Here is a 144,179-nt window from a genome sequence, read left to right on the forward strand (position 1 = left end):
TTGAAAAGTTCTGAAATGTGTCAGTGAGTGGAAATTTAAATGAGTTCAGAATGAGATTACCTCTGATGTTGAAATTGCAAGTCAGATTTGACTTCTGTTATTATTGTTGTTCCTATTGTTTCATGAGAGAATTTGCGTAAAAATGAATCTAAAGCCTATATAGGAAATCTTGTGGTACGAGACTCAGTGGTAGCTTGTTTTTCCATCCTAGAGTAATGAGTTGTGAAGTTATATTAAGTAAATGATCTGGTAGAAGTGTTGGTTACATGTTATTTTTGAGTTCGCATTTAGATATTGATTGGTCAGTAGATGAAAACCGAGAATCAAGGGTATTTAGGACTGATACAGTCAATGATGATACTAGTGTGCTATGAGATAGAATCATTATAGATTCCTTACCAAGATTATCTTATTCGAAAAAAGGAAGATGATAACTAGGTAGTGATTGAAGAATTGACAAAGGAAGATCTATATAATCATTTTCGTGTGTACAAAGTTTGATTGACAGACAAATTGAGTGTATGTATTACTGTGAAAGAAATTAAGATCGTAATGATACGTTTTGACACAGTGTGCTAAAGTTTAAAGGTGACTTGGAAGGGATATTCAAGCTTTCAATCGACTTGTGATTTTGAGGAATTGGTGAAAGTGCTTCATAAGTGTGAAAGCAATATTTTCTGGTAAGATTTTCGGAGACGAAAATCTCTAAAGGGGGAGAGTTGTAACATCTAAATTTTTGGGCCTGGTCGAAATAGTGGTTTCAAGACCACAAATCTAACATAAGAAAATTTATTTCTATTTTATTTTTATGGTCCACGATTTCACGGAATGAATTTGTGAAATTCTCTTTTAAAAATTTTGACGTTTGGGCACTTAATTTGGTCAAAAGGAATAAATCGTAAAAAGTGCAAAATGTGAGTTCTAGATGTTAAAGGTGTCAAATTGCTATGGACGTTAAATTAGAGGTCTTTATATAGTAATTGGACCATTGGACATTTTTTGGACAAAAATGGGCATAAGATAGGTGAAATGAACAATTTTTAAGTTAGGGGCATTTAGGTAATCTAGTATAAATGAATTAAGAGCCCAAAATAGCCAAAATTGGCCTCCATCTTCTTGCTCTAGCCGAAACCCCCATGGAAGCCATGGCTAGGGTTTTGTTCAAACTTTCAGGCTCAATAATCGAGGAAATTGAGGGTCATACCTAGAATGGCGGAAAAACAAGGAATCGATGGTTAGGTTCTTTTTTGATAACCTTGGTGTCGAGGTAAGTTCATGTGTAAATGATACTTCCTTATTTTATGTATTTTATATTTTGATATTGCATGAATTGTACATTTTTTTCCATGAAATTTATCAATGATGATTATGATGAAGTTCCGATTAATGAGAAATCTCGAATGAATCTTAGAGATGAATAGGGTACAAATGTCAAAACAATAAGGTTATTAAGATTCCGTATAAGACCATATCCGGGATATGGCCTCGGTATGTGATTTCGTATAAGACCATGTCGGGGACATGCCATTGATATGATATTTCATGTAAGGCCGTATAAAGGATATGACATTGAAACGATATTATATGTATGAGTTTTCCAAGTAACCCTTGGTATTTTGAATGATCTAACGGGTACGTTCAAAACGAAAAGGTATGTGACCGTATTACGAGTGGTACAGGTATTTACATATAACTCATGTGAAGTGAATTCAGTTTATGATTCATTATTGGTAAGGATACGAATGAGTAAGATATGTATTTATACCATGATGTTTGGAATAATTGGTCTTAGTTATCATTATTTTATACTAAAACAGTTTTGGACAGTAACAACAGTCCAACTTTGAAAATGCACCACAAATAATAGAAAGTGATTTATAGGTTTAATAAAATATGTAATTAAATCTTATTTAGCCTATTTTCACATAGAAGAAACGGTATAAGAAAAAGAATATCAGATTATGAGATATTTGAATTTTCGTGAGACAGAGTCAGAATGTTTTTGGCATCCCCTTTTCTGATTTGGGAAAATCATAAAAAATTTTAAGAAAATAAGTTTGGGCTATAATTTATATGATTAGATTCTTTAATAAGTCTATTTTCAAAATAAACAAACAGGAACATCATTCGAATCCCGTATGAGAAGATAATTAATTTTTAGCGAAGAGGGGTCAAAACTGTCAAACAGCGAAAAAGGGGTAACTTTGAAGAATAAACTGTACTAATTGGCTAAACCAAAAATTCTGAAAATTTTATGGTAGGAAGATATGTGAGACTAGTTTTAGTAAAATTAATGAATCTTAAATTAGAGCTCCATAGATCCAGATATAAATAATTTAGTGTCTATGACTCGAGTAGACAGCTTGACTGGAATTTGATCAAATAGTGGATTAATATGTAATTATAATTGTGATACCTTGAGAGCATGTTGTAAGAATTTGGTAAAAGCATATTAATAAAATTTCTTATTATATTCATATGAACTTACTAAGCTGTATAGCTTACTCCCCTTCCTCTCCCATCTCTTATAGGTTAACTTTTGCTAGCTTGGGTTGGAGATTGCCGAAGATGTCATCACACTATCAAGTTATCACGTTTGGTAAAAATGGATGCAACCCTCTTAATTTTATGGAATGTATAAGGACTAAGTCACTTTTTGAATATGTCTTTATAAGTTAGCCAAATGTATTGCCTTCTAATAGTTAATAGATTGATGTTGAGGGTAGCCATGCAAATTTGCTTATATGGCTTAAATGGTTGTAAATCAAATTTTGTATACATTTATGTGCCAATGCTTTGAAGACGTGGATTTTGTTATAAGGCATGAATACTTGAAGATTTAAATTAGATTTGTTGGCATGTTGATAATCATGATATAAATGGATAAATTAGAGGTAAACCAATTATATATATATTATATGTGCTTTGGTAACTTTGGACTTGAATAAGAGAAATGTCATGTGCATGCATGTGTTATAGTGAGGATGCCATGCTTGAGCCTTGATTTTGGATATATAATTGCTCAATTAAGTATGTAAATTGTTATAGAGATGTACAAGTGTATGTGTATAACTATGGGTGGCAAATGGCTTGGAAAATAGCCTTGTATTTGTCCACATAGGTAGACATAAGGGCGTGCGTCTAAGCCGTGTGTGACACTCGGCCTGCCCCTATGGGCGTGTTGTCCGACCGTGTGTCCCCTTCATCTTATACTTTAAGTTCGAACTGATTACACGGGCTGAGACACAATCATGTGTCTCGTGTCTCGGTCGTGTAAGGGACGTGGCCTTGGGACATGGGCGTGAGCTTTGGCCGTATGCCCCAAATTTGGTGATGACGTCATAAACAGAGAGTTACACGGGCTGAAGACACGGGCATGTCCCAAGCCACACAAGCGTGTGTGACCACACAGCCTACCCGCACGGACGTGTGACCCTGTTTCATGATGAAACTTTTTAAGTTTTCCCAGAAGTTTTTAAAGTTTTTAGTTTAGTCCCGAATCATCTTTGATGCGTGTATAGGGCCTCGTAAGCCCGTTTAAGGAACTTTATACATATGTATGAATATTTTTAATTTGGACAAAATTTTATGGTTGATTTTTTGTGATTATGTATGTTTAAGTTCGGTAATGCCTCATATCCTGTCCTGACCTCGGACACGAGTAAGGGGTGTTACAAACAATTTGCCCTACTGGGACATCAATTCATTAGAGCATTTTCAACTGGTATGTGGGATTTATTAATTCTCTTTAGGTTATTAAATGAATTTGAGAATTGATTTGTAAAATCAATTATGTACTGAACTTCTAGTTCATATTACTTTGTACGAGAGTCTTAGACAATGATAATTCATTTTAAGTACTTTATTCATTCAGCTTTTCATTCTCTCCCCTAATGCTGGGAAAACTATCTCATAATATTGAGAACTTATGTCATAACTAAATCTTGAATTAATATCTCAAAATATTTAATAATATAAGAAGACTCATATCAATATACATTCCCAACCTCCTATAGTGGCCCATCTTTTTGCATTGTAGTGGAGCAACTAGAACATATACTGCACATTCAAAAATTCTAAGATGGGAAATATTTGGCTCCTGATTAAACACCAATTGTAATAGGGAGTATTTATTATAACTTTTTGGTCTGATGTGCACAAGTGTTATTGCACGCAAAATAGTATATCCTCAAGCTATAACAGGGAGTTTTATTCTCATAAGTAATGGCCTAGCTAATAGTTTGAGGTGTTTGATAAATGATTCAGCTAAACAGTTTTACTTGTGAACATGAGCTACAAGATGTTCAACTTTTATCCTAATAAACATACAATAATTATTGAAAGCTTGGGATGTAAACTCACCAGGATTAGCAAGACCGATTGTTTTAATTGCATAATTTGGAATTAACCATTTAAACAAGCAATCTCGCAAATGACAGGTTACAAGTTGATAACACATGTGATTATTTTGTAGATGCATCTACCAAAATCATATAATATCAAAACCATCCACAATGTGGATGAATGGGTCCATATTCATTTAAAAAATACAAAACATTAAATCTTAACTTTAGCTTGTAAGTTTTTAATAATCAATTATCATTGAGAACAAGCAACACATGAGAACTCTTTAAATTAAAGAAAATGAATGTCCATATCAATTCTCAATTAATTTTCTCATCATATATGATCCAGAATGATCTAACTGTTCACGCCAAGTAGTAAATGTATTTGTATCAAGAAAATTTTGATTTACTTTAACATGTTTTTCAATTGTACTAATAATGTCAATATAACTTTTGATAATTAATAATTTTATTATCATTCCTTTTACTTTGTATCCACATATAAATAGTATTGTGACATTTACTCGGAAATGTCTAAATCAATGCTGAAATCCATAATGTCATTAACTTAATGAACAAAATATAATTTGCAAAAAATTATATGTAATATTCACTTCAACAAATATGCCACAATGTCAAATGTCCAAATTGACTTTAATGATCAAAAGTGATTATAAAATATTTATTGCAGACATTCACTACAAGGAATGTGCAAAAAATAATTCGGACAATAATGTAAGCATATATCATATTTCTTACCAATAAGATCATATAGATATCATTTTCTTTAAGGAATGATTACTTAATATAAATTTAATGCCCCAAAAAATTGAAAGTTTATTTATGAGAATCTACAGTAATTAATTTATGTATCTCTGGTTTTGTGCTCTACTTCTGGGTTTAAGGTCTGGAGTTTGAGTTGCCTTGCTAAAAGTTTTGTTATTTTTAAAAACAACCCTTATCTATGTGTTAGGTGGTTAAGTGCAATTCTGGGTAAATTAGTGTCAAGAATGAGCCTGCTGGTTCACTGGTTAAGCATCTATATGTATTCTGTCTAGTTCAAAGTTCAAGTCCCATCTTTTGCGTTAGGAAATATTTTTGCAAGTGCCGAAATGTGTGGGATGGTGGTTAGTTTAAAACATTCTAAGAAATCCTATCATTCTTTTTATTTTTATTCAAATTTTTAGTTATTTATTTTCCTGTTCATCTTTTCTTTATTTTTCTTCTTACTGCAGTTGATTTTTGCGTGAATTGGGAAGTCTTCATTGCCTATGAGGTCTATATTGTATAAGTTTCGTTGTTATTTCCTTTCGTTTTGTGATTTTTTTTGTGTTAAAACTTTCTGTCGAAACGAGATTTTGTTCGTTTGCTTGACGTTCTGTTAAACTGTGACAGCCTTAAAACAACCCTAGTCGGAATGTGGTTTTGGGACCACAAAACCGAGGCATAAAAATAATTTAATATTTATTTTGATGCCTATAATATGTGTTAACTCATGTGTGACATTTTTGATGTTTTGATTTAGAGTTATAAATGTGAATTTCACTAGAAAGGACCTAGTAGAAAACTTTGAAAGTATGATGGGGAAATGTGTGATGACTAGTTGATCATGCATGCAAAAATGAGGGGTTTGCATGTCAATTTCCCTTTAATTTGCTAATGGCCGCCATGACAAAGATTATGGGCAAAACATGTCATAGACATGTTTTGTTGGTGCATCATGGGTGGAAAAATAAATTAATGAGAATGGGTAATAAAGAAATGAAAAAAAAGTGTGAGTAGTTGTTTCCCCCCCATTGCCGTGAATGTAAGAAGAACAACAAAAAAAAAAGTGTCCATCTCTCTCATCTTCTTGGCTGAATGAAGAGGAAGAAATAAGGGAACTTACCAAAAGAAATTCGGCATTCTTCTTTAGCTAGTAAGAGGTAAGTTTTGAATTGTTGATTTAGTTTTATGATAGGTTAAGTTAGTAATTGGAGGCACTCTTAGTAATGTTAAGAAAGTTGGAGCTTTTATGGTGGTTTGGGCATCATGCCGTGAATCTAAGTGCTAACATTGGAGGTCACTTGCATGTTGTTTGGGTTAGAAGGGGATGATAGTATGGAATGAAGATTTTGAATAAGTAAGGTTAAATTTAATTTGGTATAATCGGCCATATCGGTGTATATGTTTGTGAAAATATATTTTCTTTGTTAACTCTTTACAATCGATTGAAGGAGTAATATTGGCTTATAAGGTTGAGTTGATTCATGATGTTGTATATTAGGATTAAAAATACTTGAGACTAGGTTAACTTAATAGTGATAATACATTCGACCTTGAAGCATTAATCGAATAATGGTTGAGGTTTTGATATTTTGAACAAGGATAGTTGTGAAATGGGGTGAAAACCATTAAATTATACACATAAGTATCCAGCAAGAAAATTAAACTACTAAATGTATTTATTTTAGATCAAGACATCAAAGAGGAGAATCAAACAAAGGCAAAGCAAAGATAATCGAGTAGTCGATTGGGAATCATTTCATCCAATATAAGGTAAGTCATTAAGCATATATTTTGTATTAATTTAAATGGTCATAACGTCTATGTAATGATGCTGAATGGAATGATAAATATATATATATATATATACATGTATGCATGGGGTGATGAAAGTATTGAATGAAAAGAAAAGAGGTGAGATGTATTGAGTTATTGGTTTCGGCACTAAGTGTGCGGTGTAAACATTTATGATCATGAATTGGCACTAAGTGTGCGGGTTCAAATTGTATAGCACTAAGTGTGCGAGTTTGATTATATAGCACTAAGTGTGCGAGTTCGACTATTAAGCACTAAGTGTGCGGGCTTATTATACATTCTCTAATAAATATACATGCTCTAAGTGTGCGGCCTCATCGAGTCAATCATGGACAGCGGTACGAGTAAACACCTTGAGCTCATGAGGAATAGACATTTTATTTATATTTGAGATTGAGCTTGGTAAGTCTTGAACCTATGTGGTGATTATACTTGAAGATAAATGCATCCAATGTCATATGGTGTAATGTGTGAAATATCAAAGTAGGGCTTGGTATGAGATTAAACCGAAATGGCTAAGGAATTATAGCACACTTTGGGTGTGGATGAAGGATTTTAATCCCGCATTATTTATTTTCTCTTATGATATATTATTACTGAACGACAATGTAATGCTTATGACTTACTGAGTTATATACTCACTCGGTGTTTACTTGTCACCTACTTTAGGTTTCTTGGACTCGTCTTTTTGCGTGCTCGGGATTGTCATCGAAGTCATCACACCGGCTAGCAACTTTTGGTATCTTCTTTTTAGTCGGTCTAGGAGAACATTTCGGCATGTATAGGCTAATATGTTTTGTTGAAATTTGGTATGTAAACTTTTAGCCATGCGAAAATGGCATAAATGTTCGGTTGGATTTGGTTCTATAATGTTAGGTCGCAAGTCTTGGTAATTCGATTTTTATGTCATATGTTATGGTTGATTATTTTTGGTGTTAAAATTCATGATATGGCAATAGTGTAGTAGGGAGATATTTGACAATGATTAGCCTTTGGTATGGCTAGTCATGATCATAATTTGTGATATGTATGATGAATTACTAGTTAGATCAAGGGGAAATCACGAAATAGGCATAGTTGCTTTAGTAACAGATGCTGGCAGCAGCAGTGATGTGAGATTGAAAAATCACTAAAAATAGTGGGAATGGAATTAAATAATGAATAAATTATGTAATCGAAGCTCGATGAGTCTATTTTCATATAGAAGAAACGAAGTGACCATGTGAGCCGTATGTTAAGAGATATTTAAGTTTTCGTGAGACAGGGCCAGAACGGTTACTGGAGTCCCTGTCCTGACTTTGGAAATTCATCGTGAATGGACCAGAGACAATTAGAAGCTATGTCATATATGTACAGATTCCTTTTCGAGTCTAGTTTCTTTAGAAACAAACGGCATCAGTATTGAAGCCCTGTACAGGGAGATATCCAAGTCGTAATGCACAAAGGTCAGTGTAGTCGATCCCTGTAACATGGAGGACTTTAACTAATAAACTGTACTAATTGGCTCGACCAAAAAATTCTAGAAAAAAATTTGTAAATGCATATATGAGTCTAGTTTTGGGAAAAATTTACGGAAATGGATTTTGAGTTTCAGAACTCAAGATATGATTTTTAATGCGACTCGTATGCAGATTGGCAGCTTGTCTGGAAAATTTCTAATAAGTGGTTTGAAGTCTGTTAACACCTCGTGTTCGACTCCGGCGACGGTCTCGGGTTCGGGGTGTTACATAAACACTCGATTGATTACTGTTTAGGCGAGGATATTGCAAAAGACGTTATTCCACCATGTTAGTCTGATTCCTTCTATTTTGTGCAAGGTTTCAGGTAGTCTCCGTTGTGTTATTACGCCAAAAAAAACCAGGTGTGTACCGAAAATCTTAATTTTTGCAAGTTTCGGTTCCCAAAAATGGTGGCTGTCAACGCCACAAGGCTATGTGGTAGGTCTTGTGAATTGGTCGTGTAACTCACTATTTACTTATTTGGGGTCACACGGGCTTGTGTCTAGGCAGTGGTTCACACGGGTAACAGACACGAGCGTGTGTCTAGGCCGTGTAACTCACTATTTGTGGTATAATACCACACGGCCAAGGACACGGACGTGTGCTTAGGCCGTGCAACTCACTGTTTGTGGTATAAAAGCCACATGGTCAGGGACACGGGCGTGTACCTAGGCCGTGTGAGTCACACAGGCAAGGATACAAGCTTGTGTTCAGGTCGTGTAGCTCACTGTTTATGCTTTGGAACCACATGGGCAAGGCACATGGGCTTGTGACCTGGATGTGTGGCACATTATTGGGGCCAAAATCTATTTTCGAAGTAAAAAATGTTACCTGATACTGGCCTCTTCAATGTATGAATGATTGAAATTGATTATATTAGAATTGTCTGATACTCTGAGATTGATATGTGAGCAACTTAGTTATAAGTACACTATAATGCTTATTCTGATATTTAACTATCTTATTTGATTGTGAAATGAATTTGAATGACTGAATACATGATACGGGTACTTGTGTTTTGCATCGACATGGGTTGGGATATTGTGAAGGAGGAAGAAATCTATTCTGAAATCGTGGCTATGCCACTATGAGAATAAATCTAATTCTGGCACTTGTTGCATACTGAATTAGCAGCTAAGCTGCGTTTCTGCGAAACTGTCAATGAACACTTTAAGGTGTGTAGGTTGGTTGGGCATTGAATATCCTTAACGGTGTGTTGGGATGGTTGAAGACGGTGTATAGCGAGTGGGAATAGGAATATTGCATCTGAATTTGATCGGCATCGTAAATAAACTGAAATTGCATATATACACATGTAACTGGTCTGCTCTGAACCTAAACTGAAATTAATTTTGTATCGAGCTAAATCTTTGAATTTGGAACTATTTTATAATGAGAATTAATTGAATAAATTTCTTTTACGCACTGAGTTCACAACCCATTCTGTTATTGCTTGAATTTTAGGTGGTTCACACACTTGAACGGGTCGGTGCTGTGTAGCTTTCTTAAAACTATTTCAGTAGGAGTCTTGTTAAATTATAATAGAATGACTTTGGCAGATTATATACTTAACTAATATTTATATTTTAATTTTATGTGAATCATGGTTTGGTATTATTGTCTCTTACGTGGTATTTAATTTTTCATGTAACTCTCTAAGCTTAGACTGGACGTCTAGGCCGAGTCTAAGGTACTACATTTAGTGGTATCAGAGTCAGGTTTATCAACATTTGAACTGTGTTTGGGCTCATAATGTATAAGAAAAGTAGTAGTGATAATTTAGGATGTGAATTAATATGGACACACTGAAACTTTAGTGAACGACTAAGCCTCTAACACTGACCTTGTAAGTATTTCTGTTCTATTATGAAGATTGTATTCCCTAAACTGTTGTTAGCAAAAGGTTTCGATGTAAACTGATGGAATCATCCTGCTGGATGTCTGAACTGATCTGTGTACTCTGACATTGTAGCTATATTGCCATAATGAGTTCGTGCGGTAGTCATGGACATGGTATGCTGGGGTGTTGAGGACGCCGAAGAGAAGCTTGAGTAGAGTCATCCTCTATGGGTAGTATGCCCAATCTGGAGACCAGCGAGATTGTTGGTACTCCTACTACTGAGACGGAATCCCAGACTTTAACGGCTGGGGATGAAGCACTGTCCTAAGCCATGATTCGAGCATTGGAGAAGGTTGCTAGGACTCATTCAGGATAGGGATACCGAGAGTCAGTTACTGAATGACTTCGGTCGAATAGAGCTAAATTATTTAAGGGCGTCATAGGAGTCGCTCCTACTGTTGCAAAATATTGGCTCGAGGCTACCGAGCGTATTATGACAAATCTTGACTGCACTTCCACTCAAAAATTGAGAGGTGTTGTGTCCTACCCCGGGACGAAGCTTATCAGTGGTGTCTGACCGTTGAACAAGGTGCTCAGCCTGAACAGGTGAACTGGGACTATTTTAAGAAAGCTTTCCAGGGTAAGTATATGGAGGCAAGTTATGTTGAGGCTCACCGACGTGAGTTTATGAGCTTAGTTCAGGGTGACCAATCTATGGCAGGATATGAAGCCAAGTTTTTGCGACTGAGTAGGTATGCACGGACTTTGGTAGCATCTAACTACGACAAGTGTGTGAGGTTCGAAGAATGATTGAGATATGATTTGCGGTGTGCAGCGTGATTGTAAGAAGGATCATAATAAGATTAAGAGGGATTTGAGTCCCTCTAGTTCTAGTTAGTGCCCTAAGAAACGGGCGAGATTTGATAGGCCCCTAAGGGTCGAAGCACCAGCGGTAATGATTAAGATTCAGCTGTGCAGTGATTGTGGGAAGCGCCATCCGAGTAAGTGTTAGAGGAAATTAGGAGCATGCCTCCATTGCAGTTTGATAGAGCATCAAGTTAGGGATTGCCCTCGTCGACCAGATCCAGTGCTAGCTGCAGCACAAACTCTGGCTCCAAATTCTCTTCGACCTCAGAGAAAGGTTTAGCAACCATTCAGGGGTCGTGGTACTAGTAAGGGTGGTAATGGATCAATGAGAGGACATTGAACACCAGGTAGAGGTACAGGTCAGGCTGAGGCTCGTCAGCCGACAATGGTTTGTGCGATGAAACACTGCGTTGATATTGCTTTTACTCACTCGTACATAGCTAGCGTTGTATCTGTAAATCTAGGTATAACCACTGAGAATACTACTAGAGAGTTTTTTGTGATTAGTCATTTGGGTCAGTCAATTTGAGTTGATAGAGTATACAAGCGGGTACCCCTAGAGCTCCAGGGTATGGTATTCCTAGCTGATTTAATGGAATTGTCATTTAATGAGTTTGATTTGATTTTGAGAATGGACTGGCTCATTGAGTATTTGGTCAGTCTAAACTGTGCAACCAAGAGGGTTACTCTAAGACCGACTGAGAATAACGAGGTAGTCATGGTTGGTGAGCATTAAGATTACCTCTCTAATGTAATCTCCACTCTTGTAGCAGACAATTTAGTCCAAAAGGGGTACGAGCCATACCTTGCTTACTAATCCGATTATTCTTCTGAAAAGCTTACAGTGGGAGATATCCACACCTTGAAGGAATTTCCAAACGTATTTCCCGAGGAATTGCCCGGATTACCTCTGGATAGAGAGGTGGAGCTTGGAATCGATCTGTTACCAGGTACTGCTCTAGTGTCTATTGCGACCTATCGCATGGCACTGAAAGAGCTAACCGAATTAAAAGCGCAACTTTAGGAATTCCTTGATAGAGGATTTATTCGACTGAGTGTGTAGAGGGGTTGATGAGAATGCACATTGATTATAGACAGTTGAACAAGTTGACAATCAAGAACAAGTACCCATTATTGAGGATTGACGATTTTCGACCAGTTTCGAGGAGCGTCCGTCTTTTCTAAAATTGATTTACACTCTAGTTACCATCAGCTCAAAGTCTGAAAGATCAATGTGTACAAAACTGCCTTCAGGACTCGTTACAGACATTACGAGTTACTAATAATGTCTTTCAGTTTAACGAATGCCCCAGCAGCATTTATGGATTTAATTAATCGGGTGTTCTAACCGTACTTGGATCAATTTTTAGTGGTTTTTATCGATGATATCTTGATCTACTTTAAAACTGAACCTGAGCATGATGATCATCTTCGCATTGTACTTCAGATACTTCAAGAAAAATAGTTATATGACAAGTTCAATAAGTGCGGATTTTGTTTGTAAGAAGTCACTTTTTTAGGTCATGTAGAGACAGCGGAGGGGACCCGAGTTGATCCCAAGAAATAGAAGCTATTTTTTAGTGGAAACAGCGGAAAAATGTATTTGAGCTTCGTAGATTCCTAGGTTTAGCTGGTTACTAGCGAAGGTTCGTAAAAGGGTTTTCTCTGGTTGCGTCACCTCTGATGAAGCTATTGCATAAGAATGCTCAATTCATGTAGTCTGAGGCATAATAGTCTAGTTTTGATAAGCTCAAGTCCGTTCTGGCATAGGCTCCTGTTTTAGTTCAACAAGAATCGGGTCGGGAGTTTGTGGTATATAGTGATGCTTCACATGCCAGTTAGGATGTGTGCTTATGCAAAACTGTAAGGTGATCACTTACGCGTCATGACATCTTAAGGCACATAAGGGTAACTACCCTACGCTCGATCTTGAACTAGTTGAGGTTGTGTTTGCTTTAAAGATCCAGAAGCATTATCTGTATGGTGAAAGGTGTATTATTTATGCTTATCAAAAGAGTCTGAAATATTTGTTAACCTAAAAAGAGTTAAATCTTCGACAACGTCAATGGGTTGAGTTACTTAAAGATTATAATTGCATGATAGAGTACCATCTGGGTAAGGCTAATGTGGTAGCTAACGCCGTTAGCCATAGAGTGATGAATGATCTAAGATCAATGTTAACTCGTCTGAGTTTGGGTTAGGATGGAGGACTGTTGGCAGATTGTAGGTTAAATCGATTTGGGTGGAGCAAATTCAAGCTAAAAAATTGAGTGATGAGTCCTTAATGCAGCAATTGCAACATGTTGGTTCAAACGAGCATTCTAATTTTAGCTTGAACATTGATAATGTGTTATGCTTTAAAGGTCGGATTGTTGTACCCAATGATAAGGAATTAAGGCATTCTTTCCTACAAGAGGTGCATAATAGTCCTTATGCTATGCATCCTGGTGGGAATAAAATGTACCGGGAACTCCTAGAATTTTACTGGTGGCCCGGACTGAAACGGGAGGTAGTCATTTTTGTATCTCATTGTCTGACGTGTCAAAAATTTAAGGCCGAACATTAGTTGCCCTTCGAACCACTTTAGCCAGTTAGTATCCTACAGTGGAAATGGGAACGGGTAACAATGGATTTTGTTTCGGGGTTTCCTTTAACCCTCACTAAGAAAGATTCAGTTCGGATCATCGTTGATCGATTGACCAAATCAGCCCATTTCATTCCTATCCGAACAAATTACTCCTTACAAAAGTTAGCTAAATTGTATAAGGCTTTAGGCACTTGACTTAATTTCAACACTGCGTACCATTCTTAGACCGATGAACAGTCGGAGCGGTTATTCAGATCCTAGAGGATATGCTTAGGGTTTGTGTGATAGACTTCAGAGGTAGTTGGGAAGAGTACTTACTATTAAAGAGTTTGTATACAATAACAGCTTTTAGTCTAGTATTCAAATGGCACCCTACGAGGCCTTATATGGCCGTAAGTGATGTACTCCGTTATGTTGGACGGAATTAAGTAAACGATGGAAATTGGGTCCTGGGTTAGTTTCTGAAATTGAGGGCACCGTGAAAGTGATTGGTGATCACCAGAAAGCAGTCTCCGATCGACAGAAGTCTTATGTAGATTTAAAAAGAAAGGATATTGAGTATTCAGTAGGTGATCAAGTGTTTCTAAAGGTATCACCTTGGAAAAAGGTCCTTCGATTTGGACGCAAGGGCAAGCTAAGCCCGAGGTTTATTAGGCCTTACCGTATCATAAGGCATGTCAGACCTATTGCATACCAGTTAAAATTAACGCCAGAGCTAGATCAGATACACAATGTGTTTCATGTCTCGATGCTGAGACGGTATCAGTCAGATCTGTCACATATTATTACTATCGATGAGATCGAGTTGCAACCGGACTTAACATTCGAAAAAAGCCTGTTCAAATCTTGGAACGTGACGTTAAGATGTTGAGGAAGAAAACAATTCCTCTAGTGAAAGTCTTATGACGGAACCACGGTACTGAGGAAGCCACGTGGGAACCGGAAGAATCAATCCGACGACTGTATTCGTATCTGTTTGACTCAAGTAAAATTTCGAGGTCGAAATTTCTTTTCGGGGGAGAGAGTTGTAACGCCTAAAAAATTTGAAATTTATTTATAAGAATCTACAGTAATCAATTTATGTATCTCTGGTTCTGTGTTCTACTTCTGGGTTTAAGGTGTGGAGTTCGAGTTGCCTTGCTAAAAGTTTTGTTATTTTTAAAATCAACCATTATCCATGTGTTAGGTGGTTAAGTACAATTTTGGGTAAATCGGTGTCAAGAATGAACCTACTGGTTCACTGGTTAAGCATCTGTCTGTATTCTGTCTAGTTTCGAGTTCAAGTCCCATCATTTGCGTTAGGAAATATTTTTACCAATGCCGGAAGGTGGGATGGCTATTAATTTAAAATATTTCTAAGAAATCCTATCGTTCTTTTTTTTTCTAAATTTTTAGATCTTTGCTTTCCCGTTTGTCCTTTCTTTATTTTTCTTCTTACTATAATTGGTTTTTGTGTGAACTGGGAAGTCTTCGTTGCCTATGAGGTCGATCTTGCGTAAGTTTCATTGTTATTTCCTTTCATTTTGTGATTTCTATTGTGTTAAAACTTTTCTATCGAAACGAGAGTTTGCTCATTTGCTTGACATTCTATTAAACACTCGATTGGTTACTATTTAGGCGAGGATATTGCAAGAGACGTTATTTCACCATGTTAGTCTAATTCCTTCTGTTTTGTACAAGGTTCCGAGTAGTCTCCACTGTGCTATTCCGTCAAATAAAACTAGGTGCATACCAAAAATCTTAATTTTTACAAGTTTCGGTCGCTGGAAATAATGGCTGTCAACGCCACACGGATTTTGCTCGTTTGCTTGACGTTCTGTTAAACACTCGATTGATTACTGTTTAGTCGAGGACATTGCAAGAGACGTTATTCCACTGAGTTAGTCTGATTCCTTCTATTTTGTTCAAGGTTTCGGGTAGTCTCCACTGTGTTATTCCGCCAAATAAAACCAGACACATACCGAAAATCTTAATTTTTGCAAGTTTCGGTTGTTGAAAATAGTGGCTGTCAACGCCACACAGCCAAGTACACGAAATAGTGGCTGGAAATAGTGTCCCTAACCGTGTGGCTTTTCTACCCCAAACAGTGAGTTACATGGCCTGGGCACATGCCCGTATCCCTGGCCGTGTGGTCTTTTACCATAAACAAGGAGTTACACAGCCCAGACATATGTCCGTGTTCGTTACCCGTGGGAACCCTGCACCACTATAGCCACACACGGCCTAGATACATGCCCGTGTCCCTGCTCGTGTGACCCAAAATAAGTAAACAGTGAGTTACACGGCCAATTCATAAGGCCTGCCACACAGCCTTGTGGCGTTGACAGCCACCATTTTCGGCAACTAAAACTTGCAAAAATTAAGATTTTCGATATGCACCTGGTTTTGTTTGGCGGAATAACACAGCGGAGACTACCCGAAACCTTGCACAAAACAGAAAGAATCAGACTAACACGGCAGAATAACATCTCTTGCAATATCCTCGCCTAAACAGTAATCAATCGAGTGTTTAACAGAACGTCAAACAAACGAGCAAAATCCCGTTTCGACAGAAAAGTTTTAACACAACGAAAATTACAAAACGAAAGGAAATAACAATGAAACTTACACAAGATCGACCTCATAGGCAATGAAGACTTCCCAATTCATGCAAAAATCAACTTGCAAAAATTAAGACCACATGAACACGGGCATATGTCTGGGTCGTGTAACTCCCTGTTTGTGGTATAAGACCACACGGCCAGGGACACGGGTATGTGCCCAGGTCGTGTAACTCACTGTTTGTGGTATAAAAGCCACACGGTCAGGGACACGGGCATGTACCTAGGCCATGTGAGTCACACGGGCATGAACACGGGAGTGTGTTTAGGCTGTGTAGCTCATTTTTTATGCTTCGAAACCACACGGGCAAGGCACATGGGCGAGTGACCTAGCAGTGTCGCATGTTATTGGGGCCAAAATCTATTTTTGAGGTCAAAAATGTTACTTAACACTGATACTGGCCTCTTCAATATATGAATGATTGAAATTGATGATATTAGAATTATCTAATACTCTGAGATTGATCTGTGGGTAACTTAGTTATAAGTACACTATAATGCTTATTTTGATATTTAACTATCTTATTTGATTGTAAAATGAATTAGATTGACTAAATACATGATACAGGTACTTGTGCTTCGCATTGGCATGGATTGAGATATTGTGAAGGAGGAAGAAATCTATTCTGAAATGGCTATGCCAGAATGAGTATAAATCTAATTCTGACGCTTGTCTCATACTGAATTAGCAGTTATGCTACATTTCAGCAAAATTGTCAACGAACACTTTAAGGTGTGTAGGATTGCTTGGGCATTGAATATCCTTAATGGTGTGTTGTGATGGTCGAAGACGGTATGTAGTGGGCGGGAATAGAAATATTGCATCTGAATCTGATCGGTATCGTATATGAACTAAAATTGCATATATACACATGTAACTGGTCTACTTTGAATCTGAACTGAAATTACTTTAGTATCGAATCGAATCTCTGAATTTGGGACTACGCTATAATGAGCATTAATTGAATAAATTTCTTTTACGCACTGAGTTCACAACTCATTCTGTTATTGCTTGGATTTCAGGTGATTCGCAGACTTGAACAAGTCGATGCTACAGGAGCTCGGTTGAACTATTTGCTTTCTTAAAACTATTTCAGTTGGAGTCTCGTTAAACTATAATAGAATGACTTCAGCAGATTATATACTTAACTAATATTTGTGTTGAATTTTATGTGAACCATGGTTTGGTATTATTGTATCTTGCGTGGTATTTGATTTTTCATGTAACTCTCTAAGCTCGAACTAGACATCTAGGCCGGGTCTAGGGTGTTACAGTAAATCATTGATCATTCTACTCTAAGAATGAACATTTAGCAACATTTTGAATCATCCATATGTATCTATTTTCCAATAATGGCGATAGGTTCCATTTTCATAATTATTATGTTTGCTACATTCACTTCAGGGAATGAAGCAAAATTAGTGGAATGAATAACTCTCTATTTTGTGTAGATAAAATGCATGAGATCAATTCATAATACTTTTAAAATCATTTTCACAAGAGTTTTGCATCATTAAGTAACTAGAAAGAAATATTCAAGTCATGAATGAAGTTTATTGTAAACCAAATGTATGGATAAAGCTGTCATCTAAAATATCAAATCGATATCATGCTAGTGCTAGAAAAAAATTCATAAACCATTGTAGACATGTATGAAATTTAATTTTAAAATAATACATTTCATATTCACTAAAACCTTTCCATTTATAATTGATCATATCATTTCTCTAAATAATTAACAAATGGAATTATATAAAGCGTATGAACTACCTTAAATAGTTCTATAATAGTAACAAGTTTCTTAGGGCTATATAGTAGAAAAAATATAAGTCATTTAAAATTAAACCACACGAGTTTTTTTATGCTTCTTATCAAACAGCAATTAGTTAGTACAAACGAGGTCCATAGAAATGCCAATGGCCAAATTAATATAATAATTTTCATTTTTAAGTTTATAAAAATTTTCCAACCAAAAAAAAAATCAAGAATTAAAAATGACAGTGTTTAAACTTGAAATTCTATATCGAATCAACCCAAAAATCAATTTAGACATTTCTCAAAATTGTCTTTAAAACTACGCATGCATTAGTATTGAAAATTTTCAAATTGTATAACCAAATTAAGAAGACACATTAGAGGAATATAATCTATATTTGAACTAAATCAAATATGAACAATCATAAATTTCATTAGTTTATCAATACAAATTTATCTACTAAATATATTTTAGTCAAATATATTATTTAATTACAAAACCTATTATAGCGATATAAATAAGTCAATCAATATTCATTTTCATGAACAAATAATATGCTTAAAATAATAATTAGCCCATGGAATCAATGTAAAACCCCAAACCTGGCCTAGACATATGGCCAAATCTGGAGTTGTTACGTTAAATGATTGAAAATTTGGTTTTCGTGTATCTTGAAACTCATCACAAACTCTTAAAAATCCCAAATTGTTCAAAACATATTTTATCGAATTATTAATTTGAAAACGATGTTTGATTATATTTTCTAAAACCTATGGTTTTGCTGCGGAAACCCTTAGAAAGATTTTTTTTTGAGAACATATTTTGTTAATTGAAACCCGATGTTTTTGCAGAAATTTATCATTGTCGATAAAATGTTTGAACTATATTCTATGGAAACAGAAAATAAAGACCAAAACCCAAAATTGTTTTGAATGTCTAGAGAGTCCAAAATTTACAAAACTCTCAAACCAAAATTGAATAAGTCAAATTTAAGAAAATACAATATTGCCCGAGCTCTCGATTGCATCAATCCGTCTAAATTTGAGGTTTACTTGAAAATAATAGTCAAATAGAATATGAGTTTTTGAAACTCAGTGTATAACAAAAACTAAAACAAATAATTATTTACAGACAAATTTAACAATACAAAATCTTGACAGAGCAGTTCAAATTTAGATATATATATATATATATATATATATGTTTCCTACCCCTCAACCACTACACACCATCTCCGACCATCCCAACACACCATATAGGGTTTGAAACACCCATCCAACCCTACACACCACTTATTGTCGTTAAGACACTTACAAAATATTTGCAGCTGTGCTGCCAGTATAGTGGGAGAGATGTCGCCACTCATAGAAACACTTCCTCCACATAATATATATCCCATCCCAGAATCAGACATAATCAAAGCAGAAATCATACATAACATATTTAATACAAATCACACAAATAACATTATTCTCGGTTTTATTTATCATATGACATCTCAAATATACTTGCAAATATCAGAAATTATACTAACAGATGACCAAATTTATGTTTTATAGTATATTTAATCACATACCGACCCTACGAAAGGCCCACGATCGTTCGAGATGACGTGTACGACTGTAACACCCTTAACCCGTATCCGTCACCAGAATAGGGTTACAGAGTATTATCGAACTTATTACTTAAACAAATATACAATTCTCATACATTTTTCATAACCAAATAAAATTCATTCACAATCAATCGTATTTTCCCTAATACGAGCCTACGAGGCCCAAATCATGCATTAGAAATGGTTCGGGACTAAACAATAACTTAGGAAATTTTTGGAAAACATAGAAAATTTTTCAAAATACAGGGGACACACACCTATGTGGCCCGATCGTATGTCTCTCAGGGCCAAAGACACGCCAGTGTCATAGGCCAAGTGGACATTCCAAATGGGATCACATGGCCGTCTCCCAGCCCGTGTCTGACCTCATGTAACTCTTTGACTTGGGTTACACGGCCAACCACACACCTGTGTGACTAGCCCGTGTACCCTTTGAAATAGCCTCACATGCCCGTGTGCCAGACTGTATGCTAGGCTGTGCCAAACCTGTAGAGTATACTGACTTATGCCACACGTCCAAGTCATACGCCCGTGTGCTGGACTGTGTGGTGTATACAAACTTGGTTTTTAAATAAACACCAGGGGACACACGGCCGTTTCACCTGACCATGTGTCATACACGGCTAAGACACACACCCGTGTGGACAAAAATAGGCTATTTTCCAAGCCATCTTTCTTACCCAAATGTGCATCAACCTAAACATGTCAAATGGAATAAATCATAGCATCAATAGGCATTCAAACCAATCCCAATCAAACCTAAAGTCATGCTATACCAATATCAACAACTATAATATTCATAAGATCATATTTTGCAAATTCAAAACATACCAAATTTCACATTCACACATCACCTAAATAGTTAACTTCATATATGCATTATCTTGCCTAAAACCACAAGCATACCATATCTCAACATTCAACCATTTAGTACTCAAAATACCAATCCCCAACAAGCATTCACATAGGAATTTCCTATGACATAATAAAAAGCCATTTGCATAAATATATACACAACCAAATATACCAAAACAAGTCAAATCACTTGGCTATATACATAACCAAAACATTCACCATTTACAAGCGAATTCAATTGGCTAAATCCATTATCAACATATGGACCAAATTAACCACAACTCCTATACATGCCATATAACCAAATACACAAATTAAAAAGTACCAAAATGACAGCTTGATAGTGTGATGAGATCTCCAATGACTCCCAATTCGAGCAAGCTTCGATAATCGCTATAAAGTATGGAAAAGTAAACAAAGTAAGCTATACGGTTTACGTAGATCATGTAACTCACAGATTTCCTAGATTTCAATGCTTATACGATTTACGTACATAACTACAGTAATACGTATCAATCTCTTACCCTTTTATATCTGTAATATACCTATTGAACCATTTGAAATAATATAAGATACTTGGGAATCTCACACCCTAAGTTCCAATACAAGGCCGAAGCCATCTCAATCTCATATCTCATATAATGCTCACTCTTGAGCTATCAACAAGTCTGCTCATACAAGCTGATGGTCAAAACGTGGCTACACGGTGTTGCTCACACAAGCTGACAAGAATCTGCAACACATGCCAAAAAACTCAGCCATCAGTAGAACGTACAGACCAGCACCCAAACACAATAACCCCTAATGACATGTCATTTGTATCCTAATTTATTCCTAAGGTTCAACTAGGATTTCACACGTAGCAAATTCTTCATCGAACATTTCCGTAAGATCGTATTCGCAATTAATTCAATAATAAAGCATTTAAAACACAATTATATTAATGCTTATTAACATACAAACTTACCTCGAATTTATACACAGAGAAACAAGCTATCAATTCACTATTTTGTTTTTCCCCCAATCTACTTCCGAACTTCGCTTTTTTTAATCTATATATAATCAAATTTAACTTAGGCTCTGTTTGTTTGCCAGTAAAATGTTTTCTGGAAAATGATTTCTAGAAAATGATTTACTTTTTTGGAAATGATTTAGTTTTCTAGTGTTTGGATGAACCTGTGTAAAATATTTTATGTTGTTTGGCAGATTTCCTGAAAATATTTTTCGAAAAAGCTATTTTTACATATATTAATAAATTTATATTTTAAATTGTTTTTACATATATAATAATACTCAATTATAAATAAATAAATCAAATTAAATATATCAATCAAATGGTTTAATTGATCAAAATTGGAAATTATCCTATAAGATTCATTCACATCACATGTAAATGGTAAAAACTAATCAACATATTTATAGTTAAATAACCAAGTAGCAGCAGCTCGTCTAGTAACATATTGAAGCCAAACAATATATAGATCATGCAGAAAAATATCTAATCTGAAATGAAAATGCACTTTCATCCACATAAAAGTGGATCATATCTGATTGTATCTAATGAAAAATCCCAATACAAAATGAATGATAAGGATGCTGTTTGCAGTTTTAACCGTATCCTCAGGCATTCCAGTGCCATTATAGTTTAGGTTATAGCTCCAACATAAACAACCACTATTAGTGTATAGCTCCAGCTCCCTCAATATTCCAATAGTAGTTCAGGTTATCATTAAAGAAATAAGAACCAAAAAGCTGAAGAGATTAATCAGACAAGAGTGCTTCTAAAGCTGGAAATTTTACATAAAAAATAATATTTTTTTATGTATAAAAAAACTCACCATTTTGTCAGAAGCGTTAGCATATGTTTTGTCCTTGGCATCAGTAACGTAGGTTTCCTTTTCTATGTCTCCTTGGGAATTAATTCCATTAGAATCTTTCTTCTGAGCTTCATCATCTAAAGGTTCAGTGTGATCTCCCTCATTGTATTGTTCCTGATCAATTGCTTGACACAGGTTTTCTTTTTCTTCAATGAAGACACCAAACTTGGTCTTACATTCAGATGGAGACTCCTGAGATTTGTTTCCAGTCCCACTCACATCTAACATAACATCCAAGCAAGAGAATGATTTGCTCAAATTGGATGTCATATCTGTTTCTAGGTTTTTGCCACATCTTCTTTCTAATAAAGGAGATAATAGGTCATGGTGGCGTTTCTTCAATATGGATGGTGTACCAGTGAAAGTTTCAGCAGCACTTTTCAACTTAGCATTAGGACTATCATCCCATAATGGAGAATCAGACAACCTAATTGGAGAAATGTAGTTCATAGATGACATCATTAGTTGGTGAATACCAAAGGGACTATATTCTTGTTGCTTATCGTTGCCACTTGATATAAGATCACAGCTGAAAAATGGAATATCTAAGCTTGGAAAGCGATGAGGTTCATAACATAGACCTCATTCATCTTGTTCAGCAGGCAAGATTGGTTTATCATCCACAATAGGACTACATTTGATTCAGAACCAAAAGCATTCATTGGAACCAACTTTGGAGAATCTTTGTCAAGGTAGGATCGCTCTTGCATGTCTGTATCATATGCATGGTCATCACTAGTACAAATAAAGCCATCATGTACATTCATAGTAAGCTCTTGCTCCTAAGTTTCAAAAGGTTGACCAGTTAACTGACCGTGCTCTCTTTTAAATCAATCCAACACAATGAAAAATAAGAAGGTATTCATGTAATTGCAATATATAGTGAATTTAAGAAAATTATAAATATGTGCTTGTAATTGGATGAGCAAGGAGTTCTCTAAAGTTGTAGATGTTATCTCCCAAAAGAGCAGAAAGGGACAGATCAAATGCCAAATCCTATATCAAAAGAGTTCTAATAAAATTAAATGAAATGAAGCCAATCGATTCAATGCTAGAACAACATATAGTTGAATAGATTAGTAAAGCTAAATAAAATTAGCAATGACACACCAAAAGCACCAAATCATAAAAAATAATGGATCTTTATCATAGAACTAAAGAAATTAAAACAACTCAATCTATTAAATATGTGAAGCAACCTTTGTGCAAACGCAACTCTCCTGGACTTTGCTTTTTGGTTGCAGCTCCCCTATTTGCATTTTCAGCAAATTCTCTATGCTTTTCCTTTACTTTAAACAACTGAATCATAACTCTTACATATATATTAAAATTTATTAAAGTGAACCCATTCATTTCCATAGCCTTGATAACAAATTCCAGTTACCGCAACAAAGCAATATCCATTCAAAATCTAAAGATTCAAAACCAAAGCATTAAAACAAAAACACTTGTTTTTAACAAACCCTAACTGAAAAATCTAGCCTTCATTATCAAATTTGATTTCCATACTTTTGATCTGTTGATGATCAAAATCCATTTTCTTTTAATAAGATCACTCATTTACCTGATCTGAAGCTATTTAACTAGACTAATTTAAAACTACTTAAAAAACAGAAGCAGTACCTTTTTTTTCCCCAATCTTTGCAATAGAATTTGAACAAAAAAAGAGATTCAATATGAAATTAATTCTAACAGATCATAATTTAAGATTCAACTAGTTGCAAAAATAGAAGAGATCGTTAAAGAAAAGAGAAAATGAATCTAACAGAAAACTTAAGTAATCAACACCGATTAAAAGAGCAACTGAGGAAAAAAAAAAGAGAAAAGGTAGTGTGTTGGATTGATGACATTGTAACAAACCTATTAGAGAAAAAGCTGAAGAAAGAAAAGCTTTGACGAACGTCGGTGTTGGCTGACGGCAAGCAGAAGATCAGGTGTCAAGGATAGGAGAAGGGGAAAAGGAAGGGGAAGGGAAGATCAGTGTTGGCTTCTAATTTTCCTGAAAATGTCTTACCGAATTATAAAGAGTAAGACATTTTCCAAAAGTAAGGGGCTTCTTTTCTCGTTTTTTGTAATTGATTTTCCTTTAGGAAATTATTTTCAGCCAAACAAACACTGGAAAAGGATGAAAATATTTTCTGGAAAATGTTTTACATCCAAACAAACTGAGCCTTATTTAATTTTTATTCTATTCAATTTAACCCAAAAATCATATTATGGAAAAATTACACTTTTTCCCCTTGAATTTTGAATTCTTTACAATTTAGTCCCTAGCTCATAAAAACGCAAATTCATACAATTCAACTTATACCCATGCTAGAAGAATATCAATTAAGTCCCTAGCAAGCCCTATATTCCATTTATTTCACAATTTAACCATGAATATTTTTCTATTTTTCAATTTAACCCCTAATTGACAAATTCATCAAAATTTCCTTTATTAAAGTTGTTCAACTATCATCAAGCATCCATTTTCATCCATCAAACATAAAACAAAACAAAAAAAACTAACATATATTCATGGTAAAACCCTAGACTTTTAACAGTTTCACAAATTAGTCCTTGGGCTAGCTAGATTAAGCTACAACAACTCCGAAAACATAGAAATCATTAAAAACAGAGCAAAAATGCACTTACATGCAAGGAGTCTATAACTCAACCTTCAAGAGCTCAACAATGGCTTTCTTGTTTCTAATTTTTTATTAGAGGAAGAAGAAAGAAAGATGATATATTTCTTTTTCATACTTTAATTTTGTTTTATTTTACTAATTACAAAATTAACCTTACTATTAACCTTTATAAAACATATAAATGATGTCCATCTTTGTCCACTAATAATATTAATGGTCTAATTACCAGTTAAGGAGCTTCACTTTAAAATTCTATAGCTATTAGACATCTTTAGCTATTAGAACACAACTTTTACACTTTACGGATTTAGTCCTTTTTACCAAATTAAGCACTCAAACGATAAAATTTCTTAACGGAATTTTCACACAATCAGACTATCATACTGTAGACCTCAAAATAATAATAAAATAAATATTTTGACCTCAGATTTATGGTTCTGAAACCACTATTCTAATTTGACAAAAAACGGGCTGTTACAATGACCCTAGGGAAAAATTTTGAAATTTTGAGCCCACACGCCCGTGTGGTCAACACGACCCAAATAACGCAGACTGCGTGTCACACACAGTCCCACACACGGCCGTGTGGAGTTGACAATGTCATTTTTCTGCTTTCGTTGTTCGCTTATTTTCAGGTTTCTCGTTACACACCTGGTTGGATTTTGATCCCAAATCACACACGAGTAAACCACAAACCTAAATTGACAGAAAATACATGCAATTAACACCTTCCTTAATCGAATCTAAATGTGAAATCGACAACAACATGGCCAAATTATGCTAATTGAAACTTCCAACGCTATGTTAAATGACTTACCCACAACACAACAGTCGAACACCACAAAATTAGATTATCGGAGGATCAATTGTCTCATGAATGTCACCTAAAAAACCTTAAACAATTAATACGAAATAACTCGCTACACACACCCCATCTAAAACCAAAAATAAAGAAATACCAAATAATACAAGAACATGTTACTTACACAAGACGGAGTAGTAAATAAATTAATCACCGCAATTGGAGAACTCAAAAAACCAAAACAAGAAAGTCTAGAACTTTGGAGTGGAAAAACAAAAGAAAGAAAGTGACAATTTTTTTTTTTTTTGCAACTACCCCACAAGAACAGACATCAAGCAAAAGAAATGGAAAAGTGGGTAAAACCAATTGAAACGTGAGTAAATGAGAAGGAAAATTGAAAATATTATTTTTATGATTATTTTAAAGATAAAGCAAAATAAGATACCCAACAAAATCCACAACTTATCTCAACTAACCCCCTAACCTCCACAAGCGGAACATCCCACAAAGTTGCAAAAATAAAATAACCCCACTAGTCCCCACAAAGACTTGAATCAAAGACCTCTAAAACATACACAAGTCCGTTAACCATTGAAGCAAGTATATATCACTTTCATAAATTTCAATAAAAACTTTGGGGCGTTACAATTAAAACATAAAAAGGAATATCATCTCAAATATTTAAATCATATATCAAGCCAAATTAATATTTAAAGATGTTATTGTTGAGAAAAAACAAATCCGTAAAGATAGAGATCTAATAAGTTGACCTTTCTTGTTTGACATTGAGTCTTGATGATTTTATTAAGACGTAAGTCAATCAAGATCCAATAGTATATTTTGAATCCAATCAAAATTCATCAATAGCAAAATTTCAAAATAACTTATATGATACTGATACACCTCAACATTAAGAACACTAAATCAAAATTATACCTATATCAAAATTCAAAAAGACATGTTTTCTAGAATTTAGAATATATATTGAAATTGAAAACATCAAATAAACTCATAAAACAATTAATTTAATAATGGCTAAGAACCGACGCAAAGTCACATATTATGATGAACCTTAGGCCTTGATTAATAAAAATGGTTGATAAAATTATTTATCGTTATTTACAAATCTATCAATTTATAAAATTAAAATTAATCTATCATCATTCAAACATAATCACCAAGCAATTATCAAATAGCATATATCAAGAAAAACAATTTTATGGACAAAAATCTAGGCACATATAAGTATGTGATGTGATAAGTAAATTTACCTAAATTTCTTATCTTTTACTAAAGTTTCAATAACATGACAAGCAATCCATAAAATTTGACATAAAATTACTTTCAATCAAGATCTATATTGAGATCAAATTTTTACCATCCTTAAAATATATAAATAAAATAAAATAAATAAAATCATCATAATTATTCAAGGCTTTAAAAAATCTAATATAAAACCTTAAATAAAAACTCCCTGTAAAACTTTTTGCATATTGTGTATAAAGCTTGAATGAAAAATTATGGAGGATAAGTCTGATCTTTAATAGATAAGAAATTTACTTCTAAGTTAGATCGTGCTGATAACGTATTATAAAACTAAGAGAATTATAGTAAGAATAAGAGAAAAGAATAGACACAAAAGTGAAAGGATAATTCTACTTTTTCTTTTAGATTCAATAAGCTTGTACATGCCTTCTATTTATAGGGTCTCAATCACCATAAATTATAAAGATAATTAAAGTACACTATAAATTATTTAGGAGCTACAAGAGCTATATGAGCAACTATTTATCAATAGATTTATAATATTATTAAATTAATAATTTAGTTCCTATGAATTTTTTAAAGCAAGTATCTGTTTTAAAAAGGGTTTTTATTATTTTGTTTGAAATTCAATTTAAATGTTATTTTGAGGTTTTTAAAGTTAGCACATTTGTTCCTATGCTTTTCTTAATTGTATAGTTTAACATTTATTCATAAATTTATAATTAAAATAACAAAAATTATTAACATTTATAATGATATTAATATTTGTATTAATAACATATGTAAAAATATTATATTTTGTCTTAATTTATATTGTTTATGTCGAAATCATTTTTAAATCGAGTTTTGAAAAATGGGAATCGACTTTACGAAAAACGAAAACGGGAGTCGTCACCAATCTTTTTAGGTGTGATTGGATCACCTTATAAAATGTTTTGTTTTAAAACATTAATTTTGGTCTACGAAAGTCGAGAAAACAGATTCGGGAGTCGGTTATGTACGAGGAAGGGTTAGCACCCTCGTAACGCCCAAAAATTGGTACCTAATTGATTATCAAGTGTCTTTAATGTCGGAAATTTGAAAGTTTTAAGATGCAAACCTCTTTTAATTAGAATGTCTCAATTTTGAAAATTAAGGCTCACTTATTTCAAACGAGTCAAAACATCACATCCAGTAAGTTAGGACGCAACATTTTAAAACCTTCGAAACTAAGCTCGTCTTTCAAAAATTTCTATCTCGAAACAACAAAACGCCATATCCAATAAGTTAGGACACTATGTTTTGAAATCTCAAAATAATTGTTTAAGTTTTGAAAACTCAAAATCACTTAGAAGGGTGCTTGACTATTCGAATTCAACGAGAAAAGTCGCAACCCAGTAAGTTAGGGCACTACCTTTCTCGAAGTTTCCAAACATCAAGCATTGTCTTTCATTTTTTTTTTAAAAAAAAAACCTTGGAATATTATTTTAAATGACGTTTTAGGATGACATATTAATGAATCATGAAGCATAGATGTACAAAATATTTTAACATTTCCATACAAACATAAATAATATCATTAAGACAAAACTAAATAACATGAACATACATTTAATAAAAAATCATACTAGGGTAAATATAAGATAATAAACAAATAAAAACAGGAGTAAACTAAAAGAAAAATATAATACATGCAAAAATTATACAACAATATATATCATAAAATAGCACATAAAAGAAATAATTAAACATAGCATATCAAAAAATGAAACTATGCACAAATAAGATAAATGACATACACTAAAAAATGAATAAATAGAACATTTACAAATTATAAAAATATAATGCAATAGTTTAAAATACATGAAATGATAATATAATATATATACATGCATAGAAAATATATATTTGAAAATAAACTATATAAAAAGGTTAAATATTAGAATATATAAAATACATAATCAAATGTATAAAAGATAGGAATAAATATACATATTTGAAAAATGAAGAAATTAAAATAAAAAAAGGTTGAAAAACTAAGATAGACGAAGAATAAAATAAGAACAAACCACGAGAGTAAGAACATAAGAGGAGAGAAATTTGAGTAAATGCTCTCAAGAATTCTTATTGCTTCCCAAAACTCAAGTGATTTACAATGAAGGAGAGGCCTCTATTTATAGTTGAGCCTCCCCAAATCCAACGGTACAGATCAATTACATCAACGGTTAAGATTAAAGAATATCTACAAATTAAATCTCCAAAATTACAAGATCATATCTTCAAGATTACATATCATATCTAAGATTACATATCATATCTAAGATTGTATCATATCTAATATTACATATCATATCTAAGATTGTATATCCTATCTAAAATTGTATCATATCTAATATTGCATATCATATCTAAGATTGCATATCCTTAAAGATTATATTTCCATATGAGTCAAGTTTATAGATGAACCTTAAATCTTTTCAAGTAATGGGCCCTTCCGATTGGGCCAACTTATATGTTTGTAATTTTGTACTGGACTTGGACTTTGTTTTATTTTTATTTTTTGGGGGTTTATTATTTTAAATACTGAAATGGGCCGAGCAAAAATGAGCTATTACAATGTAATTTAAAAAATTTTAAAAAATAAAATTTTGAAACACTGACAATTTTTCTTCCTTTTCTAGACTACAAACCCCTAATTATAGTTTTGCTTTGCTTTCAGAATGATTTAAATTATCAAACATTCAAAATTTTGCACAAAATTTTAACAAATAAATATAGCATATTTTATTAAATAAACACTATGTAGGAGTAGGAAAACTAATTATACATATAAGTCAACTCGAATCCGTACTTTTGAAAAATCTTTAACAATATTGATGCTTTAAATTATAACTCAATTTAGATTTTGAAGGGTAAAATTATTTTTTTGGTGACCAAAATTTTATATAAAATTATTAAGGGATCTTTTGTAAGTTTTTTTATTATAATCTTAATTTTAACATGTATATTAATGATAAAAGATAAATATTAAAATTATACATGAATTATGATTTAATGTGTAATTGAATATATAAATTTTTGATTTGATCCAGTTCTTGTAAATTATTAATACTATTATTGATATAACATTATTTTATGTTTATATATAGTATACATAAATAATTATATTTATCCAATATAAAAAATTGATGTATTTATTTTTAAATGTGTATGATTAAATTAAAATTAAAGTTTAAGTATACATTTAAACCATAATTAATGTTTTACGTGTATAATTGCACCAAATTAAAATTTATGTATACAATTACACATTAAACTAAAATTAATATTATTAATTATAATTATAAAGTTTTTCATACACCATCACATCCTTATGACAACATCTATTTATTTTTTATCTAGAAAATGTTGAATTAATTTGCTCGACAGCATTGCCCGTCTTTGTCAGATATTGTAGATCTGGTATATTGTTAGCTATCGCTATTCTAAATTATGGCTAACGTGACTTATGATCTGTTTTCATATTTCTTCGATAATGATAGTATTATCTTATGGGAGGTATCAATTTACTTTTGAATGAAGTTAAATATATTTCATATATATTTTGATAATTTTTATAATTAATATTTTAATAATTTAATCATAAAATTTAGTAATATAATTTTATTTATTTTATATATAAATTTTTGAATTGGATCTTATCTTCCTCCTTAAAATAGTTTATTTCATATAAAGAATACATCTTTTTGCAGAATGAGACTTTAAAGGAATACTAGGCACTGAAAGAGAAGTTGAAGAGTTAAAAGGTCATGACAACATTTTATCAAACATAATTGAAAATACTTCTCTCTAAATTATTCCTTCTGAATGAGATTAAATTCATGAGTTTTGAGCAATTGTTGGCTCTGATACCAATAAGGGTGAGAATATTAGATGGGATTTAAGAAATAAGAACTTGTAGCAGGTATGCTATGCCAAAAATATAGACCATCCCTCTAGGTCATTCAAACATGCACTGCCTTTTAGCTACAAATATTTAATTCAAGAAACTTCTGCAATTCTCAACAATATTGACATTTTTTTATTAGAGTTTTAATTTTTCTGATGTGCAGGATCTATATATGACAAGCACAGAGCATATTCTATTACAACTTTATAATTTAACTCATGAATTCATTCAAGTCTAAAAGAAAATTTAGTGAGAAAGAAGGGAAATTTAGAAAGCCATAAAAACACATTGATATCTTATTAGATAGAAAACTCGATGATCTTACAAGATAGAAAACATCCCTTTTTATAGATGAAAGAGATGAGAAACAACCAAAATAGTTACAGTGCAAATACATAATTAGTAAAGCAAAAGAAGAAATAAAGGACACAAACAACAGTAAAGATTCTTAATAGTACATCTTCTTGACATAAAAGAAAAGCAAAAGTAAAGATTCTTCAGAGTGCTTCAGCTGTTGGCATTGGAATGAGGAAATTGTGCACTATCAAGGGAACTTTCACTGTAATCATCGTTACATATCCTCATCTTCAGACTTATCTTCTTGTTCATCTTGGATCCTTATCTTGTTATGATTGATTTGACTGCAGTACGAAGGATAATCTTGAGACCATTTTGTTGGATTTGGAATATTCTTATAGTATTCTTGGATAGCCTTCAAAATTTCTTTATGATAAGGTTTATGTTGGACTGGCCAAGTATCCCATAGAGTAGTGACATTTGGAGGATGCCATACTTCAAACGGGATAACTTTGTTAAGCTGACAAAGGAATTTTTGGATTTCTCCATAATGAAAATAAGAATTTATGATATCATCAGGAAAAACCTTGTGTATCCAAGCAACATGAAAAGATCCTAACTGAGTTGATTTTCCACATTGCATGAAATATTTGGGCTTATAAAAGATAATTATCATGTAAAGTCCTGATTTTTCATGGTAATACTGATTTATCATGTTTAGCCATTGTGGTAAGGGATGAAACCAACTTAAAAAGGTGAAAAAATTATGATGTTCCAGTTTAATGTTTCCTCTAACAGCTTTTGTTAAATAGTAGAGGAGATTTGAATCTAATATTCAAACACCATTTCTTTGGTCTTTTGATGAAAAGATTTTTGATGAACAAGATTCATAACTTCTAGTGGAAATTCTAGGTTGAGGTTAGGAGCGATAGGATAGGAAGTATGGAAGGTTGAGGATGAAGAAGCTGGCCTATACATCATTATAGGTTTAGGCCAAAAAGTTCTTTTGTAAGCAAAGATTTCTTTATTGGGCCTAGAAAGGAAATCACAAGAATGTTTCCCTTTCCTTTGATATGTTTAGTATAAAAAGAGAATTTTGATAACCATTCAGCCCATCTAAGGAGCTGAGGATGTGGGACTGTCTTCTGTTTGAACTTGAGCATTTGAGGGAAAGAAGACATTTAACACCCCAAGTCCAGCCTAGGCGTTATGGCCAAATCTGGTGATGTTACATGGAGTAGAATTTGAAAACGAGTTTGTTAAAATCGTTCCAGTTAATTTTGCCTTTATTTTAATTCGAAGTAAAATGCGTGTTTTTCGTTATGCTTAAAATCATATCTTTTTAGCGGAAGCTTTAAAAAAACACTTATTTAGAAAAATTGTTTGATCTTAGTGAAAACTGAGTTTTATCATGACTAGCAGTAATAAATCGTAAGGCCATCAAAGAAACTGAAAACTTAAAGCCAGACAGTCTAAGGTCCATAAGTTACATCAAACCCCTAAATAAGTAATAAAATCTGAAAATTTAAGGAAATAATCTAAAATTTACGTGTGGCCACCGTCGAGTCCACCGTTGCACTGATCCATCAAGTCTGGGGATTACTTGTACAGATTAAACAGAAAGGGTGAGTTTTCGCAAACTCAGTGTGTAATCCCCACAGAAAAACATGCATACAGAGCACATCAAAATACCGCCAAATACAGGCTGGGCCTAAGCCTATTACAAATTCAGTTTGGGCCTTACCCCAATCAGATACAGTTCCAGATATATATTAGAGCATTGGCCCATCTCAGATACAGTATGCAATAGTAGAAAATCAGAATCCTACCCACCAGCCTCTACACACCATCTCCGTTCATCCCTACATACCATGTGGGGATTAAATCAACCCACCCATCCCTACACACCATGTTGTACTGAAATGCATTACATAATCAGAAATTTACAATAGAGCTGCCAGATAACAAACTTGATAGCCTTTCAGACACTTCCTCCAAATAACGATAACCCATCCGATGTAATGCAACATAGAAAAAATGTCATGCTATTATGCAGTTACAGTCTATACATTCATATTAGCATACATGCTCAGTTCAGATATCATACAAACAGTCCACATAATCAAAGAGTTTAAGTAGTGCTTACCGACCCTATAGTAGGTTCACAGTCGACTTGGGCGACCCGTGCAACCATAAGCAACTTTTCAGAAACATGGGCTCAGACGCCCGTGTGGGCCTACACACTCATGTGGCCCACATGGCCCAAATTGGCCTTGGCTGTGTGGATCACACGACCTGGCCCAGAATTTCACACACCCATGTGGTTTACCCGTATGGGCCCACATGCCCGAGTAGCCCACACGACCCAAATCGGTCTAGACCGTGTGTCGCAATGGCCTACCTGGCCATCGCACGGCCGTATCATGCGCGCACGACTTGACTCATAGATCACATGTCTTATTCCATCATATGGCCTACCACATGGGCGACCACACGCCTGTGTGTCGTCTACAGAAAGCTTTTTTGGCTTTTCACTGAATCTCGTTTTCTGTGTTTCGGGTACACATCTGGTGTTGATTCGCCGTGAAAAGTAACCCAAGCCTTCAAGAACTTATATTTGACTAATATAACACTTAATTAATTATTTGATTCCTTATTAATCAAAACCCCCAAATGAAAAACTCGAGAAACTAATCCAACAATGATCCGAAAAACTCACCATGACAGAAATGATAACCAGCCTTCACCACCCACTGAAATATTCATTTACAACCTTCGAACAGTACCTAAACGAGAGTAAGACGAACCCTCATGTTATTCGCTTAATCAAAATACCACAGAACTAAGGGAAAGCAACACTTACCGAATCAGCACGATAAAATGCTGCACCAAAAAGAAAGTTTTTCACTTAGCAAGGTAAACGAAAAAGAAAAGAGGGAGGGAGAGGTGAAAATCCGGCAGCAAAAAAGGTGAATAAACGTCAGAACAATGGAAGAAATTTTGAGGAAGAGAGAATAGAAATTTTTGGATGAACCGAAATTAGAAAAAAGATTTTGATAAAATCCTAAAATCCCATAATTATCTCACCACTAATCCCACTAACCTCCAACTACTCAGAAATCCAATTTTACACAACTCTAGATGAAATTTGGAGCAAAAACATCATCCATGCTCGTGCAGGGATTCAAACACAGGACCCTAACATATTAATACTCCACCAAACTAGCAGGCCCATTCTGTCAATTACTTACCATCTTTTATTTAAAAGCCTATCAACCAAAGATTGGGCTTTATTCATAAAAATACCAAAATTTACCCAAGTCATGGCTTGAACTTGGGACCTCCCACACACACCCAGAACACTTAACCACTGAAGCGGATATAGACTTGTGTGTCACACATTCGCAAAAACAAAAATTTAAGTTTTTGAGGCGTTACAAGACATATCTATTGCAACAAGAAAAATGTACCTACAAGATGAAATTCAAATTTTGAGATGCCTTTTTTAAATGCCAGAATTTCTTTGAAAGTGGAATGATAATGGATTTTTTCTTTTGAAATTCACTTTTGAGTCCACAAAGATGTCTTTTCCCTTCTTTTTCTTCAAGTAATATTGCACTCCAATATTTGTCATTAGCATCTGTTAGTAAAATTCTTTTTCCATCAGAAGGAATTTGGAGTGGAGGCAAATCTTATAACATTTCTTTCATATACCTAAACAATTAAAGTTCTTTTTCCTAATATATTTTGGCCATTTTGGAGTGGAGACTGTGTGACACAAGACCTAGGCCATTTTGGCCCGTGTGGGCTACACGGACGTGTGTGGGTCGTGTGCCAAGCCGTGTTGTCCACACGAGCTAAGCCATTTTGGGCGTGTAGGCCCACACGGGCTAGCCACATGGGCGTGTGGATTCAAATTTCAAAATTTGTCCCTAGGATCGTATATGTCGTCCCAATCGACTGTGGGCCTTTCGTAGGGTCGTTATGTATGGTATAAGTCGTAAAGCATGAAATTTACTACTCTGTTAGAATGAAATTAACATAAATAACATCTACATAGGTATTGTGTAATATTATATGTATGATCTGTTCTGTTATGTATGAGCATGTTTAGTATTTGTTATACAAGTATACATGTGATATACACTCTAGTATCTGTTATACTATTATATTTGATATTCTGTTTGTATCTACCTATGGGGCGGGTTATGCATTATGAGAAGAAAGTATTTTGTATGAGGCGATATTGCCAATATACTGGCAGCAATGCTGCTATTATTCTGAAAAGTATCGTATGGACACTATGTGGTGTGTAGGGCTGGGTAGGTGTTTTTATACCCCACGTGGTGTGTTGGAATGGTTAGAGTTGGTGTGTAAATAACAGGGGTAGGACTATGTATATCCGTATCTGTATGATTCTGTTACAAATTTGATTTTGTAAAATATTTATGTTTGAATCTGTTCTGCCATGTGATTGAATTTGAATTTATGTTTCTGTTGAGTTACACACTGAGTTTTAAAACTCACATTCTATTTGTTTGTTACTTTAAGGTAATCCTCAGGCTTAAACGAGTTGGTGTGACGGGAGCTCAGATATGCCATGATTATGTAAAACATTATTTACATAATTTACTCGATTAAAATTTTGGTTATGAGAGTTTTGTAATTTTGGGAATCTTTAGACATTTGGATTTTATTTTAGATTTGGATTTTAATTTGGGATATCTTGCAATGACGTTTGATAAAATGATTTTCGAAAACAACCGTTTTTCTACAATCAACCGTTTTCGAGGAAATAAACTCGGCTTTTCATAATACAACGATTTAAGAACTTTCGCTACAAACTATTTGATTTACTTGAAAATGTAAACAATTGACGGTTTTAATTGATAAGAATAACAACACGTTTTTAAATAAGTAGACTCTTTTAGTAGCAAAAATATACGATGTTTTCAAAATGATAAGGTTAGAATTATAACTTTTCTTCTTAACATTCCCAAATTTGGCCATAACGTCTAGGTTGGGTTTGGAGCGTTACAATGCCTGAACTTCCTCCCACCCTAATGCACATGTAAAAACATATCGTATGCACAGATTTATTCAGACTATACATGCTCATTTATAAGCTTATCATATCAAAGATGTGCTTTTAAAGCATACAATTTCACAGGCCAAAATTATGCACAGCGGTAAAATCAGAGATACAATATAGAGGCATGCTTAAATACTCATAAAACAAATATATGGTTTTAACATATTGCTTATACTCACAGGATGTTTGCATTTAATCATCATGCATTACCTAATGGTTTTAACCGATTTCAGATATGGCCGTTTGACCGTTATAGAATTTTACGAATCACACATTCGGACACATTAACCTACGAAATGGGCCCACACGCCTTAAGTATCCTGCTCGTGTGACCCACACAGCCTGGCACACGGCCAAACACACACTCGTGTGGCTCACATGGCTAGACACACAGCCATGTGACTTTGATTGGCAAATTCAGTTTCATGCAATTTCACAATTTAGTGGAGTTCGAGTCACACACCTGATGATTTTCTGAACAGCGACACTACAGCACACTTCTAGACCCTATGAATGACATCCAAAACAAACTGATTGTAACAATATACTAAAACTAAATCACTTGTTCGGCCTAAACAATAGGGTATTTGGCCCTAGCCGAAATTAGTCCATAACTCAGCATTCGAACACTTAACCTAAGAAGAAGCAGTTCAAAGGCCCTCAACTCGTAGGAAGAGGGTGCGCCTCACGATCTTCTCCTATCAGAAACACTGACATAATCAGACCACTCCAATCAATAACAATACAGACTACTAACCATCCATGAGAAATCGCCTCAAAACAGAAATCATTGTCGAGACCATTTTCAAATCGAGTTTTGGAAAATGGGAATCAACTTTAAAAACGAAAACGGGAGTCGCCACCAATCTTTTTAGGTGTGATTGGATCACCTTTAAAACATTTTGTTTTAGAATCATTAGTTTTGGTCTACGAAATCAAAAGAATGGGTTTGGGAGTCGGTTACGTACGAGGAAGGGCTAGCACCCTAATTACTCCCAAAAATTGGTACCTAATTGATTATCAAAATGTCTTTAATGTCGAAAATTAGAAATTTTAATATGTAATCCTCTTTGAAATATTTGAAAACTTGGGTTTACTTATATCAAAGTATTGGCTTTAAGTTAGCCTTTTAGGAATCCCTATCTCGAAACAACAAAATGCTATATCCAGTAAACATATCACTTTGCAGTTCCAAGACAGTCACTTATATTTTGAAATCCTTTAAAACTTAGAAGGATACTTGACTATTCGAACTTAACGAGAAAAGTTGCAACCCAATAAGTTAGGGTACTACCTTTTCGAAATTTCCAAACATCAAGCATTGCCTTTATATTTTTTTGAAAACTTTGGGGCCTTATTTTTAAAAAAAGATAGATGGGGACTTTTATTGTACTATAAATCATACATAGTAACATATTATTGTAGTAAATAAATAATACGTGCATTTTAACAAAATGATAGTAATAATATGAAGATCGCATTAGATGCATAAAATTATATATACATGGCAAATATTAACACTATGCATACAAAAATATATATATAGCATGTATTGAGAATGAATAAATAAAATATACAAATATACGAGGTAATAATTAAATAATGCATGATATATAAGAAAGCCATGATTTAATAATAGATGACATACAAATAAAAGAATAATATCAATGTACGTGTCTACAAAATATAACATATAATAATAATAACATTTAACACATACATGATACATACAATATAAGACATATGAAAAGAAACTAATATATATATAAAAAAAGTAATTGATTGCTAACAAAATATACATACAATTAAAAAACATGACATTTCATAACCATTTTAAAATAATATTTAATAGATAATATAATAAAAGAATAATAATTATATGATAATATATTGGTTTAGAAGTATGTAAGAGATTTCATAATATAACAATATTAGTTTAAAAAAAATAATATATAGTAAATAAATAAATAATTAATAAAAATATGTATATAGTGTGGGTTAAAATATGATTTAATAATAATTCTTTACATTTTAGAATAATATATATAAAATAATATAATTTATATACATGATATGCATAATATACATATATAAAAAACAATAAATAATGTGAAAATAAAACATAATAAGGATTATATAATGAAATGTAATATAAACATATAAGAAAAATAATAGATATAATGTAACATATAAAACAATATATATATATATATAAGTAACAAATATAATATATGTGAAAAGATGGAAAATAATAATTTAAGGAAAATAATATATATAATAAGTAATAATAATAATATATAATTAAAAATAATACTCATAATAAAACAATTTTATAATATATAATATAAAAGTAAAATTAAAATAAACAAATAATACAATATATATATATATATATATATAATAATATAATAAATATAGGACTAAATTTGATGTTTAACAAAATTATGGGGCAAATTCACAAAGCTAAAGCTGAATTGAGACCCAATTTGAAACATTCGCAAAATCAAAGGGAGTTATTGGGCAAATAGCCCTATTCCCAAAACGTCACCGTTTCCCCTAATACGATTGTAAATCATTGGGAGGGTCAAATTGAAACAGAAGTAAAAGATTAATACCAAATAAACAAATAAATAAAATGAAATTAAAAGTATAAAAATTGCAAGAGGACCAATTGGGCAATTAGCCCAATTCTCAAAAATGCTCGGACCCTCCCCGGGTAATCGGGTCGACGTGCGGATCCTATAGTTGTAAAACGACACCGTTTTAAATAGACTATATAAGTCAAATTTCACCCCTAAAAATCATTTTAACATCCCTTTTTTAAAAAAAAGAAAAAAAATCCTCTGGAAGAGGATTCGGGGGCCGATCCCAAAGCTGCTGAGCCTCTGTCCAGGGGTCTCCTCATGCACTCACGCGCCGCCCTGTACGGTGGTCTGAGGGTTAAAATCCTCGTCCTTCCACAGGTAATCTCTTCCCCCTTTTTAAAAGCTACTATTTTTGCTAAAAATAATATACATACATGCATATGTTCTAAAAAAACACACAGTTAAATCACCTTTTCTTTGAAACTGCTTGTATTCTCTTTTTATTTCTGTATGAGTATCTGTGTGTGTGTGTAATCGTTACAAGAGTTACAAAGGCTTTTTATAGCCTACTGATTTATTACATAAGGAAAGAAATCTCTGATTTCTTGTCTATGGTATCTTTGACTGATATACTGAGATTCTTTTAGTTTCCTTTTCTTGCTCTTTGTATCTGCTGTGTTTCCTTTTCTTGCAGGTATCCCAACGATCTCGGCGTTAACGGTGGTGCCAAGGCTAGAAGGGAGGCCTGAGATCGCGGTGCTTGGACGGTCACGAGAGGGACGGACGCATTGATGGCGCGTCAGTATGCATTGATGGCCTCAATCTGGGGAGTTGTACCGACACCCCCGAAGCTTCCAGAAACTGTTGCGGCGCGAGGGGAAAGAGCTAGGGTTGAAAACCCTAGCTGATAATTTTGGGTTTTATGGGCCTCTGTTATTTAGGTCTAGTTTAGGTCTGGGCCTTGGGTATATTTGAGCTAAGGTTGTAATTGTAATGGGTCAAGGGTGTAAACGGGTTAAGAGATAGTAGTTTAAATGGTATTTGGGCTACCGAGTGTAGGTTTTAACTTTTGGGCTGTAAAGGGACTGTTTAACAAATAAACATTTATTTATTTTAATTTTGGTTTTGGATTCCAAGGCCCGGCCAAATTTGGGTTATTACAATCACCAACTAAAAATCAATCTTACTTATTAGATATTTCCATACAGAAACTTAACACTCCAATCACACACGACCAACATGTAAGAAAAGGAGCTTAAAACAGAGAGGCAGAGAAAAAAGGGTACGTAAATAATGGTTTAATCAATGGAAAGACAGAGTGACGGTAAAAGACCAAACAAGATGATTAATGGAAAAAATAAATGAAAGTATAATCAGAAAGATAAATGACAGGGAAGGAAAGTTTCAGTAACACAAAAAGAATTGAGGAAAACCAAAAAGAAAAATAGAAAATAGAGAGCAAAAATATTTCTACGTCGCACACTTAAGGTTTGAACACAAGACTTATGGGTAAGTTAAAGCCTTACCATTAAACCAACAATCTTATTCTTGTAAAAAAATTACTCAAAAATTAAAGATAAGCCAAATATTCTAAGTCAGGGGTTGGGACAAAAATAATCAAAATTCAAAGGAAAGGAATCAAACACAAAACCTCTCACATACAAACACAACACTAAACCACTAAACCAAATCAATTCACTTAACATAAATTAACAATTTCAAAATAAAAAATTCTAAGGCATTACATTGTGCTTATGCTTATAATTATTATATTTAAGAAATAATCAATTTATTCTAATACAAAACTACACTTTTATAATTTTTTTATGAAATATTTCTATAACTTTAACTTTTGTATGATCATCTAGTTTTTAATAATAATAATAATAATAATAATAATAATAATAATAATAATAATAGTTAAATGAATTAGTCCATATAGACATTAAAATGATCAATTTGTACAATTAGGTATCACAAATTTATATAAATTTTGAATTTAACATATTTTGATAATGCAATGTATAAGGTTGTGTTTTCTTTAATTTTTGAATTTTTCCATGTTGTCCTTTGTTTTTATTATGTTTAGTATAATGTTGGTACCATGTTCAAACTTATTTATTTACATAAAATATTTTTCCATTTATTAAAACATTAATTTTTGTGTTCATCAAATCAAGTATTGGATACAGTGGTAAAGCACATTATACTCCCAAGAGAATGTAGATTTGAATCTAGAAAATGACATTGTTGGAAAGAGTAGTTATAAACCCTGAACATAAATCATAAAACGAATATGAAAAGCATAAAAAAAAGAATCAAATAAGTGAATCCAAGATTTAATATTTTTAATATTCATGAATAAAATTTGAGTAAAATCAAACTTTTATATTTTTGGTTCAAAGAAGATTCAATAAGTAAACCAAGTGTGCAAAATTAAATATATGTTAAATGATAATTGGTGAACGAATAGGAAATTGAGTAGTGTCATTTGGAGAGGATTTTTGCTTTAGACATTGACATCGGTCTATAAATAATGCCTAGCCTAAACATCAAACAAACCACTCCCACATCAAACATTGTGGGTGATACAATGGCATCTTCAACTCTTACAGGTAAGCTTGAGGCAGATGTAGATATTAAGGCTTCTCCCGAGCAGTTCCATGAAATGTTCGCCCACAAACCACATCACGTGCACCACAAGATTCAAGGATGCGATCTACATGAAGGTGAAAGAGGGAAAGTCGGTATCATTGTCCACTGGAGTTATGTGCATGGTATGATATAACATAACAAACCCAATTTCTTTTAATGCTTATCACTTGTTGCTCTTTTTGTTTTGTTAAAGAAAAAAGGTTATTTGCTTAGATGGAAAGGCTAAAAAGGCAAAGGAAGTAGTGGAAGCGGTAGACCCTGATAAGAATTTCATCACTTTCAGAGTGATTGAAGGAGATCTAATGGAAGAGTACAAGAGCTTTGTAGCTATGATTCTAGTTTCGCCCAAGAGCAAGGATAGTGGCAGCATAGTGCACTGGACTTTGGAATACGAGAAGCTACACGATGGGATTGCGCACCCCGAGACTCTACTGCAATTGGTTTAAGATATCTCCAAAGACATTGACGCCCACCTCATCCAAGCAAACTAAACAATATCGCATGTTGCTATTGTTACCGCTACTTGGAGCATCTATTTAATGAATGAAGTGACAGCTTCCTTTCTCATGTATTTTGATATGAATATGTATGTTTAGATCAATATGCAGTCAAGGGGAGGGAGCTTTGTATTTTCTTCATGTTTGTCTATTTAATTATGTTAAAATTCAATGTATCCTAAGCTTTTATTTGTAAGTATAGAAATATTTATGTACTTTTATATTTTGTCTCTTTTCATTTTGAACTAATTTTTTTTCGAACATATTTGAGTTTTAATAAAACTTTTGCGTTAAGGGATAAATGTTAACTTGCAATGTCTAATTTGAGTTTAAGACAATGAGATAGTGAACATTTAGAAATACATAATTCATAAATTAATGTTAATGATGTTCTAAGTTTGCAAATAGATTTCATGAAATATGTTTTCTAGTAACCAAAAACAAAAAATTAATTAACGGTAAAAAACGTAAATATGAAATTATATATATACATTTGAAACATCCATTTCCTACATTTTTATTAACTATAAATTTCACAATCAATGATTTTAATTTGTATCATTAAAAATATTAAATTTAATTAATCATATAAGATTTAGTATTCTAAAATTTTTCATCCAAAATATCAACATCTTGGTCATGTAAGTCTGGTTCTCCCGAAACTTGGCTTCAATACCAATGCGCAGCTCCTCCCACCATTTAGGCACAGTGTTCTCTGCAGCTCTCATTGCTTCCGTCTGCCTCTGCAAACTTTGAATCTGCTCCTGCAGTGTATTAAGTTTCGTGCCTTCCACCATTTGTCGCCGAGTTTTACGCTTTCCCAGAGTGAATGCAGATCAGATAGAGTAGAGAAATGAGGTAAAAAAGATTATTTCATTCCAAAAACATATGAAAATTCATAGTTCACTGGACATATGCCGTGGGCAATGCCGTTTCATTGGTCCACGTTCATAACTGAGTTCTTATCTAAATTCCTTTGCCCTCCATCTCTCCCAGCTCAGCAGTACTCTGTTCTTAGCTCACCAGTGTAGTCCTTCTTTGCTTCATTAAACAGCCTACAAGCTGGCCCATTCCCTTCAGCTCTCATCTTCATAGCGGTCTAATAATCATGGCACAGTTCCTAGGCAGTTAAAAAGTCTTTATCTAATCATTTAACCATGTTTGATATTATATGCAAGATTTGGGCACCTCTTTGGTCATGCTTTCAAGGTGGTTGATATAGTTTCTGCTAAGAATTAAAGAATGTTTTGCATTAGGGGTATTAAATGTTTTTAGGTGGTTTTGTGGCTAGATTCGTTTGATGGGTGTGTATTTTACGGATGGCAATGATTTGGTTCAACTTTGTATAAAAGTTGTGGTTAATTTGCAATATTCTAATTTGCTAAAAGCAAGATAAAAAGCGGGCCAAATTTGTGATTCGGTTGATTGGTTTTTAAAGTTCTAAAAGAATTATATTTTAGTATTTTATATTTTTGCTAATTTAGAAATAGAGGATTTATTTTATGTAATGAAATAAAAATAATTAAATAAATAGATTGTGGTTTGGTTTGAATAAATTATAATTGGTTTTGCTCACCACTATTACAAAAAGCTTCTATACTCATCTCTTCCATTAATAAAATTATTTTGCCTTTTAGTATAACATATATATCAACCATACATGCATGCATGCTTAAATATATATATATGTTTGCTTATGTTCGCTTTAAACATTTATTAAAGTAATGAGATAAAATTCTTTACTTCATTTATAACTATGAGATGATTAAATAGAGTAATTAAAAAACTTAATTCACATTTATTGATTGAATGTAATACATTTATTAATTGAATGTAAAGGAGCTTATAAATAGCACATTGTACGTAAAAATTAAATAATGAAAATTCTCCTGTATTTTCATTCTCCTTTTACTTATTATTATTGTTTGATTAATTTTTCTATAACATGTTATTAGCACGAGCTTCTACAAGTTCATAATGAATTTCATATCATTTCAACTTTATATAATTTGCCCAATAACTCCCGTTAAACTATATATGGTATACATATTTTTATCATTATTTTTTTATTTTCTAGATGAAATATTTGCTTTGGGTAACATTTGCACATTTATTTTACAAGTCAAATGCTATAATGACAATTATATATACATTTTTTTCTAAAAGAAATTTCAATTAATGCAATTTGTTTTAAGTTATTATTATGATTATTCCTCTTTATGCCAATATTTGACATATATATTATTATTTTACAAATTTGGTATATATAATTGGATTATTTTACGTTTGAGAATGCTTACTATTTTACTAATTTTTTATTTTAATTTAAGTGATTATAATGCCAAACTTGAATTTGCGGCTTTAGGCATCTTAGGCAAGAATTATTTGTCATCGGTGTTAGATGTTGAAATTCACCTAGATGCTAAAGCTTTAGGAAATACTATATTAGCAGATGAAGAAGTATCTAATCAAGACAAGGCAAAAGTAATGATTTTCATCTGTCATCATCTACATGAAAGATTAAAAGTGAAATATTTCATTGTGAAAGACCCTATTGTGTCGTGGAATAAGAACGATTTGACCATCAGAAAACGGTTATACTCCTTAAAGCTCGTTATGATTGGATGCACTTACGGTTGCAAGATTTTAAGACCGTAAGTGAATACAATTCAAAACTTTTAAAAATTAGTTCTCAACTAAAATTATATGGAGAAAACATAACTGATGAGGATTTGTTAGAGAAAACATTTTCAACCTTTCATGATACTAATGTGCTTCTGCAGTAGCAATACCATGAAAAAGGTTTTAAAAGGTATTCTAAATTGATTTCATATCTTTTGGTGCCTCAACAAAATGATGAGCTGTTAATTAAAAAGTCATGAAATTCATCTCATTGGTTCTGTACCATTCCCTGAAGTGAATGTAGCAGTATACAATAATTATGAAAATGAAAAATACAGAGGTCGCGGTCGCGGTCGCGGCCGTAGTCGTGGACGTAGTGGGAGACATGGTCGAGAACATGGTGGTCATAACAATGGCACTTCTAACCACCAGAAAAAGAACAACAATGAAGGACAAGAAAGAGGTAATCAAAATAATCCTTTAAACATTATTAAGAATTTATGCTACCGATGTGGTATGAAGGGCCATTGGTCACGTGCCTGTCATACGTTTGAGTATTTAATGAAATTTTATCAAGTATCCATTAAAAAGAAGGGAAAAAATATGGAGACAAATTTTATATCCCAAAATGATGAAATGGAGGCAAACAATAAACATATTCACTATGATACTAAAACTGATCATGCCTATGACGGTGATAAATTTCATGACATTAATAATATAACTCACCTAGTTGTGGTTGATTTATTTGAGAATCATTAGAAAAGTTGATGTTATTTTGACATTTTTATGTTGTTTTAAGTATGCTTTCTTTTCTTTCATAAAGAATAATTTATATATTTAATAAATATTTGCAACATTTCTCATATTATATTTTGTTTATTTTTATGAAAAAAATGAATATTCAATAGAATTTTGTTGGACCCAAAATCAATGGAGACGTGTGTTGCAGATAGTGCTACAACACATACGATACTCAAAGATAAAAAATATTTTTCTTATTTGACAATAAGTGATGGCCATGTTAATACAATATCGGGTAGTTCAAAACTTATTGAAGGCTTTGGGAGAGCTATTATATTATTACCTAAAGGTACTGTTAGAATTAAGTGACCCAAATTCTTATTTAAATAAAATACGATGGAAAATAAAATAAAAGTAAAATCCATATAGAACTAGACTTCTTTTATTTTATTTTAGAATAAGGTTTTTAAACCTTATTAAACTCCATCTATTTTATATTGATTAGGATAAGGTGTTTCAATCCTACTAGAATATGGCTTTGCAAGCCTATAAATAGACATAGTCTATTCCTCTTGTATTTGAGTAAAAATTTTTCGACATAGTGAATTTTCTTCTCCTCTGCCCGTGGTTTTTTTCCCGAAAGGGTTTCCACGTAAAATTTATGTGTTCTTTATTTTTATTTATTTTATTCTATTTATTTTTCACAAATTGGTATCAGAGCTTCCGGTTATTCATCTCGATCACCGTAATGGCGTCTTTGAAGTATGAAATTCCGCTGTTGGATCGCAACACCAGATTTGCGTTGTGGCAAATTAAGATGCAAGCAGTTCTTGCACAGATGGATCTAGAGGATGCCCTGCTAGGGATAGATAAGATGCCTTCGACATTAACAGATGAAGAGAAGAAGCGTAAGGATCGAAAGGCATTAACACAATTACATCTGCATTTGTCAAACGAAATTTTGCAGGATGTGATGAAAGAGAAAACTGCCGCTGCATTATGGAAGAGGCTAGAACAAATATGTATGTCGAAAACTCTAACAAGCAAGTTGCATATGAAGCAGCGTCTTTATGCTCATCGTTTGGAGGAAGGTGCGTCTGTACACGAACACTTAACAGTGTTTAAAGAAATTCTCTCAAACTTGGAGGCCATGGAGGTTCAGTATGATAAGGAAGATCTAGGGTTGATTCTACTTTGTTCGTTGCCCCCGTCTTATTCAACCTTTAGAGACACGATTTTATATAGCCGCGAGTCTCTCACAGTTGATGAGGTTTATGATTCTTTAACCTCGTATGATAAGATGAAGTATCTTGTGGTTAAACCTAACTCTCAGGGAGAGGGTCTCATTGTTCGTGGGAGACAAGACCGGAATGTTGATGATGATCGTGGTAGAACACGAGAACGGAATCCTCGTGGTAAATCTAAGGGTAGATCGAAATCTTGAGACGAGGTAAAACTTGTAACTTCTGCAAGAAGAAAGGGCACATTAAATCTGAGTGCTATAAGCTACAAAATAAGATTAAAAGGGAGGCTGCGAATCAAAAGGGAAAATAGCCAGAAAATTCCGGTGAAGCTGATGTTGTAGAAGACTACAGCGATGGTGAACTTCTAGTTGCTTCTGTCAATGATTCTAAAGTGGCGAGTGGATACTTGATTCAGTCTGCACCTTCCACATGAGTCCCAATCGGGATTGGTTTACAACTTATGAAACAGTATCTGAAGGTGTTGTTTTGATGGGAAATAATGCTTCATGTAAAATCGCAGGTGTTGGAACAATTAAAGTTAAGATGTTTGATGGAGTTGTCAGAACACTTAGTGACGTGCGGCATGTTCCAGAATTGAAAAGAAATTTAATTTCGTTGAGTACTCTTGATTCAAAAGGGTATAGATACACAGCTGAAAGTGGGGTTTTAAAGATTTCAAAGGGTCCCTTGTTGTGATGAAAGGGCAAAGAAAGATTGCCAAGTTATATGTTTCTGTGGTTCTATCATATCGGTGATGCAATTGTCGCTTCCTCTTCCTTGTCGATGATGATATTACTAAACTTTGGCATATCGCCTAGGGCATATGAGTGAGAATGGCATGGCGAATTAAGCAAAGAGGACTTCTTAATGGGCAAGGAATTTGCAAACCGAATTTCTGTGAGCACCGTGTGTTTTGGGAAGCAAAAGAGAGTTCGATTCACTAGAGGAATCCATAACACGAAGGAAACGTTGGAGTATATCCATTACGATCGTGGGGGCCGTCGAGTGCCTTCGAGAGGTGGAGCTAATTATATGCTAACCTTTATTGATGATTTTTCCGTAAAAGTTTGGGCGTTCTTCCGAAGCGAAAAGAGATGTGTTTTCCACATTTAAGTCTTGGAAAATTATGATTGAAAAAGACGGAAAAGCAGATAAAATACCTCCGTGCATGCACAATGGCTTAGAGTTACGCTCGATGAGTTTAATAGATTGTGCAAGTCGAAGGGATCATGAGACACTTGACGTTCGTCATACTCCACAACAAAAGCGGCGTTGCGAGCGAATGAACGAACGATCATGGAGAAGGTTCGATGTATGTTGTCAAATGCCAACTTACAAAGTCATTTTGGGCGAAGCGACCTCTCGCATGTTTTTGATCAACCGATCTCCATCCGTTGCCATTGAGAAAAAGACTCCACAAGAGGTATGGTCCGTAATCCCGCTAATTATTCTGATTTAAAGATTTTTGGGTGTCCTGCGTATGCTCATGTTGATAATGGAAAATTGGAACCGAGATCCATTAAATGCGTTTTTCTTGGTTATAAAGCTGGTGTAAAAGGCTATAAGTTATGGTGTCCTGAAAATAGAAAAGTTGTGATTAGCAGAGATGTTGTTTTGATGAAACCGCTATGCTACCTAACTTATCTCTTAAAGACTCTTCCAATAAAGAAAACCAAAAGCGGTGGAGCATCGATTAATCTGAGAATCAACTCCTCAAGCCAAGACAAAATTGAGAATAGAGTTGCTTCTTCACCGCAATACTCTATCGCCAAAAACAGGACAAGAAGAGAAATTAAACCTCCAAAGAAGTATGCCGAGGTTGATCTAGTTGCTTATGCTTTAAATGTGGCTGAAGATATAGATGCGAATCAAGAGCCATTTAATTATTACGAGGCGATTAGTGTGAAGACTCGAGAAAAGTGGATGTTTGCTATGCAAGAGGAGATGGAATCACTCCACAAAAAGCAGAACATGGGATCTTGTAAAACTTCCTAAAGGTAAAAAGGTCGTTGTAAATGGGTGTTTAAAAGAAAGAAGGGACTCGGGAGTTGAAGAACCCGGATATAAAGCAAGGCTTGTTGCAAAGGGTTACAATCAAATTCTAGGAGTGGACTTCACAGATGTGTTCTCTCCGGTTGTTAAGCATAGTTCGATTCGAGCTTTGCTTGGTATTGTTGCCATGCATGATTTGGAGCTTGAGCGGTTAGATGTAAAACGCATTTTGCATGGAGAACTTGAGGAAGATATTTACATGCAACAACCGGAGGGTTTTATAGTCTCGAAAAAGAGGACTATGTTTGCTTGTGAAAAAGTCCCTTTACGGTTTGAAACAGTCACCAAGACAAAGGGTACAAGAGGTTTGATTCCTTTATGACTTCTCATGATTTCAAAAGAAGTAGTTTTGACAGTTGTGTCTACTTTAAGAAAAAGCAGTGATGGTTCTTTTGTGTATCTACTTCTTTATGTTGATGACATGTTGATAGCAACAAAAGATAAAGAGAGATAAGAAAGGTTAAAGCCCAACTAAGTGAAGAATTTGAGATGAAAGATTTAGGACCAGCAAAGAAGATACTTGGTATGGAGATTCTCGAGATAGAAAAGTAAGTAAATTATACCTAAGTCGAAAGGGTACATTGAGAAAGTTCTTTGCGGGTTCAATATGCAGAGTGCTAAGCTTTAGTACTCCTTTAGCAGCCCATTTCGGACTTTCATCGGCCTTATCTCCTCAATCGATAATGAGATTGAGTACATGTCACATGTTCCATACTCTAGTGCAGATAGGATCTCTCATGTATGCTATGGTTTGTTCACGTCCGATTTATCATATGCGATTAGTGCGGTTAGCGATACATGGCGAATCTCGGTAAAGAACACCGAAAGCGATTCGATGGATTTTAAGATACTTACGAGGCACTACTAATGTTTGCTTACAGTTTGGAAGAACTAAAGATGGAGTTATAGGGTATGTTGATGCTGATTTTGCTGGAGACCTTGATAGAAGAAGATCTCTCACAGAGTTACGTCTTTACAATCGGAGGTTGTGCAATTAGTTGGAAAGCCACTTTGCAAACTACGATCGCTTTGTCTACCAATCAAGTGAGTACATGGCGATTCTTGAGGCTTGTAAAGAAGCTATTTGGTTGAAGGGACTATTTAGTGAACTCAATGAAGACCTTCAAATCAGCACGATATTTTGTGACAATCAGTGCCATCTTTCTTACAAAAGATCAAATGTTTCATGAGAGAACAAAACACATTGATATTCGGTATCATTTTGTTCGTGATATTATTGCTCGTGGTGATATTGTTGTGAGCAAAATTAGCACTCATGAAAATCCTGCAGATATGATGACTAAGTCACTTCCTATAACCAAGTTTGAGCATTGCTTAGACTTGGTTGGTGTTCATTGTTGAAGTTAAACCCTTAAGGGGTTTTTGGAAGAGGTGAAGAACTTGTTTATTGAAAGTTCGCGATGAAGAACTTGTTCATTGAGAATTTGTGTCAAGGTGGAGATTGTTAGAATTAAGTGACCCAAATTCTTATTTAAATAAAATACGATGGAAAATAAAATAAAAGTAAAATCCATATAGAACTAGACTTCTTTTATTTTATTTTAGAATAAGGTTTTAAACCTTATTAAACTCCATCTATTTTATATTGATTAGGATAAGGTGTTTCAATCCTACTAGAATATGGCTTTGCAAGCCTATAAATAGACATAGTCTATTCCTCTTGTATTTGAGTAAAAATTTTTCGACATAGTGAATTTTCTTCTCCTCTGCCCGTGGTTTTTTTCCCGAAAGGGTTTCCACGTAAAATTTATGTGTTCTTTATTTTTATTTATTTTATTCTATTTATTTTTCACAGGTACAAAATCTGTCATTAATGATGCTTTACATTCCACTAAGTCTCAAAGAAATTTATTGAGTTTCAAAGATATTCGTCTTATGAATGAGAAAAATATTGAATATCTATATATTACAAATGTTGAATATGGAAAGAAATATGTTTTGGAAATACTACCTGGCTTTTCATCAGGTTTATATTATACACATATTAGTGCAATTGAGACACGTGTTACTACAAACTAGAAGTTTGTAAAACCACATACTTTTACTATTAGTCATGACCGATTAGGTCATCCCGGATCTATTATGATGCAAAGAATAATCAAGAATTCAATTGGACACCCATTAAAAAACTAGAAGATTGTTGAATTCAAGGATTTATCTTGTGATACTTATTATCAAGAAAAATTGATTATTAGACCATCACCAGCTAAAGTTGGGATTGAATCTTTTGCATTTCTGGAATGTATTTAAGGTGATATATGTGGACCCATTCATCCACCATGTGGACCATTCAGATATTTTATGGTATTGATAGATGCATCTAGTAGGTGGTGTGACAGTACCCCAAACTCGATTAGGATGAACCAACCCAAATTCGAAGCATTATATTAGCCACCTAAGTGACTCTCCGACTAACAACCACCCAAAACACACCCTTACCTTATAAGACCTCAATATTATCTAATTATTAGTTATTTACTAATGCAAAAGCAAATTATGAGTCAATATTAAACTTTTCCTAAGTAATTTAACCTAAGGGCATTTTCGCTATTTTACCACCTATGGTAAAACTAACCTGATTTTAGATCTAAGTGTTTACTGACCTTCTTTTAGTCAAATTATGCAAGCATAAAAATTTTAGGTTAATTTGAGTTCGTTTACTATGCCTAATTTACGTTTTATTATTAGGGACTAAATTGTAACAATTACAAACTATCAGGACCTATTCTTAATTATAAATTAAGTGTGTTTCTATCGAATTTTACCCATTATGACACTAATCCTAAAATTTTACTAAGTTTCCTTATCATCTAAGGCTCTAATTAGACTAATCAATTTTCAAGACTAAATTGAAACTTAAACAAGTTAGAATACCAATTTAAAAAGAAAAAAATTCAAACCCCCCCAAAACCCAAACAACTGTGTCCCCTAGACCATGTGTCATGAAACGAACCTATTCCAGTTTTGAAAAACTTTTAGACCGATCGCACATGCCCGTGTGCAACCCCTCACACATCCGTGTGGAAACCACTGCACCTATTTTTGTGAAAAAATCGTTTTAAAACCCGATTTTGTAGATTTTAATGGCAAATTAAACCCAATTTAACTACAATTAATTAACATACATATACATACACATTCAATTGAATTTACTGACATCAATTAAGCCTCAATTATATAGAATTAGGTAATCAATTTCATGCATAACAAAAAATTGAATAAATCAAACAAGTGGCGTACCTTAGTCGCTAGTAAACCACTCCATGGAAGCTTTATTTAAACAATCATTAGTATAAATTTCATGCCCCACACACCGTATTATCAATCATCGTGTTATCAAGAAACAATACACCATAAATCATTCAATAATTAAACTCAATCATGCCCCAAAATTATTATAAAACTATCCAAAATAAAATGTCCACTGTCCAAAGTCCAATTACAACCAAAATTAAACAAACTTTGGGGAGTTCCACAATTCCCGGTTACAATATCTAAAATGTGTAATAAAGTCCCTGCCAAACTTAATCTCTTGGAACTCTCTTGCTCGGCTTTTCAGCTCTTCAAGTCCAACGATTATCTGCACAAATTGTGAAGGTGTGAGTTTTAAAATGCTCAGTGAATTTTAATAAAAACCTAGTAAATCATCATCCAAATCATGCTTAAATCACATCCAATCAATCACCAATTATCAGCCATAATAATAAAACATGTCAATTTAATTTCCATATGTTTTATCAATATAAAAAAAAAATTATTCATGGCTTACAACCATCGAATGATATAACAATAATCATACATAAATACATTGGCATACACTTCTCATGGCTTAATTGGGTGATCATACATTAGATAAACGAATCTCTAAACTCCTACAAATATCAAATACAGTTCACCGAGTTGAACGAGCCAAAGAACACGCTCCCTTATAGTGCATCAAATAACCCAATGAGTGGAGACTCATGCTCAGCTCAAAACAAATCAGTCCACCTAGAGCCATATGCTCACAATGTCACGAAAAAAGGTGAGTACTCATAAATCCTATGGCATGCCAACTATATCCAATGGATCCACATGCATGTTGCCAATATATTCAGTCAAACATAGCATATAAACCAATCATTATTGTGTTCAATTTAATGTGACAAAATGTTTATATGTAACATGTAACATAGCCATTTAACATCCAATTAAACCAATAATTTAATTTTTCATTTTTCATTTTCCAATGTTCAATTACCAATTGTAACACCAATATATCATAATAAAAAATCCCAGTAACCATGCTCTAATCATCAATATAATTAGCCTAATTAAATTGCACAAAACCACCTAAATGCTTACTTACCATTATTCAATAAACATTTAACTCTTGTACATATAATATCAATCTTGCAAGAATCAGCCATTCAATCAAAATTAATCAATTGAAATCATTAATTAAGCTACTAAGTAAACATAATGAGGGTGAATTTACGAAATTGCCCTTAGAAACACTCACCACACAATTTATTCTACCACCAACAAGTGATCAACCAAGCAAATCCAAGCTTCAATTCCGATTAGCTCAGTCCTCTTCAAGATTTGGAGCTTCAACATAGATAAAGTAGTCATTACCACCTTTCCAATGCTATAATAAACACAAATTTTAATTAACTATACTAATCGAAATTTTCTCACAAAGATACCTTACCGAATTTGTAACATCAAGTCGAAAACTTGATTCCTCACAAAATCAATCTCTCCAACCCTCCTAAATACTTTCAGTCATCAATACTGGACCAAATACACTTATACTAAGTATCAATTTAATCTTTAAATCAATTTCATAAAATTCCAAAAAATTGGTTCATGAAGATGATGAAATTCAGATTTCTTTAAATTACTTCACAAATCATGTTTAATCTTGATAAATAAGATTAAAAACCTTTTAATAGATGCATTTTAAGTTGGAACATCCATTGATTTGTGGATTTCCTCTCAAAATTCAAGATCCACCATTAAAGAACCATGTGTTCTTGGAAGAAGATGACATTGATGAAAATCATTTAATTGACTCTCAAATCATGTAAAAATGTTTCTAATCATCATAAAAATAAGTTTAGGATTGAAGATAACCTTTCATTTGCTCTAAATTCGTTGATTGAAAATCTAGATTCAAGAAACTTGAGAACTTTCAGAATATTTTTTGCTACTTTTGAGAATAATTTCAGGTGAATTGAGAGAGTATTTTAAGAAGAAAATTGGTTGGATCTATTCTCTAATGATAAATCTTTAAAATCATGCAAAGAAAAAAATTTTTAAAGCTCTATTATCCGATGTAAAATGTGTGAAAAGTAGGCTAGATACATTAGTTTTAAAATTGAAACCACCCACCAAAAATTTAAAAATTGGGAAATTTTCTTAATGACCACTCCCACATTTCTCTTACTTTACCATTTAATCCTTTTCTTCCAAAATTTCGAATTTTAAGTCCTATTTTCCATATAAATACTCTAAATTTGTTCTTGTTTTACAATTAAATTCTATTTAATTATTATTTAAAATTTACTCATATTACCCCTAATAAAATTATTTTAAAATTCTTTTCAACCCAAATTGATTATTTTCACTAATAATTATTTAAAATCTTTAAAATTAATTTTGAAAATATTTTTAAAATTTTCTGAATTATTTCTTAATCGATTTTAGATGAAATTGACCTCCTAAATTAAATTAAATTAAAAATTATAATTTACTAGAAACCCTATAAACTCCTAGTTTCACACTCGGAACCCGAAAATATAGTTGAAACTACTAGACTCGGTTTAGGGATATTACAAGTGGTCACATGTGTGTTTATTATTTGCGAGACGAATTGCTCAAATAATTCGATTAAGAGCAAAATTTCCATATTATGCAATCAAAACTATTCGTCTTGATAATGTTGGTGAGTTTACGTCCCAAGCTTTTAATAATTATTGTATGTCAATTGGGATAAAAGCTGAACATCCTGTAGCTCGTGTTCACACACAAAACAATTTAACTAAATCATTTATCAAATGCCTCCAACTAATAGCTAGGTCATTGCTTATGAGAACAAAACTCCCTGTTATAGCTTGGGAATATGCTATTTTGCATGCAGCAGTACCAGCACTTGTGCGCTTCAAGTCAACAAGTTATAATAAATACTCCCTATTACAATTGGCTTTTTGCCAGGAGCCAAACATTTCCCATCTTAGAATTTTTGGATGTGCAGTATATGTTCCAATTGTTCCACCACAACGCACAAAGATGGATCCTCAAAGGAGGTTGGGAATATATGTTGATTATGAATCTCCTTCTATAATTAAGTATGTTAAACCATTAACTGAAGATTTATTTACTGCATGATTTATTGATTATTATTTTGATGAAACAACATTCCCAACATTAAGGGGGAGAGAAGATACAACTGGTAAAAGAGATTACATGGAATGGATCATCATTATCTCAATTAGATCATCGTACAAGTCAGTGTGATTTGCAAAACATTGCCAATCAACTGCCAAATTCATTTACTGACCTAAAGAGAATTACAAAATCTCACATACCAGCTGAAAATGCTGTAATACGAATTGATGTCCCAATAGGAAAAATTGTTAGTGTAAAAGAAAGTAATCCATGCCTAAAGCGTGGAAGACCAGTCGGTTCCAAAAATAAAAATCCTCGTAAAGGGAAATGAGCAAATAATTAATATGGTTGTATTATGGAGGTAAGTACCCAAGAAGTGAGGAAAGATATAACTAATCAAAAAACCCCCATAAGAGGTTCAGGTACCTAAAAATGGTGATAACGAAGAGATCTTAATAAGTTATGTTACTTCAGGAAAAAGGTGGAACTGGAAAAATATAGTTATCAACAACATTTTTTCTTATAATGTTGCTATTGAAATATCAAAAGAAAATAAGGATCCTGAGCCTAAATCTATTGAGGAATATAGAAATAGAAATAGAAATGATTGACCAAAATGGAAATGCACAATTCAAGCAGACTTAAATTCACTTTCTAAATGTGAGGTTTTTGGACCTATAGTCCAAACACCTAAATATGTAAAGCCGGTAGGATATAAATGGATATTTTTACAAAAACAAAATGAAAAAAATGAAGTCGTAACATATAAAGTACAACTTGTAGCATAAGGATTTTGGCTAATGTCTGACATTGATTACGAAGAGACATATTCTCCTACGATGGATGCAATCACATTTAGATACCTTATTAGTCTAACAATACGTGAAAAACTTAATATGCGTCTAATGGATATTGCTATAGTCGATTTGTATAATACACTTGATAGTGAAATTTATATGAAAATCCCTGAAAGATATAGAGTTTTTTAGGAAAATTGCTCAATCAGATTAAAAAAAAGTTTATATAGATTAAAACAATTTGGACATATGTGGTACAATTGTCTTAGTGAATACTTGAGAAACCATAAATGTAACATATTTTAATTCCATGCTTGGCATATTTTTGGATGATTTATGATAAGAATTAGTGAATTTGATGCTCCTAATCCCTTAAATTCATGTTTCTATACTCAGGAGACCATTTGGGAGAAAAAGAGCAAAAAAAGGGCCAAAATTGAAGTTTTCAGGACCCACACAGCCTGGGCATTTTCCACACAGGCTGGGCACATGCCCATGTGATCCACACGGGCAGGCCACACGCCTATGTGCCAGCCCATGTCGATATCTCTACCTGTTTCCCAAACATGAGAAAAAAGCCAATTTTTAGGGTTTCTGAGCATTCAAAAGTCTATAAATACATACTAGAAGAAGACCTAAAGAAAACACATGGAGTAGAAAGTAGAAATTACTAGAAGAAAGCCGTTGGAATCATCTTAGAAGTAGATCCACTTCAAGATTGAAGATCTCCATTCAAATTTCTTTCGAAGTTTATTAGGGTTTTTTATGTCTTGTTGTTTTTCTAAATTTGAGATGTTTTCCTTTTACATTATGAACTAAACTCCTTAAATACCTAGGGAGGATGAAACCTACGATGGATCTTATTATTTAATTATCTGAATTACATGATCAATACTTATTCTTGTTCTTAATTATGTGTTCTTAATCCTTGCCTTAATATTTTCAAGATATTAATCCAAGTTTGATGTGCTTATTCAGTGGAGCAAAAGTCACTGTTTAAAGCAGATCTAGCATAATTGAGTAGAGTTGATTGCAATCCTAGAAATAGGACGACATAAATCTACCGGATTAGAGTCAAATCTAATAGGAGAATCCATAGATCGAGTTAATGCGACAATAGAGGTTTTAATTAGACAGAGATTTCAATTAATCAACCTAGAGTTAGTTGTTCTTAGTCTCGAAAGATATATTAACATAATTTAGGGATTTCTATAGAATCAAGACAAGTGAATAAATTATTTGATTCAGAGTCAAAATAATAAGTGAAGTCTAGGTGGATTCTTTCCTGGGTATTGTCTCTCTTATTGGTTTTCTTAAGTATTTTTCCAATTCGATCTATGTCGCGTTCATAGTTAATTAATTTAATTTTAGATTAAAACACCTCCTTTAATTATGAGGCTAAATAATAGAAAGATTGTTATTACTAGTACTTTTAGTCCTTGTGGATACGATATTTCGGACTCACCATAGCTATACTACTATTCGATAGGTGAGCTTGCCTTCGTCGAGATATTAGTTACTTTCGTGACCCAACAAGTTTTTGGTGCCATTGCCAGGGACTAAAATATTAGGAACACTTAATTTTTATTACTTTAGCCAATTTTTTTTTATTTTAATTTTCACCTTAATTTACTAACTTTTTCTCATATTTGCTTCTGGAAGGTTCTTTTAGTTTATAACTAGAAGAAACCCATCAGTACCTCTATTATGTGATAGTGAAATTGAAGGAACAGCTCACAGAAATCATAGAGAAATAAGGTAGAGTCTACAGTATATAGAGGAAGAGCAAGAGCATGATACCAATATTATTGAGGAGATGGCTGAAAATTAGAATAACCCACTAACTCCTGTGGTTGTCGCGAATCCTGTAAATCAGAATCCTGCTCCTCGTACTATGTACGACTATGCTAAGCTTAATTTAGCGGAGGCTGAATCGAGTATTGTGAGACCTGCTATTGCGGCAAATAACTTCAAACTGAAGCCGAACACTATTCGGATGATCTAACAATTTATTTAGTTCAATAGTTTGCAAGATGAGGATCCAAATACTTATTTGGCTAACTTTCTGGAGAACTATGATACTTTCAAAATTAATGGTGTTTCTGATGATGTAATTCACCTTCGGTTATTTCCCTTTTCATTGAGGAATAAAGCTAAACAGTGATTGAACTCTCTACCACAAGGGTTGATCGCGTTATTTCGTGATAGGTTTTAAATATTTATAATTAATCATTCTTGAAACTAACCATTATCACGATATAGGCAAGTGTACGTATTGAACAGTAGTATAGTTTTAGCAAGACCGGATTGTCAAACCCAAAGGAACTAAAAGTACTAGTAATGACTATCTTTTTATAATCTAGCCTAAGAATAAAGAGGTTTTTGGTTTAATTAACTAATTATCTAAACTAAGAACGCACAGAGAATGGAATTGGAGAATTGCTTTTGGAAAAATCGATTGAATGAAGATAATACCTAAGGAAAAATCCACATAGACTGTACTTGTTATTCTGGCTCCGAATCGGACGATTTATTCATTTAACTTGTTCCGTAGAGATCCCTAAGTTATGTTATTATCCCTATTCAAGACTAATAAGTCTAATCCCTAGATTGAATAACCGAGACTTTTCTCTAATTAACACTCTAGGATTGCATTAACTCAATCTATAGATCCCTTTATTAGGTTTCACTCTAATCTGGCAAAATCTTGTCACTCTATGTCTAGGCGCGCAATCAACTCCACTTAATTATGATAAATGTACTCTTAGACAGGGTCTATTCCTCCTCTGAATAAGAGCTTATCTTGAATCTGTATCCTGGGATATCAAAACAAGAATTAAGAACACATAATTAAGAATAACTTAATTATTTATCATACAATTCAGAAAATAATAATAGGATTCGTCTTAGGTTTCATTCCCCTTAGGTATTTAGGGGATTTAGTTCATAACTAAATAAGAAAACATCTCAGAATAATTAAGAATACAAACATAAAGAAAACCCAAAACTCCTGAAGGGGAATTGAAGAGAGATCTTCAGTCTTGATGATGAATCCTACTTCTGAGATGAATCAATCGGCTTCCTTGGAGTAATTCCTTACTCCCTATTCTGTGTGTCCCCCCTTTCTCCTCTTCTAGGGTGTATTTATAGGCTGTGGAATGCCTATGAGCCCTCAAAATTAGCCCTCAAAATACTCAACTTGGGCTCGGCAGGGACATGTCTGTGTGACACGCCCGTGTGCAATTACTTCAGGCCGTGCTCGAGCGTATTAGAATGGCACGGGTATGTAGGATGCCCGTGTGAGGAGGTCTAGGCCGTGTTGAGTTCGTACTTTGGCCCATTTTTTTCAGTTTTGGCCTGTTTCTCTTTCCTTTCGCTCTCCTATGCTCTCCTAAGTATAAAACATGAAATTAAAGCATTAGGAGTATCAAATTCACCAATTCTAATGGAAAATCATCCATAAAATGCTTTAAACATGGGGTAAAAATATGGATAAATTACGGTTTATCAAATACCCCCATACTTAAGCATTTTCTTGTCTTCAAGCAATGTTCTCAACTCATAATCAAAATAAATTCTTCTCAACTTATAATTTCTATCGATAATATCTCAAATTAATCCATAAGTAATCATACATTGAGAATTTCAACTAAAAGAACATAAAAGTTTCAAACATTCTGAGTTGAGTATTTAATCATACAAACATAGGTGTCTCTCCTCATCTAAGTAATTGCCTTTGATTCAGAATATCACAGAGTTTCACATCCTCACTGAAGATTCACTCAAATCACTCGAGGAGTTTAAGGACAATAAATGAAACACTCAATAGTCAATAATGAAAAGTCATTACCATAGGCTTGCATGAAAATCAAATCTCTACCACTATAATTTAAGATGATACATCAATCAAAAGGTCTTTAGAGGGTTGTAGTGAGGCTTGGTTAGGGGGGTGTGGTTACAAGCTGAAAGAAAGGGTTAGAATCGAGATTGAATTGAAAAATTGTCTAACTAGAAAAAGAGTTAATCTTCACCTGCGTACAACAGATCTTCTTCTCAAAATATGAAATTACAGATAAGTATAGTTTTTTTTAAGAACAAGTTAAATATTTATAGAGTAACTTATTACAAACAAGACATAGCTAAGCAATTTCTTCAACTCAAATCTTGACAAAAATAGGAATCAAATTAATTTAGGGGATTTCATTAGTAATAGGTTAAGGGTTAATATTGAGGTTAATACAAGGAATGGCTTGTTAGGCTTAAGGGGGTTTACTAGGGGTTAATCGTGGAGGTAGGCTTTTCATGGCATGAGTGGGTTACCTAAGTGCCTTAATCATTTTGATATATCAAATCAAATGTTGTGGTCTCGACATGCATAATTAGGCAAGTTTTAGAATAACAGTTCAATACCGACGCACTCAAAACAATAATAAAAGTGAGCATGAAAGGATTAATAGATGCTCAAAAGGCTCAAAAATCTCACAAAAAATTATGGCTTTTTGATGTTTAGACTCGTGAATTCCAATTCAAAGTAATACCTAGACTTGGGGAAACAACCTATAATTTTAAATTCTTAAAAATCAACTTATCATGCTTGATTCTCTAATGCCTTAAAGTTTAAACAATCAATGCATAAATCCATATGTTTTAATTCAAGATATATCAATCAAAATCATAAATCAATTAAAATTTATCCTAAATATGATATGAGAGCTTTTCAAGAGAACAAGGTAATCATTCAGGGATTTTTCTGATAATGACATGAATGCCCCCACACTTAACATGTACATTGCCCTCAATGTTCAAAGATAGGTATTATAGAATATAAAAATAAGATAGGGAGAGAAGTGAAACTTCCTATATGATGAATTCCTCGAACTAGAGTTTTTGAGAGTAATCGGTTCGAAAGTGGAGGAGGATACTCCGGCGGCCGTAGAGGTTCATTAGTCCATAAGTCTTACGCCAAAAGAATATTATATCTAGTGGTAGTTATAGGCATGGTCGATCAGGACATGGAAGTTGTGGAGAACCTTTCTCGGTGGAGTTTTAGTTCCTATGTGACTATGAGCTTAAGAGCTCTATATAACTGTGATAAAATCAGGAACTTTTTAGGGGATATTAGGAAGAATAATTACTCAAAAAGAAATAAACGAAATTAATAATTAAAAAAATTTCTAAAATCTAATAAAAATAAAAAGTAGTTTCAACAAAAATTAAAAACATAAAATAATAAATAAATATTTTTAAACATCTTCATCGCTGGATGGTTCGCGAGGTGGGACTTGCGATGAGATGTGGAGGTGCTGACAAATCTGCTATAGAGTAGCATCAATGCTGTCAAATCGTTGAAAACACTGTTGTTCGAATCGGTTGAGACGCTCAGAGATGTCAGCATAAGAAGCCGCCGTATGAACTGGACAAAAGGGTGGTGGTGGCTGGGTCGGTGGATCCTCGTGCTGTGGGGGGACATCATCAAGAATGTCCTCGTAGGCCTCCTCCTCGATAAATTGGGTGAGAAAATACTAGGGAGGGTAGGTTCCTCGGCGCCTCTCTATCATTCTCATGCTAAGCATGCTCGAGATGCCTTATGGAGATATCTGGCCGATAAGGGTGAGGGATGATTCTTGGGCTGCGATGTTGAGGAGCCCAAAGTGTCGCGCCAGTCGAGTCACGTAGGGGCCAATGGAGATGACCCTGTTCCGATACCGCTTCGTCTAGTGCTGAATTGCAAGGGCGATGAAATAGGCAAGGTCGATGACGTGCCCTTGCAACATACACCATAAGAAGTAGGCGTCCTGAGTATTGACGATGCCCGTGCTCTCTCACCTCCCTGTAATCGTGTGAGCCAAAATGGCGTGTAGGTACCTCAGGGATGGTGGGATAACTGATGCCTTGGAGCGACTAGGATTGTAGGAGGCTGCGCCATGGGCCAAAGTGTGCTAGCACTTCGAGGGAGAAAAATGTATGTGGCGAGTGAGAACATGTAGTTCATTTTCCTCAAACTCCTCCGTATATAAGCCTAGTGCAGCTCCGAACTCTGGGAAACTTAGTTGGTGGACTAACCCACCTAGGCGAAACTGGACTGTGCCGGGATCATCGTAATTTGTCATTAAGCTTTGAAGATGGAACGTTGAGCATAGTTCCATCGTGAGCTCGAGATACGTCGGCTCGATAATCCCAAAGAATAGCTCCCAAGGGTCAGTGGTTAGGAGGGCCCGAATCGTATCAGCCATTTGAACTTATTCTACGGCAGCCCAGTCGATGCAGCGGCCCGCAATTAAGAGTAGGGCCCGAAGTATTTGGAAAAGCTCTTCTTGGGGCTCTCAAGGGAACTGCAGGAGAGGGTGACGAATTTTCGTGGTTAAACCCACGGAAGATGACGCTCCCTTCTTCTTCTTCGAGGCAATTACGACGACCTTTTTACCACGTGAAGATGACATGGTACCTGCGTTTAGAATCATCAAGTTATCTTGATGAGTGATCAAAGTAAAGGGAATACAATTTTCAAATAAAAAGCAAAATGTCAACCACAACCAAACATAACTAATATAATAATTTTGTGACCTTATCATTGTATGATAATGGGCGTAGTCATGGCATGTGTAGGAACAAAGAGTGAGGCTTTTCTAACAACATGATTGAAAAATGCAAATTGAATTATAGACATTGACATGAAAATATCATGAGAATGAGCATGGTAAAGTCATGGGTATAAGGTTTCCCTAATAACTTGATTTAACACGCAATGTATAATAACTAACCTAAGAATGCAAACTAAATGATAAAATAATGAGCAAAATGAAAAATAGTTCGAAAGCAATGAAGATTATGCTAATAATAAGCATTAGTAATAAGTAAAATAGAAGTGAAAGGAGTAAACAAACGCTAAGGGAGAGAGATTGAGCGTTAAAAATGAAGTTGGAGGCAGCGCACAGGCATGGCAGGGAGGCTGTGTGGAGTTGCAGCGGCTGGGGTTAGGGTTTTTGAATGGGGAAGAAAGTGAATAGTGTAGGATATTAATAGATTTTGGGGCACACAGCCATGACATACGCCCGTGTTCCCCAATTTCAACCCGTGTGATTTGTGGATTTCAAATTTGGGCGCGTTTGACATTTAGTACACACTCGTGTTCCTCGGGCGTGTAGGTTAACACGGCCGTGTCGTACAACCGTGTCTAGCTTCGTTCGCTTCTCCCATGCTCGTGTGTGTAAGCCCCACGCCCGTGTTAATTTAACAGCTTCAACCACGGGTGTTCCACACGGGCGTGTCAAATGCCCGTGCTATTTTGGTAGGCTCGACCACGATTCTTCCACACGGGCGTGCGATGTTTTGGCAGGCTCGACCACGACCATATCACACGGCAGTGGCATTTAATCGTAGCCCGTGTTAGGGAGATCTTTTGCCCTATTTTCACACGGCCTTAAGCACGCCCGTGTGCTCGGCCATGTCTTAGTGGAAACACCTGTATTCAAGATTTCTATTAGTAAGTTAGGAGTTAAATACCAAAATTTAAAGAAATTAATATTGTTAGTGCTCGAGTTGCCTCCCGAGAAGCGCTTATTTATAGTCTAAGCTCGACTTACCTCTCTAGTGAAGGGTCATGGTGGTTTGAGGAGTTTATACTCCTCATTCCTTTTATCAATCTCATCAAAATAAGGTTTTAATCGGGTGTTGTTTACCTTAAAAGTGCCGAACTTGGGATGACTCATCTCCGCCGTACCGAATAGAAAAATACTGAGTACCGTAAGAGGGATTTCCTCATTCGGTATGGTAGTGACAATATGGAGATCTGCGGCATCTAATAAGACCTTATCACCAGCCTTAAGTTGATTTGGAGAGGTATCGAGCTTGTTTTGGCGTAGTTTCGATTTGTCGGGTGTTCTTGGTTTGTGCACCCACCATTCATTGAGTTCCTCGATTTGTAATCTTCAATTTTCATGAACAGGTCCTCTATTAGTGCTTGAGAACGACTCGTGTGCTTCCTTTAGACTCATTTTCTGCAAAGTAGGTTGCACTATATTGTTAGTTTTAGTAGAATGGTTTAAATGATCAGTTTCAATTCTTGATGTGTTGCCAAAATTGCGAGCTTGAAGGGTGATTGTTTCATCTCCCACCCAGAGTGTGAGTTCACCTGTGCGAACATCAATCATGGTTTTAGCAGTTGCTAAAAAGGGCCTTCCTAGAATTAAGGGAGTGTTGCTATCCTCTTATATGTCTAGAATAATAAAGTCAACAGGAAATATAAATTTATTGATTTTAACTAGCACATCTTCAATAATACCTCTAGGGAATTTTATAGTTTTATCTGCTAATTGAATGCTCATCCTAGTCTGTTTGGGTTTCCCAAGACCTAGTTGCTTAAACATTTTGTAAGGCATGATGTTGATACTAGCCCCTAGATTAGCTAATGCATGATTAACATCTAAACTACCAATTAAACAAGGAATAGTAAAGCTCACTGGGTCTTTTAGTTTGTTTGGTAGTTTATTTTGGAGAATGGATGAGGAAACTGCGTTCAGCTCCACATGCGACGCCTCATCCAACTTCTGCTTATTTGCTAAAAGTTTCTTTAAAAATTTCATTGCATTTGGCATCTGTGATAGAGCTTCAATAAACGGTAAGTTAATATGTAATTTTTTTAAGAGTTTAAGAAATTTACCAAATTGTTCATCTGAGCGGTTTTTCCTTGTCTCGTTGGGGTATGGCACACGAGGTTTATATTCGACAGTCACTGATTTGTTTGTATTTTGATCTACCTCACCTTGAGCTTTGCTTACCGCAGTTTCTTGCCTCGGTTCTAGTTCAGGCTCAATGACTCTTTCATCATCTTGAATATTAATTGCGTTGAGTTGTTCCCTTGGGTTAGGTTTGGTATTACTTGGCAAACTACCTTGTGGTCGTTTGAAGATTAGTTTGGAAAGCTGGCCTATCTGAGTTTCGAGCCATTGGATCGACGCTTGTTGATTTTTAAGTGTTGTCTTGGTGTTCTAAAAACGAGTTTCTGACAGTGATATAAACTTTGATAGCATCTCTTCAAGGTTTGGCTTCTTTTCCTATTGGTAGGGTGGTTGTTGGTAGCCCGGAGGATGTTCTGGTATTTGATTTCCTTGACTGCCCCGCGAGAAATTGTGGTGGTTCCTCCAACCTACATTATACGTGTTACTATATGGATTGTTTTGAGGTCGAGGACTATTACCCATGTAGTTTAATTGCTCGTTATCCATGTTGTGGCCATAGGGTTGGTATTTCGAATGGTTTGTTCCACCTCCACTTGTTTTGCACTGCATTACTGGGTGAACCTGTAAAGAATTAAGAAAACCATCAATCTTTTTATTTAAGAGTTCTACCTGATTAGAGAGCATGGTGACTGAATCGATGTTGTAAATGCTGACTATTTTGGTTGGCTTTATCCTCATGACTTGCCACTAATAGTTATTCAGTGACATCTCCTTTATAAACTCATAGGCATCTTTCGGTGTTTTATTGTTGATGGTTTTGCCAGCAGCTGCGTCAACCATTTACCGAGTCGAAGGATTCAGACCATTGTGAAATGTTTGTACTTGGAGCCAAAGCGGTAACCCATGGTGGGGGCATCTTCTCAAAAGGTCCTTGTATCTCTCCTATGCATCGTAGAGTGTTTCTAAATCCATCTGCATAAAAGAAGAGATACCATTACGTAATTTAGCCATTTTAGCCAGCAGAAAATATTTTAGTAAAAATTTTTGGTCATTTGTTCCCAAGTAGTAATTGACCCTCGTGGTAATGAGTTCAACCACTGTTTAGCTTTGTTCCTTAATGAAAAGAGAAACAACCGAAGACGTATGACATCATCAGAAACACCATTAATTTTAAATTTATCGCATAGTTCTAAGAAGTTGGCTAAATGAGCATTGGGATCCTCATCCTGCAAACCATCAAACTGAACAAATTGTTGTATCATTTGAATAGTGTTAGGTTTTAATTCAAAAGTATTTGCAGCTACAGCAGGTCTAACTATGCTTGATTCAGTTCCTGTTAAAGAAGGTTTAGCATAATCATACATAGTGCGTGGAGTAGGATTTTGATTAACCGCAATTGCAGGAGGTAGTTGATTGCCTTGGTTTTCAGCCATCTCTTCGATTGGGGGTTGAGTATCGTCTTCTTGCTCGTTCTCCGTGTATCTTAAGCTTCGCCTTATTTCTCTTTGGTTTCTACGAACTGTGCGATTGATTTTTTTGTCAAAAAGTAGTGGCCCTGATGGGTTTCTTCTAGTCATAAACTATAAAAACCTGCCAAGAGAAGGAAAAAGTAAATAAGTAAGTAGTAATAATAATAATATAAAATTAAATTACAAGAAAAATAAATGGCTAAAGTAATAAAAATTGAGCGTTCCTAATATCTTAGTTCCTCGGCAACGGTGCCAAAAACTTGATCGCGTTATTTCATGATAGGTTTTAAATATTTATAATTAATCCTTCTTGAAACTAACTATTATCGCGATGTAGGCAAGTGTACCTATCGAACAGTAGTCTAGTTTTAGCAAGACCGGATTGTCGAACCCAAAGGAACTAAAAGTACTAGTAATGACTATCTTTTTATTATCTAGCCTAAGAATAAAGAGGTTTTTGGTTTAATTAACTAATTATCTAAACTAAGAATGCACAGAGAATGGAATTGGACAATTGCTTTTGGAAAAATCGATTGAATGAAGACAATACCTAAGGAAAAATCCACCTAGACTGTACTTGTTATTCTGGCTCCGAATCGGACAATTTATTCATTTAACTTGTTCCGTAGAGATCCCTAAGTTATGTTATTATCCCTATTCAAGACTAGTAAGTCTAATCCCTAGATTGAATAACCGAGAATTTTCTCTAATTAACACTCTAGGGTTGCATTCACTCGATCTATGGATCCCCTTATTAGGTTTCACCCTAATCCAGCAAAATCTTGTCACCCTATGTCTAGGCGCACAATCAACTCCGCTTAATTATGATAAATGTACTCTTAGACATGGTATATTCCTCCTCTTAATAAGAGTTTATCTTGAATCTGTATCTTGGGATATCAAAACAAGAATTAAGAACACATAATTAAGAACAACTTAATTATTTATCATACAATTCAGAAAATAATAATAAGATTCGTCTTAGGTTTCATTCCCCTTAGGTATTTAGGGGATTTAGTTCTTAACTAAATAAGAAAAAATCTTAGAATAATAAAGAATACAAAACATAAAGAAAACCCAAAACTCTTGGAGGGGAATTGAGGAGAGATATTCAATCTTGATGATGAATCCGGCTTCTGAGATGAATCAATCGGCTTCCTTGGAGTAATTATTTACTCTCTATTCTGTGTGTCCCCCCTTTCTCCTCTTCTAGGGTGTATTTATAGGCTTTGGAATGCCTATGAGCCTTCAAAATTAGCCTTTTCTGAATTGGACTCAACTTGGGCTCGGCAGGGACATGTCCATGTAACACGTCCGTGTGTGATTACTTCAGGCTGTGCTCGAGCCTGTTAGAATGGTAGGGCGTGTGGGATGCCCGTGTGAGGAGGTCTAGGCCGTGTTGAGTTCGTACTTTGGCCCATTTTCTCTATTTTTGGCCCATTTCTCGTCCTTTTGCTCTTCTATGCTCTCCTAAGTATAAAACATGAAATTAAAGTATTAGGAGCATCGAATTCACCAATTCTAATGGAAAATCATCCATGAAATGCTTTAAACATAGGGTAAAAATATGTATAAATTACGGTTTATCAAGGGTCCATCATACCTGGGAGCAAATGACTGAAAATTTTCTGTTGAAATACTTTCCCCTGGCCAAGACGACAAAGTTAAGGAATGATATCTCCCTTTTGTGCAAATGGACTTAGAGACCCTATATGATGCATGAGAGAGGTATAAGGATTTATTGAGAAGGTGCCCTCACGATGGGTTACACTTATGGTTACAGGTTCAGACTTTCTACAATAGTTTGAACCCCTCAACTAGACAACTGATCGATGCAGCCGCCGGCGGTACCTTAAATAACAAAACACCTGAGGAGGCTTATGAGTTCATTGAAGAGATATCACTGAATAATTATCAGTTGCAAGTCATGAGGACAAAGCTGACAAAAGCCGTTGGTGTTTTCAACCTCGACGTAGTCACCATGTTATCAAACTAGGTAGAGCTCTTAAATAAAAAGATTGATGGTTTATGTGTTTCTACGCAGGTACATCCGGTGATGTAATGCGACACAAATGGAGGAGGGATGAATACTTTAGATTATCTACTCTACAGTTCTAGCATGGAGAATGAGTAGTTGAATTATATGGGTAATAACTCTGAACCTCCAAATAGTCCTGATAGGAACACGTATAATGCAGGATGGAAGAACCACCCAAATTTTTCATGAGGTAGCCAAGGGAATCAAAGACCACAACCTCCTCCAGGTTTTCAACAACCACAATACCAGTAGGAAAGGAAGCTGAACCTTGAGGAGATGCTAACGAAATTCATCTCAGTGTCAGAAACACGCTTCCAAAACACCAAAACAACGCTTAAAAATTAGCAAGCTTCAATTCAAGGGCTCGAGAATCAAATAGGTCAGCTTGCTAAGCTGATCTCAAAAAGACCACAAGGTAGCTTGCCTAGCAACGCTGAAAGTAACCCAAGAGAGCAGCTCCATGCGATTACTGTTCGAGATGCAGAATGGTTAGTTTAGTCCAAACCGGAACCAAGGCAAGAAAGTGTGGTAAGTAAAGTTAAGGGTGATGAAAGCCATAGTAAACAAAAACCGGTAAGTAAGGAGTATACACCTCGTGTGCCATATCCCAACGCGATAAAGAAAGACTACACAAATGAACAATTCAGTAAATTTCTTAAACTTTTGCAAAAGTTGTGTATTAACTTACCATTTATTGAAGCTCTTTCACAAATGCCCAACTCAGTTAAATTTTATAAATGAGCTTTTGGAAAACAAACGGAAGTTAAATGATTTGTCACACGTTGAGCTAAACGCGGTGTGCTCAGCTATCTTACAAAATAAACTACCCAACAAATTGAAGGATCCAGAGAGTTTTACTATTCCTTGTTTAATTGGTAGTTTAAATGTAAATAATGATTTAGCTAATTTAGGGGCAAGTATTAATGTCATGCCTTACAAAATTTTTAAACAGCTAGGTCTTGGGAAACCCAAATAAACTAAGATGAGCATTCAATTAACAGATAAAACCATTAGATTTCCTAGGGGTATTTTTGAAGATGTACTTGTAAAAATTGATAATTTCATATTCCTAATTGACTTTGTTGTCCTAGACATGGATGAGGATAATGATGTCCTTTTAATTTTAGGACGCCTCTTTTTAGCAACTGCTAGAACTATCATTGATGTCGGTATAGGTAAACTCACACTTCGTGCAGGTGATGATACGATCACTTTTAGGACGCCTCTTTTTAGCAACTGCTAGAACTATCATTGATGTTGGTATAGGTAAACTCACACTTCGTGTAGGTGATGATACGATCACGCTCCAAGCTTGTGATTCGATTAAGACATCAAGTAATAAAAACAATTCTATAAATCCTGTTAATAAGACTAATCATGGGATTCAACCCTCTTTACAGGAAACTCTTTCGAGAAACACAAATGAGCCACATTTTGGTTCATGCGCCAACAATGGAACCATCCATGAAAGAAAAATGCTACAGATAGATGAACTAGACGAATGGCAAACTTATGTCAAAGAGGATCAAAAGTAACACCATATCGAGCTTACCGATAGAACCAATCAATTTAAGGTTGGGGACCAGGTACTATTAGATAAAATAGATCCTTGAGTTGTCACTTCAAAGCCTAATGCAAACAGAGCAACTCACTTTACGGTACTAAATGTCTTCCCAGACAGTACAGTCGAGGTAACTCATTCTAAATTTGGTACTTTAAAGGTAAATAGTACTCGACTTAAACCTTATTTTGATGTTAGAACTGATAGCATGAGAGAGAAGTTTCAACTTATCAAACCACCATGACCATGCGAATGAGAGGTAATTCGAGCTTAGACTCTAAATAAGCTCTTCTCGGGAGGCAACCCGAGCACTAACCCTTCTAATTAGTTTATTTTTACTTCTTTTCATGTTTAAATGCAGGTTTTTGACTCACACAGCCTGGATACACGGACGTGTCCTTGGCCGTATGGAAACAGGGCTAAAATTTTACCAAAAATCGACAGAGCCATGCCTTAAATTAAACTATACGGGCATGCGACACGGCTGTATAGACCACACGTCCTGGACACACAGGCGTGTACTAGGCCGTGTGGAACCTGAAGCAAAATTTCTCAAATTTTAAAACAAGTTAGAGAGTTACACGGGCAAGGGACACAACCGTGTGTGAGACACGGCCTAGCTACACGGGCGTGTGTGAGACATGGCCTAGCCACACGGGCGTGTGGGAGGTCATACAGGCGTGAGAGAAGTGAAGGACGATATACATGGCCGTGCGACTCGGTCGTGTGAACCACACGGCCTAGACACACAAGTGTGTCCAAGGCCGTGTGAAGACTGAGTTTTTTTCTTCTTTCTCCCTCGATGAACACGGGTTGAAAACAAGCCACACGGGCGTATGACACGGCCGTATGGCCCAAAAGGGACCCTCACACAACCGTGTCACCCCATAAAAACCCTATCCCCTTTTCTCTTTTGTTATTTTGTCTTCTTGGTTTATCTTATTTCTATTTCTATTTCTATTTCTATTTCTATTTCTATTTCTATTTCTATTTCTATTTCTATTTTTATTTTTATTTTTATTTTTATTTTTATTTTTATTTTTATTTTATTTATCTTTTATGTTTCTTATTATCTTTTAAAGACTTGTCTATTATATTTTGAACTTTATTTTAGTTATTATGGTTGTTCCTAATCGAGTATTTCTTTAATCTTCTCCACCAGTTATGTTTATCTTCTTAATAGCTTGTTCCGAATCATGCACTACATTTAGCTTTCTCTACAATTCCGCTAGTTACTAATTTGAGGACTTCATCCAAAATTTAAGGTAGTTTCACTTCTCTCCCTCTCTTATGATATTCTACTTATACTGTCATTATATATATTCATACATTGAAGACAATGTATATCTCAAGTGTGGGGAGGTTATTTCTATGATTATTAGAAAATCCCTAAATTATGTCTTATTCTTAAGTAATTTTCTCATATTACTATTAGAATGAATTTTTATTGATATGTTTTGGATTAAGTCATAGGTAATTGTGCATTGATTGTTTAAACTTTAAGATATTAGAGAATCAAGCATGACAAGTTTATTTTCCAGAATTAAAAATTTCTAGGTTGTTTCTCTAAATTGAGGTATTATCTTAAAGTTTGAAATTTACAGGATTGACATCAAAAGCCATAATTTTTTGTGAGATTTTGAGCCTTTAGAGAATACATTTTTCTTGCTCATTTTATTAATGGTTATGAGTGTGTCAATATTGAATTGTTATTCTAGAACTTGCTTCAATTATGCATGTCGAGACCACATCTTTGATTTGACATATTGAGATGATAAAGGAACTTAGGTTTTAACCCACTTATCCCTACCTACATAATTAACCCTTAGTGAACCCATTTAAGCCTAACTAACTGTTTCTTGATTTACCCATTAATATTAACCCATAATTCATTTTTGATTCATTGAGAATTGTTCCCATTTTTATTGACCCCCCTTTTTTGTCGATATTCGATTTGGTTAGTTGCTTAACTATATCATTTTGTTTTAGTTGTTAAATTTTCTCTTATTATCCATTATTCTTAAAAAAATTGGAAAAAAAAAGCAAAAAAGAAAAAGAAAACATTTATGTTGATTATTAATAGTTCTATGTTTTTGAGCTTAAGTAGTTAATTTCATATTCTGAGAATTAACTCTTGTCATTCTTTAATAATTTCAATTGATGTAATCATTCAATATTAGTTTATTTTTCTAGTTAGGTAATTTATCAAGTCGATCTCGATTTTAACCTTCTTTTACAGCCTTTATCACACCTTTAACCCAAGCCCCGTTACAACCCTTTAAAGACCTTTTGATTTGTGTATCATATCATTTTATAGTGGGGGAGATTTGATTTTCATGCAAGCCTATGGTAATGACTTTTCATAATTGACTTTTGAGCACTTAATTTTTGAACCTTAAACACTTTGAGTGATTTGAGTGAATCTTTAGTGAAGATGTAAAATCTTGTCGATTTTGAATTAAAGGTGATTACTTAGATAAAGGGAGATACCTATGTTTTCATGTCTTAAAAAAATGTGTGACTTGGATTGTTTGAATCTTTAGGGCTCTTTTAGTTGAACTTTCAATGCATGGTTATTTGTGAATTATTTTGAAACACTATTGATGAGGATTATAATTTGAGAAGAATTAATTTTAATTGTGAGTTGAGGACTTTGCTTGAGGACAAGCAAATGCTTAAGTGTGGGGATATTTGATAAACCATAAATGTAACACATTTTAATTCCATGCTTGGCATATTTTTGGATGATTTATGACGATAATTAGTGAATTTGATGCTCCTAATCCCTTAAATTCATGTTTCTATACTTAGGAGAGCATTTGGGAGTGAAAGGAGAGAAAAAAGGGCCAAAATCGGAGTTTTCAAGATCCACACGGCCTGGGCATTTTTCACACAAGCTGGCCACACGCCCATGTGCCAGCCCTTGTCGATATCGCTACCGGTTTCCCAAACACACGAAAAAAGCCAATTTTTATGATTTCTGAGCATTTAAAAGTCTATAAATACATATTAGAAGAATATCTAAAGAAAACACAGGAAGTAGAAAGCAGAAATTACTCGAAGAAAACCATTGGAATCATTTCGAAAGCAGATCCACTTCAAGATTGAAGATCTCCATTCAAATTTCTCTCGAAGTTATTAAGGTTTTTTATGTCTTGTTGTTTTTCTAAATTTGAGATGTTTTCCTTTTAAATTATGAACTGAACTCCCTAAATACCTAGGGAGGATGAAACCTAAGATGGATCTTATTATTTAATTATCTAAATTACACGATAAATATTTGTTCTTGTTCTTAATTATGTGTTCTTAATCCTTGCATTAATATTTTCAAGAAATTAATGCAAGTTTGATGTGCTTATTCAGTGGAGCAAAATTCCCTATTTAAGAGCAGATCTAGCATAATTAAGCAGAGTTGATTGCAATCCTAGAAATAGGACGACATAAATCTACTGGATTAGAGTCAAATCTAACAGGGGAATTCATAGATCGAGTTAATGCGACGATACGGGTTTTAATTAGAAAGAGATTTCAATTAACCAATCTAGAGTCAGTTGTTCTTAGTCTCGAAAGAGATATTAACATAATTTAGGAATTTCTACAGAATCAAGACAAGTGAATAAATCGTTTGATTTAGAGTTAGAATAATAAGTGAAGTCTAGGTGGATTCTTTCCTGGGTATTGTCTCTCTCATTGGTTTTCTTAAGTATTTCCCTAATTCGGTCTCTATCACGTTCATAGTTAATTAGTTTAATTTTAGATTAAACCACCTCCTTCAATTATTAGGCTAAATAATAAAAAGAGAGTTATTACTAGTACTTTTAGCCATTGTGGATACGATATTCTGGACTCACCATAGCTTTACTATTATTCGATAGGTGCGCTTGCCTCCGTCGAGATATTAGTTAGTTTTGTGACCCATCAATATTTGTTAAAAAGGTTATAGAACCAATCCAATCTATCCTTGTGGTTTTATAAAAAGGTCTGGTTCAAAATTTGTGGTAATTGCTATTTATATTGATGATCTAAATATTATTGGAACTCTTAAAGAGCTTCAAAATGCAATAAATTATTTAAGGAAAGAATTTTTGATGAAAGGTATCGGAAAAACAAAGTTTTATCATGGCCTACAAATCAAACATTTAAAAAATGAATTCACGTCCATCAGTTAACTTATACGGAAAAGATTTTAAAGAAATTTTATATAGATAAAGCACATCCATTGAGTACCTCAATGGTTGTACAATAATTAGATATGAATAAAGATCAATTTCGTCCTTATGAGAATGATGAATAGTTTCTTGATCCTGAAGTACCTTATCTAAGTGCCATAGAGACATTGATGTATCTTGCAAACAACAGAAGATCTGATATAGCTTTTGTTGTAAACTTATTAGCAAAATTTAGTTCTTCCCTAACACGTAGACATTCGAATGGAATTAAACATGTATTTTGATATCTCAGAGGTACCATTGATATGAGGTTATTTTATTCAAATGATTTAAAGTCCCTATTAGTGTAACACCCTAGACCCAGCCTAGATGTCTAGTCCAGGTTTCTGAGTTACATTATGGATACTTAAATACTACGCAAAACAAAATAATACCAAACCATGATTGACATAAAATTCAACACAAAAATCAGTTAAGTATATAATCTTCCAAATTCATACTATTATAGTTTATCGAAACTTCTATCGAAATATTTTAAAGAAAGCTAATGGGTCGACCGAGCTTATGCAGCACCGACCCGTTCAAGTCTGCGAACCACATGAAATCTAAGAAATGATAGAATGAGTTGTGAACTCAGTGCGGAAATTTTTTTTTTCAATACATGCTCACTTATAAGATAGTTCTGAATTCAGAAATTCGATTTGACACAGAAGTAATTTTAGTTCAGATTCTGAGTAGGTTAGTTACATATACATATATGCAATTTTGATTTCATATATGATACAGATCAGATTTAGATGCAATATTCCTACCCCCATCCCCTACACACCATTTTTGGCCATCCCAACACACCGTTAAGGACATTCAATGCCCAACCAACCCTACACACCTTAGAGTGTCCATTTGACACTTTACAGATACGCAGCGTAGCTGCTAGACTAGATTGCGACAAAGCGCCAGAATCAGATTTATATGTATAATGGCGCAACCACTAATTCAGAGCAAACTACTTCCTTCTTCACAATATCCCCACCCATGCAAACGCAGAGCACAATTACCCGTATCATGTATTCAATCATTCTAATTTATTTCACAAATATATAAGACAGTTCGATTGCAAAATAAGTATCTTATTATTCATACAACTATGTTGTTTCCACTTCTGTCTCAAAATATTAGACAGTTCCCATATAATCAAATTCATACAACGAGAATACTAGTATCAATGTTAAATAACATTCAAGGCCTCAAAAACAAGTTTCGGGCCCCAAGAACATGTCACACGGCCTGGTCACACTGCCATGTGCCTTGCCCGTGTGGTTCCTAAGCATAAATAATGAGTTACAAGGCCTGGACACACGCCCGTGTTCCTACTCTTGTGACTTACACAGTCTGGGTACATGCCCGTGTCTCTTGCCATGTGGTTTTAGTCCACAAACAGTAAGTTACACGGCTAAGACACATGCTCATGTGCTTTGCCTGTGTGGTATTGTACCATAAATAGTGAGTTACACGACCCCAACACACGCTTATTTCTGTTACCCGTGTGAACCCTGCACTAATATGGCCACACAGAGCCTAGACACATGCCCGTATCCTGCCCTTGTGGCCCCAAATTGATAAACAATGAGTTACAAGGCCAACCACATAGCTTGCTACACGGTTGTGTGGCTGACACGGCCTAGACACACGCCGTGTGCTTAGCTGTGTAGCGTCAACAACCATAATTTTTGGCGACCAAAACTTGCAAAAATTAAGGTTTTTGATACGAACCTGGTTTCATTTGATCGAAAAAAACAATGTGAAGACTACCCGAAACCTAATTAACCATTCAATAATCAATTACACTCTCATTTTCAAGATTTTACTAAAATCACCTACCGTCAAGATCATGTCGAAAATTTCGATGCAACCTTAACTCAAATTGCATACTTATCTTGTGCGAAACATAGGGAATCAGACTAACATGGCAAAGTCACGTCTTTAGTAATATCCTCCCCTAAAAAATAATCAATTGAATGTTTAACAGAACGAGAAGCAAATAAGCAAAATCTCATTTCGACAGAATAGTATTAACACAACGGAGTTCACAAAACGAAATGGAATAACAATGGAATTTGCACAATATCAACCTCACAGAAAATGAAAAAAATAAAAGAAAAGAAGAACAGGAAAGAAAGGAACTAAAATTTAGAAAAAGAAAAAAAAAGAAAAGGATGATAAAACTCTTCAGAATGTTTTAAATTAACCACCATCTCACCTTTAGGCATTTGCAAAAATATATTTCCTAACACACACGATGGGACTTAAACTCGAAACTAGAAGAATACAGACAGATGCTTAACTAGTGAACCAGCATGCTCATTCTTGACACCAATTTTCCCAGCATTGCACTTAACTACGTTACACATGGATAAAGGTTGTTTTAGAAAATAACAAAACTTTTAACAATGCAACTTGAACTCCCAACCTTAAACACAAAAGCAGAGCATAGAACCACAGGTACAAAATTTTAATTACTATAGATTCTCACAATTAAACTTTTAAATTTTGGGGGCGTTACAACTCTCTCCCCATAAAAGAAATTTCAGCCTCAAAATTTTACCTGACTCAAACAGATTCAGATACAACAATTGGATCACTTCTTCAGGTTCCCACATGGCTTCCTCAGTACCATGGTCCTGCCAAAGAACTTTTACTAGAGGAATAGTTTTCTTTCTCAGTACCTTAACATCATGTTCCAAAATCTAGACAAATTCCTCCTCGAATGTTAAATCTGATCGCAACTCAATCTCGTTGACAGGAACAATACGCGACGGATCTGACCGATACCGTCTCAGCATTGAGACATAAAACACATCATGAATCTGATCCAGCTCTGGTGGTAATTCCAATTGGTAAGCAATGGGTTCGACACACTTCAAGATGAAATAAAACCCAATGAACCCTGGGCTTAGCTTGCCCTTGCGTCTAAATTGGAGGACCTTTTTCCATGGTGATACTTTAAGGAAAACTTGATCACAAATAGAAAACTCAATGTCTTTCCTTTTTAAATTAACATAAGACTTCTGTCGATCAGATGCTCCTTTTAGACGGTCCCAAATTACTTTCATAGTGTTTTCAGTTTTAAAAACTAACTTAGGACCTAGAAGTAGGCGTTTGCTTAATTCTATCCAACATTATGGAGTACTGCACCTATGACCATACAAAGCTTCGTATGGTGACATCTGAATACTAGACTAAAAGTTGTTTTTATATGCAAACTCCGCCAATGGTAGGTACTCCTCCCAACTACCTCTGAAGTCTAACACACAACTTCGAAGTATATCCTCTAAGATCTGAATGACTCGCTCCGACTATCCATCGGTCTGAGGGTGGTACGCAGTGCTGAAATTAAGTTGAGTGCCTAAAGCTTCATGGAGTTTCTTCCAGAATCAAGACGTAAATTGCCGATCTCTGTCAGAGAGGATTGACACTGGAATTTTGTGTAGCTTCACAATTTCGGTGATATACAGTTTACCCAACTTCTATAAGGAGTAATCTATCTGGATAGGTATGAGTGGACAAAATCCATCGTTAGTCGCTCCAATTTCCACCAAGGAATTTTAACTGGTTGAAGCAACCCGGATGGCAACTAATGTTCCGCCTTAACCTTTCGGCACAACAGATAGTGGGACACAAAAGCGATTATCTCCTGTTTCAGTCCAGGCCACCAGTAGAGTTCTCGGAGATCCCGACACATTTTGTTACCACCAGGATGCATAGCATAAGGACTACTATGCGCCTCTTGAAGGATTGAACGCCTCAACTCTTTGTCATTAGGTACATAAATTCAACTTTTAAAGCACAATATGTTATCGTTGTTCAAGCTAAAATTAGAAGTCTCGTTCGAATCAACATGCTGTAGATGCCGAACTAAGGACTCATCACTCAACTGTTTAGCTCTAATCAGCTCCACCCAAATCGGTTTTACTTGTAATTCAGCCAACAACCCTCTATTCTCGACCGAAATCAAACGAGCTAACATTACTTTCAGATCAATCATCGCACTATGGCTAAGGGCGTCAGGTACCACATTAGCCTTACTCGGATGGTACTCTATCGTGCAATCATAATCTTTAAGTAATTTAACCTATCGGTGCTACTGAAGATTTAATTTTTTTGGGGTTAGCAAATATTTGAGAATCTTATGATCGGTATATGTAATACACCTTTGATCACATGATTTTGTGTGATAAGTTTTAAATATTTATAATTAATCGTTCTTAAAACTAACTATTATCGCGATGAAGGCAAGTGTACCTATCGAACAGTAGTATAGTTTTAGCAAGACCGGATTGTCGAACCCAAAGGAACTAAAAGTACTAGTAATGACTGTCTTTTTATTATCTAGCCTAAGAATAAGGGGGTTTTGTTTTAACTAACTAATTAACTAATCTAAGAATTCACAGAGAATGGAATTGGGGGATTACTTTTGGAAAACGATTAAATTAAGGCAATACCTAATGAAAAATCCACCTAGACTGTACTTGTTATTCTGGCTACGAATCGAACGATTTATTCATTTAACTTGTTCCGTAGAGATCCCTAAGTTATGTTATTATCCCTATTCAAGACTAATAACGTCTAATCCCTAGATTGAATAATTGAGACTTTTCTCTAATTAACACCCTAGGGTTGCATTAACTTGATCTCTGGATCCCCTTATTAGGTTTTACCCTAATCCAGAAAAATTTTATCACCCTATGTCTAGGCGCGTAAACAACTCTGCTTAATTATGACAAATGTACTCTTAGACATGGTCTATTCCTTCTCTGAATAAGAGTTTATCTTGAATCAGTATCCTGGGATATCAAAACAAGAATTGAGAATACATAATTAAGAACAAGTTAAATATTTATCATACAATTCAGAAAATAATAACAAGATTCGTCTTAGGTTTCATTCCCCTTAGGTATTTAGGGTATTTAGTTCATAACTAAAAACGAAAACATCTCAGAAGAATAACGAATACAAAACATAAAGAAAACCCCAAACTCCTAAAGGGAAATTGAGGGGAAATCTTCAGTCTTGATGGTGACTCCGGCTCCTGAGATGGATCAATCGGCTTCCTTCGAGTAATTCCTTCCTTCCTCTCTGTGCCCTCCTTACTTTCCTCCTCTAGGGTGTATTTATAGGCTTTAGAATGCCTAGAAGCCCTCAAAATTGGCCTTTTCCGAATTGGACTCAACTTAGCCTTGGCAGGGACACGCCCGTGTGAATCGTACTTCGAATCTACCAAATTGGCACGGCCGTATGGTCTGCCCGTGTGAGGAAGTCCAGGCCATGTTGATTTCGTACTTTCGCCCATTTTCTCCATTTTTGGCTCGTTTCTCGTTCCTTTCGCTCTCCTATGCTCTCCTAAATATAAAACATGAAATTAAGGCATTAGGAGCATCAAATTCACCAATTCTAAGGAAAAATCATCCATAAAATGTGTTAAGCATGGGGTAAAAATATGTATAAATTATGGTTTATCAAATACCCCCACACTTAAGTATTTGCTTGTCCTGAAGCAAAATTTTCAACTCATAATCAAATAAATCCTTCTCAACCTATAATTCCTATCAATAATATCTCAAAATAATCCATAGGTGATCATATATTGAAAATTCAACTGAAAGAACATCAAAGTTTCAATCATTCCAAGTTGAGCACTTTATCATGAAAATATAGGTGTCTCCACTTGTCTAAATAATTACCTTTGATTCAAAATGTCACAGAGTTTCACATCCTTACTAAAGATTCACTCAAATCACTCGAGGTGTTTAAGGACAATAAATGAAGTACTCAATAATCAATAATGAAAAGTCATTACCATAGGCTTGCATGAAAATCAAATCTCCACCACTATAAATTGAGATGATACATCAGTCAAAAGGTCTTTAGAGGGTTGTAATGAGGCTTGGTTAGGGGGTGTGGTCACAGGCTGAAAGAAAAAGTTAGAATCGAGATTGAATTGAAAAATCACTTAACTAGAAAAATATTTAATATCACTTGCGTACAACAGAGCTTCTTCTTAGAATATGGAATTTAAATACTTAAGCTCAAAAACAAAAGATTACTACTACTAATATGCATACATTTTTTTTTGTTTTTTGTTTTTTTTTTATTAAGAACAAGTTAAATTACAAAATAGAATAAAACATAGTTAAGCAGCTATTTCAATTCAAATCTCGACAAAAATGGGGATCAAATTAATTTAGGGGATTTCAACAATAATAGGTTAAGGGTTAATATTAAGGGTAATACAAGAAATGGTTTGTTAGGCCCAAGGGGGTTTACTAGGGGTTAATCATGGAGGTAGGCTTTTCATGGCATGAGTGGGTTAATCCTAAGTGCCTTTCTCATTTTGACATATCAAATCAAATAGTGTGGTCTTGACATGCATAATCAAGCAAGTTCTAGAATAACAATTCAATACTGACGCATTCAAAGCAATAATAAAAGTGAGCATGAAAGAATTAATAGATGCTCAAAAGGCTCAAAAATTTCACAAAAATTATGGTATTTTGATGTTTAAAACTTGTGAATTCCAACTCAAAGTAATACCTAAACTTTGGGGAAACAATCTAAAATTTTAAATTCTTAAAAATCAACTTATCATGCTTGATTCTCTAATGTCTTAAGGTTTAAACAATCAATGCATAAATGCCTATGTTTTAATTCAAGATATATCAATCAAAATCATAAATCAATCAAAATTTATCCTAAATACGATATGAAAGCTTTTTAAGAGAACAAGGCAGTCATTCAGGGATTTTTCTAATAATGAAATAAATACCCCCCACACTCAAGACGTACATTGCCCTCAATGTACAAAGATAGATAGGAAAAGATAAATTTGTAATCATAAGATAGGGGGAGAAGTGAAACTTCCTGTATGATGAATTCCTCAAACTGAAGTTTTGGAGAGTAATCGGTGCGAGAGTGGAGGAGGATACTCCAGCGGTGGTGGAGGTTCATTAGTCTATAAGTCCTGCACCAAAAAAATATTATATCTAGTGGTAGCTATGGTCGTGGTCGATCAGGACATGGCAGTCGTGGAGAACTGTCCCCGGTGGAGTTTTTAGTTCCTATGCGATGATGAGCTTAGGAGCTCTATATAACCGTGATAAAATCAGGAACTTTTTAGGGGATATTAGTAAGAATAATTACTCTTAATGAAATAACCGAAATTGATAATAAAATAAAATTCTAAAATATTAATAAAAATAAAAAGTAGTTTTAAGAAAAATTAAAAACATAAAATAATAAATAAATGTTTTTAAACATCTTCATCGCTGGATGGTTCGCAAGGTGGGATTGGAAATGAGATGTGGAGGTGCTGACAAATCTACTGTAGAGTAGCATCAATGTTGCAAATCGTTGAAAACACTGCTGCTTGAATCGAGTGAGGCGCTCAGAGATGTCAGAATATGAAGCCGCTGTAAGAACTGGACGAGAGGGTGGTGGTGGCTGAGTCGGTGGGTCCTCGTGCTGTGGAAGGACATCATCAGGAATGTCCTCGTAGGCCTCCTCCTCGATAGATTGGGTGAGACGATATTGAGGAGGGTAGGTTCTTCGGCGCTTTTCGATTATCCTCATGCTAAGCATGCTCGAGATGCCTTGTAGAGACATCTGGCCAATGGGGGTTTAAGGATGATTCTTGGGCTGCGGTGCTGAGGAGCCCGAAATGTCGAGCCAACTGGGTAACATAGGGGCCAATGGAGATGACCTCCTTCCTATGCCACTTCGTCTAGTGCTGAATTGCAAGGGTGATAAAATAGGCAAGGTCGATGACGTGCCCGTAAGATATACACCATAAAAGTAGGTGTCGTGAGTATTGAAGACGCTGGTGCTCTCTCATCTTCCTCTAATCGTGTGAGCCAAAATGGCGTGTAGGTACCTCAGAGATGGAGGGAGAGCCGATGCCTTAGACCGGCTAGGATTGTAGGTGGCCCCACCTAGTACTAAAGTGTCCAGGCACCGTAAAGGAGAACGATGGATGTGGCGGTTGAGAGCATGTAAGTCATTCTCCTCTTTGAATTCCTCCGTATATAAACCCAGTGCAGTACTAAATTCTGGTACGCTGAGCTAGCAGATTAATCTGCCTACGCAAAATTGCACCGTGCCGGGATCATCGTAGTTCATCATCACGGTCTGAAGATGAGATGTGGAGCATAATTCCATAGTAAGCTCGAGATACGTCGGCTCGATGATCTCAAAGAAAAGCTCCTAAGGGTCGGTGGTTAGGAGGGCCGAATCGCATTAGCCAACTGAATTTATTTTATTGCAGCCCAGTCGATGCAGCGGCCTGGAATTAAAGGTTAGACCCGGAGTATTTGGAATAGTTCTTCTTGGGGCCCGATGGGGAACATCAGGAAAGGGTGACGAACTTCCGCGGTAGGACTCGAGGAAGATGACGCTCCCTTCCTTTTTTTTGAAGTAGGGACAACGACCTTTTTACCACGTAAAGATGACATGGTACCTGTAATTAGAATCATCAAGTCGTCTTGATGAGTGGTCAAAGTAAAACGAAGAAAAATTTTAAATAAAAATCATAATTTTAGCCACAACTACTAAAACTAGCTAAAACAATAAGTTCAATGGCAAACTTTTGTTGCACTAGCATGGTGATATGAGTAAAAATGGCAAAGAATTTAATGGAAATATAAAAAGCATAAATTTAGCAGATGGCATGAGTTGTAATGGTAAATAACAAGAAGCAATTGAAAACTATGAATATTGATTTAGAATAAGTGAATAAGGCATGAGAGTTTCATAAAAATATGTCATGTGGAATGAATGATAACTAATATAAAAGAAATGAAACTTGAATGATAGCATAGTGTGAGATACATGAAGATTAGAACATTAAAAATGAGTGGAGTTAAAGGGAAAAGAGTGAACAAACGCTAAAAAATAGAGGAATAAGCGTCAGGAATGAAGTTGGATATGGCACACGGGTGTGGCAGGGAGGGCGTGTAGATTTACAGCGGCTAGGGTTAGGGTTTTTGGATGAAGAAGACAATGAATAGTGCAGCTTATTTATAGATTTTGGGGCAGACGGCAAGGTAACACGCCCGTGTTCCCTAATTTCAGCACCATGTGATTCACGAATTTTGAGTTTGGGCGCGTCTGACATTTAGTACACGCCCGTGTTCCTTGGGCGTGTGAGTGCACACGGTCGTGTTGCACGGCTGTGTCTGGCGTTGTTCGCTTCTCCCACACCCATGTATGTAGACCCATGCCTGTGTCAATCTAACAAGTTTGACCACAGGTGCTAGACACGAGCGTGCCGCACGCCCGTGCTGTTTTAATAGGTTCACCTATGGGTCTTCTGCACGGGCATGTCTCACACCCGTATTGTTTTGGCAGGTTTGACCACGGCCATGTCACAGGGCCGTGGCATTTTATCGTAGCCCGTGTTTGGGAAAATCGTTGCCCTATTTTCACATGGCCCTAAGCACGCCTGTGTACTTGGCCGTGTCTCTGTGGAAAACATGTATTCAAGAGCTCCGTTAGTAAGTTAGGTGTTGAAGACTAAATTTTAAAGAAGTTAATACAGTTAGTACTCGAGTTGCCTCCCAAGAAGCGCTTATTTATAGTCTAAGCTCGACTTACCTCTCCATTGAATGGTCATAGTGGTTCGAAGAGTTTACACTTCTCATTCCTGCTATCATTCTCATCAAAATAAGGTTTTAGATGGGTGTTCTTTACCTTAAAAGTGCCGAACTTGGGATGACTTACCTCGACTATACCGAATGGAAAAATGCTAAGTGCTGTAAGAGGGATTTCTTCGTTTGGTGTGGTAGTGGCAATATGAGGATCTGCGGCATCTAATAAGACTTTATCTCCAACCTTAAGTTGACGTGGGAAGGTGTTAAGCTCGTTCTAGCGTAGTTTTGGTTTATCATGTGTTCTCGGTTTATGCATCCGCCATTCATCTAACTCCTCGATTTGTAGCCTTCGATCTTCATGAATAGGTCCTCTGCTACTACTTGAGAATGACTCATGTGCTTCCTTCAGACTCATTTCCTGCAATGCAGGTTGTACCATATTGTCAGTTTTAGTAGAATGGTTTAGATGATCACCTTCAATTTCCGATGTGGCACCAGAATTGCAAGCTTGAAGGGTGATTATTTTGTCTCCCACACGGAGTGTGAGCTCACCTGTGCCAACATTAATAAACATTTTAGCAGTTGCTAAAAAGGGCCGTCCCAAAATCAAAGGAGTGTTGCTATCTTCCTCTATGTCTAAAACAATGAAGTCAACGGGAAATATAAATTTATCAATTTTAACAAGCACATCTTCAATAATACCCCTAGGACATCTTATAATTTTGTTTGCTAATTGAATACTCATCCTAGTCTGTTTGGGTTTCCTGAGACCTAATTGTTTGAACATTTTGTAAGGCATGACGTTAATACTAGCCCCAAATCAGCTAATGCATTATTAACATCTAAACTACCAATTAAGCAAGGAATTGTAAAACTCTCTGGATCTTTTAGTTTGTTGGGTAATTTATTTTGGAGAATAGATGAGCAAACTACGTTTAGCTCCACATGCGACGCCTCGTCCAACTTCCGCTTATTTGCTAAATGCTCATTTAAAAATTTCATTGTGTTTGGCATCTGCGATAGAGCTTTAATAAACGGTAAGTTAATTTGTAATTTTTTTTAAGAGTTTAAGGAATTTACCAATTTGTTCATCTGAGCGGTCTTTCCTTGTCGTGTTGGGGTATGGCACATGAGGTTTATATTCGACAGTCACTGGTTTGTTTGTATTTTGATCTACCTCACCTTGACCTTTGTTTACCGCAGTTTCTTTCCTTTGCTTACCAAAGACAAATGGCATCATCAGAAACACCATTAATTTTAAATGTATCGCATAGTTCCAAAAAGTTTGCTAAGTGAGCGTTGGGATCCTCATCCTGCAAACCATTAAACTGAACAAATTGCTGTATCATTTGAATAGTGTTAGGTTTTAGTTCAAAAGTATTTGCAGCTAGCAGGTCTAACTATGCTTAATTCAATTACTGTTAAAGAAGGTTTAGCATAATCATACATAATGCGTGGAGCAGGATTTTGATTAACCGCAATTACAAGAGGTAGCTGATTGTCTTGGTTTTCAGCCATCTCTTCGGTTGGGGGTTAAGTATCATCCTCTTGCTCGTTCTCTGTGTATCTTAAGCTTCGCCTTATTTCTCTTTGGTTTCTGCGAACTGTGCTATCAATTTCTTCGTCAAAAAGTAGTGGTCTTGACGGGTTTCTTCTTGTCATAAACTATAAAAACCTGCCAAGAGAAAGAAAAAGTAAATTAATAAATAATAATAATAAAATTAAATTAAATTACAAGAAAAAGAAATGGCTAAAGTAATAAAGATTGAGCGTTCCTAATATCTTAGTTTCCCAACAACGGCGCCAAAAACTTGATCGCATGATTTTGTGTGATAAGTTTTAAATATTTATAAGTAATCATTCTTGAAACTAACTATTATCGCAATGTAGACAAGTGTACCTATCGAACAGTAGTATAGTTTTAGCAAGACCGAATTGTCGAACCCAAAGGAACTAAAAGTACTAGTAATGACTATCTTTTTATTATCTAGCCTAAGAATAAGGGGGTTTTGTTTTAACTAGCTGATTAACTAATCTAAGAATTCATAGAGAATGGAATTGGAGGATTACTTTTGGAAAACGATTGAATTAAGACAATACCTAAGGAAAAATCCACCTAGACTGTACTTGTTATTCTGGCTCTGAATCGAATGATTTATTCATTTAACTTGTTCCGTAGAGATCCCTAAGTTATGTTATTATCCCTATGCAAGACTAATAACGTCTAATCCCTAGATTGAATAATTGAGACTTTTCTCTAATTAACACCTTAGGGGTGCATTAACTCGATCTATGGATCCCCTTATTAGGTTTCACCCTAATCCGGTAAAATCTTGTCACCCTATGTCTAGGCACGCAAACAATTCCGCTTAATTATGACAAATGTACTCTTAGACAGGGTCTATTCCTCCTCTGAATAAGAGCTTATCTTGAATCAGTATCCTGGGATATCAAAACAAGAATTAAGAACACATAATTAAGAACAAGTTAAATATTTATCATACAATTCAAAAAATAATAACAAGATTCGTCTTAGGTTTCATTCCCCTTAGGTATTTAGGGTATTTAGTTCATAATTGAAAAGGAAAACATCTCAGAAGAATAACGAATACAAAACATAAAGAAAACCCAAAACTCCTGAAGGGAAATTGAGGGGAGATCTTCAGTCTTGATGGTGACTCCGGCTTCTGAGATAGATCAATCGGCTTCCTTCGAGTAATTCCTTCCTTCCTCTCTGTGCCCTCCTTACTTTCCTCCTCTAGGGTGTATTTATAGGCTTTAGAATGCCTAGAAGCCCTTAAAATTTTCCTTTTCTGAATTGGACTCAACTTGGGCTTGGCAGGGACACGCTTGTATGAATCGTGCTTCGAATCTGCCAAATTGACATGGCTGTGTGGTCTGCTCGTGTGAAGAAGTCCAGGCCGTGTTGATTTCATACTTTGGCCCATTTTCTCTGTTTTTGGCCCGTTTCACTGTCCTTTCTCTCTTCTATGCTCTCCTAAATATAAAACATGAAATTAAGGCAGGAGCATCGAATTCACCAATTCTAAAGAAAAATCATCCATAAAATGTGTTAAGCATGGGGTAAAAATATGTATAAATTACAGTTTATCAACCTTTCACCATACAGATAGTGTCTCCAGTTTTTTAGAGCAAGCATAACTGCAACTAGCTCATGATCGTACGTAGGGTAGTTACCCTCGTGTGTTTTAAGCTGTCGTGACGCTTAAATGACCACCTTACCGTCTTACATAAGTACACATCCTAACGCAACATGTGAAGCATCATTGTATACTACGAAGTCCCGACCCGATTCTGGTTGAACTAAGATAGGAGCCTGTGTCAGAACAGACTTGAGCTTGTCGAAACTAGACTATTGTGCCCCAGACCACCCAAAAGGAGCATTCTTACACAGCAGTTTCATAAGAGGAGATGTAATCAGAGAAAATCCTTCAATGAACCTTCGGTAGTAACCAACTAAACTGATAAGTCATAATTTATACATTTTTTTATCCCATGCTTAGCACATTTTTGGATGAATTATCATTAGATTTATGGAATTTGATGCTCCTAATCCTTTAATTTCATGTTTTATACTTAGGTGAGCATAGGAGAGTAAAAAGACCAAGAAATAGGCCAAAAACAGAGAAAATGGGTCAACGTGAGAAATCGACATGGCCTGGACTTTCTTACACGGGTAGACCACACACCCGTGTCTATTCAATAGACTCTAACACGGTTTGAAGCACTTGCACATGGGCGTGTCACACAGGCATGTCCCTGTCGAGCCCAAGTCTAATTCTATTCAGAAAAGGGCACCTTTGACAGTTGGGAAGCATTCTAAAGCCTATTTGAACACCCTAAAGGAGGCACTTAAGGGATACACGAAGTAGGAGGCTAGGAATTACTTGAAGAAAGCTGATTGATCCATCTCAGAAGCCTGATTCTCCTTCAAGACTGAAGATCACCCTTCAATTTCCTTCAGGGGTTTTTGGGATTCTTTATGTTTCGTTATCATTATTCTTCTGAGATGTTTTATTTTACACATATGAACTAAATCCCCTAAATACCTAAGGGGGATGAAACTTAAGACGGATCTTGTTATTATTTTCTGAATTATATGATAAATACTTGATTTGTTCTTAATTATGTGTTCTTAATTCTTGCTTTAATATTCCAGGATATTGATTCAAGTATTGATGTGCTTATCCAGAGGAGAAAAAGTCCCTGTCTAAGAGTAGATCTAGGATAATTAAGCGGAGTTGATTGCACCCCTAGACATAGGGCGACATAAATCTGCCGGATTAGGGTCAAACCTAATAAAGGAATCCATAGATTGAGTTAATGCAACACTAGGGGTTTTAATTAGAAAGAGATTTCAATTAATCAACCTAGGGTTAGACGTTGTTAGTCTCGAGAGAGATAATAATATAAATTAGGGATTTCTACGGATCAAGTCAAGTGAATAAATCGTCTAATTCAAAGTCAAATAACAAGTGAAATCTAGGTGGAATTTCCCTTGGGTATTGTTTAAATCAATCAGTTTTCCCAAAAGTATTTCCCCAATTTAGTTCTTGTGCATTCTTAGTTTAGTTAATTAGTTTAGATAAAATAAATCCTCTTATTTTTAATCTAGATAATAAAAAGAAGGTTAATACTAGTACTTTTAGTTCCTGTGGGTTCGTCATTCCAGTCTGGCTATAAGCTATACTACTGTTCGATAGGTGCGCTTGCCTTTATTGTGATAATAGTTAGTTTTCAAGTACGATCAATCATAAATATAAAACTTATCGCGCAACATCAAGTTTTTGGCACCGTTGCCGGGGAACTAAAATATTAGGAACACTTAATTTTTATTACTTTAGCCATTTTTTATTGCAATTTAAATTTTATTTTAGTTTTGTTAATTTTACTAAATTTTCTTTTGTTTTCTTCTGACAAGTTTTTTATAGTTTATAACTAGAAGAAACCCGTCAGGACCATTACTTTTTGATAGTGAGATTGAAAGCACAGCTCGCAAAAACTGAAGAGAAATAAGGCGAAGCCTAAGACATATAGAGAAAGGAAAAGAGGACGATATCAATAATACAACCCAGGACATGGCTGAATATCAGAATAATCAGCTTCCTCCTGTGGTTGCTGCAGATCCAATAAATCAGAATCCTGCTCCTCGTACTATGTATGATTATGCTAAACCTACTTTAACAGGAACTAAATCGAGTATAGTTAGACCTGCTATTGCGGAAAATAATTTTGAACTGAAACCTAACACGATTCAAATGATACAACAGTTTGTTCAGTTTGATGGTTTGCAGGATGAGGATCCAAACACTCATTTGGAAAATTTTTTGAAGTTTTGTGACACTTTTAAAATCAATGGCGTTTTTGAGGATGCCATACTCCTTCAGTTGTTCCCATTCTCATTGAGGAACAAATCTAAACAATGGTTTAACTCGTTACCACGAGGGTCAATCACTACTTAGGAACAAATGATTGAAAAATTTTTACAGATGGATCTAGAAACTCTTTATGATGCATGGGAGAGATACAAGGACTTATTACGAAGGTGCCCTCATCATGGGTTACCTTTATGGCTGCAGGTTCAGAATTTTTACAATGGTGTGAACCCCTCAACAAGGCAACTTATCGACGCAGCTGCCGGTGGAACTTTAAACAACAAAACACCTGAAGAGGCTTATGAATTTATTGAAAAGATGCCACTGAATAACTATCAGTGGAAAGTCATGAAAACAAAGCTGACAAAAGCAGCTGGTGTTTTCAACCTCGACGCGGTTACTATGCTATCTAACCAAGTAGAAATTTTAAATAAAAAGATTGACGGTTTATGTGGTTCTACTCAAGTACATCCAGTGATGAGGTGCGATTCAAATGGAGGAGGTTTACATACAGAATATCAATCCTTCAACCATAGCACCGAGGAGGAACAAGTTCAATATATGGGTAACAATAATTCTAGACCTTAAAATAACCCATACAGTAATACTTCTAATGCAGGTTGGAGGAACCATCCCAACTTCTCGTGGGGTGGTTAAGGAAATCAAAGGCCACAACATCCCCAGGCTTTCAACAACCACCTTACTAGCAGGAAATGAAATCGAACCTTGAGAAGATTTTAAACGAAATTTATCTCGGTGTCAGAACCGCGTTTTTAAAATACCGAGATAGTACTTAAGAATAAGCAAACATCGATCCAAGGGCTTGAAACTCAGATAGGCTAGCTTTCTAAATTGATTTCTAAACGACCATAAGGTAATTTGCCGAGTAATACTGAAACTAACCCAAGGGAGCAGCTTAATGCGATTACCATTCAAGATGAAGAAGGGTTAGTTGAACCTGAACCAGAACTGAAGCAAGGAATTGTGGTAAGTAAAGGTAAAGGTGAGATGGACCACAATGAGCAAAAACAGATAAGTAGAGAGTACAAACCTCGTGTGCCATACCCCAGTGCGACAAGGAAAGACCACACGGACGAACAATTTGGTAAATTCCTTAAACTATTAAAGAAATTACACATTAACTTACCGTTTATTGAAGCTCTTTCACAGATGCCAAACACAGTTAAATTTTTAAAGGAGCTTTTAGCAAACAACCAGAAGTTGGATGAGGCGTCGCATGTAGAGTTGAACGCAGTTTGCTTAGCCATTCTACAGAATAAGCTACCCAACAAATTGAAAGATCTAGGGAGTTTTACGATTCCTTGTTTCATTGGTAGTTTAAACGTTAACAATACTTTGGCTGGATTAGGGGCTAGTATTAATGTCATTCCCTATAAAATGTTTAAACAACTAGGTCTTGGGAAACCCAAACAAACTAGGATGAGCATTCAATTGGCAGATAAAACAATCAGATTTCCTAGGGGTATTATTGAATATGTACTTGTTAAAATTGACAAATTTATATTCCCAATTGATTTTGTTGTTCTAGACATAGAAGAGGATAGTGACGTGCCTTTAATTTGAGGAAAGCCCTTTTTAGCAGCTGCTAGAACTATTATTGTTGTTGGTACAGGTGAACTCACACTTTGTGTGGGTGATGAAACAATCACTCTTCAAGCTCATAATTCTACTAATACTGATAATGTGGCGCAGCCTTCTTTACAGGAAATACGTTCGAAGAACATATATGAGCCATGTTCAAGTAACAACAAAGGATTCAGCTATGAAGAACGAAGGCTACAGATCGAGGAACTAGATGAATGGTGTACACAGAAATCGATAACACACGATAAACCAAAACCACGCCATGACGGACTCAATGTTTCACCAAATCAACTTAAGGTTGGAGACGAAGTGCTATTAAATGCAGCAGACCCTCGCATTCCCACTTTTGAACCTAATGGAGCAATCCCTTTTACGGTACTTAACATTTTACCATACGGTACAGTCGAGGTAACTCATTCCAAATTCAGCATGTTTAAGGTAAACAGTACTTATCTAAAATCTTATTTTGATAAAATTGATAGCAGGAATGAGGAGTGTATACTTCTCACACCACCATACCCACACAACAGAGAGGTAAGTCGAGCTTAGACTCTAAATAAGCGCTTCTCTGGAGGCAACCCGAGCACTAACAGTGTTGATTTCCTTAAATTTTAGTTTTTAACATCTAGATCATTAACCGAGTCGTTGAACACAGGTTTTCCAAATCCACACGGTCAGGCACACGGGCGTGCCTTAGTCCGTGCTCATACCATAAGAGGCGACACGGTCATGCGATACGGCCGTGTGAAAACAGAGCAAAATTTTTCCCCAACACGGGATTCGATACGTTGCCATGACCGTGCAACATGGCCGTGGGTAATCCTGCCAAATCAACGCGGGCAAGTGACACGCCCGTGTCTAGAAGCCGTGGTAGAAATTGAGAAAATAACACGGGCATACGCACATATACACGAGCGTGGGAGAAGCGAACAAAGCAGGACGCGGTCGTGCGACACGGTCGTGTGCACCAACACGCCCAAGGAACACGGGTATGGGAAGAATTTCAAACGCGCCCAAATTTGAAAAACATGAAACACACGGGCGTGCCCAATGGCCGTATGCCTTAAAATTTATATAAACCCCCACTATTCATCATCCCCTTCCCCAAAAACCCTAACCCTTACCGTCGTAATTTTTTCCCCCACCAACCGGTCACCCCTAACTCTTCTTCTTCTTCTATTCTCTCCCATCTCTTTCCTCTTTTCCCTTCTTTTCACCCTTGCACGCCCTCACTGTGAATCATACGACCTCACTACCTACGTCCGTGTCGGTTGCACCAGCTCCACCGTCACCGCCATTCACTGCACATCGAAGCTAAACTCCTCCTTTGTCAAGCACCACCATCGTTCATTTGTCGTTTTTTTTCCTTTCACCCGATTATATTTTACTTCTTTCTAATTCTTGACTTATCGTTGTTTTATTCTTAGTAATTTGCATGCTTAATAATTCTTATTTATGTTTCGTTGTTTTATTCATTAAGTTTTTAGTAATCACTATTTCTAGTATTAGCTACTATAACTTCATTGATCTTTTAGCATTCTCTTGGTTTAGCCTTAGCACTCTGACCATCTTATATTTAGCCCGCTGATATCACCACATTTTTAGCATGCTTGAATGTGTATCCATATTATCTTACTAGCAAGTCATTATTTTTGGGATTACTCAAATTTTGCTTAAAGATGTGAGAATTATTGTTGAATTAATCTTTTCTTCTTACAGGTATACCATGTCAAATCCTCGTGGTAAGAAAACCGTCGTCCACTCCTCAAAGAAGCAAAAAGGAGTAGCATCCTCCTTGGATCCTACCATCGAGATCCGGCACCCATTCCTCTAATTTCCACCGGGACCACTGGAGGAACTATTCCAGATACTACTAGCCTGACCCCTAGGTATGGGCTGTTGCATTGATTGGACTGCCCTAGAGTAGATCCAACTCGCTAACGCAATCCGGGCTCTCTTAACTACTAACCCGTGGGGGTTCTTCTTCAAGATCATCGAGCCAACGTACCTCGAGCTGACACTCGAACTCTGTTCGACCTTTCACCTTTAATCTGTTATGATAGAGTTCGATGATCATGGAATGGTCCAGATCTATCTCAGCGATTTAGTTCAATAATTGAGCGTGCCTGAGTTCGGTGTCGCACTAAGACTCTATACAGAGGAATTCATGGACAACGACGACTTTGACAGTCTCTATTGCCACATCCACTATTCTCCTTCAAACTGCTGGAGGGCCCTAGTCCCTACTTCGGCCACCTATGACTGTAGTCGCTCTTAGGCATCAGCTCTCGCCCCATCTCTGAGATACTTACACGCCATCCTAGCCCATACCCTGATAGGATGGCGAGAGAGTACTGGCATCGTCAACACTAACGACGCCTATTTTTTATGGAGCATGGCGCATGGGCACGTATTCGACCTTGCTTATTTCATCGCCCTCGCCATTCGCCATCAGATAGAGTGGCATAGGAAAGGAGTCATCTCCATTGGCCCTTATGTGACTCGCCTAGCACGGTACTTCGGTCTCCTCAACACGGCGGCACAAGCATCCTCCCTCACCCTTATCGGTTAGATGTCCCCACAGGGCATCTTGAGTATGCTCCATATAAGGATGATCGAGTGACGACGTGGATTTGATCCTCCCCAATACTATGTCGTCCAATCAGCTGAGCAGGAGGACCCAGAGTACATTACTGATGATGTCCCTGCACCTCACGAGGATCCACCATCTCAGCCACCACCTATTCATCGTCCAGTTCATGCGGCTGCTTCACTCTCTGACATCTCTGAGCGCCTCACTCGATTTGAGCAGCAATGTTTTTAGCACTTCGATCACATTGATGCAACATTACATCAGATTTATTAACACTTTCACATCTCATCGCCACCCCCACCTCTTGCACCATCTGGTGATGAGGATTTTTAAAGACTTTACTTTATTTTTATTTTTATTTGTTTACTTTTATCTTTATTTATCTTTTTTAAATTACTTTTTATTTTATTTTTAAGATTATTTTTACTTCATCTTTAGGTTTTATAATTTATATTAAGTAATTTATATTTTCGGCCATTTCTTTACGAGTAATCATGCTACTTTATATTTCCTAAAGAGCTAACGATTCTATCATAGTTATGAATAGCTCCGAAGCTCATTATTACTTAGGAATTTGCAACTTCACTGGAAAAGTTTCTCCATGACTGCCATGTCCTACTCGACCACAACCATAGCTACCACCAGATATAATATTCTTTTGGCGCAGGACTTTTGGACTAACAACCTCTACCACCACCGGAGTATCCTTCCCCAATCTCACCCTTGTCTTAGCCGACTACTTTCCATAACTCCAATTCAAAGATTCCATTTAACATTCAGGAAGTTTCACCTCTCTCCCTATCTTATAATGTAACACCCCGAACCCGAGACCGTCGCCGGAGTCGAACGCAAGGTGTTAACAGACTTCAACCCACTTATTGACAATTTTCAGACAAGCTGCCAATCTGAGTACTAGTCGCTCCAAAATTCATAACTTGAGTTTTACAACTCGAAAATCAGTTCCGTAAATTTTTCCAGAAACTAGACTCATATGTCCATCTACATATTTTTTCTAGAATTTTGGTCGAGCCAATTAGTACAGTTTATTAGTTAAAGTCTCGCCTGTTGTAGGGATCGACTACACTGACCTTTGTGCGTTACGAATTGGATATCTCCCTGTACAGGGCTTCAATACTGATGCCGTTTGTTTCTATAGAAACTAGACTCAGAGAGGAATCTACACATATATGGAATGACTCCTAATTATCTCTGGTTAATTTACAATGATTTTCCAAAGTTGGAACAGGGGATCCAGAAACCGTTCTGGCCCTATTTCACAAGAACTTTAAAATCTGTTAACTTATAACTCATATGACCATTTCGTTTCTTCCATATGAAAGTAGATTCATCAAGGTACACTTACATAATTTATTTGCTATTTAATACCATTCCTACTATTTTTAGTGATTTTTCACATCCACGTCACTGCTGCTGTCAGCATCTACCTTTAGTAGGCTTTACCTATTTCATACTTTCCATGATTCAATTGGCCCTTTTTACATACATAGCACAAAGCGTGATCATGATTAACCATTCCAATGGCTAATCGTTTCAAAATAATTCCATACTTCATAAGGGTCAACATACAAACGATTATAGTTCTATGCTAAAACGATATAAGCCATTTTCGCATGGCTATCCAAGTTTACACAAACCGGAAGGTACATGACCTTCAACAAAGGATGGTCCTATACATGCCATTTCAAAGTTCAACCAAAATTTGTACCAAAATGGGGCTTCGATAGTGTGGATGACTTCGACTTCTTTGATCCCGAATCCGATAGCTAACGAGCGAAACCTATAAAACAGAGAGCCAAAGCAACGGGTAAGCATTTTAATGCTTAGTAAGTCTCAAGCAATGAAATCAGCTTTGACTAAGGTATTTTATTCACATGGCTAATTAAACCACTTTACTAATTCACATTCCCATACTCATACTTATTTCACATCACCGACCCTTATGTTCATACACAAAAGAACAACTTAGCCCAAGGCCGGTAGCTCGTTATCAACTTAGCGATACTTACTTGTAAGAATTCAATTAGTACAAGCACATACAAACATACCTCATTGCTGGAATTTTCACAAGTGTATAAGCTGAAATTTTCACAGCAAGATTGCTCACTTCGAATCACATACTTTCGGATTTAACCGGATATAGCGACTCAGACGATTGCCTTGGTCATAACCGGATTTGGTGACTTGCACAAAGGCCTTGGTCTTAGCCGGATATATCAACTCGCATACGAATGCCTTGGTCTTAGCCGGATATATCAACTCGCACGAATGCCTTGGGTCTTAGCCGGATATATCAACTTCATACGAATGCCTTGGTCTTAGCCCGGATATATTTCCAATGTTCACTTACACATATATCAATATTCAAGACACGTCCATAGTTCATTTTCGTTACTAAAGCTCTAACACAAAATATTTATCAACCTTTACTATTTCGGCTCAATGGCCACACAAACAAGGAGCATAATTTTGATATAATTCAAGTAGGGTCATCACTCAAGACTTACCTCGGATGTTGTCGGCGATTTCGACGGCTATTCAACTACTTTTTCCTTCCCTTTATCGGATTTAGCTCCCTTTGCTCTTGAGCTAATTCACACAAATTTAACTTATTAAAATCTCATCATGATAGCTTATGGCGAATATGACAAGGAGTGTAAATGGTCATATGGCCATCCTTTAGCTCAAATACACAATGGTCATGCCCATTTTTACATCACAACAAGCAATTCAATACATTCAAACATCAACGTGAAGTTCAAAGTACTTGGCCCTTATATACATTAGGCATCAAAGTTGCATATGTACGAAATCATAAATCGAACTCAACACATTAGTTAATATTCCTCTTAGCGAATTTTCTAAGCCAAGAATAGGCATCAATATGCTTGCCTCAAACCGAATGCATGCACACTAATTACCCCTCATGTGGCGAATATACACTTAATACCACACAAAAAAACAGCATACATTTTACTACTAACACATTACATATCGTAATTCATTGCACATCTCTTATTTACTTCATAATCAACACATCATCACAAGCAAATATACACTTTGAATTAGTATATATGTCATACCAATCCATCATGTGCAAACATATATTCATGTAGGTGCAAGGGCCGAATTCTCAAGTGGCTTATATCCAAATATATACACATTTCCAAAGCTTAAATCTTACTTACCATGCAACATGCATGAATTATACTTATGGATATATCATGGCCGAATACCACAACACCACACCATTTCAATTTGGTCATGGTGAAACAAAGAACTTAGTATCTCATTCAAAAAAATGCTAAAAGAAAATCTAAGAATCTTCAATCCTCCATCACATGTATCACTTTCAAGCTTGTTATTTAACATGCAATGGCATTAACACCACATTCACTTTGGCCGAATTTCATTCCCATGACATAACAAGGATTTGAACCATGGGCTAACAAGAACATTAAGCTAGCAACTAAAAACATGCATGAACCTCAAACATACCTTAATCTTGATGCAAGTTTAGCCAACCTCTTCCTAATCCTCTTCCAAACCAAGTATGAAGCAAAACTCCTTCCTTATCCTTAGTATTTTCGGCCAACAAGAGAGTGAAAAGAGATGAACAAAATTTTTTTCTTTCTTTCTTTAGGACATTCGGCCAAGCTATGGAGGAAGATGGACACTTTTTTTTTTTTTTTTTTTGTTTCTCATCTACTAACATTAATTGTTTATTCCATACCCCTTATTTTATTCTTTCCATCATAACCCATTTACCAAACATGTTTCATGACATGATTTTTGCCCATAAATCCTTGTCATGGCCGGCCACTAGCTATGGGGGGGGAATTTGACATGCAAGTCCATTGTTTTGCATGCATCCTTTAATTAGTCATCACACATTTCCCCTCATACTTTCAAAGTTTATTACTAGGTCCTTTCTAGTGAAATTCACATCTATAATTCTAAATCAAAGCATAAAAAATATCACACATGAGTTAACACACATTATAGGCAATAAAATAAATATTAAATTATTTTTATGCCTTGGTTTTGTGGTCCCGAAACCACATTTCGACTAGGGTCGTTTTAAGGCTGTCACATATAATCTTATAATCTTATATCTATATTCTTCAGTAAATATATCTTTTTACATTGAAGGCAATGTACATATTAAGTGTGTGGGGGTTATTCATATCATTATTAGAAAAATCCCTGAATTTTGCCTTACTCTCACGTGACTCACTCATATCACTATTAGAATGAATTTTGATTGATTTATGATTTTTATTGATATGTCTTGAATTAAAACATAGACATTTATGCATTGATTGTTTAAATTTTAAGGAATTAGAGAATCAAGCATGATAAGTTGATTTTTAAGAATTAAAAATTTTTAGGTTGTTTCCCCAAGTTTAGGTATTATCTTGAAGTTGAAATTCACAGTATTAACATCAAAAAGCCATAATTTTTGTGAGATCTTGAGCCTTTAGAGCATCTATTATTTATTTCATGCTCTGTTGCTATGAGTGCGTCAATATTAATTTGTTATTCTAGAACTTGCTTCGATAATGCATGTCAAGACCACACCATTGATTTGATATGTCGAGATGTAAAGGCACTTAGGTTTAACCCACTTACTCCATAAAAGTCTCCCTCATAATTAACCCTTGTGAACCTCCTTGAGCTTAACAAGCCATTCGTTGATCTACCTTCAATATTAACCCATAACCCATTATTGTTGAAATCCCCTCGATTAATTTGATCCCTATTTTTGTCGAGATTTGATTTGAATAAATTGCTTAACTATGTTTTATTTTTTAATAATTAGCAAAGTTTTATGTTACTTGATTTGTTCTTAAAAAAATTATTACGAAATTATGAAATGCTTGGATTTAAACGTTGTTATCCATGAAGAAAAGCCCAATTCTAGGATCATCTATTTAGGGATGTAATTTTTCAATTTTAGTATTTTTTCTAGTTAGGTAATTTTTTAATTCAATCTTAATTCTAACCTTCTTTTTCACCTTCTGGCCACACCCCTAACCAAAGCCACATTACAACTCTCTAAAGACCTTTTGATTGATGTATCATATCAATATATAGTGGTGGAGATTTGACTTTCATGCAAGCTTATGGTAATAACTTTTCATATTGACTTATGAGTGCTTAATTTATTGTCCTTAAACACCTCGAGTGATTTAAGTGAATCTTTAGTGAGGATGTTGAATTCTGTGATATTTTAAATCAAAGGTGATTACTTAGATGAGATGAGACACCTATGTTTTTGTGATAAAATGCTCAACTTGGAATGTTTGAAACTTTGACGTTCTTCTAGTTGAATTCTCAATGTATGATTACTTATAGTTTATTTTGAGATATTATTGATAGGAATTATAAGTTGAGAAAAATGAATTCTTAATTGTGAATTGAGGATTTTGCTTGAGGATAAGCAAACACTTAAGTGTGGGGGTATTTGATAAGTCATAATTTATACATATTTTTATCCCATGCTTAGCACATTTTTGGATGAATTATCATTAGATTTATAGAATTTGATGCTCCTAATCCTTTAATGTCATGTTTTATACTTAGGTGAGCATAGGAGAGTAAAAAGAGTGAAAAACGAGCCAAAAACGGAGAAAATAGGTCAAGGTGAGAAATCGACACGGCCTGGACTTCCTTACATGGGTAGACCACACGTCTGTGTCTATTCAACAAGTCTAACATGATTTGAAGCACTTGCACACGGGCGTGTCACACGGGCGTATCCCTGTAGAGCCCAAGTCTAATTCTATTCGGAAAAAGGCACCTTTGAGAGTTAAGAAGCATTCTAAAGCCTATTTAAACACCCTAGATGAGGCACTTAAGGGACACACGAAGTAGGAGGCTAGGAATTACTAGAAGAAAGTCGATTGATCCATCTCAGAAGCTGGATTCTCCGTCAAGACTGAAGATCTCCCTTCAATTTCCTTTAGGGGTTTTTGGGATTCTTTATGTTTTGTTATCATTTTTCTTCTGAGATGTTTTCTTTTACACATATGAACTAAATCCCCTAAATACCTAAGGGGGATGAAACCTAAGAAGGATCTTGTTATTATTTTTTGAATTATATGATAAATACTTGATTTGTTCTTAATTATGTGTTCTTAATTCTTGCTTTAATATTCCAGGATATTGATTCAAGTATTGATGTGCTTATTCAGAGGAGCAAAAGTCCCTGTCTAAGAGTAGATCTAACATAATTAAGAGGAGTTGATTGCACCCCTAGACATAGGGCGACATAAATCTGCCCGACTAGGGTCAAACCTAATAAGGGAATCCATAGATCAAGTTAATGCAACACTAGGGGTTTTAATTAGAAAAAGATTTCAATTAATCAACCTAGGGTTAGACGTTGTTAGTCTGGAGAGAGATAATAATATAAATTAGAGATTTCTACAGATCAAGTCAAGTGAATAAATCATCTAATTCAAAGTCAAATAACAAGTTAAGACTAGGTGGAATTTCCCTTAGGTATTGTATAAATCAATCAGTTTTCCCAAAAATATTTCCCCAATTTAGTTCTTGTGCATTCTTAGTTTAGTTAATTAGTTTAGATAAAACAAATCCTCTTATTTTTAGGCTAGATAATAAAAAGAAGGTTAATACTAGTACTTTTAGTTCCTGTGGGTTTGACATTTCGGTCTTGCTATAAGCTATACTACTGTTCGATAGGTGCACTTGCCTTTATCGTGATTATAGTTAGTTTTCAAGTACGATCAATCATAAATATAAAACTTATCATGCAACATCATAAACCCAGAAATTTATGAAGCTCAGATACATTTTTTAGTTGTTTCCACTCAACAATAGCTTCTATCTTCTTGGGATCAACTCGGATCCTCTCAACCATCACTACATGACCCAGAAAAGTGACTTTCTACAGCCAAAACTTACACTTACTGAACTTGACATACAACTGTTTTTCTTAGAGTATCTGAAGCATAATATGAGATGATTATCATGCTCAGTTTTAGTTTTAGAGTAGATCAAGATATCATCGATAAAAACCACTACAAATTGATCTAATTACGATTAGGACACACGATTCATTAAATCTATAAACGCCGCCAGGGCATTCATTAAACTGAAAGGAATTACCAAGAACTCGTAATGTTTATAACGAGTCTTGAAGGCAATTTTGTACATTTTAGTATCTTTGACCTTGAGTTGATGGTAACTAGAGCATAGATCAATTTTAGAAAAAAACGGATACTCCTCGAAACTAGTCAAACAAGTTTTCAATCCTATATAACGTGTACTTATTCTTGATTGTCAACTTATTCAACTGTCTATAATCTATGCACATTCTAATCGACCCGTCTTTCTTCTTAACAAACAATACCGGTGCCCCCATAGAGACACACTCGGCCGAATAAATCCTCTATCAAGAAGTTCCTGAAGCTGTGCTTTTAACTCGGTCAACTTTTCGATGCCATGCTCTAAGGCGCAATAGACACTAGAGCAGTACCTGGTAACAGATCAATTCCAAACTCCACCTTTCTATCAGGAGGTACTCCTAGCAATTCCTTAGGAAAGACGTTTGGGAACTCCTTCATGGTGCGGATATCCTCCACCAAACATTTTGTGGAAATAAAATCAGATACGTAAGCAAGGTATGACTCACACCTCTTTTGGACTAACTTTTCTGCTACAAAAGTGAAGATTAAATTAGAGAGGTAATCCCGTCGCTCACCAACCATGACCACCTCGTCATTTTCATTCGATCTTAGAGTAACTCTTTTAGTTGTATACTCTAGACTGACCCAATACTCAACGAGACAATCCATTCCCAGAATTAAATCAAACTCATTAAAAGGAAATTCTATTACATCAGATGGAAATACCATACCTTGGAGCTCTAGGGTTACCTGCCTATATACCCTATCAACTCAAATTGACTGACCCAAATGACTGATCACAGAAAACTCTCTAGCAGTATTCTCAGCAGTTAAACCAAATTTACAGAAATAACACTAGCTATGTATGAATGAGTAGAGCTAATATCAATGAGAGCATAATATGGAATAGAATGAATAAAGAAGGTACCTGCAATGACATTAGCATCACCGTTCTTCTCGCGGCGTATCGCCGCATAAACCAGTACCGGCTGACGACCCTTAGCCTGATCTGCACCTCTACCCGATGCTCTTTGTCCTCTCCCAAATCCATTACCACCCTTACTAGTACCACGACCTCTGAATGGTTGCTGAACCTCTTTTGGAGGTCGAACAGAATTTAGAGCTAGAGTTTGTGCCGCAGTTAGCACTAGATTTGGCCGACGGGGGCAATCCCTGACTCGATGCTCCATCAAACAGCAGCAGAGGCATGCTCCTAACTTCCTCCAGTACTCTCCCGGATCACTGCACAGCTGGTGCCTCGGCTGTTAGGGGCCTATCAAATCTCGCCCGCTTTTTAGGACGTTGACTAGAACTAGAGGGACCCAAATCCCTCTTAATCTTATTCTAATCCTTCTTACAATCACGCCGCTCGCGCTCAGTGCGATTCACTTCTTCAACTATTTTTGCTTTGTTAACTCGGACCGCAAAAATTTGCTCCCTTTAAAGAGCTATCAAAACTTACAGATCATATCTCAATCCCTCCTCAAACCTCACACACTTGTCGTAATCAGACACTATTAGAGTCCATGCATACTTACTCAATTACAAAAGGTCGACTTCATATTCGGCCACTGATTTGTCACCTTGAACTAGGCTCATGAACTCGTGTCGGTGAGCCTCAATATAATTTGCTCCTACATACTTACCCTAGAAGGCATTCTTGAAATAGTCCCAGTTCACCTGTTCAGGTGAACACCTTGCTTAACTATCAACCACCACTGATAAGCTTCGTCCCAGAGTAGGGACACAACACCCCTCAATTTTTGAGTAGCAGTACAGTCAAGTTCTATCGTAATACACTCAGTGGCTTTGAGCCAATATTCAGCAACAGTGGGAGCAACTCCTATGACGCCCTTGAATAATTCAGCCTCATTCAATAGGAGTCGTTTAGTAATAGACCTTAGGCATCCCAATCTCGAATAGGTCTCTGTGACCCTTTCTAGTGCTCGAATCATGGCTTGGAACAGTAGCCGTGCCCAGCCGTGGAGTCTGGGACTTTTTCTCAGCAGTGGGAGTACCAACAGTCTCGCTAGTCTCTAGGTTAGGCATACTACCCATAGAGGATGACTCTGCTCGAGCTCCTCCTCAGCATCCTCGATGCCCCCGCATACCATGTCCACAACTACCACGCGAACTCATTATGACAATCTAGCTACAATGTCAGAGTACACAGATCAGTTTAGACATTTAACAGGATGATTTCAGTAGTTCACATCAAAACATTTTACCCACACTAGTTTAAGTATTATAATTTTTATAATATTCCAGGATATTGATTCAAGTATTGATGTGCTTATTCAGAGGAGCAAAAGTCCTTCTCTAAGAGTAGATCTAGCATAATTAAGCGGAGTTGATTACACCCCTAGACATAGGGCGACATAAATCTGCTGGATTAGGGCGAACCTAATAAGGGAATCTATAGATCGAGTTAATGCAACACTAGGGGTTTTAATTAGAAAGAGATTTCAATTAATCAACCTAGGGTTAGTCGTTGTTAGTCTTGAGAGAGATAATAATACAAATTAGGGATTTCTACGGATCAAGTCAACGGAATAAATCGTCTAATTCAGAGTCAAATAACAAGTGAAGTCCAGGTGGAATTTCCCTTAGGTACTATCTAAATCAATCAGTTTTCCCAAAAGTATTTCCCCAAATTACTTCTTGTGCATTCTTAGTTTAGTTAATTAGTTTAGATAAAACAAATCCTCTTATTTTTAGGCTAGATAATAAAAAGAAGGTTAACACTAGTATTTTTAGTTCCTGTGGGTTCGACATTCCGGTCTTGTTATAAGCTATACTACTGTTCGATAGGTACGCTTGCCTTTGTCGTGATTATAGTTAGTTTTCAAGTACGATCAATCATAAATATAAAACTTTTCACGCAACATCATAAACCCATAAATTTACGAAGGTCAAATACATTTTTCAGTTGTTTCCACTCAACAATAGCTTCTATCTTCTTGGGATCAACTCGGATCCTCTCCACCATCACTACATGACCCAGAAAAGTGACTTCCTGCAACCAAAACTTACACTTACTGAACTTGGCATACAACTATTTTTCTTAGAGTATCTGAAGTATAATATGAGATGATTATCATGCTCAGTTTCAGTTTTAGAGTAAATCAAGATATCATGGATAAAAACCACTACAAATTGAACCAATTACGATTAGAACACATGATTCATTAAATCTATAAATGCCGCCAGGGCATTCATTAAACTGAAAGGCATTACCAAGAACTCGTAATGTCTGTAACGAGTCTTGAAGGAAATTTTGTACATTTTAGTCTCTTTGACCTTGAGTTGATGGTAACCAGAGCATAGATCAATTTTAGAGAAGATGGATGCTCCTCGAAACTAGTCAAACAAGTTTTCAATCCTCCGTAACGTGTACTTATTCTTGATTTTCAACTTGTTCAACTATCTATAATCTATGCACATTCTCATCAACCCATCTTTCTTCTTAACAAACAATACCGGTGCCCCCATGGAGACGCACTTGGCCGAATAAATCCTCTATCAAGGAGTTTTTGAAGCTGCGCTTATAACTCGATCAACTTTTCGATGCCATGCTCTAAGGTGCAATAGACACTAGAGCAGTACCTAGTAACAGATCAATTCCAAACTCCACCTCTCTATCAGGAGGTACTCCTAGCAATTCCTTAGGAAAGACGTTTGGGAACTCCCTCACGGTGCGGATATCCTCCACCGAACATTTTGTGGAAATAGAATTAGATACGTAAGCAAGGTATGACTCACACCCTTTTGGACTAACTTTTCTGCTACAAGAGCGGAGATTAAATTAGAGAGGTAATCCCGTCACTCACAAACCATGACTACCTCATCATTTCCATTCGATCTTAAAGTAACTCTCTTAGTTGCACAGTCTAGACTAACCCAATACTCAATGAGACAATCTATTCCCAGAATTAAATTAAATTCATTAAAGAGAAATTCCATTAAATCAGCTAGAAATACCATACCTTGGAGCTCTAGGGTTACCCGCCTGTATACCCTATCAACTCAAATTAACTGACCCAAATGGCTGATCACAGAAAACTCTCTAGCAGTATTTTCAACAGTTAAACTCAGATTTACAGAAACAACACTAGCTATGTACGAATGAGTAGAGCTAATATCAATAAGAGCATAATACGAAATAGAATGAATAAAGAAGGTACCTGCAATGACATTAGCATCATCGCTCTTCTCACGGTGTCTCACAGCATAAACCAGTACCGGCTAACGACCCTTAGCCTGACCTGCACCTTTACTCGATGCTCTATGTCCTCTCCCAAATCCATTACCACTCTTACTAGTACCACGGCCTCTGAATGGTTGCTGAACCTCTTTCGGAGGCTGAACAGAATTTAGAGCCAGAGTCTGTACCGCAGTTAGCACTAGATTTGTACCGCAGTTAGCACTAGATTTGGTCGATGGGGGCAATCCTTGACTCAATGCTCCATCGAACTGCCGCAGAGGCATGCTCCTAACTTCCTCCAGTACTCTCCCAGATGGCGCTTCCCACAATCACTGCACAGCTGGTGCCTCGGCCGTCAAGGGTCTATCAAATCTCGCCCGCTTTTTAGGACGTTGACTACAACCAGAAGGACCCAAATCCCTCTTAATCTTATTCTAATCCTTCTTACAATCACGCCGCTCGCGCTCAGTGTGCTTCACTTCTTCAACTATTTTTGCTTTGTTAACTCGGACCGCAAAAATTCGTTCCCTCTAAAGAGTTATCAAAACTTACAGATCATATCTCAATCCCTCCTCAAACCTCACACACTTGTCGTAATCAGACACTCCTAGAGTCCATGCAGACCTACTCAGTTGCAAAAGGTCGGCTTCATATTCGGCCACCGATTGGTCACCCTGAACTAGGCTAATGAACTCGTGTTAGTGAGCCTCAACATAATTTGCCCCTACATACTTACCCTAGAATGCATTCTTGAAATAGTCCCAGTTCACCTGTTTAGGTGAACACCTTGCTTAACTGTCAACCACCACTGATAAGCTTTGTCCCGGAGTAGGGACACAACACCCCTCAATTTCTTAGTAGCAGTACAGTCATCTTCGTAATACACTCAGTGGCTTCGAGCCAATATTCAGCAATAGTGGGAGCAACTGCTATGACGCCCCTGAATAATTCAGCCCTATTCAACCGAAGTCAGTTAGTAATAACCCTAGGCATCCCGATCTCGAATAGGTCCTTGTGACCCTCTCTAGTGCTAGAATCATGGCTTGGGACAGTGCGTCGTGCCCAGCCGTCGGAGTTTGGGAATTTTTCTCCGTAATGGGAGTACCAACAGTCTCGCTGGTCTCTAGGTTAGGCATACTACCCATAGAGGATAACTCTACTCGAGCTCCTCCTCGGCATCCCCGATGCCGATGTATACCATGTCCACAACTACCACGCGAACTCATTATTAAAATCTAACTACAATGTCAAAGTACAGAGATCAGTTCAAACATCTAACAGGATGATTTCAGTAGTTCATATCAAAACATTTTACCCACACTAGTTTAAGTATTATAATTTTTATAATAGAACATAAATACTTACAAGGTCAGCGTCGGAGGCTCGGTCATTCACTAAAGTTTTAGTGTTTCTATAATTCAGATACTCAATTATCACTAAGCTACTTTTCTTACACATTGTGAGCCCAAACACAATTCAAGTGTTGACATGCCTGGCTCTGGCACCACTAAATGTAATCCCTAGACGCAGCCTATTACCCAATGCAAATATAGAGCACAATTACCCGTATCACGTATCCAGTCATTCTAGTTTATTTCACAAATAGATAAGATAGTTCAATTCCAGAATAAGTATCTTAATATTCATACAACTATGTCATTTCTACTTCAGTCTCAGAATATCAGGCAGTTCACATATAATCAAATTCATACAACAAGAATACTAGTATCAGTGTTAAATAACATTCATGGCCTCAAAAAAAGGCTTTGGCTCGGAATGACATGCCATACGACCTGGCCACATGCCCATGTGCCTTCCCCGTGTGGTTTTGAAGCATAAACAGTAAGTTACATGACCTGGACATACACCCATGTTCCTGCCCGTGTGACTTACATGGCCTGGGTACACGCCTGTGTCCCTAGCCGTGTGGTATTGTACCATAAACAGTGAGTTACACGGCCAAAACACACGCCCGTGTACTTTGCCCGTGTGTTCTTATACCACAAATAATGAGTTACATGGCCTTGACACATGCCCAGGTCCGTTACCCGTGTGAACCCTGCACTAATATAGCCACACACGACCTAGACACATGCCCGTGTCGCCCCAAATTGATAAACAGTGAGTTACATGGCCAACCACACGGCCTAGGCACATGCCCGTGTGCCTAGCCGCGTGGTGTCGACAACCACCATTTTTGGCGACTAAAACTTGTAAAAATTATGGTTTTTGATACGCCCCTGGTTTGGTTTGACCGGAAAAAATAATGCGGAGACTACCCAGAACCTAATTAAGCATTCAATAATCAATTACACTCTTGTTTTCAAGATTTTACTAAAATCACCTACCGTCAAGATCATGTCATAAATTTTGATGTAACCCTAACTCAAATCGCATACTTACCTTGTGTGAAACAAAGGGAACCAGACTAACATGGCAAAGTCAAGTCTTTTGTAATATTCTTGCCTAAAAAGTAACCAATCGAGTGTTTAACAGAACGTTAAGAAACCGAGCAAAATCTTGTTTCAACAGAATAGTGTTAACACAATAGAATTTGCAAAACAAAATGGAATAACAACGAAACTTACACAATATCAACCTCACAGGAAACGAAGAATTCCTAATTCACGTAAAATCAATTGCAGTAAAAAGAAAAAGAAAAGAAAAGAAGAACAGGAAAGCAAGGAACTAAAATTTAGAAAAAGAAAAAAAAGAAAAAAGAAAAGGACGATAAAACTCTTTAGAATGTTTTAAATTAACCACCATCCCACCTTTCGGCATTTGCAAAAATATATTTCCTAACGCACATGATGGGACTTGAACTACATAACATATGGATAAAGGTTGCTTTAAAAAATAACAAAACTTTTAACGATACAACTCAAACTCCCGACCTTAAATGCAAAAGCAGAGCACAGAAGCACATATATAGAATTTTAATTACTGCAAATTCTCATAATTAAACTCTAAAATTTTTGGGGCATTACAATTAGTCGACTATGCTAATGCTGGATATTTATTGGATCCACATAAAGCGATTTCAAACAGAATATTTATTTACATGTGGAGATACTGTCATATCATGGCGTTCAACAAAACAGATATTAGCTGCTACCTCTTCAAATCATGTTGAAATAATTGCAATGCATGAGACAAACCGAGAGTGTGTTTGGCTAAGGTTATTAACCCGACATATCCAAAAGATATATAATTTGCCTTTATAGGAAAAGATGCTAACTATCTTATACGAAGATAATACAACGTGTATAGCCCAATTAAAGTGTGGTTACATCAAAGATGACAGAGCGAAACATATTTCACCAAAATTATTCTTCACTAATGATCTTGAGAAAAAATGTGACATAGAAGTTCAACAAATTTGCTCTAGTAATAATTTAGCAGATCTTTTTACCAATGCATTGTCAACTTCAACATTTGAAAGACTACAAGACAAGATTGGAGTGCGTCGACTCAAAGATATAATGTGATATTGCCATTAGGGAGAGTTTAAAATATGTTTTACTCTTTTCTTTTAACGAAGATTTGAGTTTAAAATGTGTTTTACTCTTTTCTTTTAACCAAGATTTTGTCCCACTGGATTCTCCTAGTAAAGGTTTTTAATAAGACAAATTGTAATAGGAGATTATGCACTCTTTTTCCTTAATTAGGTTTTTATCTCGCAGGGTTTTTCCTAGTAAACGTTTTAATAAGGCACATTTTTATTTAAAAGACATCCAAGGAGAAGTGTTGTAAATACATTAAATAGATGTCTATAACCCCTTTAAACAATTATTAAAGTAATAAGATAACATTCTTTACTTCAATTATAACCATGAGATGATTAAATGGAGTAATTAAGAAAACTTAATTCACATTTATTGATCAATATAATACATTTATTAATTGAATGTAAAGAAACTTATAAATAGCACCTTATAAGTGAAAATTAAATAATAAAAATTCTCCCTATTTTACTTATTATTATTGTTTCATTAATTTTTCTATAATAGCTTAGTGTTTAAATTAAAGCTATTTTCATTTGACATTGCAAGGAAAGCATGCGGGATTACCAAAATACCTACCGGTTAACTTAAAAGACATCGAAACAGCTGGATTTCAAGAGGGAGATGAGGTGTAGTTGGAGACTTTAAAGGAGAAGGGTTTGATCAACCCTTCAGGAAGAGAGAGGAAACTCCCTTTGAAGGTGAATATGCTCTTGGATTTATATTATAACAGAGCCCCTTCCAGACTTTGTTTAAGTATAATGACTCCAATGCTACTTGTTCTGGAGATCAACTTGAGTAGGAAATTGTGTTTCTCTCATGCATGAAGCATTAATCCCAATCTGCTTAATTATTAATGGAAATAATAATGGAATTGTAATTGTAATAACAATGGAATTCTACCTTCTTAATCGGTTGTCTCATGCAAAGACTGAGAATTGTAATTGCAATAATCGTGTTGATTTAGATTCTCGGTGACGAGGAGCTGAAGGTAAAGCTGAACTTGAAGGCCCGTGCCTTTTCAGCATCTGCAAAGGAAAAGCTTGAGGCTGCCAGTTGCTCTCTCACCGTACTGCCTGGGCACAAGAAGTGGGTTAAGCCTTCAGTTGCAAAAACCTTGCTCGAGCTGAGGAATACTTCGCCAACATCATCATCCGACCCCACTTCTGCATGAATGGCATGTAATTGATCTGCTCTGTTTTGATAAAATGTTGAGAGCAGTGAAGAGAATTACTTTGTATTCATCTTTTTGGAGACCCCAGGGTCATTAAGGTTCATATTGATTTAAATGATTTTTAATTAATTTTATTTATATTCGTAAAAATCATTATTATAAATTTAAGTGAGAACATTTCTAACCCTTCAACTGATCTAAATGATGTTACGCTCAGTCCATGTAAAGATAGATGCAAGTAATGATATTTTTTTGGCTTCTAGTGACAAATGTCTATTTAAGTTGGTTTCTAAGTTTAGGGTTCAGGGTTCAGACTTTATCTAACTTAACCTTCTTTGCAATGCACCAGTTCAAAGAACATGTCTTTTTCTTATGTTGTAACAAGTGATATTTTATTATTTAAAGTGGTAATCAAATTATATATTTTTTATTAAACTAAAAATTTTATATTATTTTCTTACTATTTAAAATGTCACAAGTAGTACTTAAAGTATACTTTATTATTTAAAGTGATTCCTAAACTATGCTTTATTTCCGAAGTCTCATTTTATGACACTTGTTCAAAAGAAGTTAAAAGATTATTTTCTTTAAGTTTTTTTTTTAAATATAAACATATTCCTTTATTTTGCTCTTTACCCAAGAATTGCGGTGACAGAAAATTCAAGAACCTGTCAAAAAATTCATCCAAATCCTAATTCGATGACAAAATACACATGTCAACGAGCTTCATTTTTTTTTAATCCTTGATTTCAATTCCTTTCTCATCCCATTTCAAAACCTATGTATTATTTTTTTTTATCAATAATTTCATTTTTTGTATATACTTTATGTAAAATAATTAATCCTCTATAATAAAAAATTCAGATAAAGCATCAAATCCAAATATTGGAAAGAAGTTGAGTAGAAAAAGATGGTATAATTTGTTAATTGATTTCTAACTGATGGCATAATTCAATAACACTGAACTATTCAAATTTTCTTTCGAAATAGCGAGGAAAAAAATAGTTTGTGAGGGTATAGATAGGAATAGATGGACAGAAGAATGGACCCAAGAATGATGGGGCCAGAAAAACAAAAGCATTTCTGCTGCACTGCTGATCTTTCAAATGGAATGTAGCATCCCATTCCTATGAATTGGTCCATATATTATTGTTGGTATCCTAATGAAGAATGGAATTTCAAGAACCCAAAAGGGATCAGATTCCTCGTCATATCACCGCCCACTCCTTTTACTCTCTCTTTCACTTTCATCCAACTATTTCTTCCTAATTTCTCAATCCACATCTTTATGTATCATACTCACATATTTAAAATATTGAAATTTGATAGGTTAATATGTGTTAATATAAATTCTGATATTTAAATTTAGAGAAATAATAAACAATACAGAAAAGTAGCAGACCAAACCAGAGTGGCATGTCTCTTCAGGCTCCATGGTGCTCAGTTGGATAAGGAATCACCCATGTAGCCTAGGTGTTGCATTTAGCACCATGTGTGATAGATTCAAAGTACTACTAATGAATATTTTCCAAACTTGCATCATGATACATATGATTTTGTATACAGCATGGCATATATTTGGAATTTTATCCAATTTATTTTTATGATTTGGAAAGCATTTCTGTGTGTTAAATAATTATTTTTAGCATTTTTTAGGTGAAAAAAGTAATTTCACTAAATTACAAAGATCCTAGAAGATTTTGAATTTTGAACGAATTTAGGATCGACACAACGTAATTGGTTGAAATTGTAATTATTAGATATATTCAACTAATAAACTATAATTATATTATAATTCTCTATGTCATATTTAGTATTATAAATTTTAATTATATAAATATATAATTTATATTTTTCTAAACAATAATAATTACTTTTGAAATATTTAGACTTGCTGATACATGCTTAAGGAATTGCCCACTTCCTTCATCACCGTGACAATTAACAACTTGTCATATTTAGGAGATTGACAATTTATTGAACCATATCTTTTGAACTAGAGCCAAGATCTTGGATTATATTTTGCCTAGGGGTATATTCGGTTCAGTTCGATTTTTGAATCGAATTACTCTATTCGGTTTTTAACTTTTGAAACCGAAATCATATGGAATAAAATTTGAAAAATCTGAAACTGAAAATTGTGGTTTGGTACAACAACTTTAAAAAAATTTGGGTTTGTCAAAAAAAATTGTCACCTTATTTTGGGCTCAAAAAATCTATTATTGCAATTCTTTATTTTTTCCACACTAATCATAATACATGCTCTAGTTTCATTTATACATCTATAAAGTGAATAAAATAATTAAATTAATATCATAATCATCCATAAGATCTTTTAAAAAGTATTTTAAGTTAATCTATTAAGTTTATAACTCGTTTAAAGTTATTAAAAGAAAAGCTAATACATAAATCATTTATATACATAGTGTTCTATTGTGTCATTTCTTTTAATTAGATGCTAACTTTAATTAGTTATAATTGAGTCATTACATACCTTAAAAATCGAGTCATTACAATATGCCAATATAAGTGATTAAATTCATAACTATCAAATATATATTGACAACTTGTTTATAATTGTTTCTTTTATAAATAATGTAACACCCCAAACCCGAGACCATCGCCGTGTCGGACCCGAGGGTTAACAAGCCAAGTTCACATGTTTTGCCCACCAATTTGACATTTCCAGTCAGGCTGGAAAACTGCGTCACTGTCGCCTTAAAATCATATCTCGAGTTTCAAAACTCGGAAACTGGTTTCGTAAATTTTCCTGAATTTAGACTCATATATCCATCCATGGATTTATTTCTAGGATTTTGGTCGGGCCAATTGGTACAGTTTATTAGTTAAAGTTACCCATGTTACAGGGATCGACTGCTCTGACCTTCGCGCGGTATAACTTGAATATCTCTCTGTACAGGGCTTTAATGCTGGTGTCGTTTGTTTCTAATGAAACTAGACTCAAAATGGAATCTGTAAATATAAGGTATATCTCCTAATTCTTTTGGATAATTTATGGTGAATTTTTAAAGTTGCGACAGGGAACCCAGAAACCATTCTGGCCCTGTCTCACAATAGCTTTAATATCTCTTAACCTGTAACTCCTATGACCATTTCGTTTCTTTCATATGAAAATAGACTCATCAAGGTTCATTTACATAGCTTATTCACTATTTAATTCCATTCCTATGAATTTTGGTGATTTTTCACATTCATGCCACTGCAGCTGGCAGCATCTGTTTTAAGATAGGACTCACCTATTTGGTAGTCTCCATGAATCAACTAGTCTTGCCATACATAGGTTCATATATGATCATTTTAACCATGCAAATGGCTGATCATATGACCAACATTCCCATTTCCAAGCCATAGCCACATCATGACACCAAATATATACATACAACCCACAATTTGTCTAAGTTCATGCTTCCTTTTGAGCCATTTTCGCATGGCCGTACATACTTACATTACAACATATTTAACAAACAAGAGGTAGTCCTATACATGCCATCTCAAGTTCAATCAAAATTTATACCAAAATGGAGGCTTGATAGTGTGAATGACTTCGACTTCAACGATCCCAAATCCAATTGCTTGACGAAATCTAAAAAAACGAGAGCCAAAGCAACGGGGTAAGCATTCTTATGCTTAGTAAGTCTCAAGGAATATAATCAACTCTAATTACAGCAATACATTCACATAGCCAAATGCATCATTTCATTAATACACATTCTTACTTCACACTTCATCATTATATAATTTCACAAAGTATCAATCAATTCAATAACTGAAATTCATTAGTCGATTGAGCGAATGTTGCTCAAACATGTCGACTTTCCAATGCACATATAACGTACCTTATCCTTTGGGCTTTTCGAGTGTACAAATCGAATTCATTACAGCAACCAACACTCACCTCCAGCCCAAGATTCTTCGGAATATAACCGGATATAATCACGTGCACAAATGCCTTGGTCTTAGCCGGATAGAATAACTTCATACGAATGCCTTGGTCTTAGCCCGGATATAGCCACTAGCACAATTGCCTTGGGTCTTAACCGGATATAATTTCAACATAATTGTCTTCGGCTTAGCCGGATATCATTCAATTTCTCATGCACACATACATCAATAATCATTGGACATACATATTTCATTTTCGTTACTAAGGCTCAAACACAATTATAATCATTAGCATATTCGCCTTGGGACTTAGCCCGGTGGAATTCAAATACTCATACACACATAATCAATAATCATACACAACCATATTTCATCTCACATAATTCAAGTAAGGTCACTTCTTGAGGACTTACCTCGGATGTTGTCGAACGGCTTTTTCGGCTATTCGATCACTTTCTCCTTCCCCTTGTCCGATTGTGGCCCTCTAAGCTCTTGAGCTAATTCAAACAAATTCAATTTATTAAAACCTCATTGTGCTAGCTTTTGGCGAATATGACAAGGAGTTTAAATGGTCATATGGCCACCCTTTAGCTTGAATACACAATGGTCATGCACATTTTATACTACATCAAGCAATTCAATACAATTTATTCGAGCATCAAGGAAATGCTAAGGCCTTCAATAGGCTACCCAAGGCCGAATATTCATGTACATGTTGAGGTCAATTTTTGCACTTAATACCTCACAAAAACAGCATGCAATTTACTAATTAATGCTTTGCACATTGTGGCCCAAAACTTATAATATAGCATCAAGCACCTACATGTGTGCTAGGCAAATTGTGCTTGCAATTTCACAAGCATTCTTCCACATCTTCTTCTTTAAACCAATATATTCATCACTTAGTTCATAACCAAAACATAATGTGCAATCATATATATGCATATATGAGCATGGCGAATTTTCAAGGTGTCCATAGCCATCCAAAACACAAATTTTAACTAACATGCAAGAAGCATGAATCATGCTCAAGAATGCATCATGGCGAATATGACAATCATGCTCCTTTTCAACTTCAATCATGATAAAACAAAGAGAAAACTCAAAATCTTACTCATGAGTAGAAAATCCATCATTGCATGCATCATCATCAAGCTTCACACTTAGCATGCAATGGCTTTATCACCATAACAACTTTGGCCAAATACCATTTCCATGGCATAACAAAGATTTGAGCCATGGCTAACATGCACATCAAGTTAGCAACCAAGTCATGCATGAAACTCCTAACACAACCTCATACATACCTTAATCTTGATGCAAACTTAGCCAAATCTCCTTCTAGATCTCTTCCAAACCAAGCATGAAGCAAAAATCCTCCCCTTTTCCTTAGTATTTTCGCCAAGAAGTGAAAATGGATGAGCAAAATTTTTCTTTTCTTTCCTTAGGACATTCGCCAAGAGCTATGGTGAAAGATGAACATTTTTTTTTCCTTTTTTTTCCCATACTCTTATTTTATTATTTCTAACATGCACCACTAGCAAAACATGTTTAAGACATGTTTTCTTTTGCCCATATTCATCACCATGGCCGGCCACTATAGTCAAATTTGGGAATTTGACATGCAAGGACAACATTTCTAGTGTGCATCAATAGGCCACTTCCACATTTGCCTATCTCAATTCTAAATTTTCTCACACAAGTCCTTTCTAGTGAAATTCACCTTTATAACACTAAATCAATCATCAAAAAATGTCATACATGAATACTCACATATTATAGGCATCGAAATAAATTTTAAAGTATTGTTATGCCTCGGTTTTGTGGTCCCGAAACCACATTCCGGCTAGGGTCTATTTTGGGCTGTCACAACTCCCCCCCTCTTAAGGAATTTTCGTCCCCGAAAATCTTACCGGTAAATAGGTTTGGATATCGTTCTTTCATAGAGTTCTCGGTCTCCCAAGTAGCTTCTTCTATCCCGTGCTTGAGCCATAACACTTTCACTAGCGGAACCCGCTTGTTTCGCAACTCTTTCACTTCTCGTGATAGGATACGAATCGGTTCTTCCTCATAACTCATATTAGCTTGAATTTCAATTTCTGATGGACTAATCACGTGCGATGGATCGGATCTATAGCGTCGAAGCATCGAAACGTGAAAGACATCGTGAACCTTTTGAGTTCGGGGCAAAATCAAGCGATATGCCACCGGACCGACTCGCTCGATATCTCATATGGTCCAATGAACCTCGGACTCAACTTGCCCTTACGGTAGAACACGAGTATCTTTTTCCAAGGCGATACCTTGAGAAACACTTTATCACCCACGATACTCGATATCCTTACGCCTCGGATCCGCGTCGACTTCGACGATCGGAGGCTATCTTCAGACTTTCACGGATTACTTTCACTTTCTGCTCAGCATCCCTAATCAAATCCACCGAAAATCTTGCTTTCACCGAGCTCGGTCCAAAACAATGGCGTCGACATTTACGACCGTACAAGGCCTCGTAGGGTGCCATCTTAATACTTGATTGAAAGTTGTTGTTGTGGCGAATTCAATCAACGGCAAATACCGCTCCCATGAACCACTAAACTCGAGGACGCAACATCTTAACATATCCTCAAGTATCTCGAATTATCCGCTCGGATTGACCATCGGTTTGGGGGTGAAAGGCGGTCTGAAATGCAACTTGGTACCCAAAGCTTCTTGCAACTTTTTCCAAAATCGCGAGGTAAATCTCGGATCTCTATCGACACGATAGAAATAGGCACCCGTGTAATTTCACAACTGAGAAACGTACAATTCCGCTTAATTTGTCCATTGAAAAATCCGTGCGTCACGGGGACAAAGTGGGCCGACTTAGTCAATCGATCTACCACGACCCAAACCGCATCCTTCTTACTTGCGACAATGGCGGTCCGGATACAAAGTCCATTGTGACTCGATCCCATTTCCACTCGGGTATCGTGATTGGTCAAGTAATCTCAAGGCACCGATGTTCCGCTTTCACTTGTTGACATATTAAACATCTCAAACAAAGTCGGAGATGTCTCGCTTCATACCATGCCACCAAAATCGACGTTTCAAATCATTGTACATCTTCGTACTCCCGGTGGATTGCCATTCGGCTACAATGGGCTTCATTCAATTATCAAAATGAGTTCAATTCTTTGGGACACACAGATGACTTTGAACCTCAAACAATCGTCATCGTCGATTTGAAACTCCGAGTCCTTGTTCGAACACACGCAGTCCGTTTTGCAACCAACTCGTCATCGACTTTCGAGCTTCTCGAATTTGGTGTGTCAATAATGGTTTGGCTTTCAATTCAGCCACTAACACACCGTCGGATCGGATAGACAAGTGCACATTCATCGTCGTAAAGTGAATAACGATTTACGACTCAAGGCATCCGCAACCACATTCGCCTTTCCCGTGATAGTCAATGATCACTCATAATCCTTTAACAGCTCGAGCCAACGTCTTTGTCGCAGATTTAAGTCTCTTTGGGTCATCAAATACTTGAGACTTTTGTGATCCGAGTATACATGGCACCTTTCACCAAATAAGTAATGTCGCCAAATCTTTAAGGCGAATACGATGGCGGCCAATTCGAGATCATGAGTCGGATAATTTTTCTCATGTGGCTTTAATTGCCTCGACGCGCAGGCCACAACTCGACCTTCTTGCATTAATACGCAACCTAACCCAAGTAGAGAGGCGTCGCTATAGATAACAAACTCCTTGCGGGACTCGGGTTGCACTAGAATTGGGGCTTCACTCAAATAAGTTTTCAGTTGATCAAACAAGTCATCAATACGTGGCAACGGATATTTGTTCTTTATCGTCGCTTTGTTAAGTCGACGATAGTCGATGCTGCAATCGCATGGTTCCATCCTTCTTCTTCACGAACAACACCGGCGCACCCCAAGGCGAAAAACTCAAGGCGAGCAAAACCTCTATCCACCAATTCTTGCAACCGAGCTTTCAACTCCTTTAATTCGTTGGTGCCATACGATACGGAGCTATCGAAATTGGAGTGGTACCGGTACCAATTCGATGCCAAATTCTATTTCCCGAACAGGTGGTAAACCCGGCAATTCCTCGGGGAAAACATCCGGGTATTCACAAACCATGGGCACAGATTCGGGTTTCTTCTCTGATTCCTTGTCATCGAGCACGTACGCAAGGTACGCTTCGCACCCTTTTCTTACATATTTCGGGCCAACATCGCGATATTACGGTGGCAACCCTTTAAGTCCGTGGACTCAACCCGAACTATTTCATTATTCGCGCACCTCAAATCGATAGTCTTGCTCTTGCAATTTACAACCGCATCGTGCATGGTCAACCAATCCAAACCAAGAATAACATCGAACTCATCGAACGGCAAGAGCATTAGGTCCGCCGGAAAACAAGAACCTCGGAACACTAGGGGACTTTTCTTGCACACTTTGTTAACAAGCACGTAATGACCCAAGGGTTTGACACCGAATTACAAACTCATGAGACTCAATAGGCAAAGTCTTCTTCGGATGCTAATGTTTCACATATGTATGAATGAGTAGAACCAGGTCAATCAAAGCAATCACATTTGTATTGAAAAGAGTGAAAGTACCAAGAATAACATCCGGAGAGGCAAGATCCTCGCGTGCGCGATGGCATAAGTCCTAGCAGAGCACGAGCCTCGGATCGATGGTAGCATCTCTAGATCCTCTCTGACCGCCACTGACATTGCCCATATTTCTAGGTGGCCTACCTCGAGCAGTGGTAGCACCCGGGTTTGCACTCTGACTTACATTCTGTTCATGCATCCTCGGGCAATCCTTCATAAAGTGGTCGGCCGATCCACACTTATAGCGAGGAGCTATCACGAAACCAACAGCTCCCGAATGCCATTTGCCACAATGTGGACACTCCGCCTCTCTCGGCGATCATTTCCACCATCAAGATCGAAGTGACTCGTGTGGTCACAGGGGGTCGATCGCGTCCTCGTCTAGAAAAGCCCGAAACGCCTCTAGACCGGCTCGCATCATCTCGAAATCTCTTCGATGCTTGTTGAAGAGACTTTCCCGAGGACCTCTTTCGGAATTCTCCAATCCCCACATCAGCTTTTTGTTTCTCCTTTCTAAGCTCTTGACTTTACAAGCTCGCTCAACAAGTACTACGAACTCTCGTATCTCGAGAATGCCAACAAACATCCTTATATCATCATTCAGCCCATCCTCGAAGCGTTTACATAATAGCTTGGACGAAATGCATTCTCGCACGTCTGGCTAAGCCTCACAAACTTTCGTTCGTAGTCGGTAACGGACATAGAACCTTGCTTAAGATCAAGAAATTCCCTCCGCTTTTGGTCGATGAATCTCTGACTGATATACTTTTTTCGGAACTCGGTTTGAAAGAATTCCCAAGTCACTTGCTCTCTAGGCACCACAGAAGTCAGAGTACTCCACCAATAGTAGGCGGACTCGCGTAGCAAGGAGATGGTACACTTTAAGCACTCATCGGGTGTACAGGATAGCTCATCAAGCACCCTTGATAGTGTTATCTAACCATAATTCAGCTCGCTTCGGCATCATCATCATCCGTAGCCTTAAATTCAGTGGCCCCATGTTTTCGAATCCTATCGATCGGGGCTTACTTGACCTTATTTGGTCACCACCGGAGGTATTGTAGGTCTGGGGTTGCATTTGTCGGGAATGGAGGTTGTGGAACAGTAGTGTTGGTTCGAATGTATTGATTAAACCATTCGTTCATCACACTATAAAAGGCTTCCCTAGCCTCGTCATTAGGATTGTTGGCCATAGGTTGAGAGTCCGTCGGCGCTGTCCCTTGCGCGGGAGCAGCGCCACACTCTCCACATCATCGCTATCGCTTCGGTTGGGATCGGGATCCATTGCTATAAACAAACATAAAGTCAAATTGTCGAAATCATCACACTATCGATTCATCATTTAATGGCATGTATAGCTAGACCCCAAACACATCACGGTAGTCCAAGAATCGACTAAACCGTGGCTCGATACCAAAAAATTGTAACACCCCAAACCCGAGACCATCGCCGTGTCGGACCCGAGGGGTTAACAAGCCAAGTTCACATGTTTTGCCCACCAATTTGACATTTCCAGTCAGGCTGGAAAACTGCGTCACTGTCGTCTTAAAATCATATCTCGAGTTTCAAAACTCGGAAACTGGTTTCGTAAATTTTCCTGAATTTAGACTCATATATCCATCCATGGATTTATTTCTAGGATTTTGGTCGGGCCAATTGGTACAGTTTATTAGTTAAAGTTACCCATGTTACAGGGATCGACTGCTCTGACCTTCGCGCGGTATAACTTGAATATCTCTCTGTACAGGGCTTTAATGCTGGTGTCGTTTGTTTCTAATGAAACTAGACTCAAAATGGAATCTGTACATATAAGGTATATCTCCTAATTCTTTTTGGATAATTTATGGTGAATTTTTAAAGTTACGACAGGGAACCCAGAAACCATTCTGGCCCTGTCTCACAATAGCTTTAATATCTCTTAACCTGTAACTCCTATGACCATTTCGTTTCTTCCATATGAAAATAGACTCATCAAGGTTCATTTACATAGCTTATTCACTATTTAATTCCATTCCTATGAATTTTGGTGATTTTTCACATTCATGCCACTGCAGCTGGCAGCATCTTTTTTTAAGATAGGACTCACCTATTTGGTAGTCTCCATGAATCAACTAGTCTTGCCATACATAGGTTCATATATGATCATTTTAACCATGCAAATGGCTGATCATATGACCAACATTCCCATTTCCAAGCCATAGCCACATCATGACACCAAATATATACATACAACCCACAATTTGTCTAAGTTCATGCTTCCCTTTTCGAGCCATTTTCGCATGGCCGTACATACTTACATTACAACATATTTAACAAACAAGAGGTAGTCCTATACATGCCATCTCAAGTTCAATCAAAATTTATACCAAAATGGAGGCTTGATAGTGTGAATGACTTGACTTCAACGATCCCAAATCCAATTGCTTGACGAAATCTAAAAAAAGCGAGAGCCAAAGCAACGGGTAAGCATTCTTATGCTTAGTAAGTCTCAAGGAATATAATCAACTCTAATTACAGCAATACATTCACATAGCCAAATGCATCATTTCATTAATACACATTCTTACTTCACACTTCATCATTATATAATTTCACAAAGTATCAATCAATTCAATAACTGAAATTCATTAGTCGATTGAGCGAATGTTGCTCAAACATGTCGACTTTCCAATGCACATATAACGTACCTTATCCTTTGGGCTTTTCGAGTGTACAAATCAATTCATTATAGCAACCAACACTCACCTCCAGCCCAAGATTCTTGAATATAACCGGATATAATCACGTGCACAAATGCCTTGGTCTTAGCCGGATAGAATAACTTCGCACGAATGCCTTGGTCTTAGCCCGGATATAGCCACTAGCACAATTGCCTTGGTCTTAACCGGATATAATTTCAGCATAATTGTCTTCGGGCTTAGCCCGGATATCATTCAATTTCTCATGCACACATACATCAATAATCATTGGACATACATATTTCATTTTCAGTTACTAAGGCTCAAACACAATTATAATCATTAGCATATTCGCCTTGGGACTTAGCCCGTGGAATTCAAATACTCATACACACATAATCAATAATCATACACAACCATATTTCATCTCACATAATTCAAGTAAGGTCACTTCTTGAGGACTTACCTCGGATGTTGTCGAACGGCTTTTTCGGCTATTCGATCACTTTCTCCTTCCCTTGTCCGATTGTGGCCCTCTAAGCTCTTGAGCTAATTCAAACAAATTCAATTTATTAAAACCTCATTGTGCTAGCTTTTGGCGAATATGACAAGGAGTTTAAATGGTCATATAGCCACCCTTTAGCTTGAATACACAATGGTCATGCACATTTTATACTACATCAAGCAATTCAATACAATTTATTCGAGCATCAAGGAAATGCTAAGGCCTTCAATAGGCTACCCAAGGCGAATATTCATGTACATGTTGAGGTCAATTTTGCACTTAATACCTCACAAAAACAGCATGCAATTTACTAATTAATGCTTTGCACATTGTGGCCCAAAACTTATAATATAGCATCAAGCACCTACATGTGTGCTAGGTCAATTGTGCTTGCAATTTCACAAGCATTCTTCCACATCTTCTTCTTTAAACCAATATATTCATCACTTAGTTCATAACCAAAACATAATGTGCAATCATATATATGCATATATGAGCATGGCGAATTTTCAAGGTGTCCATAGCCATCCAAAACACAAATTTTAACTAACATGCAAGAAGCATGAATCATGCTCAAGAATGCATCATGGCGAATATGACAATCATGCTCCTTTTCAACTTCAATCATGATAAAACAAAGAGAAAACTCAAAATCTTACTCATGAGTAGAAAATCCATCATTGCATGCATCATCATCAAGCTTCACACTTAGCATGCAATGGCTTTATCACCATAACAACTTTGGCCAAATACCATTTCCATGGCATAACAAAGATTTGAGCCATGGCTAACATGCACATCAAGTTAGCAACCAAGTCATGCATGAAACTCCTAACACAACCTCATACATACCTTAATCTTGATGCAAACTTAGCCAAATCTCCTTCTAGATCTCTTCCAAACCAAGCATGAAGCAAAAATCCTCCCCCATTTTCCTTAGTATTTTCGGCCAAGAAGTGAAAATGGATGAGCAAAATTTTTCTTTTCTTTCCTTAGGACATTCGGCCAAGAGCTATGGTGAAAGATGAACATTTTTTTTCCTTTTTTTTCCATACTCTTATTTTATTATTTCTAACATGCACCACTAGCAAAACATGTTTAAGACATGTTTTCTTTTATATATTCATCACCATGGCGGCCACTATAGTCAAATTTGGGGAATTTGACATGCAAGGACAACATTTCTAGTGTGCATCAATAGGCCACTTCCACATTTGCCTATCTCAATTCTAAATTTTCTCACACAAGTCCTTTCTAGTGAAATTCACCTTTATAACACTAAATCAATCATCAAAAATGTCATACATGAATACTCACATATTATAGGCATCGAAATAAATTTTAAATTATTGTTATGCCTCGGTTTTGTGGTCCCGAAACCACATTCCGGCTAGGGTCTATTTTGGGCTGTCACAAATAAAATATTATAAAATTTAATAAACTATTTCCCTAAATTTAGAATTATGCGTATAATTATAATTATTATATTTAAGAAATGATTAACTTATTCTAATACAAAACTACACTTTCATAATTTTTATGAAGTATTTCTATAACTTTAACTTTTCGTATGGTCATATCTAGTTTTTAATAATAATAATAATGATAATAATAATAATAATAAAATTAAATGAATTAGTCCATGTAAACATTGAAATGATCAATTTATTATTCTATTAGGATATTCCTTTAGATATAGATTTTTTTTCATTCAGTTTGATTTGGATAAAACAAGTCTCATGTGGAAAAATCAAACTTGAACCGAATTGTGTGGTTTGGAGGATAACTTCAATCTGAAATTAAACCAATAACTATGTCCAGAAATGAAGATCATATCACTTGGAGAAACATATTTGGAGAATCGGATTGAACAAAGTCTATCTAATCTCTTATATTAAGGAAGTTGGATTGAATCGAAAATTTAGTATCTTATCTGCCAATTGTCCAAATTACCTTGATTTTTATTATTATATTATATTAAGCTACTTTAGCTACCTTTTAGCAGGAATCATGAATGATCTTCATTATGTTAGCAAGTCTCGAAAACTCTATATAATTGAGAGACTTGTATAGGTTGATATACTGATAATTGAGAGCACTTAATTTGCTCAAGTGAAGAACATTATTTGTGAGAATGAATTTGAGATTGTAAAACCTTTGTGTAATGGTTTCATAGAATAAGTTCTTAGGTGGAGAATTTAATGGTGGAGGTTTAGTCTTTGAAGGTACAACAGTGAGGAATCATCACTAGGGTGTGATAGATTTAGGTTCACTACTTGTAATTGTTGAAAGATAGTGGATTTTTCTTACTAAGCTAGGCTCTGTAAATGTAGCACTCCCATACCCGACTCAATCGTTGGGTCAAGATATCGAAATACTACATTTGTTACCGAAGCAACGTCAATTTAATTTCGATTTCATTTATCGTTTCATTTGAAATATTAAGATCATTAAATATTACAACATGTTTCAAATACATATTCGATCGTATAGGAGCTTACGATAACTCTTTTAGTGGTCTAATGTAAAATAAGGACTAAATTATAAGATTTCTATCGTTTCGGGCTAAAGTCGTGATGTTGGGGGTCCCTCATCCCAACTTCACTCTCTGACTTAGTCTCGTCGTGACATGGTACATTTGACGTTGCGACGTGTACCCTATTTCATCCATTTTCAATATTTCAATTTTTTACCACCTAAGTTGTGTTCAATTTACATATTCCATCCAAATCAACCAATGTATTATTCATATAAGTTCAAAACTAAACTCAAGAATCATATAACTTACCACAACTGATTCATTTATGACCAAGATTATAAGATTAGCAAAAGATTACAAATTCTACAATTAGGTCCATAAAAAGGGCTTAGTTCACAACTAGATTTTACCTATGTACATGTCATAGCTAGTATCAAAATATTCAAACCATACTTTCTTTCAAGCTTAGGATGTGATGAGATGAGCTAATGTTGACCTTCGATCTAGTACCTCAAACTACCTTTTACCATGCGTTGAAAAGTAATGCATTAAGCTTATATAAGCTTAGTAAGTAGATCAGGAATTAAACCTACCATTATCGTAATTAAAACTAACATATCAAAACTTTAAATATAACATAATAATTTTTTTAAATAATAATTAATTGTTCATCTTCATTTTCAATCTTATCATTTTTCATTTACTGAATCACTATCAATCTCTCTTAACACTCTTCTTTTTGCCCATAGTAGACTCCATAGAACATATACGATATGCGAAACAATCATTTTCAAATGTACCATAGTGCCACTGCCAGTTGCATCGAAGTGCCACTTTTCACTATATTGCACTAAAGTGCCACTATCCATTCGTATCCAACATGTTCATATCTTGTCCCTTAGGACATTTGTATTGTCAGCTTTCATCACTATCATTTATCAATTAATGGCATGCAAAACTTCACACTCATTACAATTTAGTCCTTATTTTTCAAGAAAATCATTGTTTATTAAATTAATGCTTTAATGTCGCATAAATTAAATTCACTATCATAAAAACTTCACTAAAATTATCTATAAATACTTATTTACTCATATTTAATTTTGGTTACTTTGCTATCTAGTCTTGTTTGCATAAACATCACTTACTTTATAATCTTTTCGATTTTGTCCCTAGTAGCATATATTTTCATTAATCACCATCTTCTTTCTTAGTATTCACTTCACTTCCATATACCTTTAAACTTGAATATGTTGTTTCAAAATCTTAATACCCTTAATAACTTTTGTATATTTTACAATTTGGTCATTTTAATATGAAATTTATTTATTTGTTTTACTACATAATCACTTTAAATCAATTCTCTTCCATGTAGCACTTCATTTGAATAATTATTTCTAACATTTTAAATATTTTAGTCACTTCTAAATATCTTCCAATCTAGTCTTTAACATTATAAAAATTCAATAATTATTATAATTATCCTTCGAATGTCACTTTTCATTCAATTTCACTATCTCATAACACTTTAATCAAACAATTCATTATATTATCTTACTTCACATATCATATTTTTATGCACTTTCACTTTACTTCTCTTATTTAAATTTTAATTTTCGCAAGTTTATGATTTAGTCCTTAGCATTATGAAAATTCATTATTTACTATCATTTCAACTTAACAACACTTTTAAGCTCTCTATGATAATATTTTAATTCATACATAAAATTTTGTACACTTTACAATTTAGTCCTTTTACTATTATTTCAATATATCAAAACAATTCATCATATAATTAAAATTCAAACTATATTTTTACTACTTATTAAAAATTTGTAAACATAATGTTAACATATTTTAATTCGGATTAACTATTCTAACATAATTCATACTTAGATTAAAATTAAACCAAAGTAAAATTCTTGAAGTACTTACCTCTCTTTTGTTAGAATTTCACTATTTTGCCTTTAATTCTCTTTCTTCCTTACTTTTGTCATCCTCTCCACTTTGTCTCTAACACTTCCATAATTTCTTCTCTTTTTTTCTATTTCATGAACATACCAAATACATAATTAAAACTCATACTAAAATTACTTTCTTATGTCTCTACTTTAATTAAACATAAATTCTATAAGAAATGTTTCAATTTCTTACCTTCTCTTTAATCTCCACACCTTTTCCTCAACTTCTCCACTTTCACTTCTAATTTCTTTCTTCCAAGATGATATTCTAACTCTCTAGTGTCTCTACTTCACTTTTCCTTTTTGGTGGCTATGAAATTTTTTAACATTTTTGAGCGAAAAAGGTGAATTTTGATGAAAAATAACTAAATTGTAAAGAAAAAAAGAAATTCTTTGTTTGTTTCTATCTTTCATGGACGTTAAAAGCATGGTAAAAGTATGAAGAATTTTCTTCATCTTTCTTTCTCTTTATACTAATTTTAATTAAATAAAATGTTAATAATATCTTATAAAAATTCAATCAATCATATTTCAACACTTTTCTTCCTTAATTATTACATCATATAATTATTTAATCTCGGTAATGACCATTTTACCCCTTTTTTTCAAAATTCCATCCTTGAATCACTATTCACTTTTGGTAAAATTGTAACTTAGTCCATTGTATTTCTCCATTTATTCAATTTGATCCCTACACACCAATCCCATGTCATATGAAATTGGGTTATTTTCACTTTTGATCCTTCAACTTTCTCATATTTATGCTTCAACCCCTTAAATTTCTAATAATTATACTTGAATCTCAAATTTTTTTACATCTTTATGATTTAGTCCTTACTTTACTTTAGTATACAACAACATACTTTTCAACCTTCTCTTTTATCATTTTCATTTCCTTATTTTGCTTTATCGAGAAATCATGTACACCATCTCGATTTATTACTATTTTTACAGTATCACAATTTTAGAGGTGTTACAATCGATGTAAGGAAACCAAACTGTCCCTTGTTTTGTTTTATGTTATCAAAATGCTTGTAGAAGTGCCCTTTTCTGCAATAACTTCTACTCATACTTGTTATTTAGCAATTTTTTCAGGTCAAAAATTTGTATCAAAATCTCCTACTTAACATAATTAATGGAGATTCCTAGTGTTGCTAATAACAAGCTATAGAAGGATCTCCAACTTCTCAACCCCCAATGTTGACGACTGACCATTATCTTTACTGGAAGGCTCGCATAAAGGCTTACATCAAATCCATTGATGCAAAAGCTTGAGATTCGATTCTCATAGGATCAGAGCCACCTATGATGGACGCTGAAGATGGAAGAGTGGTTAAGCTTGAGGTTCAATGGAGAATTAGAGAATAATGTCTTGCCAATGCCAACTCTAAGGCATTGTATGCAATCTTTTATGGAATAGATTTGCAAGAGTCCATGAGAATAGCAAGGTGTACTATTGCCAAAATTGTCTAGTTATTTTACAATATGCTCATAAAGGGAAAACTAGTTTCAAGCAATAAAAAATGTAGATGCTAACCGTTAGATTTGAGAAATAAATGATGCAAGAAGCTAAAACCATAAGGGCATAATGCCCCAAAATTTTTATTTTTGGAATTGTTAAATTATGTCAAGTAAATTAATCTGTTCTGGTGGTTGAGAGTTGTGTTTGTATGCCGAAGGTCCTTTATTCGAATCCTTTCCCTTGAATTTTAATTATTTTTATTCCAACCCATATATTTGAATATCTGGCTTATATATTGATTCTGCTCAATTATTAACAAGAATGAGTCTGTCGGTTCAGTGGTAAGGCTTCAACTTACCTAGAGGTCTTGTTTTCGAATCTTATGTGTGCAAAAATGAGATTCTTCTTGCTATTTCCTGTCTGTGCTACCCATGTGGTTAGTAATTGGGTCAAATGCAAACTCTAGTTAAATTGTTAAGTTACCAAAAAATTAGGTAGTTTAGGATTTTGTTTTTAAATTTTATTTAATTTTTTGAGATAATCCCTCCCTGAAAATCTATCCTACTTTCCCTTTCTCTCTCAACTTGTCATCCCACTTTTCCATTCTTCCTCTTACTTTAATTTTTTTCCTTTTCTCTTTTCTCTTTTCTTCTTGTTCTTCTATTCTTTTCCTTCTTGCCATTGTTTTTTTTTCCTTTTTATGTTGCCATCTTTTTGCAATTGTTTGTGTGGTGTTTCGATAAATTTGGTTGTAATTAAATCTTAGTTTAAGTATCACTGTTTTTCCAATGATAAGGTTTTTAGTTTTTCTTGTGCGTAACTGACATTTTTGCATGCTATGAACCTTGCTTGTTAACTGTGTTTGGTTTTCTAGGTGAAGATCACGAGATGTCTGATCCTTCGGTGATCTAGATTCTGTTGAAAGTTGTTGTTCTTTCAAGTGTAAGTAAACGAATGCCCAATTGGGGGCTGTTTTGGTTGTTATAGTCAAATGCCCTATTGTTTTGGCTAAAATTTTAGGAAGAAAAAGTCATTTCCTCTTAATCTATTCTCGTTTTATTTGCTATTCGTTAAGCTGAATGTCATTTTTAGGTGCTCGAATTACGGTTGTTATGTTGGCATCAAAAAGTAACCAAGTGTGTGACTTGAACTCGTAAAAATAGTGAAATGTGTGAAACTGAGAAACCCACAGTTGATGTTACACTCACACAACTGTGTGTTAGGTCGTGTGGGCCACACGGACTAGGTTAAGTAGGTTGTGTAAACCACACAGGTATATGTTAGGCTATGTGGGCCACATGGGCTGGGCCAAGTAGGTCGTATAAGCCACACGAGTGTGTGGGCCCATTATCAGTAAACTCTAATTAAGGCTATAATTTGAAGTTGGGATTGAGATTAGCTATTTTTAGGGTTTTTTAGGTGATAAATATGATTTTGATACTTGAAATATGATATCCTACTTCTGAATGTATGACTTCTACAAGCATGGTAGCATGTACTGATGTGTAAAGCATGTATGATATATGTGTATCTAATTGTGTAGTTAGTGTTTAAATGTGCATTGGGGTGGGATAATGATATGATGGAGGAAGTGTTGACTGTTTAATGATCTTCCTTATATGGTGGTTTTAACCACATATCTATTCTTGTGGGTTGACCATATTTATCTAATTCTGGCAGATTACCACACTATTTTTGGTAGCTTGATTACGCTATTCTGAAAAGTGACATATGTTTACTTATAAGTGTGTAGGGCTTGAATGAGTATTTATTACCCTAATTGGTGTGTAGGGATGGAAAAAGATAGTGTGTAGTGGATAGGGGTAGAATTTGTATTTGTTTGTATTAAGTGTTGCATCGCATGATATGCCATGCCATCCGTATCTGATCTGACAATTATGTTGCACTGTATCATATGCCATGTTGTGTATTTTGTTTAGTATCTGACTTCTGTGTGAATAGTGCTATATGTTATGCTTTTATGGGCTAAGTTACACATTAAGCTTGTTAAGTCACCCTTTATTTTTGACTTCTCATGTAATCAGCAAATCTAGTATCGGGCGGCGCACAGGAGCTCGGATTGATTTTTTTGTTAATAATAAGATGCTTTATGTTTTAAACTATTCTAGACTTTTTCGGGCTTTTTGGTCTATAAACTATTCTGGAACTTTGTTTTTGTTTTTGACTTTCCTTTGTTGATTTAGTAAATATTATTTTTAAATCGAAAAATTATTGGTTTTTATAAATCATCTCACGGTTTTCAAAAATTTAATAACTTAGAAATTTCTGCTACAAAATAAATTAATCACTTAAGTATTTTTCTGTAATCAAATAAATAGTTTTAACAAGTATTTTTCTAAAACCTGGAAAATGATTTACCAAAATTAATGTTGGAAAAGCACATGTTTTCGAGTTTAAAAAATCAGAGTTTAAAATGAGTCTATGTAATTCCTCAAGATTCGATCTAATGTCTATGCGGGGTATGGTGTGCTACAAAGTGAGTTCTATTCAAAACTTTATGATCTGTCAAACCAGGCAATTGCTCTACAAGAAGACTATTCCAACACTAAATTGGTTAGGAAGGTTTTGAGATCTCTAGAGAAATTCTCCATCGAGGTCACTACTATAGAAGAGGCTATGGATCGTGAAAGTTTAACAATCGATGAATAATTGACTTATTGCAAACCTTCTGTAACACATTTACTCGACCCGAGCATTGAATTCGGGTATGAGTGTGTTACATGATTACGTGCAAGTGTACACGGTTGTACAATTAATAAGTAGTAGTAAGTAAAGAGTATCGTCTCCACAATGACTATTATGTAAATTATTTGTAAATTCAACTATATTCCATTTGGAAGAAAACAAATAAAAGAGAATATTGTAGATGAGATTCAAAATTTAAGTTGAGGAATGTAATCAAAAGTAAAATACCAACAAAACAACACATCTTGCAAACAAATAATCACAAGATTTAATATAACAAAACATGAATAGACTAAAATAAATATTTCATTTAACAAAAGCTTATTGGCATTTATAAAAAGAATATCATGAAAGGATCGTGGCAATATGAAAATTCATTAAACCCATTCTTAATTAATTCATAAGCTTATTCAGAAGTACTATTACATCCTAAGTTAATCAGCATATATCTATGTCAAAACTAACCTAGAAATCACCCTTTCAGGCATTTACACAGTTTATGCATACAACAATAATCTTTTAATATCGACATGATATGTACAATTTAGGTCTTTTGTAAACTAACTATTACCTCTTCTCAAATTAAACAGTTAATTCATTAACCTACAAATGTTGGTCATACATTTACAAGTATAATCATAAATTAAATCTAAATGAATAAAATAATCATTTGCACAAAATACTCAGAAAACAAAAATGAATAAACTAAAATCAAGATTCATATTCATTCTGAATAAAAAAAATCAAGTCATATGAAAATATAAAGATGAGATCTAATCTTGTCTTTTGATACATAAAACAATAATTAACAGTAAATAGATAGGAAAGAAAGAGTAGTCGAGGGGGTTATCCACAACCATTTCATAATAAGAAGAGGAAACAGTTGACTACAGAAGGTTATCTGTGACTCTCCTTGTGGCTTCCCATAGTGGCTTTCTTCCTTGTCTTTATGATAAATCATGTAAATGCCTTCAAGTCATCCTTCCTAGCTATTCTTATTTCAGCAAGTGTTATCTTATTTTATGGAATCAAGTGTTTAGCAAGCCATGAGAAAGATAAGAACACTTAGTAGAAAAATGATGTCAAATTTTGTGTGCTCAATGGTGTGTCATGAATGAAAATAAAGCCTCATTTTATAGCCTCTAGCCCCCACCTCCCTTGTTATTTTTAACAAGGGAATCCTTGATTTTCTCCCCTAAATGTGTCTGATCTGTCGTAATTGAATGTAGTATATTAAACTAGTTTTCACACTTAAAGAGCTTGGATACAAGCATTTTTATGATGTTTTAATTAAGTTTCCTATGTTTCGTTTACATTTAATAAAAAGTGTAATTTGAATTTTTTATTGACCTTAGGGGCCAAATGAAGCCTAAGGGTGAGCTAAAATACTTTGTGAGTCTACAGGAGACTATTAGAAGGAGTACCAACTCAATACTAGTTGTTGTGTTACAACACGGGGTGTTTGGTGTTGCAACATAGGGAACGAAGAGCAAGAATTCCAAGAGTGGTTTTTGTGTCTCGACACTACTAAGGGATGTTGCAACAAACCCGTCAGTAAGATCATACTGCCTTCGATGTCGCGACACCAATCTTGTATGAGAAAGACTTAAAAGATAGGGGTGATTTTGTCTACACATTCAAATATTACACACGAGAGCATCAGCTGGCCTAGGGTTGAGTGTAACACCCTGAACCCGAGACCATCGCCGGTGTCGGACACGAGGGGTTAACAAGCCAAATCCACATATTTCACCCACCAATTTGACATTTCCAGACAGGCTGGAAATCTGCGTCACTGTCACCTTAAAAATCATATCTCGAGTTTCAAAACTCGGAAACTGATTCCGTAAATTTTCCCTGAATTTAGACTCATATATCCATCCATGGATTTAATTCTAGAATTTTTGGTCGGGCCAATTGGTACAGTTTATTAGTTAAAGTCACCCATGTTACAGGGATCGACTGCTCTGACCTTTGCGCGTTACAACTTGAATATCCCTCTGTACAGGGCTTTAATACTGGTACCGTTTGTTTCTAATGAAACTAGACTCAAAATGGAATCTGTACATATAAGGTATGACTCCTAATTCTTTCTGGATAATTTATAATAAATTTTTAAAGTTGCGACAGGGGACCCAGAAACCGTTCTGGCCCTATCTCACAATAGCTTTAATATCTCTTAACATGTAACTCCTATGACCGTTTCGTTTATTCCACATGAAAGTAGACTCATTAAGGTTCATTTACATAATTTATTCATTATTTAATACCATTCCTACAAATTTTGGTGATTTTTTAAAACCATACCACTGCTGCTGCCAGCATCTGTTTTCAAAGTAACCATTACCTATTTTATGATTTCCACGATTCAAATGGCCCTTTTTGCACCATAGCACAAAGTGTGATTATGATTAACCATTCCAATGGCTAATCCTTTCAGACAATTTCATACCCCATAATGATTATCATACAAACTATTATAGAATCATACTAAAACATATATAAGCCATTTTCGCATGGCTATCCAAGCTTACACAAAACCGAAAGGTACATGACCTTCAACATTAGGGTAGTCCTATACATGCCATTTCAAAGTTCAACCAAAATTATACCAAAATGGAGGCTTTGATAGTGTAGATGACTTCGACTTTAATGATCCCGAATCCGATCGCTAACGAGCAAAATCTATAAAACAGAGAGCCAAAGCAACGGGGTAAGCATTTTTATGCTTAGTAAGTCTCAAGCAATAAAATCAGCTTTAACTAAGGCATTACATTCACATAGCCAAATGAATCATTTCATTAATACACATTCACATAATCATACTTGCTTCACACTTCATCATTGTATACTTTCACAAGATATCAACCAATTCAATTGTAACACCCCGAACCCGAGACCATCGCCGGTGTCGGACACGAGGGGTTAACAAGCCAAGTTCACTTGTTTTGCCCATCCATTTAACATTTTCAGTCAGGCTGGAAAACTGCACCACTGTCGCCTTAAAAATCATATCTCGAGTTTCAAAACTCAGAAACTGGTTTCGTAAATTTTCCCTGAATTTAGACTCATATATCCATCCATGGATTTATTTCTAGAATTTTTGGTTGGGCCAATTGGTACAGTTTATTAGTTAAAGTCACCCATGTTACAGGGATCGACTGCTCTGACCTTCACGCGGTATAACTTGAATATCTCTCTGTACAGGGCTTTAATGCTGGTTCCGTTTGTTTCTAATGAAACTAGACTCAAAATGGAATCTGTACATATAAGGTATGTCTCCTAATTATTTCTGGATAATTTATAGTGAATTTTTAAAGTTGCGACAGGGGACCCAGAAACCGTTCTGGCCCTGTTTCACAATAGCTTCAATATCTCTTAACATGTAACTCCTATGATCATTTCGCTTCTTCCATATGAAAATAGACTCATCAAGGTTCATTTACATAGCTTATTCACTATTTAATACCATTCCTACAATTTTTGGTGATTTTTCACATTCACGTCACTGCAGCTGGCAGCATCTGTTTTAAGGTAGGTCTTATCTATTTTTGTAGTCTCCATCAACCAACTAGTCTTGCCATACATAGGTTCACATATGATCATTTTAACCATACCAATGGCTGATCATGTGACCAACACTCCCATTTCCGATCCATAATCACATCATGACACCATATATATACATTCAAACCACAAATAGTCTAAGTTCATGCTTCCTTTTACGAGCCATTTTCGCATGGCCGTATACATATACATCGCCACATTTTTAAACCAACAAGGGGTAGTCCTATACATGCCATTTCAAAGTTCAACCAAAATTTATACCAAAATAGAGGCGTGGATAGTGTGGATGACTTCGACTTCAACGATCCCGAATCCGATTGCTATCGAGCGAAATCTAGAAAACTGAGAGCCAAAGCAGCGGAGTAAGCATTTTTATGCTTAGTAAGTCTCAAGGAATATAATCAACTCTAATTACAGCAATACATTCACATAGTTAAATGCATCATTTCATTAATTCACATTCACATAATCATACTTACTTCACCATCCCAACTCTTATGTTCATACACAAATAACGGCTTCATTAAGGCCGATAACTCGTTCCATCATAGGAGCGGATATTCACACGCTCTTACTCCTAGCGCGCAAAGCACACACCGCACTTACCTTGTCATTGGGAAATTTCACAAGTGCATTAGCTGAAATTTTCCAGTAAGCTTATAATTTTCAAATCACATACCTTCGAGTTTAACCGGATGTCGCTACTCGATCAATCGCCTTCGGGACATAGCCGGTTATGGTAACCCGCACCAAGGCCTACGGACTTAACCCGGATATCACGATTTGCACAAATGCCTTGGTCTTAGCCGGATAGAATGACTCGCATACGAATGCCTTGGTCTTAGCCCGGATGTAGCCACTAGCACAATTGCCTTCGGTCTTAACCGGTTATAATTTCCAGCATAATTGTCTTGAGGCTTAGCCCGGATATCATTCAATTTCTCATGCACACATACATCAATAATCATTGGACATACATATTTATTTTCGTTACTAAGGCTCAAACACAATTATAATCACTAACATAATCGCCTTCGGGACTTAGCCCGGTATCATTCAATACTCATACACACATAAATCAATAATCAATACATCCATATTTCATTCCACATAATTCAAGTAAGGTCACTTCTTGAGGACTTACCTCGGATGTTGTCGAACGGCTTTTACGGCTATTCGATTACTTTTTCCTTCCCTTGTCCAATTGTGGCCCTCTTAGCTCTTGAGCTAATTCAAACAAATTCAATTTATCAAAACCTCATTGTGCTAGCTTATGGCGAATATGACAAGGAATTTAAATAGTCATATGGCCACCCTTTAGCTTGAATACACAATGGTCATGCACATTTTATACTACATCAAGCAATTCAATACAATTTATTCGAGCATCAAAGAAAAGCTAAGGCCTTCAATAGGCTACCCAAGGCCGAATATACTTGTCCATGTTGAGGCCAATTATGCACTTAATACCACACAAAACAGCATGCATTTTACTAGTTAATGCTTTGCATATTGTAGCTCAAAACTTACAATATAGCATCAAGCACTCATATGTGTGCTAGGCAGAATGTGCTTACAATTTCACAATTATTCTTCAACATCTTCTTCTTTAAACAAACTTATTCATCACTTCCTTCATAACCAAAACATCATGTGCAAACATATATATACATATATGAGCATGGCGAATTTCAAGGTGTCCATAGCCATCCAAAACACAAATTTTAACTAACATGCAAGAAGCATGAACCATGCTCATGAATGCATCATGGCGAATATGACAATCATGCTCCTTTTCAACTTCAATCATGATAAAACAAAAGAAAGCTCAAAATCTTACTCAAGAGTAGACAATCCATCATTGCATGCATCATCATCAAGCTTCACACTTAGCATGCAATGGCTTTATCACCATAACAACTTTGGCCAAATACCATTTCCATGGCTTAACAAAGATTTGAGCCATGGCTAACATGCACATCAAGTTAGCAACCAAAACATGCATGAAACTCCTAACACAACCTCATACATACCTTAATCTTGATGCAAACTTAGCCAAATCTCCTTCTAGATCTCTTCCAAACCAAGCATGAAGCAAAAATCCTCCTTCTTCCTTAGTTTTGGCTCAAAGAAAGGATGAACAAAATTTTTTCTTTCCTTCTCTACAACTCACGGCAATGGGGGATTACCACACTCACACACATTATTTTTTATTTTTTATCACCCATACACCTTTGTTTATTATTTCACCCTAATGCACCAACAAAACATGTTTCATGACATGTTTAGCCCATCCTCCTTGTCATGGCCGCCACCACCTATAAAGGGGAATTTGACATGCAAGTCCATTATTTTGCATGCATGCTTTAATTAGTCATCACACATTTCCTATCATACTTTCAAAGTTCATTACTAAGTCCTTTCTTATGGAATTCACCCTTATAACACTAAATCAATCATCATAAAATGTCATACATGAGCACACACATATTATAGGCATCAAAATAAATTTTTAATTATTTTTATGCCTCGGTTTTGTGGTCCCGAGACCACCTTCCGACGAGGGTCAATTTTGGGCTGTCACATCAATAGCTGAAAATTCGTTAGTCGATTGAACGAATGTTACTCAAACATATCGACTTTTCCAATGCACATATAAACATACCTTTTCCTTTGGGCTTTTCGAGCGTACTAATTAAATTTATTACAGCAACCAACGCCACCTTCAGCCCAAGCTTCTTCGAATACAACCGGATATAACCACATGCACGAATGCCCTCGGTCTTAGCCCGATAGAACCACATGCACGAATGCCTTGGTCTTAGCCGGATGTAGTCACTAGCACAATTGCCTTGGTCTTAACCGGATATAATTTCCAGCATAAATGTCTTGGGACTTAGCCCGGATATCATTCAATTGCTCATGCACACATATACATCAATAATCATTTCACATTCATATTTCATTTTCGTTACTAAGGCTCAAACACAAACATATCACTAGCATAATCGCCTTCGGGACTTAGCCTGTATCATTCAAATACTCATACACACATAAATCAATAATCATTACACATCCATATTTCATTTCACATAATTCAAGTAGGGTCATTTCTTGAGGACTTACCTCGGATCTTTGTCGAGCGGCCTCAACGGCTATTCGATCACTTTTCCTTCCCTTTATCGGATTTAGCTCCCCTTTGCTCTTGAGCTTAACGAATGCAAGTAGAAGTATTCAATATTTTTCTCAATAATGTTTACTTGTTAATCACATTCAGCATCTCATATCAACTCATTTTATTATAAACTATCAATCGACTTTTAAACCAAAACGCCATTATAAGGCCGATTGTTCTTGGTCATACATACACGAAATCAAAAATAAATTCCAAGGTTTTCACATTATAAGGTACTAAGCCGAATACACTTGCTAGGTTCACATACATTCTTCATCAATTTCTTCTTTAAACAAACACATTTAAGCATTCCTTTCAGATTATCAACTCCAACCACATTCATTACTCAAGTATAGTAATTTCACATTCGGCAATAGTATTACATACAATAGCCGATTCTTCTTACTTTGTATTTGTGCATCTATTTGATCATTAGTTTAGTTCAAACACCCATACACCAAGATTCATCAAGTTTAGCATGAAACACAAACCTTAATCCTCAATGACCACTATGGTAAAAATCCTAGTCAACCCAAAATCACAATTTCTAGCATGGGTTACCTAGAGAACTTGGTAACTAGCTCAATTTCATCTAACGTTTCAAGAATTCACATGAATTTCTCACTTTATTTATAGCTTAGAAACCGAATGGTTGCTCCTTAGAATCGGCCAAGAAGAAACAAGAAACAAAACTTGTTTCTTTCACCCATCCACCATTTCTCCTTAAAACACAAGACAACAATCATTTTCCTCCATTTCTTCCATGGCCGATTACCCACTATCACCACACAATCAAGATCTTGACAAGGCTAAGTAGAAAACTTAGTAACTAGCTTGATGTATGCTAATATTTCAAGAACTAACATGAAATCACTTACCTTGTTCCAAGCTTAAGGGTGACCGATTGGCTATCTCCCCTTCTTCCTTTGAGGTTCGGCCAAGCTAAGGAGGATGAACACTTTTCTTCCTTTTTTTTTCTTTCTTTGTTTTGTTTCTCTCATGTACGGCAAAGGGGGAAAGCATCCACACTCTTTTTTTTTTTTTCATTCCTTTACCCATGCTCTTATTTTATTATTTCTAACATCCACCACTAGCAAAACATGTTTAAGACATGTTTTCTTTTGCCCATCTTCATTACCATGGCCGGCCACTTCCTTTTCTTTGGGTAAATTGACATGCAAAACCATTCTTTTGCATGCATATACTATTAGACCATTGAAAGATTAGCCTATCACCTTTCAACAATGTTTCATATAAGTCCATTTTAATAAATTCACATAGAAATGATCAAATTAATGCATGCAACTTTCACACATGCATTTACTAACATCATAAACATAGAATATAACTTTTAATTACTTATAAGACTCGGTTTAGTGGTCCCGACACCACTTTCCGACTAAGGTCAAATTAGGGATGTCACAACTCTCCCCCACTTAAGAAATTTTCGTCCCCAAAATCTTACCCAGAAATAGGCTCGGTATCGCTCTTTCATAGAGTCCTCAAGCTCCCAAGTGGCTTCTTCAATTCCGTGTTTATGCCACAACACCTTCACTAACGGGATTTTCTTATTGCGCAACTCTTTCGCTTCACGCATCATAATGCGAATCGGTTCCTCTTCATAGCTCAAATTAGGTGAATCTCAATCTCGGACGGAGCGATCACGTGCGATGGATCGACCTATATCGTCAAGCATCGAGACATGAAAAACGTTAGGATCCTTTCAAGCTCGGGGTAAAATTAATCGATATGCGATCGCCCAACTCGTTCGGATACTTCATATGGCCCGATGAACCTCGGACTCAATTTGCCTTTACGACCAAATCTAAGCACCTTCTTCCAAGGTGTAACTTTGAGAAAGACCTTGTCTCCAACCCGATATTCGATATCTTTTCTTTTCAAATCCGCATACGACTTTTGGCGATCCGGCGACTTTCAAACTATCACGAATTACTCGAACTTTTGCTCGGCATCCTTAACCAAATCAACCTCAAGATTTTTCCTTCACTAAGTTCAGTCCAGAATAATGGGGTACGGCATTTACAACCATATAAAGCCTCGTAGGGTGCCATCTTAATACTTGATTGAAAGTTTGTTGTTGTAAGCGAATTCAATCAACGGCAAATACCGCTCCCATGAACCATCGAACTCGAGGATGCAACATCTCAACATATCCTCAAGTATCTCAGATTATCCGCTCGGATTGACCATCGGTTTGGGGGTGAAAGGCGGTCTGAAATGCAACTTAGTACCCAAAGCTTCTTGCAACTTTTTCCAAAATCGCGAGGTAAATCTCGGATCTCTATCCGACACGATGGAAATAGGCACCCGTGCAATCTCACAATATGAGAAACGTCAGTTCGGCTAGTTTGTCCATTGGAAAGTCCATACGTCGACGGGACAAAGTGAGCCGACTTAGTCAATCTATCTACAACGACCCAAATCGCGTCCTTCTTACTCACATCGACAATGGCAATCAATACAAAGTCCATTGTGACTCGATCCCATTTCCACTCGTGTATCGTGATCGGTGAAGCAATCTCAAGGCACTTGATGTTCCGCTTTCACTTGTTGACATATTAAACATCTCAAACAAAGTCGAGATGTCTCGTTTCATACCACGCCACCAAAACCGACGTTTCAAATCGTTGTACATCTTCGTACTCCCGGGTGGATTGCCATTCGGCTACAATGGGCTTTGTTCGAATTATCGAGATAAGTTCAATTCTTTGGAACACACAGACGATTTTGAACCTCAAACAATCGTCATCGTCGATTTGAAACTCCGAGTCCTTGTTCGAACACACTCACCGTTTACGCCCAACTCGTCGTCGACTTTCTCGAGCTTCACGAATTTGATGTATCAATAATGGTTTGGCTTTCAATTCAGCTACTAACTCACCGTCGGATCGAATGCATAAGTGCACATTCATTGCTCGTAAGCGAATAATGATTTACGACTTAAGGCATCCGCAACCACATTCGCCTTTCCCGGTGATAGTCAATGACCAGCTCATAATCTTTTAACAACTCGAGCCAACGTCTTTGTCGCAGATTTAAGTCTCTTTGGGTCATCAAATATTTGAGACTTTTGTGATCCGAGTACACATGGCACCTCTCACCAAATAAGTAATGTCGCCAAATCTTTAAAGGCGAATACGATGGCGACCAATTCGAGATCATGGGTCGGATAATTTTTCTCATGTGGCTTTAATTGCCTCGACGCATAGGCCACAACTCGACCTTCTTGCATCAATACACAACCTAACCCAAGTAGGGAGGCGTCACTATAGATGACAAACTCTTTGCCGGATTCGGGTTGCACTAGAATTGGGGCTTCAGTCAAATAAGTTTTTAGTTGATCGAAACTTTTCTGACATTTCTCCGTCCATTCGAACTTAACATCCTTTTGGAGTAGCTTCGTCATCGGCGTGGCTATCGTTGAGAAACCTTTTACAAATCGTCAAGAATAACCTAAGAAGCCCCAAAAGCTCCGAACCTCAAGAATATTTCTGAGGCTTCCAATTAAGTATGGCTGAAATTTTATTCGGTCGACTCGAATACCCGATCAGATACCACATGACCCAAGAAGCTAACCTCTCTTAACCGAACTCACACTTGCTGAACTTAGCATATAATTGCTTATCCCGTAAAATTTGCAAGACTAACCTCGTGTGTTCCGCATGTTCGGTCTCATTTCTTGAATAGACCAAGATGTCATCAATGAACACGACTACGAACCGATCCAAATATGGTCGAAGATCCGATTCATTAAATCCATAAATACCGCAGGGCATTAGTAAGCCCAAACGGCATCACTAGGAACTCATAGTGACCATATCTCGCTCAAGGCGCGTCTTGGGTACGTCCAATCTCGAATTCAGAATTGATAATAGCCCGATCTCAAATCTATTTTCGAGAACACCGAGGCTCCTTCAGTTGATTGAACAAGTCATCGATACGTGGTAACGGATATTTGTTCTTTATCGTCGCTTATTAAGTCGACGATAGTCGATGCACAACCTCATGGTTCCATCCTTCTTTTCACAAACAACACCGGCGCACCCAAAGGCGAAAAACTCGAGGCGAGCAAAACCTCTATCCACCAATTCTTGCAACCGAGCTTTCAACTCTTTTAATTCCGTTGGTGCCATACGATACGGAGCTATCGAAATTGGAGTGGTACCAGTACCAATTCGATGCCAAATTCTATTTCCGAACAGTGGTAAACCCGCAACTCTTCGTGGAAAACATCCGGTATTCACAAACCACTCGGCACTCGATTCGTTTCTTTTCGATTCCTTGTCCTCGAGCACATACGCAAGGTACGCTTCGCACCCTTTTCTTACATATTTCCGGGCCAACATTGCTGATATTATAGCTGGCAACCCTTTTAAGTCCGTAGACTCAACCCGAATTATCTCGTTATTCGCGCACCTCAAATCGATAGTCTTGCTTTTGCAATTTACAACCGCATCGTGCATGGTCAACCAATCCAAACCAAGAATAACGTCGAATTCATCGAACGGCAAAAGCATCAAGTCCGCTGGAAAACAAGAACCTCGGAACACTAGGGGACTTTTCTTGCACACTTTGTTGACAAGCACGTAATGACCCAAGGGTTTGACACCGAATTACAAACTCGAGAGACTCAATAGGCAAAGTCTTCTTTGGATGCTAAGGTTTCACATATATAAGAATGAGTAGAACCGGGGTCAATCAAAGCAATCACATTAGTATTGAAAAGAGTGAAAGTACCGGTAATGACATCCGGAGAGGCAGATCCTCGGCGTGCGCGTATGGCATAAGTCCTAGCAGAGCCCGAGCCTCGGATCGATGGTAGCATCTCTAGATCCTCTCGACCGCCACTAACATTGCCCATATTTCTAGGTGGCCTACCTCGGCAAAGGTAGCACCGGGTTTCCACTCGACTTACATTTTGTTCAAGCAACCTCGGGCAATCCTTCATAAGATGGTCGGCCGATCCACACTTATAGCAGAGCGATCACGGAACCAACAGCTCCCGAATGCCATTTTCCACAATGCGGACATTCCGCCCTCTCTCGGCGATCATTTCCACCATCAGCGATCAAGTGACTCGTGTGGTCACAGGGGTCGATCGCGTCCTCGTCTAGAAAAGCCCGCGCCTCTAGACCGGCTCACATCATCTCGAAATCTCTTGATGCTGTTGAAGAGACTTTCCGAGGACCTTTTCGAATTCTCCGTTCCCACATCAACTTTTGTTTCTCCTTTCTAAGCTCTTGACTTTACAAGCTCGCTCAACAAGTACTACAACTCTCGTATTTCGAGAATGCCAACGAACATCCTTATATCATCATTCAGCCCATCCTCAAAGCGTTTACACATAATAGCTTCGGACGAAATGCATTCTCGCAGCACTGGCTAAGCCTCACAAATTTTCGTTCGTAGTCGATGGCGACATAGAACCTTGCTTAAGATCAAGAAATTCCCTTTGCTTTTGGTCGATGAATCTCGATCGATATACTTTTTTCTGAACTCGGTTTGAAAGAATTCCCAAGTCACTTGCTCTATAGGCACCACAGAAGTCAGAGTACTCCACCAATAATAGGCGGAATCGCGTAGCAAGGAGATGGTACACTTTAAGCACTCATCGGTGTACAAGATAGCTAATCGAGCACCGGATAGTGTTATCCAACCAAAATTCAGCTTGCTCGGCATCTTCGCTATCCGTAGCCTTGAATTCAAGTGGCCCCATGTTTACGAAATTCTGTCGACCGGGGCTTACTTGACCTTATTTGGTCGATTCACGGAGGTATTGTAGGTCTTGGGGTTGCATTAGTCGGGAATGGAGGTTGTGGAATGTAGTGTTAGTTCGAATGTATTGGTTGAACCAATCATTCATCACACTATAAAAGGCTTGCCTAGCCTCATCATTCGGATTGTTGGCCATAGGTTGAGAGTCCGCCGGCCTGTGTCCCTTGCGCGGAGCAGCGCCACACTCTCCACATCATCAGCTATCGCTTCGGTTGGGATCGGGATCCATTGCTATAAACAAACATAAAGTCAAATTGTCGAAATCACCACACTATCAATTCATCATTTAATGGCATGTATAGCTAGACCCCAAACACATCACGGTAGTCCAAGAATCGACTAAACCGTGGCTCGATACCAAAAAATTGTAACACCCCAAACCCGAGACCATCGCCGTGTCGGACCCGAGGGGTTAACAAGCCAAGTTCACATGTTTTGCCCACCAATTTGACATTTCCAGTCAGGCTGAAAACTGCGTCACTTGTCGCCTTAAAATCATATCTCGAGTTTCAAAACTCGGAAACTGGTTTCGTAAATTTTCCTGAATTTATACTCATATATCCATCCATGGATTTATTTCTAGGATTTTGGTCGGGCCAATTGGTACAGTTTATTAGTTAAAGTTACCCATGTTACAGGGATCGACTGCTCTGACCTTCGCGCGGTATAACTTAAATATCTCTCTGTACAGGGCTTTAATGCTGGTGTCGTTTGTTTCTAATGAAACTAGACTCAAAATGGAATCTGTACATATAAGGTATGACTCCTAATTCTTTCTGGATAATTTATAATAAATTTTTAAAGTTGCGACAGGGGACCCAGAAACCGTTCTGGCCCTATCTCACAATAGCTTTAATTAATATCTCTTAACATGTAACTCCTATGACCGTTTCGTTTATTCCACATGAAAGTAGACTCATTAAGGTTCATTTACATAATTTATTCATTATTTAATACCATTCCTACAAATTTTGGTGATTTTTCAAAACCATACCACTGCTGCTGCCAGCATCTGTTTTCAAAGTAACCATTACCTATTTCATGATTTCCACGATTCAAATGGCCCTTTTTGCACCATAGCACAAAGTGTGATTATGATTAACCATTCCAATGGCTAATCCTTTCAGACAATTTCATACCCCATAATGATTATCATACAAACTATTATAGAATCATACTAAAAACATATATAAGCCATTTTCGCATGGCTATCCAAGCTTACACAAAACCGAAAGGTACATGACCTTCAACATTAGGGTAGTCCTATACATGCCATTTCAAAGTTCAACCAAAATTATACCAAAATGGAGGCTTTGATAGTGTAGATGACTTCGACTTTAATGATCCCGAATCCGATCGCTAACGAGCAAAATCTATAAAACAGAGAGCCAAAGCAGCGGGTAAGCATTTTTATGCTTAGTAAGTCTCAAGCAATAAAATCAGCTTTAACTAAGGCATTACATTCACATAGCCAAATGAATCATTTCATTAATACACATTCACATAATCATACTTGCTTCACACTTCATCATTGTATACTTTCACAAGATATCAACCAATTCAATAGCTGAAAATTCGTTAGTCGATTGAACGAATGTTACTCAAACATATCGAGTTTTCCAATGCACATATAAACATACCTTTTCCTTTGGGCTTTTCGAGCGTACTAATTAAATTTATTACAGCAACCAACGCTCACCTTCAGCCCAAGCTTCTTCGGAATACAACCGGATATAACCACATGCACGAATGCCCTCGGGTCTTAGCCCGGATAGAACCACATGCACGAATGCCTTCGGGTCTTAGCCCGGATGTAGTCACTAGCACAATTGCCTTCGGGTCTTAACCCGGATATAATTTCCAGCATAAATGTCTTCGGGACTTAGCCCGGATATCATTCAATTGCTCATGCACACATATACATCAATAATCATTTCACATTCATATTTCATTTTCGTTACTAAGGCTCAAACACAAACATATCACTAGCATAATCGCCTTCGGGACTTAGCCCGGGTATCATTCAAATACTCATACACACATAAATCAATAATCATTACACATCCATATTTCATTTCACATAATTCAAGTAGGGTCAT

At 35.7% G+C, this 144,179-nt stretch overlaps 1 protein-coding gene and 3 non-coding genes across 4 annotated transcripts; 2 read left to right on the forward strand and 2 right to left on the reverse strand.

The window, feature by feature from the left end:
• The first annotated feature begins 41,512 nt into the window (after nucleotides 1–41,512).
• LOC108475813 (MLP-like protein 28) lies at nucleotides 41,513–42,396 on the forward strand. The gene is made up of 2 exons (XM_017777788.2): nucleotides 41,513–41,800; nucleotides 41,892–42,396. The coding sequence occupies exons 1-2, from the start codon at nucleotides 41,560–41,562 to the stop codon at nucleotides 42,122–42,124; spliced, it is 474 nt and encodes a 157-aa protein (XP_017633277.2). The 5' UTR covers nucleotides 41,513–41,559; the 3' UTR covers nucleotides 42,125–42,396.
• A 23,207-nt stretch (nucleotides 42,397–65,603) lies between these two features.
• On the forward strand, nucleotides 65,604–65,710 carry LOC128291344 (small nucleolar RNA R71). The gene has a single exon (XR_008281120.1). It is a non-coding gene; the product is annotated as a small nucleolar RNA R71 (small nucleolar RNA).
• A 2,125-nt stretch (nucleotides 65,711–67,835) lies between these two features.
• Nucleotides 67,836–67,941, reverse strand: LOC128290758 (small nucleolar RNA R71). Its single transcript, XR_008280545.1, has one exon. It is a non-coding gene; the product is annotated as a small nucleolar RNA R71 (small nucleolar RNA).
• A 21,123-nt stretch (nucleotides 67,942–89,064) lies between these two features.
• LOC128291223 (small nucleolar RNA R71) lies at nucleotides 89,065–89,167 on the reverse strand. Its single transcript, XR_008280999.1, has one exon. It is a non-coding gene; the product is annotated as a small nucleolar RNA R71 (small nucleolar RNA).
• Between the last annotated feature and the right edge of the window lie 55,012 nt (nucleotides 89,168–144,179).

Source organism: Gossypium arboreum, chromosome 3 (assembly GCF_025698485.1).
Source record: "Gossypium arboreum isolate Shixiya-1 chromosome 3, ASM2569848v2, whole genome shotgun sequence".
Lineage (NCBI taxonomy): Eukaryota > Viridiplantae > Streptophyta > Magnoliopsida > Malvales > Malvaceae > Gossypium > Gossypium arboreum.

Bases quoted from the DNA above. Each gene is read 5' to 3' on its own strand.
- LOC108475813 (XM_017777788.2), top strand. From the start codon at position 41,560: ATGCCTAGCCTAAACATCAAACAAACCACTCCCACATCAAACATTGTG. The intron at 41,801-41,891 runs GTATGATATAAC...TTATTTGCTTAG, and splicing joins CCACTGGAGTTATGTGCATG to ATGGAAAGGCTAAAAAGGCA.